This window comes from Calliphora vicina, chromosome 1 (genome assembly GCF_958450345.1).
Source record: "Calliphora vicina chromosome 1, idCalVici1.1, whole genome shotgun sequence".
Lineage (NCBI taxonomy): Eukaryota > Metazoa > Arthropoda > Insecta > Diptera > Calliphoridae > Calliphora > Calliphora vicina.
In genome coordinates, this window is record NC_088780.1 from 2,031,113 (window position 1) to 2,153,008 (window position 121,896).

General features: G+C 29.7%; 13 protein-coding genes across 16 annotated transcripts; 7 read left to right on the forward strand and 6 right to left on the reverse strand.

Annotated features, from left to right (window-relative positions):
- The first annotated feature begins 11,816 nt into the window (after window positions 1–11,816).
- Window positions 11,817–15,197, forward strand: LOC135949005 (uncharacterized). The gene is made up of 2 exons (XM_065498463.1): window positions 11,817–11,830; window positions 14,414–15,197. The coding sequence occupies exons 1-2, from the start codon at window positions 11,817–11,819 to the stop codon at window positions 15,192–15,194; spliced, it is 795 nt and encodes a 264-aa protein (XP_065354535.1). The 3' UTR covers window positions 15,195–15,197.
- A 40,886-nt stretch (window positions 15,198–56,083) lies between these two features.
- nAChRbeta2 (nicotinic acetylcholine receptor beta2) lies at window positions 56,084–68,338 on the reverse strand. Its single transcript, XM_065498643.1, has 11 exons — window positions 68,201–68,338; window positions 67,697–67,890; window positions 67,507–67,635; window positions 66,890–67,075; window positions 63,741–63,873; window positions 63,536–63,663; window positions 59,787–59,962; window positions 59,512–59,667; window positions 59,337–59,416; window positions 58,302–58,408; window positions 56,084–56,847 (listed from the first exon to the last, which is right to left on the reverse strand). Exons 1-11 carry the CDS (start codon window positions 68,256–68,258, stop codon window positions 56,632–56,634), a joined length of 1,563 nt encoding a protein of 520 aa, XP_065354715.1. The 5' UTR covers window positions 68,259–68,338; the 3' UTR covers window positions 56,084–56,631.
- Window positions 68,339–68,997: 659 nt separating this feature from the next.
- Window positions 68,998–72,173, forward strand: DZIP1 (DAZ interacting zinc finger protein 1). The gene is made up of 5 exons (XM_065498465.1): window positions 68,998–69,097; window positions 69,184–70,509; window positions 70,586–70,754; window positions 71,516–71,681; window positions 71,736–72,173. Exons 1-5 carry the CDS (start codon window positions 68,998–69,000, stop codon window positions 72,171–72,173), a joined length of 2,199 nt encoding a protein of 732 aa, XP_065354537.1.
- A 99-nt stretch (window positions 72,174–72,272) lies between these two features.
- On the reverse strand, window positions 72,273–73,899 carry Sld5 (DNA replication complex GINS protein Sld5). Its single transcript, XM_065515235.1, has 2 exons — window positions 73,186–73,899; window positions 72,273–72,582 (listed from the first exon to the last, which is right to left on the reverse strand). The coding sequence occupies exons 1-2, from the start codon at window positions 73,769–73,771 to the stop codon at window positions 72,461–72,463; spliced, it is 708 nt and encodes a 235-aa protein (XP_065371307.1). The 5' UTR covers window positions 73,772–73,899; the 3' UTR covers window positions 72,273–72,460.
- A 175-nt stretch (window positions 73,900–74,074) lies between these two features.
- LOC135949174 (pre-rRNA-processing protein TSR2 homolog) lies at window positions 74,075–74,880 on the forward strand. Its single transcript, XM_065498645.1, has 2 exons — window positions 74,075–74,292; window positions 74,351–74,880. The coding sequence occupies exons 1-2, from the start codon at window positions 74,176–74,178 to the stop codon at window positions 74,819–74,821; spliced, it is 588 nt and encodes a 195-aa protein (XP_065354717.1). The 5' UTR covers window positions 74,075–74,175; the 3' UTR covers window positions 74,822–74,880.
- On the reverse strand, window positions 74,866–75,360 carry PIG-P (phosphatidylinositol glycan anchor biosynthesis class P). Its single transcript, XM_065498646.1, has one exon. It carries the CDS (start codon window positions 75,358–75,360, stop codon window positions 74,869–74,871), a length of 492 nt encoding a protein of 163 aa, XP_065354718.1. The 3' UTR covers window positions 74,866–74,868.
- On the reverse strand, window positions 75,319–75,759 carry Tcs6 (Threonyl-carbamoyl synthesis 6). The gene is made up of 2 exons (XM_065498647.1): window positions 75,663–75,759; window positions 75,319–75,602 (listed from the first exon to the last, which is right to left on the reverse strand). The coding sequence occupies exons 1-2, from the start codon at window positions 75,701–75,703 to the stop codon at window positions 75,326–75,328; spliced, it is 318 nt and encodes a 105-aa protein (XP_065354719.1). The 5' UTR covers window positions 75,704–75,759; the 3' UTR covers window positions 75,319–75,325.
- Window positions 75,760–77,080: 1,321 nt separating this feature from the next.
- Window positions 77,081–79,443, reverse strand: Fip1 (Factor interacting with poly(A) polymerase 1). The gene is made up of 4 exons (XM_065498648.1): window positions 77,828–79,443; window positions 77,598–77,766; window positions 77,450–77,532; window positions 77,081–77,393 (listed from the first exon to the last, which is right to left on the reverse strand). The coding sequence occupies exons 1-4, from the start codon at window positions 79,375–79,377 to the stop codon at window positions 77,231–77,233; spliced, it is 1,965 nt and encodes a 654-aa protein (XP_065354720.1). The 5' UTR covers window positions 79,378–79,443; the 3' UTR covers window positions 77,081–77,230.
- A 5,467-nt stretch (window positions 79,444–84,910) lies between these two features.
- Window positions 84,911–89,858, forward strand: fabp (fatty acid binding protein). The gene is made up of 3 exons (XM_065498649.1): window positions 84,911–85,069; window positions 89,181–89,452; window positions 89,519–89,858. Exons 1-3 carry the CDS (start codon window positions 84,997–84,999, stop codon window positions 89,567–89,569), a joined length of 396 nt encoding a protein of 131 aa, XP_065354721.1. The 5' UTR covers window positions 84,911–84,996; the 3' UTR covers window positions 89,570–89,858.
- A 705-nt stretch (window positions 89,859–90,563) lies between these two features.
- On the forward strand, window positions 90,564–92,342 carry LOC135963404 (putative tricarboxylate transport protein, mitochondrial). The gene is made up of 5 exons (XM_065515236.1): window positions 90,564–90,703; window positions 91,122–91,362; window positions 91,439–91,565; window positions 91,628–91,851; window positions 91,931–92,342. Exons 2-5 carry the CDS (start codon window positions 91,161–91,163, stop codon window positions 92,329–92,331), a joined length of 954 nt encoding a protein of 317 aa, XP_065371308.1. The 5' UTR covers window positions 90,564–90,703; window positions 91,122–91,160; the 3' UTR covers window positions 92,332–92,342.
- A 5,588-nt stretch (window positions 92,343–97,930) lies between these two features.
- Window positions 97,931–105,141, forward strand: LOC135949183 (putative tricarboxylate transport protein, mitochondrial). Its single transcript, XM_065498655.1, has 4 exons — window positions 97,931–98,069; window positions 103,469–103,862; window positions 103,920–104,143; window positions 104,203–105,141. The coding sequence occupies exons 2-4, from the start codon at window positions 103,540–103,542 to the stop codon at window positions 104,607–104,609; spliced, it is 954 nt and encodes a 317-aa protein (XP_065354727.1). The 5' UTR covers window positions 97,931–98,069; window positions 103,469–103,539; the 3' UTR covers window positions 104,610–105,141.
- Window positions 103,468–115,316, reverse strand: LOC135949181 (8-oxo-dGDP phosphatase NUDT18). 4 transcript variants are annotated; one of them, XM_065498654.1, is made up of 3 exons: window positions 115,222–115,316; window positions 108,218–108,488; window positions 103,468–106,518 (listed from the first exon to the last, which is right to left on the reverse strand). In XM_065498654.1, the coding sequence occupies exons 2-3, from the start codon at window positions 108,483–108,485 to the stop codon at window positions 105,746–105,748; spliced, it is 1,041 nt and encodes a 346-aa protein (XP_065354726.1). In that variant the 5' UTR covers window positions 108,486–108,488; window positions 115,222–115,316; the 3' UTR covers window positions 103,468–105,745. The 4 variants fall into 4 exon arrangements, with proteins under 4 accessions (XP_065354726.1, XP_065354724.1, XP_065354725.1 ...); XM_065498652.1 differs by lacking the exon at window positions 115,222–115,316 and adding an exon at window positions 114,930–115,059; XM_065498653.1 differs by lacking the exon at window positions 115,222–115,316 and adding an exon at window positions 114,071–114,380.
- Window positions 115,317–117,000: 1,684 nt separating this feature from the next.
- Pp1alpha-96A (Protein phosphatase 1alpha at 96A) lies at window positions 117,001–121,262 on the forward strand. Its single transcript, XM_065498656.1, has 7 exons — window positions 117,001–117,568; window positions 117,639–117,770; window positions 118,571–118,787; window positions 118,850–118,938; window positions 119,007–119,203; window positions 119,264–119,411; window positions 119,481–121,262. Exons 1-7 carry the CDS (start codon window positions 117,523–117,525, stop codon window positions 119,630–119,632), a joined length of 981 nt encoding a protein of 326 aa, XP_065354728.1. The 5' UTR covers window positions 117,001–117,522; the 3' UTR covers window positions 119,633–121,262.
- Window positions 121,263–121,896: the final 634 nt, after the last annotated feature.

Here is a 121,896-nt window from a genome sequence, read left to right on the forward strand (position 1 = left end):
TAATAAAACAATACTTTTTATTTTTAATATTAATATAGGGATGGAGCAAACATTTTCGACAAAAATTGTGCAGTTTCATTTGCAAATAACTTTTAAACTTCATTACCAATTTTTACACGATTGGTCTCATAGTAAGGGCAATGTACGCTTTCCTAAAAATCATCTTGCTATGAACATAGCATATGTACTCAATAGTCTGCTTTTACACAGGGCAATTTTTCTTGCGCAAGTCTAGAGTTTATAGGAGAGAGAGGCAAGAAGAAAGAAGAGGGGTACACACTTGCTTGTACTGGCAAGTCTCTTCAAATTGCTTTTGTTTTCTCATTTTCAATATGGCGTCTATTAGGTTTTGACATACAAAATTGCTCACAGACTTGCTGTGTGTAAACAGACGAGCAAGTTTAAAGGGGAATCGACGAGACTTGCTTCAAGTAAACTTGCCCTGTGTAAAAGCAGACATACAAAAGTTATAAAATTTTCAATTTTGTTATGGATTTATCACGGTTAAATTTATTTTAATTCAATGCATTAGTTTTTGCTTTGTTATATTTTTTCTTATTCATATTAACGAAATAAATAGTTTTTATTGTTGAATTTGATGTTTTTGACGTTTAATTAAAATCCCGAAGTCCCGAAAAATCCCGGGATTTACATTTCTAAAATCCCGAATCCCGGGATTTGTACAACCCAGTCCCGTTTGGCAACCCTAGTGTATGGTATTGTATGGTCGTGCTTTCTTCCTTGTTTTTTTTTTGGGTTGCTTATGAAAGATTTTAATTTAAAATGTTCAAATTTATTTTATAACTGGCGTCAAATCTGTCCAAGGCAGCAAAATAGTTGTTATTTTTAAATGGATTTTTGAACATTTAATTTTTAAAATTTTTTTAAAATATTGCTACTTTGACCCAAAACCTGAAATACAATGTGCAATCTCTTAAATTTATCCGATTTTGCTAAATTCTTCTGCACTTGTTTTTAGATAACAAAGACTCATTTTAGATTCTTGAAAGCACCAAATTTCTAAAAAGTTTAATATAAGGGCCAACCTAATATGTACATATGTATGTATGTATGTAAACATCTATATCCCATAAATAATCAAAGGGAAGAGAGAAAACATCTTCATATTGACATTATTATAATTTACTACTAGTATCGTTATGTGACCATATTTCATTCCATTTTTTTTTTATTTTATTTTATTATAAATGACTTTATAACGTGAAAATAAAACAAAAATCACTTCATTGTCATTTTACATTTAATATCATAAACTACTTAGTCTAGATTTTCATTCTTCTACTAGTATTCTCTTTCGTTGCTTAAGTTTATTTATTTCTTTTATTTTTCTTTTCCTTCTATTCAATTATATGGCAACAATGAATATAGAGCAAGCAATTTTATTAAGATGACTGGTAGAGGCAGAACTGCTGGTGGATCACATCCAATTAGCATTTTAAATTAAATTAATATTAAATTAAGATGTACATCATCATTTTCGAAAGGTTACATTTTTACTACGATACTCGTACAATTCTTTTGCAGCACAAAAGAAAAGACTATAAAATTAACTTAAACTACAATATGTATTAAACAAACACACATACAAACAAACATACAATGCATATACATATTATACAATACATAGTTAGATATACATACATATAAACATTTTTGTATAATAATATCACCCTGCCAGCATTTGAAAGAGCCTATGGGACAAATGTGAGTGAGGACAAAATTGAGTCAAATCTAGAAGTTTAAAGGATGATTTCAGTCAACTTTTCAAAAAAAAAACACATTAATAGCGTACATTGATCTTCCGTTTGTTACATTTTCATTACTACCCGAAGTTTATAGAATAAGAGCAACAGTTATACGATTGCAAAAAACAATTATGAAGAATATTTTTCTTATAAAGGTAATATTCTCGTTTCTACCAGATGCTATTTAGTTGATAGTACGAGAGGAAGCCAATAATGTTGCTCAGTTAAGTTATTACATTTTTTTTCTACACGGAGAGAAAAAATATAATTGGGCATGGTTACTGTAAACATTTATATAGTGTTACAAGTTTTTTAACTATATTATAGTCACAGTAACCATTTACATGATTGTGGTAACCATAATATGGTTAACTTACGATTCACATGATTGTCTCAACCATATATATGGTTACAGTAAACATATATATGTTTGTGGCAACCATATTTATGATGAATAATTTTATCATAATATGTTGTTCTCAGATTATGATAAGCCTTAAGCCGAGAGCACCATAATATGATAAGTCCTTCATCATATAAATGGTTGTCACAAACATATATATGTTTACTGTAACCATATATATGGTTGAGACAATCATGTGAATCGTAAGTTATCCTTATTATGGTTACCACAATCATGTAAATGGTTACTGTGACTATAATATAGTTAAAAAACTTGTAACAATATTGAAATGGTTACAGTAACCATGCCCAACTATATTTTTCTCTGCGTGTACGTTTGTATTTGTGTAGTTTTATTAAAAACTAACTGAACCCGGTCCGCGTTGCTGGCCATTGGACAAAACTATAGCAAGGACTCTTCTTGCTAAAATTCCAAAACCCTTGTTTAACTTATTAATGGAAACAAATTTTATTTGAATAAAACCGTTATTTTTTATGAATTCACTGTTATTTTTTATTAAAAGTGGAATGCAACGAGTTATTCAAAATATTCTTTTTAATTTTTTCGATTGAAAATGTTGCACCTTATTAACCGCGCCCACTTTTTTTATTGAACGATATGTGCTGGAATGTATTCCATTCTTCGCGTACACCAAATCATTCGATTCGGAGTACACCACAGTGAATTAAAATTATAAAATCTGAAAGCCTTGTATGGGAAAATCAATTTTCTTCAAATTTTTTTTCGTTTTTTTTTTCGTGGATATTTTTGGAATTTTCTTGTGTATTTTTCTTGTTTGGCCGGAGACCAGTGTGAATTGGTGCAAATCATCGAAATCGGTGCAGGCGTTCTTGAGTTATAAGCGTAGTAACTAACATCACTTTCTTTTATATATATATAGGTGGTGATAAAGTTTTTTAAAAGTAAGAATTAGTAAATTTGTCCCATAAATTTGTCCAGGAAATTCTATTCATTTTTAATACTTTTTCCTAACTTCCAGATGTAACATATGAGTTACTTTTATAAGACACTTCTTCCACTGTTCCAGAAGAGTCGTATTCATTACTTCTAGGTGTATGACTGTAGTTGCAAACATCCTGCCGACTGATGTTACTACAGCTATCAGAAGACGATTTCCTCCGCGACATATTTAAACATTATGACGTTACAAGGCAGAAGTATCTATGATAGAAAATGCTGGCAGGGTAGCTGTGTACTACACACATCATTGAAAAATTTACCAAAAACAAAAATGTTCTTTTCTCAGCCACCAACACATTCACTTTGTCACTCACTCACTCTGTTACTTACTACTTACTTTCCCTTGCTTATATGGTTACTACTTCTAAAGTGTCTTTCAAACATTGTATTAAGATTACTTAGCATCTCCAGAGATCAAACTGTAGATTAAAAAATACTATTAAATGATAGCAGCAAACAAACACAGGCGTAGAATGCAGGTCACAGCAGTTTTAGGCTCAATTGGAAATGTTTAAAAAAAAAATCATTTTCAATGTTGGAGAAAAGTCAAGCGGAAATATATGTATATGTTCATGTAATAAATACTACGGATCTGTGAGAATTTACAATTTTGTTTATTTCCCTTTTTCACCTCAAGTAATCAACTTTAGGTTTATTTGACTTCCTGCACGTATTCGGTTACCAATATTCAAACTTACATATGCATACATCCATACATCCATCCATTCATCCACACATACATACATATGTATGTAGTTATAAAGGAGTTACTTCTACAACAACATTGGTCATAATTTATTCCACTCAATATTGTCGCCATCATAATTTCCAAACGAATGTTTTGAATACAGCAACAACAATTGCAGTATGAGTGTATTAGAGATATAATTCCTATATGAATACACCGTGCTGCAGTCATTTTTACACATGGAAAATTCGAGACCAAATATACTAACACTGTCCTTTTAAATGGACTTTATTATTTTAAAAAGATAATCAATTCTCAAAAAGTTAATGTATACATACGTATATACAAATATGGACATCTGACCCGTTCAAGATAAATTAAGTACGCAGTGTATCGAATTTTCCATGTGTATGGAAAAAATTTTAAAATTGTTACAGGGTGTTATAGTTTGTAGTTTACACATGATATTTCATGTTGACCCATCTAAACATATTCTTACTTTATACGTACGTTTGTATGTATGTATGTATGTTTGTATGCATATATACACTTACGCATACAAATATAGCATGACAAATTTCCATGTGAAACCTTCCAACGACTCCGACTTTCATAAAAAATTAAATCAACTATTAATCAAACCTCAAAAATTGTGATTTCTTCATTCGATTAAGGATTTTTAGATTTCAAAATTGTCAAATGTATGTATAACTAATTTAAAAGCAACTATAAAATTACTATTTTTATCCTGTAATCTAGATAATCAGTGCAGTGGCAACCTATCTACATTTCCGCAGTAAACTTTTTTGTGTGCCGACCTAATGTATATGTTTTTATTACATTGAAAATATTTGGTTAATATGAAACTGTACGTATAAAATATATTTTTATTACCCTACACCTCTGTATAAGTGGATGATATTACGATACACATTGGGGCAGATTTTTTTTGGAATTTTAAAATTTTGCAATACCTTGGTCCTCATTTTTAAAAAATGTAGGTCGTAATTTTGGACCGAATGGATTCGATTTTTTTGGGATAGTTAGACAATTAAATTGCAAATATCATACGAATCCATTATGAATCCAAAAATAAACGATTTTCAATTTAAATATTCAAAAAATAGTTGACTTTTGCTGTTTTTTGGACAAAAAGGTGACTTCATTTTTTTTTATTAAAAAAAAACTTTCTTTAAGAACATATGACAATTTTATATTTTTCTATAAGGGATTATTACGGACAACATTTTGATGTAAAAGACATGTCCCACTTTTTGAAAATGTCGCCCCTACGTCCTTCGGAATTTGACCTATTTTTTATCAATATTTAAACTTTGGGCCACATGTTCTAAAATCCCAAAGCTGGGATCAGAAAACGAAAAGTAGCCTTGAAAACCTAGATGTGTTTCCTATTTATCGCCAAAGTATTTTCCCAGTCCCAAGGAAAATGTGGACCCTATAGGCAAAATTGTAAAAAATACCATTTTTGGGATTTTCGCTTGAATTTTTAGGAATTGCGGGATTTCCTTTGACAAATTTTTTTACACCTTGTTATTTAGAATGACAAACTTAAAAAACTTTGAAAATTTCATTGAGTTTCGTTAATAAATAAAATATTTATTGATAGTCTAAAACTAAAATTTGTATCAAAATTTTAATAGGATTGCAAATTTTAGGAACAATTTGATCCACATTTATTCCGAACTATATTTTTTTTATTTACACAAGTTAATTTTTGGTCTTACAATATCTCAATTAGATTCAAAGATATGCCACTTTAAAACTCCGTCCTTCAGAAATATTGCTCTTTTTCATACTAAAAATTTGTATAAATTTTCTTAATATTTTATTCAACACAAGTCATTGGTTCTGACTCAGTCACATTAAGAAAATGTATACAAATTTGATGGTATGAAAAAGAGCAATATTTTTGAAGGACGGAGTTTTAAAGGCATATATTTGAATCTAATTGAGATATTGACTTGAAATTTTTTTTTGTAAGACCAAAAATTACATCTGCAAGACTTACATCTGTATTTAAAGTCGTCATCTTCGATCGGCTGCAGACCTTAGCTTGTCGTCTCTCAACCAACTTGAGCTGTATTTCTTTGCTTTGTTTTCATCATTATCAGAAGACGGACATTTTTTCTTAAATTAGTTAGGTTTTAATTCACAATGTTTTAATGTTATTTATCACTTAAAAACTTACTTATTAAAATCGATGGCGTACGTATGTAAAAAACATCATAAAATCAAGCAAGAATTTCAAATGAAAATTTATTGTAGAAACTACTCTAGTAGTTGTCAAAAATTATCAGCGCATCTAGCACTTTAAGGAAATGTCAAAAACCGTAAAAAGGGAATCACTATATAGTTTAAAAGCGGTGCAATTATTAAAAATCCCACATTATAACTTACTTCATATTATACCAGATTTATGAGCTTCTAATAATACACTTAAACAAATTTTATATTTTTTAATTTTATAATTGGAAAACATGTAGTTTTAAATTTCCGTTGCAAAAAATCCCTACAATTCGACAAAAGTAACAAATCTTTCCTTTTTTCCCTACATGAGAAATTTTGGAAAAAAAATCCCTTCAAAAATGGAAAATTCGCTACACTAGGCATCACTGGTAGTGGTTTAAAAAGCCTCTAAAATTTTTTTGATTCTGTTGCCCTGTGTTATTGTTTAAATTTAGAGTTTTTCGATAAAATTTAAATATCTAAAAAATTGTTCAAATAAATAAACTATTTAATGTTGCTTAATAATACAGTGCAGTTTTATTATCAGTTCATAAAGCCTGTAAATTAACACATATCCTGGATTCATGTAGCTGTTTAGCTATTCTCAGAAAAAAATCTACATTGTTAGTGATCAGCTAGATCGACTCAAACTTATTACAAGCAGCTTTCCTGGGAAAATGTTCCATCTGTGTGTGTAGTGTTCCATCTCACTTTTATATGTATATGTAAATGTTATAAAAAGGAAGGTACTATTTTGGCCTCTTTGAGTATGTTTAACGAATAATATGTCAATGTTTCTTTCACTCTGGTTTAGAAAATTGGAAAATGTTGTGGTTTTAATGCTTAAACTTGACTTGACTCGACTACATGCAATTCATACGCATACACAGAAACAGACACAGACACCAACACCGACACTTATGTACATATAAATATAGTTTTATTATAGACATGTTGGCTTTTATAAAGACATACTACTTATCATTCAGATACATACATACTGGCACACTTACTTTTATATTACAGAACACAAGTGTTTACATGGTCAAGATATGTGGTTGTTAGTTGATAAGGTATTTGTAGCTACACATACACAATCACATTTTATACCTACAGATGTAGATACATACATATTTAAATGTTGTATACATATGTGTGGTTTGGTTTGGTTTTAAGCAAATTTACTTAAAATTTAGTTTTCTTTATATTTTACCTAAAGAGTCATTATTCACAATACTTACTCAGTATATACCCGTACATACACATATTAAGTAAACTAAGTTCGTATGTAACCTATACATACATATATATGTATCTATGATATGTATGTATAGATTAGAGGGGCCTCGTTTTGTCAGGAGGAAAACTAAAGACTAAATTAAAGTTTAGTTTGTTTGAGGAGACTAAATAAAAATTAAATTACATAGTTCGAATTTTATTTAAATTTTTCGAAACCTATTTTGCTCCCGTCGAAATAAGTGCAATTTAAAGGATTTTAAATAAATGACATCTTTTGTTTGAAATTTTACAAGTGTTTAGTTAGTTAAGGGCAAATGTAATTATACATTTACATTGCTATAATTACATTTGCCCTTAACTAAAACACTTGCAACATTTCAAACAAAAGATGTCACTTATTTAAAATGCTTTCCTTGTGTTTACATTTTAAATGTTTTTGTTTATTATTTACATAATTTAAATTCAAACTAGATTGATTTCAAAACACGATCAAATCCATTTCAGTGAAACTATATGGGGGATTTCACGTCAAGTGAACCAACTTTTAAAATCGATGTCTTCCGATCGCGAAATAAATGTTTTGGAACTCAAGATATACAATTTTTGATTTTTTTTTTTGGCAAAATCGAACTTTTTTCCCCTCTTTTTAAAATTTTTTTTTGCTCAAATGAAAGCTTAGGTCCATTCCTTTAAGAGCTTTTGGTCTCTTAGTGGGATGCGAGTGGGATAGTATCAAAATAAATGTTTTAACACAAAATTTGTATGTCTTGAGTTATAAAACATTTATTTTGATAGATATCCCACTCGTATCATACTAAGCGACTAAATATATCTTCAAGGAAAATATCTGAGCTTTCTGTTGAGCAAAAAATAAAAATAAAAAGTCAACAAAGTTTTTGATTTTGCAAAAAAAAGTCAAAAATTGCATGTTCTGAGTTACAAAACATTTTTTATGATAAATAACGAAATCACATCCCACTAAGCGACCAAATAGGTCCTCAAGGAAAATATCTAAGCTTTATTTTAAGAAAAAAAATCAAAAAAGTTTTTGATTTCGGAAAAAAATATTAAAAAATTTTTATTTTTTTTTTTAAATATTTTTTTTCGAAAGATTGAAAAAATAGCTATCTAAACTATTTGGGACACATTTTGCTAAAAACAATAGGTAATAAGTAATATGGATGAAAAAAATCACATGTTTGGCCAAAATATCAAATTTTGACCCCCTCTAACTCCGAGAGTTCTTGACCGAACTTGTTGAAAAATTGTGTCTGAATTACTATCCAATAGGTCTAAACTTGGTGCAAATGCATCTGGTGCATCTCGATCGGAAGACATTGATTTTAAAAGTTGCTTCACTTGACGTGAAATCCCCCATATATGTATATAAAAATTTAAAAAAACTTTAAGTTTTTGCACAAAATGACAATAAAATCGAATATTTTTGGAATTACTCGAAAATTTCTTACATGGCATTGAAAGCACCATTCAAAAACCTTTCATATGATACCAAAATTTCATATGTTTCCTTTACGAAAAATATGAAAAAAATATTAAAACCTTAACAAATAACCATTTTATCCTTTGATTCAGCTCATCAAATATTGCCGCCACAACAATAATTTTGAGAAACGGTTTCTTAGAAGGAATAAAACTTTTATTTTAGTTGGGGACATCCATAACTTCCTAAGTGGGGCCACCCTAATGTACTATATCTATGTGTGTCATTGTGTAGGTTTGACTATAATATTTAAACATTGAAGGAAATTGTTTGCTTGAACGTGTAGTTAATGTGAGCCTATTTTTTGGCAACAAACGATAACAGCATTATGTCGAAACAACAAGTTCCATATGAAGAATAATGATGTCGACCTAGCAAACATTGACGTTAAAAAGTTATTAATATTTAATATCATATATTGTCATTAGAAATACAGTTACATGCATGCATAAACAAATAAATAAACATACATACAAACATTACTAATATTATGTAAACTAAATGCGTATGAAAAAAATATAACATTATTCAAATACATATTTCAATAAATAAGCATTTTAAATTATTTATAAGCAATTTTAAATTTACTCATTTGAACATGCGAGAGCTGGTTAATAAGTCCTTAATTTTTTTAATTTTCCGCCTCTTAACTGAAAAGGCAACACTGCTCCTGTCAACAGGCAGCTGTCAGTTGACTTATGTCAAAATTTTAACAATTTACTTCATTTAGTTTGTGTTTGACAGTCAGTGATAGAAGTCTACGGAGTGACTTGAGGAGAAAATGAAAAAAAGTGAATTTCGTGAGCTCTTTAAGCATTATTTTTTGCGTAATCATCAAAATCATCACTCAATTTCAATGGTAAAGAAGTGGTATACTGAATTTCGTTGTGGCCGTAGTTGAAGTTATAGTAAACAATTTTAATGATTACATTAATAAAAATATTGAAATGATTACATTAAACATGCACATCTAGTATATTTTATCTCTGCGTGTTTGTGCAATAGTGAGAGAACTTGGCAGGAGTGTTTTGTGTTGTTCAATCGCAATATGGACGAGTTTTTGCACCGTTTCGTAACAGTGCAAAAACGTGGATCCAGCACAACTAGAATGTGTTAATACCTATTTGGATGACCTCAAGAAATCTTATTTTTTGGAACTGATAAAAAATTTAAGAAACATTCGACAAAGTCTATGGAGCTCAAAGGAGACTTTGTTGAAAAATAAAATGATTTTTTAGCCAAAAATCTGTGTTTCATTCAATAAGTCACTGACTTATTCAGCCCGCCCTCGTATATAAGTATTTGAAGGCATTAATTTATTTTATTTTCTCAAAATCTAATTTGTTTAAATCTCTAAGCAGAAATGCTTGAACTAAAAATGCACTCAACAGATTGTGCGTATGATTAATGTCCAGTAATAAAAACCACTCATACGTACTGAAGTGTATGGAAAATGTTCAAGAAAATTTTAATTTCTACATTGAAATATTGTGTAGTACATTCATTTATGTATAATAAATTTAAAAATTTTGATTTCCCTTTCGTAAAATTCTTATGCAAATAATCTAATTAATTTATTTATTTTACTTTTACTTTAATTTTAATTTTATCAGAAAAAACATTGATACAGACATGACAATTGAAATGTTTTCGTATTGTTCCAATGTTGCCATAGTAAATTAATAATCATTCAAGTATTTTCAAGTGTTAAATTAAGTCATTGTCATTACAACTTATTTAGCAACATTAATCTTAAAATTCTTGCCGCTAACTAAGTCTATGTCCGAATTAACTATAACAAAAATAAAAATAAAAAAAAAAACTGTCAGTCAATATTATTTATGATCAACCTTCTAATGAATTATGAATACAACATCTCTCCTATACAATAAAACATAACACATTTCATGTTTATTATTTATCCAAACAGTATTAAGTATTAAGGTTAATTATTTATCTATCTGAAGCAACAACAACAACAAGAACAACATTTTAGGCAGGAATGTAAAATGAAAGGGAAAACAAAATTAATACAAATAATTTACACTTGAGACAAGTTATTGTCTATTGTCGAATGTTGGGGTATAAACGTCAAGCTCTTTTCTGGTCCTCTAAGGTCTTTTGTCAACAGGACAGTCGCATTAATTACACTCCAATGAATTTTTGCAACAAATAAAAGATTCGAACCAAACTAGAAACAAAATTTTAACAATACAATTATACACAGTCTAAAAGACAGACAGACATAGAGGCACTTGTTTCCTCTCTCTCCTACAAAATCCAAACCCAACAATACCCATGCCAAGGCAGAGCACATTTAACTACTTTATGCCACAATACAATGTAATTTATGATGCTTTTTGTAGTTATTGTTGTTGTATGTTGCCTATGCAACATCCAAACCCCATTTCAAAACGAACAATAACTTTATCCATTCATTCATTCATTCACTCATTCGTTCCCTCATTCATTCATTCATTTGTTGTTCAACATCTCCAACCTACAAAATTGCGCATAGATTGTAGGAGTGATACTGTAGATTCTTCGTCTTCATTTTCCATCTTCTTCAGCCGGTATGGGTTAAATATTCATCGAATCTTTTAGAAAATTTATAGAAGGACAATATGTTTATTTAAGTGTTAAATTATGTTGTCGTTTCATAATTTAGGGGTAAAATAATTTGCAGAAGCATTTCGTAGGAAAGTGTAAATTGTTTGACTGGATAACAAAATATAAAACAAAAGGAAGAAAATCAATTTACAATTTTTCACATTTCTAACCAAACTGCCCTTTAAAGATTTTTAATGTAACAATAGCTGAAATACTTAAGTGCTAATGAAGGTAAATTAACAAAGTGATTTCTTTAAATTCAATTTACTTTAAATCCTGATGCTTGACAATTACCTTATACTTTTTCCAAATATTCATAAAAAAAAAATCTAACAAGATTTAAAAGACTACTGACAGAATTTCTGGTAATTCCATATATCAATGCCTGAGCAAATGTGAGTTAGAATTGGTAGTACTTAGTATAGTTATTATCTATAGAATAATTTGCGGTGACTATTCTCTACACATATCATCACAAAAGTGTTAGGCTCTAATAGACCAATGGCCGAACATAATCGGTTATTTAACTTTAAACAACATGATCAACTAAGAAACAAAAATCAAAATCAATTGTTGATCAGATTTCTACAGAGGAAAAAAGTCCAAAACATTTTATGTTCTCTTTATGATGAACACTGCATTATATGAATCTTTAGCAAACGTTCCTATAGAACGGTTTTAGACTAGTTCTCTAAGAGAACCTTTCTTCCAGTTGTCTATAAAAGTATTTCCGACGAATCTTTTAATGAAATAGTTTTGTCACTAGAATATTATTGATATGACTGCCGCAATCATATTATGTTAATTATACCCTACACCCCCATAGTGGGGAGGGTATTATGCGTTTGTGCAGATGTTTGTAACGCCCAAAAATATTAGTCTAACACCCACCTTAAAGTATACCGATCGACTTAGAATCACTTTCTGAGTCGATTAAGCGATGTCCGTCCGTCCGTCTGGTCGGCTGGCTGGCTGTCCATGTAAACCTTGTGCGCAGAGTACAGGTCGCAATTTTGAAGATATTTCGAACAAATTTGGTACATATTATTTTTTCGGCTCAAGGACCAAGCCTATTGAAACTGGCTGAAATCGGTTCACTATTTCACCTAGCCCCCATACAAATGTCCTCCCGAAATTGGACTTTATCGGTCATAAATGTTTAATTTATATATGTATCTCCACAAATTCCGCTCCAAATAAGTCTTATATACACAAAATTCATGTCACCAAATTTTGATACGATCGGTACATAATTAGTCATAGCTCCCATATAGACCCGCTTCCGAAAATCACTTTAACGTGCATAAATCGCTTAAAAATGTTGGTAAACACACAAAATTCAACATAGTTAACTTTAATATAGACATAAATCACACGACCTAATTTCATGGTGATCGGTCCATAATTGGTCATAGCCCCCATATAACCCCACTTCCGAAAATCACTCAAAAATATAAATTATTGAAATTTTAAAAGAAAAATTTTTTTTGCTATTTTACTTAGTGTAGGGTATTATATGGTCGGGCTTGACCGACCATACTTTCTTACCTGTTTTATAATTGACTTGACTACGACAATCATATATGGGGGATTTCATGTCAAGTGAACCAACCTTTTGAAATCGATATCTTCCGATCCGGATCAAATGTTCAACAAGATTTGTCCAAAACTTCCTGAGTTAGAGGGGATAAACAGGGGTTTTTCTCATTCATGTAATTTATTACCTATTGTAAAATGTGTCCCAAATAGTTTAGATAGCTATTTCTTCAATCTTTCGAAACAAATAATTAAAAAAAAAATGATTTCCTTTTTTTCTAAAATCTAAATCTGTTTTGACTTGTTTTTCAAAATGGGCCCTATAACTCAGAGAGTTCTTGACCGACCGGAAGACATCAATTTCAAACGTTGGTTCACTTGATCACTACAAACAAAAATATGATTGCGTCAGTCATATAAATGATTACTCTGCTCATAATATTGTTGAATAATTGTACTAATCACATTGAAATAATGCCAGTAACCATATGTTTTCTCTAGGTGTACTGTGGTATTTATAAATTTCCAAAAACCAATAAACTCTATAAATTGTAGCAGGACATTTGTCTAATCTAATCATTTGAGTTTCAGTCTTTAGCTTTAATAATATGTTCATTAAAATTAAAAGACCTTCAGCTTATTTCAAATATTTTCTAAGTTAAACCAAACTTTAATTGAATACATTCAACTTAATTGTTTATTATTTATCTGCAAACCTTGACAACTCTGCAAATGTGGATCAAGATCACAAAGTTTAAATATTTATTTATATATTTACGAAATACATACATACATACAAACAAACACATTTATGTACTTTAGCAAATGCCTCTGCCAGTTGACTCTCTAGTTTGCATATGATTGATGTGCTGCTTTGTAGGTGTGTTACTTATTTTAAGACACCCAAGTATAAATACCTGTGTTAAATTAAGAATTACAGCAATTTGTATTTAAGGTTTATTTAACAAACTCTAAATAATTAGTGCTACAAACAAGAGCAACAGAATCCAGTACACACAAACATCAGACGACAGTTACAAATTTCGTATCCTCAACATTCAACACAAGTAAGTATCTATCTATGTATGTATGTATGTTACAGTGATGGTGCTACGAAATCAAAATAAAAATGTTCATCTTGACAAAAGTTCAAGTATTCCTTCCTATTTTGTTAATTTTTTTTTGTTTTGTTTTAATTTCTGTTATATTCGCTTTACACTTGAACATTTGTACCTCGTATTATTGTTGCTAGCTGAGCTGGGGATGGTTGGTAGCAAACAGTTGGTGTTTGTACAATAAGTAGTATGAGCATTTAGTAGATAAATAGAAAGATATGGGTGCTCTATGCATTTCATGGCAGCAAAATAACTAATTAACTTTAATTTAGCTTTCTTACAGTTTTTTTTTTATATTTATATTTTTTTGTTTGCTTTTATTTGCAGCCGACAACAGTTGGAAAACAACAGCATAAATATAATGGAAATGAAGAGCAAAGTAAGAACACCAACAGCAACATCAACATTTTATTGCTATTTTTGTAGTCGTCATATTTTAATTACGTTTGTTGGCATGACGCTACTAATTGTGAATTATGGTGTAAACACAGTGCAAATGTCAGCTGTGCCACACAGAAATGGAAACTGTAACAGCAGCATCTGTAGCAGTGGCAACAACGTAGTGTCATCTATAAACGGCAATAACTTGGACAACAAAAATAACAGCTCTGGAAAAGCTGTATGGAAAAGAAAAAGCATTCAAAATATTACAAACCTAAATAGCAATAGAAATACAAATTTCTTACACATTGCTCTGCCAGCAATGCCAACAGTTTACAAAGACAACAAGCATGTTGCTGCTGATGATTCCAACGATAATTATGCTGACAACAGCTACTACAGCATGTACATTCTTAGACACGACTTGAACAATAATACCATAAATCATACGGAAACTGATTTAGTGGCTGGACAATTTGGAAATTTTAGAAAATCTCGTATTTTTGGCTTATTAGGTTCTAATTTTTCATTGTCTTACAATTTATCATTGAATACTGGTACTTCGGCGGGTAATATCACTGTGGTAGCTCCAGCCGCCGCACCTGCTTACTATTATGCCCCGGCACCATACTATCCCTATGGCTATTACAATCCATATGCCTACAATCCTTATGCCTACAATCCATATGCTTATGATCCATACGCTGGCTACGGTTATTATGGCTAATTATATTCCTTTAAAATATTTAAACTTCAAACACATTAAAACATAAAAAGGCAACGATATTATCTATCTATCGAAAAAATCAAATAATAAAATATTCTAAATAATATTCCATATAGAAATTTCAGATTCATGCTGAATTTTGCCCAACTCTTTTATTAAACCCTTAGCCATGAGTGGCAAGGGTATACATTAGGGTATTCATTCGACTAATGATCGTTCGATTAATCGAATAATTTCTTACGAATAACGAATAATTCGAACAATTTTATGTAGAATAATCGAATAAAACGAATAAATGTTCATATATGTTTAAATTTATTAAATTGCTTAAAATTTTTCATAATTTCAAATTTAAATAATTAATAATGACTCACAAACGTTGTATTGTTTCTGAAATTCGACAAATAACTAAAGATGAGTGTAGATGAGTGTTCCGATAGCACCTTCTATAAATATTACAATTCTAAAAACAAATCTTTCAAAATTTGTAACTTAGGACTTGAATCAATGAAAATAAAAGGTACGGAATAAAATATTTGTTATTTAGCTGGCGAAATATTAGAAGAATCGCAATTAATAATCAAAATATTAACTTAGATTAAAGTGGAGTTGAATGTGAAGGAGAATGTGATTTTGAAACTGTCGTCGAAAGTGATTTTGAGGATGACATTTATAATGACAACGTTGAAATAGATCTTAAAATATATGGCCCACAATCATAATCAGAAATAAAGTATATTTTAAGGGAAATAAAGTCGTCTTTACTTAAGAGTGGACTTTAGGTCTACAATAGACAAGATAAAATATACTTTTGACGTTAAAGTCGACTGTAAATATAAAACTAGCTGAAGCTGTTTTTAACTCATTTAACAACAGCATCAGCTGTTCTTAACCAAGTAAAAAAGTTCGACAAAAAGTCACAAATGTTTATGCTACAAGATATTGGCAGAGATTTTGCATTTATTGAACAGTTATCAATAAAATTAGAACCAAAATATCCTAATTATTATACTAATCTTATTTTTTCCATTTTTCCACCACAATTTGCTTTTTTTTATTATATTTCGCTTTACTTTTATTGTTTACCCTTTTTGTTTTTTTTTTTAATTTTAGATGTTAGATGTTCAGCGGTGCCACTGTCTATATTTTTTTGTATATTGTATGAAAACATTTGCTACATTTGAGGTGGCACCCAGTTAAAGTCGGTTCAATTTAAAACACACTTTAATTTTGAATATAATTGCAAAATAACTAAAAGCAGGTTTTTATTTTAAAGTTGTTTCTAAAAAGAACCGACTTTAGTGTTTGACTATGATTATGGGCCTATGTATATAAGTGATGTTATTAACCGCGTACGTAAGTGTTGCAAAATTTTTATCAAATCGAATGATAAACACAAATATTGCAAACTAACGTTTTGCTGCAAGAAAATCATGGAGTTCGTCTTATACATGATTTTGAACATCGTTGAACATCTTTGTCTAACATGGTAATAAACTTTTTGCGTATTTATAAATACGTCAATCATGCACTGTCTGACTTAAAAATTTGCCACGTTTGATAGCAAACTTTGTACAGATTTGTGTAATTCCCTAAGACAACATTATTAAGCAAAGATTCTGAACCCTGATGGAACTTGAGGATATAATACAATTTGTTATAAATAATTTAGATAAAGTGAATAATTCATTTACTAAAGAATTAGTTACTCATTTTAAAACCCGAATTAATGAACTGCATAAAAAAGTTCTTAATACGTTTATATTGTATTTGAATTCAGGATCATGTCCAACTAGTTCAAATTTAAAGCATAGCTACAAAACGGAAGAGTTGTCCAGTCAATTGTTTTGTAGATTGTTCGGGAGTTAATCTGATCAGAATATGTTTGATAAAAATTTAATGATGGACCTTGTTTTCTAATGTTTTTTAACATTATCTATACTTGAATTGTTAACTTTAACGTTATTTTTTGTTTTTCTTTAACAATAAAATATTAAAAAATCGACTCAAACTTCATTCTATACTTTTTCAAACAAAATTAAATTATTCGAATAATTCGATTAATTTTAAACGTGTGATTCGAATTATTCGAACAAGTTAAAATCTCTTAAGAGAAAAATCTAACAATTCGAATACCCTAGTATACAAGTTTGTCAATCCGTTTGTAATTTTTACATTTTTCATTTGTGACCCCACAAAGTATATATATTCTGGATCGTTATAGATAGCGAAGTCAATATAGCCATGTCCATTTATTCGTCTGTCTGTTGAAATCAATTTTCCGTAGCCCCCAAATAACTTACATACATGATTCATACCTCAATATGTCGGGTATGCTCGGTTGCTATTGAAAATCGACAAAATCTGGATTACTATGTTATTAATATAGACAATATGGATATCTAATGATAGATATTTCAAAGTCCATTGCAACGATGTATATAAGGCTATATAGTAAGTTGCACCTACAATTGGTCAAAATCGGGAAAAATATTTTTTTTAACCCGAATTTTTTTTCATCAAAAAAAATGTTCCAAAATTTTTTTTTTAAAAATTAAAAAAAAAATGTTGAACAAAATTTTAAAACAATTAAAAAAAATTTATTTTATTTAAATAAAAGTATTAAAAAAAATTATGTTTAAGTATAATTAAAAAAAAATGGTGTTCGGTTTTAATAAAAGCTAAATGTGGATTAATAATTAAATTTTACTGGTTGTACCTATTATGTGTTGGCGTGAAAATCACCCATGGAATAATAAAATTTCAATCAAAAAACAATATCAAAACGATGTAACAATTTACTAACTATATCAATATAATTGTGTGTAAAACAAAAACTACAAACTCTAAACTAAAAAGTTCTTTAACATTAATGCTCATTATTTTAACACTTGATTGCATGCATGTTATTTAACATGCTTACACTCACGTATACTTAAACAATATTGCACATACACTTGCATATTCCCAGCGGGAAAAGCTGCAATAAAGAGGCCATCCTAAAGGCCTTATTTTGCAGACACAAGGACACGGAGCCAAGGCCTTGCATACTCTCTTGTCTTAGAGGGTTTACAGAAAGCCTTCTTAAGAAGGCATTGAAGGACTGTAAGGAGGGAGACCTGAAGCGTAATTCCTCTAAAAATGGTTACATACAAACTTCTTTAAATAAATAATCACGTATGTTGTTTTATACTTAAAAATTCTGGATTTACAATAGATGGAGTATCTTTTGAACGCGGTTTTTGTTTTTAATAACATATACATATGTTATTGTGAAGGATATATTCTGTTATTTATTCTCACTTAGTTATTGAACATCATGTCGTCATATGGAGGAAGTTTTGCTTTACATCTTTAATTTGAAAAAGTGAAGCGTTAGCAATTTTTCCCACTGGGTTATAAATGCATACTTGTATTGGTACACATTTTCATATCTACAAAATATGGCCTTTAGGAAGGCATCTTTACTAAATCTGTTTCCCACTGTGATCAGTCAAGTTCCAATAATCAACCCTACATACATTAGAATGCCTGAATGAAAATACACCCAGAGAAAAAACAACTTAAAATCAATAAAAACCATATTGAATCAGTAAGAAACATTAACGAAAGTCTATGTAGTAATGGAAAAATATTAATTTAAAGATATCTAAAAACAATTGATTTATCGTATTTCAAAATACTTTTTCTATTATAATCTATTTTAATGAACATTATTGAATTAATATGACGCGTTCTTATTTTTAAGTTGCATATTTTTCCTGAATGTACCTACTTATGTATATTAAATTTACTGAACTTTCAAAGATAAACATTTGTATTAAAAAACATATGAAAAGGTAAGCTGGGATATTATGTATTTATTCCTAACATAGTAATAACTATGTTGTGTATAAATAAATATTTATAATATTCAACATGCCAACTCAATTTCAATGTTACTTCAGGTTTATTTTTTTTTTTTTTTTTGTATGTGAAAATACAATTATCTAGATGCAAGTCAGAGTTTCTCATATTTTAGTCATGCACAAAAAATGCAGGTTTGCTAGAACGTTTTTGGAATACGTTCTTATCATCAGTAAAATGTAATAAACATTTTAGCAGAATTTAACACCATCATTGACAAAGACATTGGCAGTGAACAAGTAAGAGTGTTAAAAGAAAAAGTAACAAATGCACTCAGATACATTAAAAATCCATTTAGCCAGTGCAGAATTTAAACAACAAAAAATGAACTCAACTAAATGTATGAATAAACTCATCAAGATGTTTTGCAACGAAAACTGTCTTAATAAGTTTAATGTTAAAATTTAAATTTGCTATTTGTTTTTTGTACTTGTACTTGTACAATGGGTTATTTGTTTCTATTCTATTAAATAAGTATAACCAAATACATATATATGTATATTAGGGCAGGTCGATTTGTAGGGACGCAACAAAATCGCCCAAGTGACAAGGAAAATCGTATTCTAGGGATCAAAATAAGAAACTTTGCCCAAGAAACCATACCTCTAAAATGAATTCTGATGTTGCTTATTTTGACCCAAATGTCAAATTTCAAAAAATTTGGAGAATTTGTCTAAGCATATTTTTCCAAATTTATTTATTATGAAACGAACGCCATTTTGTGATTGTTGAATACTCCGCTACTTAAGCACACTAAAACTATTCGTTTTAATCATTTCGTTTATTGCGAGCAAAACGTTCATTGCGATTTAAACATTAAACTAAATCTTCAAAAAGAATCTATGCTGATTCTCATAGATGCATAATTAATATTATTTATCACATTTATATTTATCATACGCTCCATAAACAAAATTTATACGCAATACATAAATCATGTAAAGTGCCAAAAATGGTGATTTTTTGAAATCCAGGAGGTGTGCCTCTATGGGTGGGTTGACACTCCAAAGTAAGTGGAGGTCGGTCATACATTTAGACTCGATTAGGACACTTTAAATGGGTCAAAGTGGGATTTTTTTAAATTTGACCTTTGGGTCAAAATAAAGAACATCAGAATTCATTTTAGAGGTATGGTTCCTTGGGCAAAATTACTTATTTTGATCCCTAAGTATGATTTTCCTTGTCACTTGGACGATTTTTAAGTCGACCCCGCCCTAATGTATATAATTGATGGAAAGACGTTTGTGCTCCTGTCCGTATGATGAATGACATATATTTTACTCAATACAATTTGCTAACCACGAAAAACGAAATTTTTTTAATACAATCCAAACAACAAGCTTGTATGAACACTAGGATGGAAATTTTTGCGATTTCTAATGTTGCCACACCAAGAGAAAAAATATATTTGTACATGTTTACTGTAACCATTTCAACATTTTGAAAAGTGTTTTAACAATATTATGCTCACTATAATTATTTATATGATTAAGGTAACCATAATATGATAAAGTTACACATGATTGCCGCAATCATATACACTGATGGACAAAATTCACCGCCATTTCCCCTTTAGGATGTATAAAGGACCGCCACGCTACGTTTTTGTAAATTAGGTTAAGTTAAAAGCACCTGTTTTAACTGACATAAATAAATAAAATGAATTATTTGTTCAATTCACAACTGACGTTGTACAGTCGTATGAGTTATAAGTCGTCTGAATCTACAATAGTTGTACAAATGTTGTTGATAATTTCTATATAAATGTTTTGTACAACACCTACAACATTTTTACATATGTTTTTCGAATGTTGTATGAAAGTTTAAGTGTTACCAAAAGTTCATATTTTTACATAAACAAAAAAATTTGACAATTTTAGTGTAAAATAATAACCAAACGGTAACACTGAAATCAGTTGATTTATATAATTTATGAAAAACGATAATTTGTTTTAAATATTTGTCAATTGTTTTCATTTTTACGCAATGCAGATATTAGTTTGCTATTAATAATGATTTTACATATTAATGGAGTTTGGAATCTTTTGTTTTAAACTCCTTCTTTTGCCATTTTCAAGACTTAACAAGGTAAGCTTACGATTTGGCGAAAATTGTGTTCACAACCACAATAGTTGTATCATACAATGTACAACATACAACTACGTTGTGAATTGGACAATTGTTTTTGTTGAAAAAATAAAATTTTGTGTTTCAATTATATTTATAATGTGGTAGTGCTTTAAACATTCTAAAGGGAAATGCCGGTGACTTTTGTCCATCAGTGTATGTATATGATTGTAATAAATAAATACATGTTTATGGCAATCATGTTCATGATGAATCATTATATCATAATATGTTGTCCTTAAACTATAATAAGCATAAGCCAAGATCAACGTAATATGGTGAATCCTTCATAATAAAACTGATTGCCACAAACATATACTTATTTATATTATATTGTATGTATATTGATTTTGTCATTCTATTTGTAACACATCGAACTATTCATCGCAGACCCACAAACGTATAAATATTTAGGGCACTTATAAAATTCTGAGACGATCTAGCCATAGATGACAACTAGATAGGTAACTGCGAGCCAAAAACCTATGTCTGTTATCAAAAATCTAATTCATGAGAATGTATTGTACACAGAGAAAACAGATTCGTGATAGCAACCGAATTTGTTGCCAATCGAATGATTCGGTTGCACATATAGAATTTTTCAGTTCTAACAACAGAAAGTCAGTTGATAAAGAAGAATTTTAGTTGAGGCAACCAACTAACCTTCCAAAATATTGTAGCCACAACTGTAAAATTCGGTCACTAAGACAGAATCATTCGACTGGCAACAAATTCGGTTGCTATCACGAATCTGTTTTCTCTGTGTATGTATTTTGTTATTGTATCTCCCGTATGTGAAAAAAGAGAGTAATTTTTTTCATTTTTTCGCTCTCTCCTTCCGTTCAAAGCGGTTATTCTAGCTATGCCAGTCCGTCCGTCTGTCTGTTGAAAACACGATTGGGCGCAAACGAAAGGAGCTACAACAACTACTTTCTGTTGATATGGTTCGTTTGGTATTGAAAATGGACAATATCGGTTTATGATGATTATGCAGCAGTCCTGATAAAATTTTTGCACAAATTAGATCAAAGTACTCTGAAATTCTAGCGTAAAGTATACAAGATCTCCCTCAGAAAATTACTTCAACATTCATAATTGTCTTATTATAGTTTACTAGCATAGCCCGGTGCACTTCGCTACCTCTACCCTAGTAAAATTAAAACAAATATGAATGGAAATATGAAAATAACATATACAAAATTTGAGAATCTCTCAATTACAGTTCACTTGATATTCGAAAATAACTAACTAATTTTGTATGGGAGACACCACACCACTGCTCTGATCCCACCCATTTTTAAACCTTTTATGTAAATATCAAGCTTTACTTTAACTTTCCTTTATAAGGGAGGGGTCATTCCTACTAAGCCGATCATGCTTAGCTAAACTTCGAACAGGGAACAGGAATAAATTCGTTTTTGATTGAAACAGAGTTTAAATACTATTAGAATTATAGTCCTCCAGATATTCAAAATTAATGCAATCCCGACCATTTTCAGCCAATCTGTGTAAAATGGTAAGAGAGCTATGCGGACAAAGTTTGAAGAACCTTGCAATTATTACTTTGTATGGGAGGTGACTCACCTCCTTTTCCGACCCCTCCTATTTTGAGTGCTATGCCCTCTAATCTAATTCCGTCTATATTCAGCTAAACTCCGCACAGTAATAAGAAATTAATTCGCTAAAAGTTTAAACACTTTTACAATTATAGTTCTACAGATATTCGAAATTAATTATATATTTTGTAAAGGTTGTGCCACGCCCACTATTCCAATCCCGAACAATTTCAGTGAAACTATGCAAAATTATAAAAGAGCCATTTAGACTAAGTTTGAAGAATCTTGCAATTATAGTTCACAAAATATTTAGAAATAACTATTTACTTTGTATGGGAGCCGACTTACCATTTTTTCCGACCCGTCCAATTTTTGATTAATTGATTCGTATGAAGTTTGAAAACCGTCACAATTTTAGATCTGCACATATTATAAAATAACTATTATGAAATTTAAAGGTTTATAAAACAAATTTTGAATGGAAATTTTGTTTTATAAACCTTTGATAAATTTAAAAATTGTTTATGCATATGGGAGTTAGAAAATAAAAAAAACACCTTCAAAATATACAAAGTCTTCTTCTTTGTTTTCTATAACAACTCTCACTTAAAACAGAGCGAAATCAATACTCTTTAATTGTTTCTCTTATTTGTTTACAACAACAAATTGGACAAACACGCATTGCTTTGTTTACTTTTTACTTTAAGGTTCACATGTACACGTGTTAGTAACATCTTTAAATGCTTACAACTCCTAAAAAACTGAACCGATTTGAATAAAATATATATTCTGCACATCTGTGAATAAATCCCTTTCAAATGGTATATTTCTTGCCCAAATTGAAAGTATAATGTGAGCGTAAAAGGGGTCTAAAGAAATGGACTTGCCTATTAATATTATGATGATGATGATATCGTGATGAAATTGGACATATATGAACCTAAACGGCACTCACGCCAACGCATATTACAAGAAGAATATCCTATACATACAGGATATTATATGTTTTTTACAAAAATTATAAAAATACCAATATGTCAGAATCCCTTGTGAATTTGTTTGTTTAAATTTAAGCTAATAAATTAAAGAATTTGTTCACTTAATTCTAATTGGCAGCGATGATTTACTTTGATTTGCCATTTCTTGCTATGATGTAGAAATTATATTCCCTAATTTGTAATGTACTGGTGTAAAGTATTAGATTGATTTGTTCTTATTAACACTAAATCTAATTTTCACTATTCTACAGAGGACTGAAAACAATTTACAATTCATACTACTTACTATGTACTATGGAATGGTGTGGTGGGGTTTAGCTATAAGACATGTTGTTTGACTCATATACAAGTATATTTGCACAACTAAAAAGCAAACTTTTATGCAATTATCTTTTCTATTACATTCTCGAACTGCCTCAGGTATTGAGGATGGATGGATGGTAGGTAGGTAGTTAGTTAGGTACGAGTACTAACAATGAAAACGTTCACAAGAGTATCGCAAACAATGTCTACTCAAAATTCTACAAGTACAACTACTAGATGTACTTTTATCCACGGAGTGACTCAATAACTGACTGCTAGTAACCAACTAGCTGGCAAAAATCCTTGTCTTTGTATTTAGTATACGAGAGTATTCATAGATACATAGATCCATAAATGTATGTTTGTAACAATGACATTTTCTTTAATAGTTTCTTCTGCTACTTTGGTAAATATGCTGCAATATTTTGAAATGTTAAATATTTTACAACATTTACAACTTACTTTGTACACAACTACCTTGCCACTTGGCAATGTAACTGAGACTCTGATTGTATCTATATAGATATGTATGTATGTATGTGAGTGTTCGTTATTCTTTGGCAAATTAACGACAAGAACAACAAAAAGAAAAACTTTGTAGAAAACTGAAAATTCAAAAACTTCTAAAATACGACAAAAAAAATTACGCCAGCAACAACAACAACAATAAAATCTGGTAGAAAAAGATTATGCTTCAGGCAATATTGACAAAGCTACTCAGTTTTACATTTATAATGTAAAACAATTTTAATTTTCCTCTTACACATATTCTACTGACAAACAAAAGGCCTTTACTTCGCAGGCCTTCTTGAAATCCTATTTAGATCTTATGCTTAGAGGACCCAATAGAATCCTTCTAAAATGTGCAATGGTCTTAGCAACTATAACAGGACTTTTCAGAATCCTCAACAAAAACTTTCACAGCTCACTTTTTGAAGTTTTATTATAGTCGTTGAAAAATCCCTGCATGGAAAAGGGAGTACGGATGACCATGGTCCGCAATGAGAAAGCATGCAAAGAATGTATGAGTATACAATGGGATTTAAAGTCCTTCTGTCTACTAAATAAGGCCTCTTGGAAGTTCTCATAACTTCTTCATTACAACTAAACATGTGTGGACATAATCATCCATACAGCATGCAAATGTATGTTATAAATTTGTGTAATAATAGTTTCATTGAAGCTGGTTCGTCAGCAGCTCGAAGAACGCTAAAGATTTATTTTTACACCCTACCAATTGATAAATGCCTTATAATATTGAACTGACAAAAATCTTTAACTAGGTTAAGAGTGCAGTGTGTGGTCGTAGTAAACCGCTTTATTATTTTTACTTTCATAATAATGTTGAATGAAACTTTCAACTTTAACGCTTACAATCTATTTGAATCGTTGACTTTAGAGCCAATAAAATCCACTTGATACATTAGGATGTTTTTGTAAATATTTAAGGCCGTATTTATAAACAAATTTTAAATTTAAACAACATTTTAAAATCAAATACACTTCAAATTATTAAATTTTATAGAAAATGCATTTAAAGCAGTGGTCGACATAAAGAAAACAGGGAAATTGATTTATAATAACTTGTTATGCATTTTATTTTCTGTTATGATCTGATTAATAGATGAATTGTAATATTTCTTCCTTTTTATAATTTTTATGAAAAGAATATGTTCGGCCCCTTGTGGCTGTGAGTGCCGACCACTGGTTTGAAGTGTTCCGATTATCCTCATCGATATTCTCTTTTCAAGTGGTGAGTATAAAATGTATTTAATAATTTAAAACGTAAATTGTTATTGTTATACACATTACAACGAACATTTTTAAGCATTACAATAATTCTAAATAGTACAGCACAATAAATTTTCTTACAAACTTTTCCAGAATCACTTACACACAATTATTCGAGCTCTCTAAGCGTTTAATAATGAAAAGGAGCTCGATCTGTGATCACTCATATTTCTAACAAAAAATCTATTTATTTATATAAAAACTCAAAATATCTAAATTTGCTAATAACTTGGCCAATAAGCGTTTAATCAAGAAAAACAGCTCGATCTGTGATCACTCATATTTCTGAACAAAAATCAGTTTTTTTTACAAAAAAAATCGATTTTTAATATAAAAACTCAAAATATCTAAATTCGCCAATAACTTGGCCAATAAGCGTTTAATCAAGAAAATGCGTTTGATCTGTGATTACTCATATTTCTGGCCAAAAATCTATATTTTTATATAAAAACTCAAAATATCTAAATTTGCTAATAACTTGGCGTATAAGCGTTTTATCAAGAAAAGGAGCTCGATCTGTGATTACTAATATTTCTGACAAAAAAATCGATTTTTAATTTAAAATCTCAAAATATCTAAATTTGCTAATAACTTGGCCAATAAGCGTTTTACCAAGAAAAGGAGCTTGATCTGTGATCACTCATATTTCTGAACAAAAATCGATATTTTTATATAAAACCTCAAAATATCTAAATTTGCTAATAACTTGGCCTATAAGCGTTTAATCAAGAAAAGCAGCTCGATCTGTGATCACTCATATTTCTGCAAAAAAATGGATTTTAAATTTAAAAACTAAAAATATCTAAATTTGCTAATAACTTGGCCAATAAGCGTTTAATCATGAAAAGCAGCTCGATCTGTGATCACTCATATTTCTGAACAAAAATCAATATTTTTATATAAAACCTCAAAATATCTAAATTTGCTAATAACTTGGCCTATAAGCGTTTAATCAAGAAACAGGAGCTCGAACTGTGATCACTCATATTTCTTACAAAAAATCGATTTTTAATTTAAAAACTCAAAATATCTAAATTCGCTAATAACTTGGCCAATAAGCGTTTAATCAAGAAAAGGAGCTCGATCTGTGATCACTAGGGTGGTTTTATCTCATATGGTAAAAAAAAATGCGAAGATGCGTTATTTGTATTATTATTGCTTATTATGGACAAATACTTGTACTTTGGAATCCCATTTCATTTAAATATGTTTGCTACGGTATACCGTTAATTTTTTTTTATGTCAGGTATTAGGGTGGTTTTATCTCATTGCCAAAGTTTGAGCACAATTGGAAGATGTTAACCCGTGCCACTGGGGCAAATATTGTAAACAGTATGGCCTTTAATTTGATGTATTACACGGGCAAATAGCTTTCGCCGTTCCAGAGATATGGGTCGCCGAAGTCGCCAAACTGCCAAAAAATCGAGATTTTCAAAACTTTGAGGCCCCAGTGGCACGTGTTAACATCGTTCAATCATGCTCAGACTTTGGCAATCTTAAAATCTAACAAAATGAAACATTTTAATAATGAAAAGGAGCTCGATCTGTGATCACTCATATTTCTAACAAAAAATCGATTTTTTTATATAAAAACTCAAAATATCTAAATTTGCTAATAAATTGACCTATAAGCGTTTAATCAAGAAACAGGAGCTCGAACTGTGATCACTTATATTTCTGCAAAAAAATGGATTTTAAATTTAAAAACTAAAAATATCTAAATTTGCTAATAACTTGGCCAATAAGCGTTTAATCATGAAAAGGAGCTCGATCTGTGATCACTCATATTTCTAACAAAAAATCGATTTTTTTATATAAAAACTCAAAATATCTAAATTCGCTAATAACTTGGCCTATAAGCGTTTAACATAAGAATTTTTGCCAGATTTCAGTCTGTTCAACAAATCTAAAATGGTTTCGGAATTTCCTCGAATAAATTTCGTTACTCAAATCGGATGCAAAATTACGATTCCTTGTCAACTACTCCTACAAATTGTACATTTTCGTAATGACATCGGATACAAAATTGGCAAATTGTACAGACTATCGCATACCAATAAAGCAAAGAAAATGTTTAGTGAGAAGTAATAAATACGTAGATGAATACTTAAAGTAATAGAAATAGACAATGTTTAGAAAAAAAATATACGTAGTAATGTGTTGCGAATGTAACCATCAAATACAAATAAAAAAAAGAAACAATTTAAAGCATTTTAACTGGATTTCGATGGGGAAAAACACATACATAACGTCGTATAAATGAAATGCTTTAGTCATCTTGTACGTGCCCATATTAAATGGAAAATTGTAATCCGTGCTGTTTTAGTTTCTCTACCACTTTATGATGGCAGTTCGATTGTCTATGCGTTTGTTTGTTTGTATATTTTGCAGATCGTATTTATGCCACAAAACTGAAATTGGCAACTGAGACTGTGTATAATTTTTCTAACATAGATGGCATGTCTGTTAGTTTATATTTTTTATATGTATTTCTATTTTCATTTACAACAATTCAATTAGGTTGCCACTAATTTGTCTGAAAATTGAAATAATTGGTTTTAAACATTTTATTTATGTTTAAATTTATCAAACATTATCTTAATTACATGAAAGATTTATAGAAAAAAAGTAAAATTTTTTATCCTTGGGTCTTTAGACTTTGTTGAATTTTGGCACACTTACACTATATGTAGCCATTTTCACATTTCCAATTTTCAATTTTCTTATTTTGAAAAAATCGAGATTTAATTCTCTATTTTCGTTTTTTGAATAGTTACCGTTCAGACATAGTTAAATATCTGAAAGGTCTTTTTTAAATTATATAAATACATAGGAATATTTTAAGATAAATGTACATTCATAATTCAAATACAATTTTATGATGCAGTTTTGATATTTGATTTTTACTACTTTTTAAAAAATATCGCGGCAGAACTCTAATAATTTATCAATAATATCCCAAACAATTATTTACTGTTTTTTTTTAAATGTTTAAAAGGTATATCAGATTATTAGGCGCAACAAATATGACCATGAGTTATCTGGCAGTTTGGAACCTCATGACACAGGTTTTCTGCAGGGAACATGTGTAGAATTTTTAAGAACCAAACCCCTCTATGATACAAATTTCTTAAGATAAGGTGCAACCTAATACGTTTATGAATTTAGAAAATATAATAAAATAGCTCAAAATTTAAATCAAGCTAAATGTAAAATTGAATGCTTAAATTGCCAAATAGATTAAGTCTCCACAACATAAAGTCAAGTGATGAAATTGAATGTATTGTTTTCCACTTAATGCCCAAACAAATTTTGAACTTAAAGCCTAAATTGCCAAATAGATTAACTCACTACAATATGAAATATGTAAAGAAAAGTTATTAAATAGAATGCCTTGTTTTCTTTAGAATGGCCAATAGAATTCCATTGGAATACAGATAAGAGCAAACAACTTTTTTTGTTTTAAATTTATCCCACTATTTCTAAGAAATTTGAAAATAAATATAATAAATGTAAACAATTAAATTAAAGTGAATTCTCTCATGTAGCAAGTATTTATGTGAGTAGATGTTGCAACAAATACAATGTTCGTTTTTGGTTGTATTAACAATCACGTATGCTTTACGTAATTCACCACTAGCTGGGAACACGCATCCAACCAAACAACCAACCAACCATTCATTCATTCAGTCATTCCCAATGCGACGACAATGTTGTCAAATAATGTGTGATCATCAGTACAAACCCACAAATTGTAGAAAAAGAAACTCAATATGTTCTTTGAAAGTTTATTTTGGCAATCTTGCTAATTAAACCATTTAAGTGGGTGGATATTTTTCTCTCATCTCACACACACACACATCCGCTCACGTACATTTGTACATAAATACAAGCGTTCACATAGATTAAATGTTTTTGTTGTAACAACAAATGTTGACAGTATTTAACAATGATTCTTGAATTTTACCACAAGATAAATGGCTTTTTGGCCAACTCCTACGACATAAAATCTTAAATGAATTTGACTGGGTGGCTGGCTCGCTTCGTTTACACTGCAACACCGAATGCAGCTGTGTATTTACGAGTTCTCCAAGATTTATGTAAGTGGCAATAAATCTGACGTTTTGTAAGGCGATATTTCGTTGAATCTACATTGGCGAGGATAACGGAGTTTTTCATGGCATAACTATCTGAAGGCAGGACAATTGATTTACATAAACATCTTTTAAATGGTGTTTAAGAAAATGCAAAATGAAAACTATTTGCTGTTTTACTTTTGAATACCTTTGAACAAAAAAGAAAATTTCAAATATTTGTATGTCATTAAAACCATTCGCCACATCCTCCACGAAAACTCTGCAATGATGAGAAAAATAATGAAATAGTGTGAAAATTTCCAACAGAAAACAAATACACATGTATCAACAACACTAACGACCATAGACACAAACATACACACAAATACTGTAGCTGTAGTACTTTTCCAAAAAAAAAAAAAAAACGAAAAGAATAAATTTATAAAAGCAAACTCTCTAAACAAACATTTATTTAGTACTTGTAGTTGCGCAAAAAAAAACGTATTTACCCAACTCTTGAAAATTAAACGTTTTGGAAATCCACAAATGCAAAGTTTAAATTTGTATTGAACAGCAAAATCACAAAATCATTTAAAAAAAAATCCCAAAACCATTAATATTTTTTATTTAGTCGTAGTTGACAAAAAATATCCATTGAATTCTTTATTAAAAGAAAAAAACAAAAAAACAACTAGATATAGAAATTGTAACTAAAAGAATCCCCCAGCGTGAACATGTTTCACTGCATTCATTATACACCAGGTTCTTAAAACTCGTGCACTCATTAAGATTGTAAGAAATTTATTATTGTCACTCATGTGAAGTTGCTTTTTCTCTCAATTACAAAGTTTTAATGAAAAAATATGTACATTAGACATGCCCTAAAATATGATTTAGTTTGTTATTTAGTAGTGAAAAGTAACTGCTGCCAAATTTGAGTCCAATTCGGGTAACTAGAACAACTCTTTCCGGAAAACGATTGAAACTTGTTAACTATTACTTGTTAACCTTAAAAATACAACTATTAACCCTCTAACTGGCCAATTTTATTTCGAGGTAAAATAATATACCAGGTTATTGTTTGAAAAAAAAAGTAAAACGTTGGAATAAAAACAAACAAAAGACAAGTGCACGTTCTTGTTTATCACAATAAGTAATTTGTTTGTGTCTTTAGACATATTTACCGTTATAACGGGAAAATAACCAAATAAAGCAGCATTACATACATTTAGCATACCCGCCTAAAGGCAGCCTTGCCGGTTAGAGGGTTAAGGGATTATTTTTTAAACGCTTGAAATAAATCTTATCTTTTGGAGAAAATTATCTATCCAACAAAGTATAAAACATTAAAATCAAAGGCAAAATAATAAATTTACTAACATGCTAAAATTGTCTACCAGTAAATATGCGTAAACTAACAGTTTTGGTGCTGAAATGCGAACAAATACTTAAAAAAAGTACCATCATTTAGCCAATTTCACAACTTTCATTCGATTGCGGCACGAGAGTTCCAGTTATCCGATTGCACTTAAATTATACAACAGATAGTTTTAGCTACTGATGAATAAAATAAGACCCATCCAAAACATACAAAATTGTTTAAGGTCATGTCTAATGTATTTATGTTTATCAGAAACTTTGTTTCTCTTTCTTTTTTATTTATTTCTGTCTTTAACAAAATTGTTTACACCTAAACTGTGACGAAATGTCTAAAGGTAAGGTCACACATGGCCAATATTTGAAGTAAAAGATGTAACCGCTTTTATTACCTCGAACAAATCATACACGCAAAGAAAAAATATGCTTGTGATGACCATTTTATATATATTATGATTGGATTTTATGGTTACTATAAAATTGTATTATTATTTGTATATAACAACAATATTACTAATCTGTAGCATTTAAAAATATCCTACTTAACCATAATTAAATCCCTGGTAAATTATGTTAAGGTTCAACGATCGTTTTATGAAAGTAGCACAACCATAATATGATTATGTAAAAAATTAATAGATGATGCCAACATATTATTGTAGCACAATCAGAATATGATCGATAATATGGTTATAAATATAAACATAATAGGAGATATGATTATATAATGGCTGTAGGACAATCATAATAATTTTGGGTAGAATTTGTAGCAAAATCAAAAACAAATAAGAGAGCTATATTCAGCTGTGCCGAAAATCTTATACTTTGAAAAACAAATTTTAAATATTTTAGGTAAACGAAATTAAAATTTTTTCCAAATTTTTTTTTTTTAATTTTTTAATAAAATTTTTGTTTTAAATTTATTAGTGACTAGCAGAAAAAATGATTTTTTTGTTGAAAAAAAAATTCGGATTAAATAAAAATGTTCCCGATTTTGACCCATAGTAGGTCCAACTTATAGCCTTATATACATCGTTACAATGGAATTTGAAATATCTATCATTAGATATCCATATTGTCTATATTAATGACTTAGTAACCGAGATGTAGATAAGAAAATAGGCCAAAAATTGATGTTGTCCCGGTTTTCCTTATATTTCAGCTATTTGTGGAACGATTTTCTCGATAGCAACCGAGTCGCGAGAATTCCCGATATATTGATGTAACAATGATGTTTGTAAGTTATTTGGGGGCTACGGAAATTAGATTTCCACATACAGACAGACATTGCTATATCGACTTCGCTATATATAACGATCCAGAATATACATATAGACTTTGTGGGGTCACAAATGAAAAATGTAGAAATTACAAACAGAATGACAAACTTATATATACCCTTGTCACTCATGGAGAAGGTTGTAAAAAATCCACTAATAAATGATATAAAATATAAAGAAAATATATTAATTGCACTGTTAATTATTTATTTAATACCCATCAAAAACTTGGCAATAACTTGCAATTACTAAATAACTTACTTTTCAATCAATACTATAAAACTACTGCATTACATAGATTATTATTATCTGTTATATAACTGCTTACTTTCTATTCCTTTTTTATGAGCACATTCTGTTTTTACTGATAACGGCTTCTGTGAGAGCTAACTATCAATGTGTTATTTAAGTCATTACTTGTAACTAGTTTTTGTTATTTTAAAGTCATGCCAAATTTATAAGCGGTTGTGGTAAGCACAATGACATCACCGTGTTAAAATAATGAGTTGAAATAAAAACTAAATACAGTATTTTAATTTCAATATTAAAAGTATTAAACTGAAATAAAATTCAAGATCTTCATTTAAAAATAATAATCATAATATGATTGTGACCAACCATAATATGATTGTAACCAACCATAATATGATTGTGACCAACCATAATATGATTGTGACCAACCATAATATGATTGTGACCAACCATAATATAGTTGTATAAAACCATAATGGTTGTATTACAAACATATTATGGTTGAGCCCAACCTCCAATACTTCATTCTCAGACCTTGTCCAGGTGCCAGAGACATAGCTTAGCTTCAGTTTTATTTTATTATTTTACTAATATCTGTAAGAGTAAACAGTAGGGTGGGTCGATTTAGCAATCGATATTGTGCCATTTCCACTACGACATATCAAAGAAATCATTTTCGAGGCGCATAATTTTCAGAAAAAGTCAAAAAATTTACTTTTTCTCAGCTTTTATTTTTAAACTTTTCTGAAATTTGGTCGCTTCGAAAATAATTTTTTTTATATGTCGTAGTAGACATTTTTTTTCTCATGCCAAAAGCTAGATATCGAAAAATCGATGGCACAATATCAAAAAATGTTGGCCTTGCTAATCGACAAACCCTAGTAAACTGTCAAAATGTGCTAAAAATAGTGATTACCCTTGATTGTGCAACTATTTGCCAAGTGTGACCTTACCTCAACAAAGTTGTCCTTTTATGTTTGACCAGCACAGTGAAACACATTGTTACAACAGTTCATTGGCTGGAATATATTTATTTATTTAAAAATATCTAAGGGACTCAACAAGGCAGACAGACAATCAGCCGGATTCAGAGACAGCAAAAGACAAATAAAAACTGACTTTTAAAATACAATAGAATAGAGTCTTCAAAAGTATTCACATAAAGCTGAAACATATTTTTTATTTTATTTTCTATTCTGTATATTTTCTTGGTTTTGGCTGAACATGGTTCGTTTGTATGTCTGTCTATCTGTCTGTTTGAGAGTGTGCGAGTTTTCAAATGCAGTCGTGCGAAATATGGAAAGAAGCATCAACAACACCACCAAACAAAAAGATACACATAAATACATACATACATACTTATGGACAGCGTGGAGTAGTGGCAAATGAATGTTAAGAACATTAAGATGAAGGAAATCACGCCTATTTAAAGGTTACCACTAAAAAACAATTTAAATGGAAATTAGTTTAAATAAAATATAAAAAAAGGAACAGACACACAAACACCCACATTAATGTGATTGTGAATGGCTAAAGTATGCTCCATTCTTGTTGTTTTCCTGCTCAATAAGCAAAGCTGAATCAAAAGCAAAATATTTAAAAAAAAAGAAACGAAACGAAACGGAAATAAAAACAGAAACTAAAACCAATGATAATGATATCGACCTTGGGGGATTTGGAAATGAAATTAAGAGATTCTTTTTTTTTAAAGATGCTTAGATTTTTCGCTTAGGGATTCGGGGTTAGGGAGAGCGTAAAGTGTAATTTGATTTGATGGAAAATTTAATAACTAGACGATTAGTTGTTAGACGTATTATGTGGTAGAAAGACATTTTAAAGCATCATATTGTACATACATACATATTTATATAAAAAGAATACATTGTTTAAAAGACCTTCCTACACATTTTCTTAAAAACTTAGATTCGGTTAATTACTGCACTATGATTTGTTTGATGCCCGAAGTCACCAAAACTCAATTTTAATGCTATTTTCCAAATTTAAAAAAACTTGATTATTCAAATTAGATCAGTCTACTGCTTCAATTTCCGTTAAACATTTGATAAAGTGTTAATGAATCATGCATATTATAATATCTGGTCCCACATAATTATTATAAACACTCTAATGGTGTCCATTAGAGTGGGCCGATTTGTAAGGCCAAAATTGTTTGATATTATGCCATCGATTTTTCGATAGCTTTTGGCATTAGGAAAAAAAATTTCCAAAAAACTTTTGGGAATTAATTTTTGGATCTATTGATTCCAAGCTCGGCGCTATGGAATCCCTTTGCACAGTATTGAAGAAAATATATGGGACATACAAAATAATTCTTAATTTTTTGAAAGCAGCTATGCGATTATAGAAAATGTTGTCTAAAGTTGAAATCTACATGAAAAATAGGTCTATTCGAAAGGCTCTGGACCACGCACTAATACGAATTTTGATATTACTTTAATTTTATAATATTTTCCGAAACGTTGTCTTTCAGAAAAATATAAGTACATACATTATTTAGCTTTTTCTTATTTTCTGTATAATATTAAATTAATGTAAATACTTTTTTCGAAAAAAAATGAATTTTTTATTTTTTTTTAAGTTTAAATGTAAATTAAAGTATTCATTAATTACATTTTTTAGCTCTAAGCAATTTCACTTCATATTGATATAATGTCCAGCATGAAATTGTTCACCATGCTTATGAGATTCTGTTGACAACTGGTTCTTAAAGTAATCTATATGGGAATTTAAAAAATAATTTTTTTTTGTATTTTGATCAAAAATTTCATCAGAAATGCGCAACCACTAAAGAACGCTATAATGAAATACGCAAATTCAAAATCAATACCTCCTCTATAGCCATGGGAAATTTTATTAAAATCGGGCTATTCGTTTAGAAGTTACAGATTTATTTCCACTTTTTTTCAGTTCCCCCACTGTGCTTCGTTCTCAAAATCCACCGCAAACATTAACCTTTTCGGAATGCATTTTAAGCTCTTGGATTTCATGTGGTTTGGTAAAATCACCTATTTTTATAAAATTATTTTATCATTCGCACGTAATGTTGAACGCTATATATCTCCATGGTGATTTTGAAAAAACAAGCTGAATAAATAACAGTCAATTCGACAGAAGTAGCTTCAACAATATGGACGCTATCAACTGTCAAAGTTCGGAAGTCGATTAATAAAATAAATTAAAAGTTCGGAAGTCGTTAAATCAAATGCCAAAAAAAATGTTTTGCCTTAAATATTCAGACAAACCGACAGACATATGTAGGTAGAAAACCCTGAATATATTGGGTCTTTTAAAATTACAAAAATTAGTACAGATACCTAGAATCTAAAAGTCCAATTGTGTGTATTAAAGTTTATTTATTTATGTTTGTCTTTTTATATTTTAATTAATAATGTGCGTATGTTGCTCAGCTCAGCTCAGTGCAGTTATGTGTATTTGGTGTACATGGAAATAGTGCGATTATGTATGTATGTATGTAACTAGTATAAAATTAAGTATATAATTGTAAGTGACTGCCGTTCACACTGACAGCCAGTAGTTATAGTAATAGTAGCAGTAGTAAGAGTTTCTAACCATTCAAATAGTTAGTCGGAATATAAAAGGCAATTTATTGTTATTAATGGTTCATGTACGTGGATTTTTACACAAAACGGACTTTTGGCAAACAGACAAAAAAAAACTGTACCACTCACTCACTCGCTCACTCCAGCACCGACTGACAAACTGACCCACAGTCGCGACAGCGATAATGTTCGTTGACATAAGTTTGAAAGTAAACGAACAAAGACAAAAACCCCTAGAAGTATGTTTAATATTGTCTGCTGGCTTATAATAAGGATTTAGCGAAGATTTCATAGAGCTTCATAAAAATTCTATTAAAAATGACAATTTCTTGTGGAAATCTATGTGTGTACGTGATTGAGTGTTTTTTGTCGTTTTATTCATTTATACACTTTAGAATGTTCACAGTGTTTTAGTTACTTAAGTTCTAACGATATTTTTTGTCTGTTTTTTTTTTTATAAAAACACACAAAAACGGCAGCAATCCCATTACAACTGTTTGTGATCTACAGTCTGCATTAGGAAGCTACGTTTCCATTCATATGGTAATATTACAAATGACTTTGTGAATATGATATAGAATTAATGTATAATGTATAATATTATTTTAAAACTAACAATTTTACACAGTTTTGTGTAAAAAGAAAGCAAACAATTTTAGAAAACCGCTAATGCGTTAGGAATTAATGTTTGTTTTGGGCGATATTCATGGGGTTTTACATGTAAAGCCCCATATGTTTTTGGACTTATACACATACAGCTGGTTTACAGACATATACAAATGTGTTTTGTTTCTATGTAGGGATATACTACACATCTATGTACAGATATATTCATATATACTTACAATTACGTGGTTATATAAGAGTGAAAATAAAACATCACAACTGAACAAAAGACATTTATTTAGACAAATAAAATACACAGAAATAAACAAAATAAAACACTTTGGGAATTGTTAACTTGTGTGCTAGTGGTACGTTTCTTTTCTCATTTTTTTAAGAATATGAAACGAAAAAAAAAACTTTTAAATTTAGTTGTTCTTAGGCATTTTTATTCTATTAAATTAATTGAAGATTATCTGACAACCCTAATATTTTCAGCAAAAAAAAAATACACAGCCTCAAACCACAAGCTATGAAAACATTTAGAAATCTAACAGCAAAATGCTATTTATTTCAGATACATACAAATACATACATACGTATGTACATTAGAGTGCTCCAAGATTGTATTGCCGAAAAAATACAGGCCGAACAACGCCCCAGCACCGCTAGAATTGTTCTATGGAACGTTCTGAAAAATATTAACTGGTGGCGAAACGACTCTGAAGTTTGGTGATACATTTAGACCCCTTTCACACTAGGCAATTTAGTTGCGCAATTCTCTAGCCCAACAACAAAACAGCATGCAAAAATTTATTTTCCTTAACCCGACATTACCTCTGGCATCTACAAAAACAATAGACTTGCGCAACTGAATTGCCTAGTGTGAAAAGGGTCTTACAAGGGAAAAAAAGCTTATTTTTCAGTTTCTGCAAAAACTTTTCTATTAAATAATTATTTTTGCATTTTAATAGAGAATAATCTTAATGTCAACGCAATTATCCTTCTAACTAGATTCCAAAATTCGTAATATCATTTTTTTTGGACCACTCTAATGTACATCTGCTTTTGCTTTTTATTTTACACTTTTTTTGTTGTTTTTTCTGCATTAATGTATTTGTAACATAAAATGTTTTTAGCGGTTTTCATTTGAGTAAACATTTCTTGAAGCTTAATAGGCTCACATTTAGATAACGATTAAATCGTTACATTTTTCTTACATTTCTTTAGAAAAATAAAACAACATGCATACACTTAAGTATACATACATATGTATGTGTGTATGTAGATATTTATGTATGTAATTCATACATATATATATATAAAGAAATTTATGTAAATTGTCATTTAACACTAAACGATTTCTATCTTCTTCCTTAAAGCTGAAACGAGCAAAAAAAAAAGAAGACAACCACAGCCAACACATGTGTTTACAATTATCCGTGTTACACAAGAGGCAAGAAGTTGCTACAAAATAAAAAAAAAAACTAAAACCAAAATTTACTATCAAATACATACTTACATACATAGATGTATACAACACAATACTAATACATGTATGTATCTATGTTTAACTACTATTGCAACTACTAGTTTGTTCCCATCCCTAAGTATATAAATATGTTTGCATGTATGTATGTGTTTTGGTGTTGGGAGTAGAAATGCTTGAAAAACTCTTACGAAAAGGAATTAAAATAAAGTTTTACCATCATTAGCAGGCAAAATGTGTTTTCTCATTATGGTCCCTAGCTTACCTTGAAAATACTTTTCTCCACAACTATAATCCAAATGGTGTAGAAGGTTTAAAAGCAAAACTTTCTTTTCCAACAAGAGAAGATGATCAAAAATAAAAAAACAGAAACCATTTCCTTTAAACGTTTGGCAGTTCCAAGTAATTAGAGGCAACACTACTTTCTATCTAAATCGCTCATATCTCCTTCAGTGTAAAAACAGCTTTATATACATACAAACATAGATATGACAGTAGGTAAGTGTTTATATGTTAGTGTCATATATTCGCAACTGACAGTGACTAACAAAACAGTATTTGATTACTATTACAATTGCATCTTAGCTGCGAAACGACTGGAGTCTCGGTTAAAGATTTTAAGCTCAGCTATATATAAATATATATGACATTTTACAACATTTATTTTCAATCCTATATCGCATCATTACTCTAATAGTTATGGGATTCAACTCCCCAAAATAACTTACAGGCATTAATGATGCATCATTTTTTGCTATTAGAATTCACGAAAATCAGTCCATTAATAGATGAGATATGATCAAATAGTTTCACATCTTTAACACAAAAATAAGTATATGAGAAAAACTATGGTTGAACATGTTTACCATAACAATTTCAACATTTTTAAAAAATGTTAAACAATATTATGGTCACTGTAACTATTTATATGATTGTGGTAACCATAATATGTTAAGTTTACCATCCAACTGATTGTAGCAATCATATATGTGATTGTAGTACAATAACACTGTACAACACCAAAAAAAAAAATTACGAGGTCCGACCAATAAATTTTGATAGAGGAAAAAAAAAACACTTGTATCGGCGTTTTGAAAGTTTACATCTGAATTTCATTTGAGGGGGGGGTTAAAGTTTCCCAACTCTGCCACATTCTTATTCTTAATCGGCATAAGAAACCATGTGATCCTTACATATTAGGTATAAAATGTGTTCAGCAAATTTATGTAAAATGTTACGGAGAACATTTTAGTAGAATATGTTAACCCTCTAAATCCTCAAGGCATGGGTCTTTTTTGTCCTTATTTTAAAAAAGTGCAAACGACACCATTAAAACTTTGATTTAAGGGGTTAAAATGTTCCGCAAAAATATTATCAGTGAAATTTTACTATAAGTCCCTGAATACACCAAAACGGAAAATTCAACAGTCAGAAATAAAACACAAAAAAAAGAGAGCTTAGGGTTAATTTCGCATTTATTAAGAATTTCATTTTAAAGTACCCCAACAATTTAGCATGAAAAAAAAATAGTTCAAATTTAACTAAAAACAAGTAAAAAAGTATGGTCGGTCAAGCCCGACCATATAATACCCTACACTAAGTAAAAGAGCAAAAACATTTTTCTTTTAAAATTTCAATAATTTATATTTTTGAGTGATTTTCTGAAGTGGGCCTTATATGGGGGCTATGACCAATTATGGACCGATCACCATGAAATTAGGTCGTGTGATTTGTGTCTATATGAAAGTTTACTATGTTGAATTTTGTGAGTATACCAACATTTTTAAGTGATTTATGCACGTTAAAGTGATTTTCAGAAGCGGGTCTATATGGGAGCTATAACTAATTATGGACCGATTATAACAAAATTTGGTGACATGAATTTTGTATATACAAAACTTATTTGGAGCGCAATTTGTGGAGATACATTTATAAATTAAACATTTATGACCGATAAAGTCCAATTTCGGAACGACATTTGTATAGGGGCTAGTTGAAATAATGGACCGATTTCAGCCAGTTTCAATAAGCTTCGTCCTTGGGTCGAAAAAATAATATGTACCAAATTTGATCGAAATATCTTTAAAATTGCGACCTGTACTCTGCGCACAAGGTTTACATGTACAGCCAGCCAGCCAGCTGACCAGACGGACGGACGGACATCGTTTAATCGCTCAGAAAGTGATTCTAAGTCGATCGGTATACTTTAAGGTGGGTGTCAGACTAATATTTTTAGGGCCATTATTACAACTTGCCTTTATAGTTAAAGGTAACTTTAAGCAATAGAAAAAGGTACCCTTAAAGTTAACTGAAACTATAACAGCAAGTTGTAATAATGGCCCTTAATATGATTACATTACAAAGTATTAAGTAGTAGTATTTGGGACATGCTGATAGTTTTGCGATCCACTATAAGTGCTTCGGTAAACGTCAACAAGAAAATCAGATATGGTGCGTGTGGCAAGTATCAAGAGCAGTTTGATTGTTGAAAAACTTTCAAATGAATTTCCTTAAATGAAAAGTTAATGGTGTATCGCAAAAACTAACATACAACAAATACATTTAACTTTACATAACACACAAAAAGTTACAACAACAGTAACAGGTACATAAATATATAAATATAAACATATATAATATTCATATGTATATGCATGTGTCTAATATACAGGTGTTGGCCTTAAATTATACCAACTACTTTGACAAACTTGATTTTTAAACAACTACATTGTAGGTATTAATAAATTGTTCAACCAATAGAAGCAAAGTAATACAATAGATAAAGATTAGATCCTGGATTTAGCGGTCTCCTGTATATTGGTTTAAATCAATGACTGCATATACTGAAAGTTAGCAAAATCTCTCTATAAATAGATTATATATGGTAGAATTTATCTACATATCTTATATTTATATTTCACAATGGTTTGAAAATGTTGTTATTTCCTTTCAAGCTATGTTATGTATTGTGAATGCTATGTTTATTGTGTTATCGTAACTCACCAGCAGTGACCTGCGCCGAAAGCCTAAGAGTCGGTTAAGCCGATCCTCCGAGTCGTAAAACATTATGACAATATGACACGATAAGAGAGCTTGTGAATTGACCAAATATATACTATATCAAATGAAAGGTATTTCAAAGGTATCCACGAATATTTTTTTTTTTATTTTAATTTAGTAAAGTATAGCTTTCGGAACTGTTTTAATTATGTTTCATTAGATAACATATGTTTCGGTCCATATTGCAGTATAAAAAAAGTCTCTAATAATTATGAAGTAATAATCTCATCATGACGAATATTTCTCTACTTCTCCTCTTATTATAGTATTCTTCATGTACTACAAAAGACTTTAGGCGTGTAATTAAATGTAATTAAAAATCCTTTTTAACAACACAAAAGAAGGGATGATGAAAAGAAGAAAAAACTCAGTTATACAAAGTGGAAGCTAATAGAGAACATTGAAGAGAATTTACTAATTGTGTGTAATTATGGCCAATATCTTGTTCATTTGTTTTTAAGTGATTTTCCCTTTCACTACATTTCTTTTAGACAATTTTCAAATTTATTTCACTTCATGTTCTCCAGTGTCCTTTTTTATTATGTATCTTTTTTAATATCTATTTCTGTTTTTCTTTTGTTGTTCGTATATTTGAATTTGTGCCGGTTTAAAATTCTTCCAAAGGATGCAAAAAAGAAAAGTGAAAACTTTAACAATTAAAAAAATTAATGCTTTCTATTACTTTATGAAAGGACTGAAAATTTCGGATATAATAGAAGGACTTAGAGCAAAAACTAGTTAAACCACAAACATATTAAAATATTTCAAAATTGACTTTAAAATTTCTAAATATGTATATGAATTTTATATATGTATTAGCATCTTATGAAAATACTATTTAATCAAGAAACAATTTTGTAAAACGAACATATAAAATCAGTTTTTGAATCCGTGTTTTCTGCACTAAGCCCTTCAATTGTTAATTTTTGTACTAAATTTAAAAAATACCAATTAATTTAATACGCCAAATAGTGCTTAAACTTAATAAATTTCATTATTTTCGATTTTTTTTAGTTAAATTTAATTTCTTGCATACAGACAATATTCTATGCCTCCATTAAAGTTTATAAATAGAGAGAGAGAGAGAAGAAATTATATTGTGAAATTTGTGTTTTCCTTTCTTTTTACAATGAAATTGAAATTAATTCAATCTCTAATGAGTTTTTATTATTGCTTTTCCTTAAACTTGTTTTGCTGTACTTGAGTTCGTAAGTTTAATTGTTGTTGTTGTTGCTGTTGTTTTTGTTTTAGTTGCAACTTGCAATTGTAGTTTTAGTTTTAGTTGCAGCAGTCGTTATAATAATGCCATGGAAATGTTGTTTCAACAATGCAATACAATTACAATCTTCATACTTACTACACATTCTTGCATTTTGTTTCATTTTCATATTTAGTAGTTAGACATTGCAGACACAACAACTCGACACCGGCCATGTACATTAGAGTGACTATTCTAAATATGAAAATTGATAAATACATATGTTCTAATTTCATTCGCAAATATTTTCCCATTTTTAAGAGCTGTACATGATGAGAATTTTCTGTCGTTTTTTCTTAATTGTTATTGCGCCCAAATATTTCGATGGTACCCAAAGTGGCGATTAATTCATAAAAGCCGTAGTTTAAAAATATTATATTTTTAAGCAACATAAAAATCTTAAAAAATACCTTAATTCACAATTTATGCTGTAACTTTGGAATGGAAAGCGATAAATTAATAAATAAAATTGGAAATTAAAGCAATTAAAAAATTCGAATTATAAATTTATTGTATGTATTTACTAGGGTGATCGGCCCGGTTTTTAATAACCGGTTTTTTAGGTTAAGTCGGTTTCGGTTTTTTTTGAAAAGTTCACATTTCGAATATCGAAGAAACCTGGTTTTTCTCCTCGAATAGCCGGTTTTTTCTAAAAGTGTGTTTTAATGAGTTATAGTGTATTAAAAACTTTAAAAATATTAAAAATCCAAAAAACTTGTTTAAAAAAAAATAATCCAACTATTTTAGAAGACTTTTTGTATTTAGGAAAATGTCACAAGCGATCTGGAAAGCTTGAAAACTTACTGAATGCTTTGTTAACTACATATACGTCCTACAAGTACACTGAGTGAAAGATCATTTTCAATGTTTAGCTTTATAAAACCAAAAAAAAAATCCATATACTCCAAAGCATTTAAACTGTGTATTATTCCTAAGAGATTAGTTTAACCTTCATAAGGGTCAAATTTAACTCAAATAGAAAATATATGTTTTTTTTGAGTTTGAAATTAAATAAAATTCATAAAATATCAACCACTCACTTTTAGAAAAAATTCAATTTTAATTTCAAAATGGGTCAAATTGTACTCGAAGACCTTGTGAACGTTAAAAGAAGTAATCAAAAAAAGGCTTATTTTTTTATTATTAAAATACATGTACATATATTCTTTATCATAATTATATGATATCTTTTTTGTTCTGTTATGTTTTTTAATAACTATTATTTTAATAAATAAAACTTTTATTCTTCTTATTTTTAGGCGTTTTAATATTTTGCAAAAAACCGGTTAACCGGTTATTATTAAAAATTATTATGCAATTTTTCAAAGAAACCGAAAACCGTTTTCTAAAAAATGTCGAAGAATGGATCGATCGATCGAGTCAGGTCTCTTTACAGGCCTTCAACGGAAGACCTTTAATCAGACATCTAACTTAAGCGAGTATGCATGCAAAGCCATGTAAATTTTAAATGATTTTGCAATGCGGCTGTGTATCCTTTTATCTACAAGATAAGACCTTTAGGAAGGCCTCTTTACTGCATCTTTTTCCCGCTGAGAAGGGTCGCCCTAATGTACATGTGTTGGTGAAGATATTGTGAAACCAATGGTGAACATCTCATTTGCAACACTTGACGCTTAAAAAAAGTTTCTCTATAATTATTATTATTATTCCTGTTGCTGTTGTTTTAACGTTCAACTCACTCAATATGACAGAGGCAGTATGCGTGTGTGTGTGTGTGTGTATGTAAGAGTATATTTGGTAGGATTTCTAAAAATGTTGTTATTATTTTTGATTGTAACAATCATTGTGCTGCACTGTGCAACATTCATACAATAATATGTTTCTATTTTGTTGTTGTTGTTGTTGTTTAGTGTTTGTATCAAGTGCAGTACTTGAGCTCATACTCACTTGTACAATACGCGTTCAACACAAATACACAGTCTAACAAACAAAAATCTAATTTAAATTTCTTAACAGCATTTGCCAAGTTTTCTGCTGTTATTGTCTTGTTTTGTATTTTTGTTTTTTATTTTTGTTTTTTATTTTGTTTAGCTTTTTTCCTTTTGTCTGCTGTAGAAGGACTTTGGCAAGTTGTATGTGTAAATGTAAGTATGTATGTATATATTTCTGTTTCCTAAGGATCTTTAAGTTTCTTTCTATTTCGTTTACTGCCTCTAATGCCTTTCTTTGTCTCTATCCTCGCACTACACTTGCAATTAGTTTTTCTTTAATAAATTTAAATGTCCATCACTAGCATGAAATATAAACAGTTCTTTTATTAAATATAAATTAATTTCTTGACACTCTTTGCTGCATCACCATAAATCAAATGAGCCACTATTTTTATTTCATTCTCATTTTTTTACGCTTTTTTCAATTTAGTTTGGGGTTTTCACAAAAAAACAAAAAACGCTTAAATTTATAATACCCTTAAGACTTTAGCACAAACATTCATTCAATTTTCACACACTAATGCAGAGAAGTGTACCGGCTCACATGTAGATATGTATGTATTTGTACGAGTATGAGTGTGTTCTATTAAAAATAACCACAAACTGTCTAATAAACTTTTGTTATGCTTTGTTGAATTGTAATATTGGTCTGTTTAAGACCTCGTCTGCTGGCCATATTCGTACATTAACACACATGCATGCATGCATGCTTACACACTTAGAACCCTTTTATTTTTGTCCTGACAGTTATAGAAATTCATGGCACATCATATCACTTAAAGCTTTTCTCTTTCTCTCGCAAATACCCACACGCTTGACCACACTTCAATATTGTTTACTAACAACAACAACAACAACACCAACAAGAGAAGAAAAAAATTAAAAAGGGAAGCTATATTCGGCTATGCCGAATCTTATTCACCCTTGATCAAAACTGCTTATGTAAAAAATAGCATGGTTTTATAATGATCAGTAGGGAGCGGATTTTTTCTTGAATGTCCAAATACCATGTAGGCTAATTATCTTTGGCGCCATGAAATAAGGCCATAGGTAATAAGGCCTTATGGGTATATTGCTCAACGATTTGGGAAATAAGACCATATGGCCTTATTTAACATGGAAGAAGTGCAATAAAGCCATTATGGCATTATTGCACCATACACATTTTTTTTGTTTTCTTAAACGATTTATTTTATTTGACAAAACAGGAAAGGTCAATAAACAAATGGGAATGTTTTAAAGTTTTAAAAAAAAAAAAAAATAAACTTTCACTACAAATACTTTTTAATCATTTATTTAAAACAAATGCTTTGTTTAGCGAAGCCGCCTGCCGCGTTCCATGGAGGAGAAATTCCCTTATATTATAACAAGCTATTTTACACTGATATGTCTTTATTTCCACTTTTACCAATAATTGAATATGACTTTATTTCACTCCCTCGGTGGTAATAAAGTCATATGGTCTCATTTATATGACCTTATTTCACGGCGCCTTATCTTTACACAAACCACATATTTTTCTGTAAAATGGCATCGATTTGTTAGGTCATATTTTGGCAAATTTAATTATATTTTACTTCAAAATGCATATTATCCCAATTTTTAATACAAATATTTTGTTTGTCGTCAATGGGCAATGTATTGTCTCGACAAAAAGTTTTTTTGTCGAATTTGTTAAAGATATACTTAGCATCAAATGTTGTCGACTTCTTTCGACTTCAACAAAATGACTGTAAATGTTCTTCATTTCTTTATCAATAATTGAAAATATCAAAAAAGTTTAGAGTTTTATTTAAAGTCTCTACCAAAATATAACAAGTAGTCCAACTCTTTGACAGCAGTACCTAACTCTAAACATGTGTTAGTAACAAAAATTTATATGTGTTTGTGACTTTTCAATTTTCACCAGACCAAGAGAGTTCTATAAAATTGTGTTAAGTTTCAATTTGTTTGATTTTCAATACCAAAAATTTAAACTCTGTTCTATAATTGAAATTCTAACATAAATAAAATTGAGTGTCAAAAATTAAAGTGTAATAACGTGTAAAAGTGTAATAACGTGGTTCTGCCTTTATTTAGACGGAAAATAGTAGTTAAAATTTCAAGTATTTTGATGTGTTTAATTCTCTCAGAAGAGTGTTGAATTCACACGCTACACGTATATGTGAGAGTAATTTTAAAAAATTGAGAGTTGGACTACTTGGTATACTTTGGTCTCTACCATAGAGAATAGACATAGAGCGAAAACTCTCCTGTCAAAGACCTAACTCAGTTGTCAAAAACTTAAGTGGTGAGAATATATTAATAGAAAAAACTGTGTGAAAAAAAACAACACTCGTATGTGTGATTATTTTGAGTAATTTTTTTGTTTGAGTTTTTTTCTAGTTTCCGCTTTATGTTCTCTATCTGGTATCTACAATTAATTAATTGTATCAAAAATAATATTTTTTATACCCTACACCACCATAGTGGGGAGGGTATTATGCGTTTGTGCAGATGTTTGTAACGCCCAAAAATATTAGTCTAACACCCACCTTAAAGTATACCGATCGACTTAGAATCACTTTCTGAGTCGATTAAACGATGTCCGTCCGTCCGTCCGTCCGTCCGTCTGGTTGGCTGGCTGGCTGGCTGTCCATGTAAACCTTGTGCGCAGAGTACAGGTCGCAATTTTGAAGATATTTCGATCAAATTTGGTACATATTACTTTTTCGGCCCAAGGACCAAGCCTATTGAAACTGGCTGAAATCGGTCCATTATTTCACCTAGCCCCCATACAAAGTCCCCTCGAAATTGGACTTTATCGGTCATAAATGTTTAATTTATCTATGTATCTACACAAATTTCGCTCCAAATAAGTTTTATATATACAAAACTCATGTCACCAAATTGTGTTACGATCGGTCCATAATTAGTCATAGCTCCCATATAGACCCGCTTCCGAAAATCACTTTAACGTGCATAAATCGCTTAAAAATGTTGGTATACACACAAAATTCAACATAGTTAAATTTAATATAGACATAAATCACACGACCTAATTTCAAGGTGATCGATCCATAATTGGTCATAGCTCCCATATAAGGCCCACTTCCGAAAATCACTCATGAATATAAATTATTGATATTTTAAAAGAAAAATATTTTTACTCATTTACTTGGTGTAGGGTATTATATGGTCGGGCTTGACCGACCATACTTTCTTACTTGTTTAATTTTAATTTCGATATATAAGAGATTATTTTAGTGAAATATTTTGTAACTTCAAATGCACAGTTGCCGTTCTTCACAGTCATTTATGATTTTAAAAGGCAAATCGCATGATTGAGCGTTCCTAATTTCCCGCGAAATATTAAAAAAGTCGGTTCAATCCCGGGAATTTTTTAGTACTAAATAAATATTTTTCAAAATTTGTCGAAACAAAAACAAAACATTAATAAAAAAATTACGACATACAACGATACAACGCTACAACACCAATTGTGAATTGGGAAAATAATTTTGAAAAAATAAATCTTCTTCTTTCTAATATATAAAAATCTCGTGTCACAATGTTAGTGTTTGAACTCCTCCGAAACGGCTCAACCGATTTTTATGAAATTTTGTATGTATGTTTGGTAGGTATGAGAATAGGTCGTAAAGTATATTTCATACCGCTAGGTCATTAGGGTGACTCTATCCAGAATTTATTTTTACCATTTTTTGGCCAAAAGCTTTTTTTTCGCATTTTATTTATTTGGCATTAAAAAATACATAAAACCCCAAATTTTCATCAACCGACCCTCACCCACCCGTTTTAGTATTTTGTATGAGCAATATCAATATTTAACTATTTTTATGAAATTTTGTATATATTTTTGGTAGGTACGAGAATATTATATATCATACCGCTAGGACATTAATTAAAATATTTTTCGACAAAAAATTTTGCATGTATTTCTCTTCATTTGGCATCAAAAATACCTATAATGCCAACTTCACTTAGAATACATTCGCTATTTTTTATTTAATAACCAAAATATTCACTAGAAATAATTTGTATGGCAGAACAACGTTTGCCGGATCAGCTAGTTTTAGTATAATTTTTATACAGTTGCTAAAAATTTGACTATTTTTACAAAAATTGCTTCAAAGTTAACAAAATTGTAAACTTTTTTTTATCAAACAAAGAAACAACGAAAAAAAATCATTTTAAATTGTATATTCATCTCGACAGCAGATATCAAAAATGTTGCTTCATTACCTTTTGAGAGCCACTAAGTTAAACGATAAAAATGAATGTTATAAGAAAATGTGATAATTCTCAAAACGGACTTGTAAGACGCCAATGCACTTCTTATAAATTGTGATTATTTGTCGCTAAACTGCATTAACAGATTTCAAAATTATTAAAATAAAGGATTTTACAATGATTTTTGTATGTCCTGTAAAGTTAAGTATTTTAATTGTGTTGAAATTTATTGCGAATATTTATTCCAAATATTCCAAATAAAGAACGTAATTTACTCCCGATATAACGAATATTAAGGAGAAATCATATTTGCTCTCCCTTTTTTTAAAATCTTTTTATTTGAAGCGTTGCCAGCTTAGAGAATTTTTCCCCACGTAGGGAATTGTTTTTGGCAAATGGGGATACAATTTTCAGTTTGGGGCTATGGGAATTTGTTTTATTCAGAATTTCATTTATTTTCAATTTTAAATTACATTTAGCAATGCAGTTTTAAAAATGTGAAAAGTGCAAGTTTACATCACCTTCAAGAGAGATGACCATGCCCGCAAATCGATAGTGCTGAATGTAAAATGTGGCATGAGCTGAGTGGCACATAGCGCCGTGCTTTTTAAAACCACATATTATTGGTGTCCATCATCCAATTTAGGCCAAAAGAAGTTGTTAATCATAGATCTATAGGGCTCACCGTTGATGGTGATGGCCTTTCTAACGCCAGCCCAAAATACACACCAATCAATGATTTATCCAGGATGCATTGGATGCTCTTGGATCTCATCCCAAATTCGACAATTTTGTTGACCTACCCATTTATCCAGAATAGGCCTAACCGTAAAATAAGCGAAGCGCGCGTGTTATGATTTGGCAAAATAAAATAAAAAAATATCCAATTCGACAGATGTAACTGCAACAATATGGCCGCTATTAACTGACAAAGTTCGAGAGTCTCGATTGAAAGACCCTTTGTGTAAAAGTTGTACAACTGTACCTATACTTAATATTTTAATACAACCTAAATTAATAATAACTCATACGCCCTGAATTCTTTAACAATTTTGGCAGAAACTCTCAAACTAATTTAAACAATTTTATGAATTATTTGAAAACTTTTCTAATCTATTTATTCTAAAACAAAACGAAATTAAATAAATAAAAATATTGTAGAATTGCTTAAATTATCATATGAGTAAACAAGTTTGTATTTTTGTATGTACGTATGTATGTTTTTTTGCATACATATTTTGACATACGATTAATAAATTCCAATTTAAATAAAACAAAACACTTAAAACATAAATAGAAATGGCAGAGAATAGAATAGAGATATAAAGTTCATAAAAAAGTTTAAAGAACGTGTTGTAATACAATACGAGCACAAATAACAAACAAATTAAAGGATTTCTCTCAAAAAAAATAAAATAAAGAAAAAAATCATAATAAAAAAGTTTTAAAGACAAAACATTTAGAAATGAAAACATCCATTTACATACAAGTAACACATACACTGTGGTGCAAAAGTGAGACAGGATTTTATAAAATTTTCCATAGATTTTCGGAATATTTTAGAAAATTAGAACTGTTTTTAGTTTCATACATCATAAGATAAATAACAACAAAATTTAGAACAAATTATCTATTCATTATTTAAATCTAGAATATTTGTGGAGAAGTCTACAATTTTTAAAACACTCAATTGTATTAATAAAAGTTCGAAATCACAAACAATTTTCTCTTAGTGTATTTGTACATGCATGCAAGCAAACACAAGAATAATAAAGTTTTTTGTTTTAATAAATATTATCTGGCTGTTTCCAAGAAACTGAACTAAATGGAACTTTTTTTTTAAATAGAGTATTGTCTTAACGCAGGCATACTGAAGTACGTACACACACATGAATGTACATATAATTATAAACATTAGGATGGCTCTACTTACAGCTTGATTATTTGGTTAATTGGGACCGCTGCAGCGGACAGCGCATTATCAACAATAGACTATCTACAGGACACATTTTTAATATTGAACTGAAAAATAACGATTTCGATTCGAATTTTTTTCAGTTAAAATGAAGTCATGTTGTTAAACCGTCAAATATTTTTCGCATTTTTTACAGAACTGTACGATTATTATTTCATATTAAATTTAAATTTAAGAACTTTAGATAATTCTGAATAAAAATTTGGTGAAAAATGTATGTCAACGGGCCACTTTTTGGATTTTCGATGCTCTCAAGATCAAAAATTGTTTTCCTTTATCTAAAATCCAAATGCTGAAAATTGAAGCAAAATCGGATAACGTTTAGAGGTTGAATAATTAAATTTTTTATCTCGTTTTGGGTCAATGTAGTCAATGAAAAATTAAATGCTGTTAAAAAAAATACAATTAACAAGTAAGAGTGCTATATTCGGCTATGCCGAATCTTATATACCCTTCACCTTTGTTGTGGATGCATTATTATTTTTTATAATTAGTATATAGGTATGTATGTACATTGCCCACTTTCAGCGTACAGCATCCTAAATTTATCAAGAACACAAAAAACAACAACAACGCCAAACGAAACAGAACACCAAAAGAAAAAACAAAAACAAAATACGCAAGGCAATGAAACCAACACACATCCAAACATACGTTTAATTGTATAAAAAACAAAAAAAAGAAACAAAACTCAAAAGAAAAACAAAATACGCAAAGCATGCACATTCAAACATACGATTTGTTGATTTTTTGTCAAAAAAACCAACACACAACCAAACAAACGTTTAGTTGTATAAAAAACAACAACAACGCCAAAAGAAACAAAATACAAAAAAAAAACAAAATACGCAATGCTTGCACATCCAACCATACGTTTTGTTGCTTTTTTGTCAAAGCATGCAATACATTGTGTTTTTTGATGAAATTTTCAGAGGTTGTCTCGGATTTTTGCTCATATCTCCGTTATTTATGGACGGATTTTGCTGATTTTAAATAGCAAAATTCTCGAAAGTATGTCTGACAGAATTGTTGAAGATTTGGATCCCGGAGATATCTGGGGCCTTCAGAAAATTGATTTCAACAGACAGACAGACAGACGGACCGACAGACAGACAGACGGACATGCCTTAATCGACTCCGCTATCTATAAGGATCCAGAATATATATACTTTATAGGGTCGGAAATGAAAAATGTAGAAATTACAAACGGAATGACAAACTTATATATACCCTTCTCACGAAGCTGAAGGGTATAAAAATTAATGTTTGACAACTGATTTATGCCTTTTATTGATAAATGTATTTATGTATATTTATGTATTTATGTTTGATAAAATATAAAAGTGTTCTGTGATCGAGATAACCCGAATTATAATTTGATACCAAACAAGTAAGAAAGTATAGTGGGTTAAGCCCTACCTTATGATACACCAATTTAATTATGGACCAATTGTAATAAAATTAGGTGGCATGACTTCTGTGCATATGAGACCTATTTGTGTTGAATTTTAAATATTTGAATACGAACATTTTTAAGAAATCTATACTCATTAAAATGATTTTCGGAAGTAGGCATTATATGGGCGCTATGATTAATTATGGACTGATCATCACAAAATTTAGTGACATGAATTTTGTATATACATAAGGGCAAATCCTGCGTGACGAACGTTACATTCGTACACGTTTTCATATTTAAATATGAAAATTTTTTGGTTTTTCAAATAAGATACCTCCAACGTATACTATACGCTATAGTGAGATTTAAGTGCAATTCCAAATGGCATAAGATATTACCTTTTAATTGCCATTTCTTGCGAAATAATTGATCGCAAAGTTTTGTGACGCACGTTACAAAAAGTGGAAGTAACATTAAAAGTTGAAGTGTTTATTCGTAATTTTATCGAATTTGGCATAATAAAGCACACAAAATCTTATTCCTAAAAGAAAGATGAATGAAAGAGAATTCTAATATAACTTATTAGCATGAACAAACATTTGCCGTTTTTATAAAAATCCGAGAACATTTAGTGACGCACGTTACGTGACGCTCATTACAAATTATCCAGATGCTTGAAAAGTATCTCCTTTTCCGTGAGAAATTGCGAAAAATTCCATTCAAAGTGAAATTACGCAAAATTTATTTGTATTTAAATTGAATGGTCAAAAATATAGCTGTCAATCGAACCATCTTGTAAATCTTGATAAAAACACATTAAAAATTTATTTTTTTTTTTGTATAAAATTAAGATATTTGTGCTAGTGTTGGATTTGGTAATCATTTTTGTATGAATGACCATAGAAATACATTTTGTTTATATATAAAATATAATACACATATCTAGTCTAATATTACAATTAAAAATTTCGAGTTTGATTCATTTAAACATTTTTTTGTTGGTAGAATGTTTCTGGGATTTGCCCATATATAAATTATTTGTGTTGAGTTTTATTAGAATACCAACATTTTTAAAAGATTTATGCTAATTAAAGTGATTTTCGGAAGTGGGCCTATATGGTAGCAATGACTAATTTTGGACCGATCATCATCACAAAATTTGGTGAGGCGAGTTCGACTTATATAAAACTTTGTTTTGCTGAATTTGGTTTGGATATCTATATAACTAAAATATTTATGAGAGCTTAACTATTTTCAGATAAATCGACTCAGAAAGTGATCCTGAGCAGATTGGTATACTTTAAGGTGGGTGCTGGGACAATATTTCTGCACGTTACAAACATCAGCACAAACCCAATATACCCTCCCCACTATGGTGGTGTAGGGTATAAAATTTATAAAATTTCATGCATTTTTTAAAAAATAATAAAATTGTATTTAAAATTTTAACAATTGTACCTACTATTTATTAGTTAAACTTACTAATTTGTTAAAATTATTTACGTGTTCGTAATGTTATTTTTATATATTTTAATATCTGGACTCAAAATTATCAAAGTTTGAATTAATTAGCTTCTGAACAATACAATTTCAGCGTCTAAGATGAATTTACTCAGCAAAAACTTGTTAATGACTTGCAATTACTCATTAACTTACCTTCCAATGATTACTACATACAGTCTGCATTACTTAGAAGTAGTCGTATAATGAACATTTTATTATTTTATTTACTTATAACGGCTTCTGTGAGATCTAACTAGTTATTTAAGTCATTACCTGTAACTAATTTTAGTTATATTAAAGTGATGATATATTTATAAGCGGTTGTATCCAATGTGTACAAATAATGAGTTATATGTAATGCTATTGTGAATTTAGCATTTCAACTCATAACTTGGCAATGAATGTTTTTTTTGCTGGGTATTTTAAGGGCAAGTCTAATATGCATGTACATCATAATATTAATAGGCAAGTCGATTTCTTTAGACCCCTTTTACGCTCACATTATACATTCAATTTGGGCAAAAAATATACCATTTTAAAGGGATTTATTCACAGAAGTGCAGAATATATATTTTATTGAAATCGGTTCAGTTTTTTAGGAGTTATAAGCGTTTAAAGATGTTACTAACACATATGCAAAAACGTGTACATGTGAACCTTAAGCAAAAAAGTAAACAAAGCAATGCGTGTTTGTGCAATATGTTGTTGTAAATAAATAAGAGAAACAATTAAACAGTATTGATTTCGCTCTGTTTTAAGTGAGAGTTGTTATAGAAAACAAAGAAGAAGACTTTAGTAATTTAAATTCGCTTTAATAAATATATTTTGAAGGTGTTTTTTTATTTTCTAACTCCCATATGCATAAACAATTTTTAAATTTATCAAAGGTTTATAAAACAAAATTTGTTTTATAAACCTTTGACAAATTTAAAAAACTGTTTATGCATATGGGGGTAAATATGTAATTGTAGATAAGTAAATATTTATTTTATAATTGTGACGATTTTCAACGGTTTATCACTGCATGAAGTTTAATGAAAAATGGGACGGGTCGGAATAAATGGTGAGTAGCCTCCCATACAAAGTAAATAGTTATTTCTAAATATTTTGTGAAATATAATTGCAAGATTCTTCAAAATTAGTCTAAATGGCTCTTTTATAAATTTTCATAGTTTCGCTGAAATTTTTCGGGATTGGAATAGTGGGCGTGGCACACCCTGTACAAAGTATGTAATTAATTTCGAATATCTGTAGAACTATAATTGTAAAAGTGTTTAAACTTTTAGCGAATTAATTTCTTATTACTGTGCGGAGTTTAGCTGAATATAGACGGAATTAGATTAGAGGGCATAGCACCCAAAATGGGAGAGGTCGGAAAAGGATGTGAGTCACCTCCCATACAAAGTAATAATTGCAAGGTTCTTCAAACATTGTCCGCATAGATCTCTTACCATTTTACACAGATTGGCTGAAAATGGTCGGGATTGCATTAGTGGTTATGGCGCAAAGTAAATAATTTTTAATATCTGGAGAACTATAATTCTAAAAGAATTTAAACTCTGTATCAATCAATTTATTACCATTCTAAGGAGGTTAGGTAAAAACGAATTTATTCCTGATCCCTGTTCGAAGTTTAGCTAAGCATGATCGGCTTATTAGGATTGACCCCTCCCTTATAAAGAAAAGTTAAAGTAAAGCTTGATATTTACATAAAAGGTTTAAAAATGGGTGGGATCAGAGCAGTGGAGTGGTATCTCCCATACAAAATTAGTTAGTTATTTTCAATTAGTTATATTATTTCAAGTGAACTGTAATTGAGAGATTCTCAAATTTTGTATGTGTTATTTTTGTATTTCCATTCATATTTTTCTAATTTTACTAGGGTAGGGGTAGCGAAGTGCACCGGGTTATGCTAGTATCTATAAATAAGTGAAAACAATTCCTCTGAATAGAACGTCTTTGAACAATTAATGTATTCGTGTATGTATGTTTGAATTTATTTAGATAAATTTATTGTTTTAATTTTTGTATTCTTGTTTTATTCTATTCAAATCCCTTTCAAAAAATCTCTACAAGTGCAAGACTTGAAATAAATTCTGAAATAGATTTATTCATTAGTTTGTCACAGAGTCGCTAATGTATCCTTCGTATCATGCCGTTAAATAAAAATACGTTTGTTTTACATATATTTTTGAAGCTTAAATTTTCAAAGTTCAACTGTTTATTATTAAATTGTTTATAATTTTTTTTGTTTATTATTTTGTGCATTATAACTAAGTAAATACGTAGTTATTGAATAATTCTAAGTTAAAAATAAAAACAATTTCCTTTTTTGCAAAAAGTCTATCGTTGTTAATACAATTGTTGGTTGTTCAAATACCTTCTGTGGAGATTTTTGTTTTCTTTTTTTATTCGATTTTATTGCTAATTTTATTTATTTATTAAATTTATGGCTTTGAGTGTTAATACTGTTGTTGTACGCAGAATGTGTATTTGGGGCTTTAAATTTCAATTATAAACAAACTACTCCCTCAGTGCTCTTCAACACTAGAGTCATCACATTTACAATCAGCATCATTTTGCCCATCATAGTCAATGCCATTGTTATTACCATTACCAACATCATCGTCATCATCATCATCATCTCATCGGTATCGTCATTATAATGAAATGCGTGAGTGTTTGTTTGTTTGTTTAAAGTGGTGTTTAGTGGTTGCAAATTTAATTAACAATTTGACGCACAATATCCGGCGGCAGCATAAAATTATTTTTTCTTAGCGGTATTTCGCTCAGCTGACGGTCGATTGGTAGACGTGTGTCGTAGAGAGAGGGTGACTGGCAGATAATGGCAAATGTGCCAAAGATACACGACAGCGTAAAAGTCCATAAAAAGAAACGATCCAAAACCATTGAAACAAATTTCCAATCTTCTATGATCTAGAGGAATACAAAAGACAAACGAATATAAAATCAACATAAAACAAATTCAGATAAATACAACAAATAAAATACCATTCACTCATTCATTCATTCTTTCATTTATATACCTACTCGTCTATATGTATCTAGGCAAGTAGACGCTTTGTATGTGTGTGTGTGTTGGTGTGGGTGTTTGTGTCTGTATTTGTTTGTGGATTAACAGCAAAAAAGCTCAAAAAGATTTTTAATTAAGCCTAATGAAAACCACTAAAAACTCATCATTTTATGCATGAATTGCACAATTAGTTCCACTCGTCTTCTCCTTCCTCTACCGTTTACCATTTTACTCACTAATTGTCCTGCCTGCTACTACCCTTACACCCTGCCAAATAAAAATAATTTGCTTCAATAGCTACCAACTGAGGTTAAAAACACCAAAAAGCCGAAAGCTACCAAAAAAAAAAAACTCAATAACATAAAAAGAGGAAAAAATCGAAAAGAATCTTTGAATGAACCTCAAAACCCATAAACCCTAAACCAATTTCCTTTTAAATAATAATAAAAAATAATAACATCATACATAATAATTAACTTCATTAGGGATATTCATTTAAACATTCACGTTTTCCATTTATGCATTTACGTTTGTTGTAACTTGAACTGACGAACATTGTTAAATAGCTAAGGATTCTACTTATCATTTTATAATATTATTGTACATATTATTAAATCGCCACTATTGTCTAATAAGCATTAAATCGATTCAAAACATACTTTAAGATTTCGTATATGAGGGATTTCATGTCAAGTGAATCAACTTTTGAAATCGTTGTCTTCCGATCGGAATGAAATTTGCACCAAGGTTAGTCCTATTGGATAGTAATTCAGACACAAGATCGGTCAAGAACTCTCTGAGTTAAAGGGGGTCAAAATTTCGTTTTTTTCTCATTCATGTACCTTATTATCTATTGTTTTTAGCAAAATGTGTACCAAATAGTTTAGATAGCTATTTCTTCAATCTTTCGAAAAAAAAAATTAAAGATTTTGACATTTTTTTTCCAAAATCAAAAACTTTTTTTTAAATGGGCCCCTTGATTTCAATAATTCTTTTACTTGACATGAACTCCCCCTTATATAAAACTTATTTTGAGTGAAATTTGTGTAGATATCTACATAAATTATACACTTATAACCGATTATAACCAATTTCGACAAGACATTTGTATGGGGGCTAGATAAAATAATGGACCGATTTCTGACAGTTCCAATAGGCTGAAACAAATGTTTGAAAATTGCGACCTGTATTTTCGCACAAGGTTTACATGGACAGCAAATCGACTAATAAAGTGATTCTGAGTCGATCGGTATAGTTTATGGTGGCTGTTCGACATCTGCGGTGGTGTATTCCCCGGAATCTGATATTTGAAGGCCATGGCAACACGGATAACATTTTAATATAGATGTACACAAACCTCGTTATCTTTGTCAGCATCCTTGATATGTTGTGCAATAAATCTGACTGCACGTAATGCCTGCAGCACTTCCGGTGTCAAGCGGCGCGGTATAACATTATCAGAATCTGTGAATTAAAATACAAGTACATTAGACGGGCTCACGAAATTAGTTACTCCAAAAGTTAACCTCTGGAAAGTAATTTGGTTTGATTAATATTCAGATACCTTTTTTCAAAATTCTTTGTATTATGACTAAATAAGAATTGCGGTTACGGAAAAACTATAGGAGGTATTGACATACTTTCTTCACATTTTTATTCCCTATTATGTTGTCAATAAATCCTTATGTGATGATCAAAAAATTCTAAAATTTGTTTAACAAAATTTTTAGAAATTTGAAAATGTTGTTTTGAAACTGCCGTTAAAAAAAATTATTTTTTTTGGTCATACCTGCGAAGACAAAAACTCATATACAAGTAAATATTGATATATTTTAAATAAAAATAAACTTTTATTTTAATATTTCTCAAAATATGTTACTTTTGTTTCTACATTTCTTGCTCTAGTGGCCTGAGACACATTAATGGCCTGGCGAATTTTTAATAACTTTACAATTTTTAACCAATTTTTGTCTTTTATATCTCATTAGAACGACAATTACGTACACATTTCGATTCTTTTAAATTAAATTGCAAAAGTAATTTTTTAATGGCAAAATTTTTACAAAAACTGAAAAAAATTGCATATTTTCCCAGTGAAAATGCACCTCTAAACTTCGAGCGGCACGGGTTGCCCATCTTAGAACAAGCTAAAAAAAATGTTGGTAGTTTGAGGTCATTGCGAAAGTATTCAGCGGGTACCGTGTCAACATTTTTAACATTTAATTCTAAGGGACACTCTAATATACATATTATCAGACTTAAAACCTCAACTAACTAAATAGAGATATTGATAAGAATTTTCAAACAGGTATCTTTTTTTAGTTTGAAGATCAAAACAAACAATACTTTTCAGTCAGTCCCTGAAAATATGACATTATTACATATTTCTTACCTATGGATGGTTGTACGCCATTGTCATATACAACATCCTGGCCATCTTTAAAATCACACGGGTAATCACTAATACTGTCCCTGAAAATTTAAAAAAAACATTTTTATTAAATATTCCTACTAATATGTTTTCTCTAATTTTATGGCAAATGTGAAATAATCTTTGAGTTTATTACCGAACATCAATTTCATTTGTGTAACCATTATATTCCGGATAATAGTTGGCAAAATCAGGCATATCGACAGGAGATCGCTGCATGAACATAACTTTTGGCATAAAACTTATGAAAACCGTACGTACCCACGGTGACATCTTGTGCGTTGAGGGAGATCTAAGAGAAATTTTGTATCGGATTAAAATGTAATCGTTGCAAATGATGAATAATGAATAATATGTATATACTAGTTAATAGATTTATTATAGATCTTGAGTCTTTTGGTTCACACTTACCGAAAATGTATGTTTAATACACACACAGTTGTCCATACAGACAACGATACCAGTATCATTGTAAATAGTAGATATTTGCCTAGTAACGGTACTGCCAATGATGTTGGCGGTATAATTTCAGCCAAAAGGAGGAAGAACACAGTCAAAGACACAAGAATAGAAATACATAACGTAACCTGTCAACGATATGTATGTAAATCGATCGATACGATGGATGTATGCCAATCGAATTCAATCGCATCGCATTGCATTGCATCAATATTAACAGAAGAAATAGAGGAAGTAAGGAAGGACGACATTGTATTTTTCTTTTTTTTTTATTTAATTTTTCATGTTTCAATCAACGATTTTGTAATTTAAACATACATAAGTAGTATACACACACTCAAACACGTTTACTCATACATACATACAAACATAAGCGAATTGAACATTTAATATTGTAATGAATACATACTTACTTACTTACTTACATACACATACAAACAAACAAAAAAAAACACTCGCTTACATACAGACTTATACATTAGGAAGGACCTTATTTTCGATGCTCTAAAATTCTTTATGGTCATCTAAATACCAAATCCAAAAATGGATAACGTTTAGAGGTTGCACATTTTATTTGAGGATTAAAAACAATCATTTAATCGACGGAAAAAAGCATCAAAATTCTAAAATTTCACTTTAGATTGTTTCTTTGCGTTGTAATTTTGAATTTCTATGTCCTTATTACCCTTATAGGAGCTCTCAATTGTCCAAGACACCACACTAAAAATTGTTAAAATTATAAAAAAACATGAAATTTGTTTGTTAAGGTTTATATAGACGGCAATACTGAGTATGTATTAATACTTTTCAAATTTAAAATATTATTCAAATCATCCAGTTTGTCAAGAAATCATTTTGAAAAAAACATTTCATGTTTACACGGCAGTAACTATTGGAAATATTTTTATATTGATTGTTGATGTTTTTCTGCAAATTTTATTTATTTTCAATATTTTCTTCACGTTAATTGTTTGCATTATTTCATGGAAATAAAAACTTTTCGAATTGTTTTAACAAATTTATAAGTACCGACCGTAAATCAAAAAAATCATTTGTATTATTTGAAAATCAAATAACATTTTTCTTTAGACTATGAAATTGTATTATGATACATAAGTTTTTCACAAATATTAATACTCAGTATTCCCGTCTATAAAAGCCTTTAATAACTATTTTTGTATTCTATTCTATTATATTCCATGATTATTAAAAACAAGTAAGAAAACTATATTTGGCTGTGCAGAATCTTATGTACCCTTCACCAAATAATACTTTAAAATATAAATTTTAAATATTTTTAGGTAAACAAAATTAAAAAAAAATAATTTTCATTTCAAACTTTTTTTTAATTTTTTGGTGAAACAAATTTTATGCCAAACTTTTTTTTTAATATAAATTTTTTTTTTTAATCTACAAAAATATTTTATTTTAAAATTTATTAATGTATAACATTTGGTGAAATAAAAATTCGGCTTAAAAAACATTTTTCCCGATTTTGACCCATTGTAAGTCCGACTTGCTATGGCGTTGCAAAGGTCTTCATTATTCTATCATTAGATATCAGTATTGACTTAGTAATTCAGATGTTGATAAAAAAAAATAGGTAAAAAATCTAGGTCCTTATATCTCAGACATTTGTGGGCCGATTTTAAATAGCAACCGAACCGAGTCTATAGAGGTTATATTGATGTATGAATCATGTATGTAAGTTGTTTGGGGCTACGGAAAGTTGATTTCAACATACAGACTAACATGGCTATATCGATTCCGCGCTCCGCTATAAAAACAAAATCTATATACATTATAAAAATGAAAAGGTCCATGTATGAAATGGCAATACGTGAGAACGGTGGAGCGATTTGGCTGATTTTTTTGTAAAGAAAAAAATTAAAAAATTCGGAAATTTTAATTTTCAATATATTTTTATTATATTATATTTTTCACTTCTCATTTTCCTTAATAAGAGAAATTTTTTGGAGAAACTTGATGAACTAACATTAACAAATAGCTACCTGGCGAAGTCGGGGCGGGCCGTTCAGCTAGTAAGTAATAGAAATTGAGAACCAAAAAAGGACTAAGTCGCCTGTTATATTTAATTTGAATTTTTTCAACACCGAAAACTTTTTCAGCATTTGGTTTTTTGAAGAACAAGAACAATTTTAGACATTGGTAGCATCGAAAATCGAAAAAGTTAAAAATAAGGGCCTCCCTATTTTAAATACAAACTTGTTTAAGTGCTATATTTAACTTTAAACTTTAACAGGACTATCAATCAATCAATCGGAATAGCAAGACAAAACTTAAATTGACCACTTATAGATGTGACATTTTAATTTGAAAATTCCATCAATATTTGCTGTCTTTAAAATTTTCAAAATTATTTGGTAAATTTCGAAGATTATCATTATTTCAGGCAATTAACTTTTAATGATAACACTTGATAAGTAAGTGACTTAATTGTGTATATGCAGTTATAAATTTAATTTGAATTAAAGTGACAGTAATGTTTATAACGTTTATGTTCACTATTTATATTGAAATTATTTTTAATTACTGTTGAATATTTAACTATAATAAGAATGAGTTATGATACATAATATGTACTTGTTCAAATGGCCACCAAAGTTGACCCATACCTATGTATGAACAGTGAATGAATGTTTATAACAATTTTCATATTTATCACAAACAATTTTTGTGATCATACAGTGCCATACCATGTCAAAACTTTAAAGTTACCCAGTGTGAAATTGGCGAAATTGAAACTTAATTTGATTCACTCACATTTACTTAACATACGTACTTAACAATAAACAATTTAATATAATACAATATGGCTACCATACATACACGAAATGTTAACAATTTTTTAATTATTTTTTTTGTTTAAATGCACACACAACACAACTACACAATCGATACGAATATGGATTTCATAATTATAATATTGATTAATATTGATTCACAAAATACATTCGATGATATTTACGTTATGAAATTTCACTACTCTTGAATTAATACAACAAAATGATCAATACACATACAGTACATTTGTATTTGGCTTGTATTTACACATATATGCACATTAGGGTGATCCCATATGAAAGTTTACATCTTCTTATGATAGAACAAACATTTTGAGAAATGCTATTTTAAAATATTTTAAGTAAACTTTCATTTTTCTATTGTACGTTTATCGAGGCCACCTTAATGTACATTAAATATGTATATATAGTACACATACTAGTATGTATTTAAATATGAATTTCAATTTTACGATTATGATCAGTTGTGTTAATTTTAAGATATATATTTTTTTTAATAGTCAAAGAAATAAATATTTTATAAGCAAATAAAAAGGTAATCATGAAATTATAAGAAAAATAAATCAAAATTGTGGTGTATAAGATGAAATTGAATATGAAGAGCAGAGTTCCAATAGAAGGGAAATCAAACAAAAGGTTAAAACATTTTAGCTTCAGATCGTTAGTAACAGAGCATGCAAACATTAAAATAATTTAACTAGTTTCATACAAGTTTGTACGTACTACATTTTAAACAATTAAATATAAAGTTGTAGCCGATCTTAACTGATCTTGTTAATAATAAGCCAACACAATTTACAATCAACTCAAACAAAAAAACAAAGAGAACAGAAACAACAGAATAGAAGAGAGAATGGTAAATCACGCAAATCTCACCTTTTCACCCGAATCACTTGGCAAATAAAATACCAACACCGTTAAGAATGTCAATGCCACACATGGTATAATCAAATTGACTGTATAAAATAAAGTCTTGCGACGCATTGTCAATTTAAATGTAATATCTGTGAAGAATATCAAAAGTAATACGTTAGTTTAACATTATCAGCACTCTAAAACATATTTATTGTTTCAAATTTACCAGAGAATGGCTCTAAAGTATCGGGATAATATTCTTCATTCTTCGTAGCAGGAACTTCCAAAATGTCCCATTCGACAGATAAGTAAAATTCACTTAAATCAATTCCAATATGCACTAGATTGCTACCAGGAACCTGTAATTATTTCAAATAGTTTATTAAAACATGATATGTATAAGAATATGGTTTCCAACATAGAGAATTATACATAGAGACGAGACACTCCGATTTGTCAAACAAAAATACAACAAATCATATGTCGGATACAACAACAAAATACATTGACTAGCATGTATTTTGTTGTTGCCAGAGATAGGTTTTTGACAACAGACTTAGGTTTTTGACAATTACGTCTCGTCTCTATGTTACCCTATGGTTTCCAAGATAACACAAACAAAAATAATCATTTCCAATAATATTACTAAGAATACTTGGAAAAATCCGCACTTACATATTTACATTTTTTTTTTGAGTTTTAGCTAGGGATGTTCGATTAACATTTTGATTATTCATATCCATAATTAATTGAATAATTTTTATTTTAATTGTTCAAAGGTTATACTTTGGTTCAAAGCAATAATAAGTTACAAATGATTAATCAATTAATTGATTAATCAGAATGTTTGGTTAGTCTATTACAGTGCACTCGCGATAATATGAACACAGAGTTGAAATCTAAATCAAAAAGGTAGTGGCTAAATTCAAATTCAATTGCTTAATAATTTTTGAACTTCCCTAGCTGTTGATATGAATTAGATGCCATTCGCAAATATGAACATTCTTGCAAAAGTGAACTGGCCTGGTTTTAATTAGTTCATATTATCGCGAGTGCACTGTAATCGCACATCCCTGGTTTTATACTTTTTTTATTAAATTATTAAAATTTTAAACTTATATTAAATAGTTTACATACATATGCATGAATATTTCGTTTTTTTAAGTCGAGATTTTTTGACTAAATATGATATATGAGCGGACCATTTATCAAAATAAATGAAAATCTAGGCTTACAAAAAAAACAAGAGTTAGGGCCTTTTTATATTAAGGTAACAATATCTATTAGTGTTCATTAGGATGCCCCTTTTATGTTCAGTAATGGCTGACTCTAATTTGATGCTTGTGTATGAGAAAAGTCAATTGGTTGCTTTATAAATCCAGGTAATCTAGCGTGAAGTCAATTGTCACTTTAGTGTCTCTAAGTAATCTAGAGTGTAGTCACTAGTATGTTTACATTTTTCACTTGAGGTATAAGCCATTTTACATTCCACAAATTATATAATGCTGGGTGTATTTGCATTTTACTGTCCCTTGTTAGATCAATCTGTAGTAATTTCAAAACACTAATTATATTTCTATTTAAGATTTAGCTTCTTTACACCCCACTAATATTTTCTGACAAAGTCAGTTAATATATTACCCTTTAACGTGATTTTTAAAATAATTTTATATTATACTTTAGAGACTGTTATTTTATTTACGCCAAGTAATCTAGAGTCGGATCATATTACACAATTTTGTTACTAGCATTACCATACATAGATGACAACTAGATAGGTAACTGAGAGTCAAAAATCTAAGTCTGTTGTCATAAACCTAATTCATGAGAATGTATTGCATGTATTTTGTTCAGTGTTTAAAAAGCTACGAAACTAAAAAATTTTTAACTGTTGCTACAACTACTGCTTCAAAAAAGTGCATGTAGCGGTAGCATTTGTCTTTTTTCGTTCTTGTTTTTTTTTTAAACTACTGCTACCATCAAAATATAAAACTCTTAACAGAGCAGTAGTAATAAAACATGAATTGTAAATGGAGTAGTAGCATAAAAATACAAATCATTGCTACTGCTCTATATCGAATTTTAATTTTTATTATTTAGAAATAAGGTAGCAGTTAAGTAGCATTTGATGCAGCAGTTAGCAATAAAAGTAGTCAAAAAAGAAAATCTTCAGTCATAACACCAAAATTGACAGAATTAAACACTGTGTGTTGTTTTTGTTTTGAGAGTGTTTGAAAGAATTATTCGTTTTTATTCGTCTCAGATGTTCGTGTTGCTAACAGAAAGATCGTGTTGTCTGTGTGTATAACAAAAAAGCCAAACTTTTGTTTACAACACGACCAACATACACAAATATACATTCACAACAACAACTTTTTTGGCTGAAGATTTTTATTTTTGACTTATTTTATTGCTACCTCAACTGCTACTTCAACTGCTACTTCTTCTACTACCTCAACTGCTACTTCTATTACTCCTAATTTTAAAATTAGCAGAATTAATAAAAAACTAATGACTCTGCTACATCAAAACGTTTTCTTTTTTAAGGCAGCAATAGAAAATAAATTACTCTGCTACTTTTAAATTTTTCTTTTATTGGTGCTACTACAACTACTGCTACCAAAATGTATAGTAGTAGTAATTGATTGACTCCGAGTTTTTATTAATTTTTTAACTAGACTACTTCTGTTTTTTCGTTGCTACTGCTACTTGTAGTCTAGTTTTTTAAACACTGATTTTGTTATTGTATCACCCGTATGTATGAAAAGAGAGTAATGTTTTCCATTGATATTTCTATCTCCTTCCGTTCTATGTGTTTATTCTATGGTTTATACATTATTAACTTATTACCCCCATTAACACGAAGTCTGGTTATGCCTTAACTAATAGTTATATTGTCGGTTAAAATTATTTTTGTATGAAAACTGTCACTATAACTATTAGTTAACATATAACCAGACTTCGTGTTACTGCGGGTTAGAATAATAGAGTTCATTGATGTCGATTAACTTCCGCTTAGGATACGTACATTATTCAATTAATAGAATAAGAGTATTATTTTAGACTAACTCATTGATGTCAATCTGAATATGTGTAACCGGTATGTTAATGCCATTGGTTGACTACTTTGGGCCAGCTATCACAGTCTCATTGTCATTTATGTTGGGCCAACACATGTTAAAGTAATTAATCATGTAGCTAATTATATAACTAGTGATCACACTAAATGATCATTAGTTCGGGACATTAGTTCACCCAGAACTGCTGGGTAGTTATTATTTTTCCATGTAGTCAAACACTGTACCTACATACCAACACAAGTACATTATTAACATGTTAATGCTTTTATTTTATTTGTTTTTTTGTCACACCTACCTGATCTAAATGTTTCAAATCCACTTGTGCCCCATTGTATGTCCATGAACCAAATTTCATGAAACAAATTTGTTCATCGTATGGAAAATATTCGACATTCATTTCACACGATGATTTGTAAATAGCTGGTGGCTCCCAAAAGACTTCGCCCGTGTATTTCAAAGTTGCTTTTGTCATCAAGGTTACCTAAATATGTATATTTATACAGAATATTGTTAGACAAATTTAATTATTTAAATGGACCCTAATTTTTAAATCATGTCACCAAAGTGATATTTATATGGAAAGCAAAAACAAAATTTCAAAAATTTTAAAAATTTGTTTTTGTTTTATATAAAAAATTTTCAAATTTTGAAAGGAAATTCAACGCTTGAATTTTGGTGCGTTTGTTCTGTTAATAATTTGTATATAAAACAAAACAAAAATTTCAAGTGATTTATAAAATTAGGGCCTAAATATTAGTTTATTTTAAAGCTCAATTAAACATAGTAATAAATACTATAATTTAAATCTGCAAAAAAACTTGTTGCTGGCTCGTATTTTTCAAACAATAAATGCATGAACATCCGTTCCATTATTATAATACACATATATTTTTTGTATAGAAACATATGTACCTCATAGTTACCGTCCCAATTGTTATACAATACAATATCTGGCACCCAAATATGTTCAGACGGTACGTACAGTTGCTCAACTCCACCGTATTCTTCAGGATCCCAACGTAATTTGTAATCAAACCAGCGCTATAAAAATATCCAAAATTAACATAATAAATTAAGAATATCGAATATCATTAGGAAGTACCTGTTTAACCCATAAATTAGTTGTCATCACTTGATTTCTTAGATTGACTTCAATTAATTGCGACAATTTAAGGCCCAGCCATACGGTTAGTGTTTCCGTATTATTGACTACTGGTCGAATGAGGCGATTATAATTGCTTAAAAGATCATCGTACAAACGTTTAGTATCAGGATTGGCTTCAAAACTTAAGGGAGCTAAAAGACCGGAAAGAAAAAATAAGTAAATAATCTCTTGTCAATAAAACCTGTTGCTTGCTTGTTGATTATAAACAAATGTTGATTGTAAACAAATGTTTGTTAGTAAACAAAAGAAATATTCTCTCTCTCACTCCCTTCCGGTTTGCTGCTTCTTCTTAGAAGAAGACATGCGTACTTGAGGGGTGGATTCACAAAGGATACACAAAACCATAATTGAACTACATACAAATTTATCTTGTACAATGTAGTTTATTTTAAATTCAATGAGTATTTATTTAAAAAAAAAAAACACTTTTTCACATCTTACCCATTGAATATGTATGAGAAACTAAAAGAAAAATTAATAACAATGATAGTTGTGACATCTTTTTACAAAACGATATTCGACGGAAGTTTTTACATAATTTATTACAGAAATTCCTTTATATTGTTGCGACGATGATGTTTTATATAATAGATGATTATTACTACTGACTGAATCAATAAGAGCATGATGCTGAGTATCACATCCGTATCAGATTTTAGGGAAAATCACAAAGTTATCAACACTGGATTTAGCAAATATAAGCAGTGTTGCCACCAAGGGAATTCTAAATTACACATTACAGATTCCTAAACATCAGATGAAAAATTTCACATGCTTTATAATATTTTGTTTAAAACTAAACTTACTTTCCTTGCCCCTAAATATTTTTAATAAAATTGACATACCGTGGGCATTCTACGGTTATTAAGAATGTTAATAAAATTATTTTTCACAATCACCTGATATGAGGCGTGTCTGATCCAACAACCAGTATTGGATATTATATATTCAGGTTTCTGTATAACGCTTCTTATGATTGTTAACATGTTGAAGAAGACAACATGGTTTATTGACTCAAAACAAGACATTTTCTCATGTGTAATTACACATGAAGTGGTAGCACTGAACATAAATGCAACCCTGTCGGAAAATGTTGTACTGTATATTCATATATACTGTTTAAAGGGAGAAAATCCGTTGCTAAGTAACCGTTATTTTTTTTAATAGTAACAACAAAAAAGCCATTTCAGAAACTCTTGAATCAATAATAAATTTTAAAATAATAATTTCTAACAACAATGTCTTTTAATTTTACGTACAACTATCCTCAGGTGGCAAGAGAATCCGGCTTTAAGTTGCGCAATTATAAAGATGGTCCTTTAGACTGGCGTTTAATTGGTACAAATGACATATTAGATTATTTTAAAGTCCAGACCTAACAAATATGTATGTATGTATATTTGCATGTATTTATATAATTGTAGGCTCAATGGAAGTAGAGCGGATTTTAAGAGATCAAAGTTTGGAACATATAGATGCTGTATTGAATCATTTATCCGAAGCACCTTTGGGTTCAATCTTAGAGTCAAATATTTTAGATAGTGGTATCGCTAAATATTTTATGCTTTCACAATTTTCGGTGCAATATCTGTTATTTTGTCGTAAGTTTTTGGAAGAAACTGTAACAGATTTGAGAGAGTCCCATGGTGTTTCCCAAATGGATCTTGTTACTCTGAAAAGATCTTTGACCGAGGCCAACAATGAAATATTGCAGTTACACAAGAAAATAACGCAAATCGAAGCAATTCATGAAGTTATATATCCGTGTCATTTGTGTACTAAGAATTTCGTTAGCAACGATGCACTTAATCTGCACATTTCCCGAAAACACAGCGGAATTTTTGGTAAACCAGAAAAGAAATCCGACACAGCACAGTCTTTATTGAAAGACCGAGAAAATGATTTGACTTTAATAAATACCATTAAACTTGAGTTGGAGATCAAACAGCTCAAAGAGAGATTGAATAACGCGGAACGAGAAATCAAAGAAAGAAGTACAGAATCAATCATTAAAGAAATATCTCGAAATGAGACAGTAGCATTAGAAAAACATGATCAAATTTCAGTCCATAGCATTGGTATTCAAAGCAATTTATCCGAAATAAAAGAGAAAGATGAAAATAGCGAAGACGATCTTAGTTCTTCCTCACAAAGTCGACAGCAGCTGTGTATGTTACAAGAGAAATTGCAAGAGTTTGAAAAGTGGAAAGAAGAACAAAAAAGTCAAAACTCTGAATTTTTAAGTGAAGTTAATATCAAATTGCAAGATCTCAGTACTGCATTAGAACTGACAAGAAATCAAATGGAGCATGAAGTGGACAATGAAAAACAAAAACCAACAACGTCTATTAAGGATTTAGAAATCTTACTAAATAAGAAAGTAGAAGATATTGGTAAAGCAAGTGCAACTAAATTAGAGGAAGTCGTTAATAAAATGGAAATGAACTACAAAGAAAAACTAGAGCAATTAGAAAGGGAATTGACCAAATTAAATGAACAAGCTCTATTACAAAAGAATTTTAATTCCAACGACAATCTAATGAAAAAGGATACAACGAAAAAATCCAATAAAGAAACTTTTAAAATTGTTGAAATTAGTGATCAGACACCCGATAGCAAAATCGATTACAATCACGAAGTAGAGAAAATGTCTATACGCCCGAAAGAAAAACATCAGTTTAAGGAAACCTCATTATCTGAAAGCAATCACACTTTTGTTAAGCACAGCCCAGAAACATACCCACAAAAGAGTAAGTTCCTACATCAATCAATTGTACGTCTTACTACAACATTACCTATGAATAATCAATGTAAAACAATCAATAGATTCTGACTATAACAACAAATCAATGTCCAGTGGTTTATCTGAAGATGAAAGCACAGATGTTCCGGACAGTCTTTTGGACGAAGAAAATGAAGAAGAAATAAATAACCACACAAAAAAAAATGTTCCACACAAGAAACAAATCCCAAAGAAAAAGAGCCCGAATGTCAAGTAATTACACAACAACAAATTTGTCCATATTCCCAACTATACAGTTAAAATGTGTAGATAGACTTAGTTTAAAAAAAATAGGTCTTCTAATAAAAGTAAACTTTTGTTGAGTTGAATCAAAGACAAATATGACTCTTTTCAGATGTTTCTAATATTTGGAACAAATATAATATTATGTAATTTGTAATCGACGAAGTTAGAATTCAAACAATGGTAGTAGCTCAACTAATGGTAGTAGTTAAGCTATCGTTACCGAGATAACAGCAATTACCGTTACCTGTAAAATATAATATTAGATTTTAATAATAGAGTTTATTGGAATCTGCAGAATCATCATATTTTTAATTTTTGTAAAATTTATTATAAATTTAAGTCAGACCGAAATCATTAAAATAGTGTTACCTAAATAACAGCAACAACCGTTACCGTTTCGAATCGGTTCTTGAGAATAACTTAAAAAAGTAAATTTAAAATTTTTGCAAAAAATTGTAAAAAATAAGATTTGGTTAAATGACAACCAAATTGTATTTTTGTCATTTGATTTTAACAAGATGATATTGAAATAGCGTACAGTTCCTTTGGAACAAATATAAAAAATCTTAAAAGGTCCATTTTGCATACATCCAATTCAACAGCAGTTACCTCTACAAGAAACTATTTTAGAAATGATATTTTAAAACATATTAAGCATTAATTTTAGTTGGTAATATCGACATATTTGACCACCCAATTTATGTAAATTTTAATTCCCATTTTCGAAGACAACTTTCAGTTAAACCAAAAATTGTGACAAAGAAGGATGCAATAAAACTTTCAAATCGTCGACTCTTGACATTGGGTTTGGATATGAGAACCAAATCTTTACCTTCCACTGTGAAGAAAAGAATTTCGGTCGATCTTAACGAAAAGCGAAACAAATTGAAACAGGTAGTAATGCAAATTATACAATTTACTTTAATACTAAATAAAATTACTATTTAGAAGCATCCACACTTTTATGCAACCAGAAATAAAATTAAAAAATTTGTAGACAAATTGTGTTCAACAAAAATGCCGGAAAATGCCGAAGCTCTGCTAAAAGTAACCAAACCTGCCACAAGAAACAAGATTCAAGAACAGCAACATTACTCTGATGAATATTCTGTATCAGATGAGGATGACGTGTCATTGGAAGCCTCTACACCTTTAAACAACGCAACTACTGAGACGAGAAATTTCAAACAGAGATTGGAGCGGATCTTAGCATCACCCATGAGGAAACCCGATGAACATCTTACTAAAGCAATAGTACATCAACAGAATTTAACACAAAAACCAGTGCCTATGCCACGTAAACGAGTTATGTTCAATCATCCCGAAAGGCAGGAGAGACGTTTAGATCATTATTTAAGTCCAACTGAGAGTGACGATCCACAATAATTTCACCAGTACAATAATTTCACCAGGACAAAAATATAAATAAAACTTCAGCACAAAGCTTTATTTACATAAATATTCATTAGCAAAGACGTGAAACCATTCTTTTTAATTATTGATTAAATGCGTTATTGTAAAATGTTTTTATTGAATAATTACTTTTGATCTTGCCTTTACAAATATTCAATAAAAGGTATATCCATTATTTAATTTATATGTAAGAATAGAATTTAAATTAATTAAAATTTAGAAAAAGAAATTATAGTATAATTAAAATATGTACAAATTTATTATATTAATTGCACCTGATTCTTTTGTATTAAATCAGAAATTAATTGATATGGAATAATATGTTGAGAGCCAGCCGCCAAATCCACTTCTTCATCATCGACTCCAACGACAACGGCAGGAACTAAAAAAAATAATAAGCTAATGTTTAATATTAAAAAAACACGCACTTGATCGATAGATTTGAAAAGGTGTGTTGAATATCGACCGAATTCAAGAATAATTTTAAAACCAGTGTCTTTTTCATTTTAGCTAAATAAAATCTAGGTGCCAAATAGCAAATAATTAAATGTCATTTAGGCCAGAAATGTGATTAAAATTAAATCAAAACTTTTAAAATGGAAGTTCCAGCTATAGCTGAATATGTTTATTTGCTATATCATTTAAATATATTCAAAAAATCCTAGTAACTAAGCCATAATCGGCTCAACTTATAATACTCACTAGTATGTACATTAGAGTGATCCAAGGTGTATGGCCGAAAAGAAATATATAGGCACAAAATATTCGAATCTTTTACATTAAAATACAAAAATAATTATTTTATGCAAACATTTTTGCAAAAAATCCTTGTTAATAATGCATCACCAAACTTAATAGTCGTTGCGCCATCAGTTAATTCTATCCTACCATTATAATATTTAACAGAACGTATTTCTAAAATACATAGAACAATTCTAGGTTGTTTTTCGAAGACTCTGATGTACATACATCTGTTAAAACTTACCTGAGACGTTCGCCTTTATGAAAACATGAGACATAAGATTTGGTCTAACTACTCGCTGATCAGCTTCTGATCTTTGCATATTAGGCATGTATTGTAAAGCAACTTGCTGGAAATATTGTTCAACATTCTCGTAGTATTCCTGGGCAAATTTTGTTTCTTCCGGTGATAAACGTTTTTCATCTGGTTCTCTAGTCGCTTCTTCATTCAGAATATGTTTGCTATATGTTTCAATTTTTTTTAAACGGCATCTTAAATAACTGGCTATAATGTAACGAATACGCTCCAATTCCATTTGGTGGATCACACAACGAAAATCATTTTTATCCAAATCTTTCATGTTCTCTTCCATGTGAGCCACTTGTCCCATCATCAGTTCCAACATATCGCTTTGGTGAGGCAGGATTTCAGGTGCACAAATTTCATTGGTCCAGGCTGATTCTAAAAACTCCAGCACCTTTTGAGCTGTTATTTCTTCTCCCTCATCGTCATCTTCATCATTATCGTGTGTATTGGAGACCAGATGTGAAGTGTTCAAATCATCATCACTTATATTTTTGGATTTCGTTGGATAATCTTCTTCAGACATTTGGGACAATACAAATAAAATATGCAAGTTTTTCTATCACAGAGGATATTTTATCACAGAAAATAAAAGCGCGAATTGTTGTTTTACAATCAATTGTAAACAAATGCTTGTTCTTTGTATTTTGAAACATTCACTCCATTTAACTACACAGACATCAGCTAAAATTTCTCAAGTCAATTAAAACGTAATTTTAACAATTTGTCCATTCTATAAACGTATGTTACATTAAATAAATTACAATTTATTTTATTTATTAATTCACTGGTTAATGTAATTTATTCTAATAAATAAATTGCAAGGAAAACAAGAAAAATATGGTAGCACTACAAGTGTGTAAATACACGTGAAATACATCTGAGTTGAGTTGTTTAAGAAATTATCCAAAACAAAACAATATTTTCGACATGAATTCAGAAGAATTTAAGAAAAATTATCGTATAATTGTGGAAAAGATCTTTAACAATTGGCAGAATCTTCGTTTAGCCGTTGAACATGGAATGGGTGGCAGAAATGGACAAAAAGTACGTTTAAATGTAAATCAAAATGGTTCTGGCATCTCTTAATTTTTTTTGTTTGTAGGTGGCTATAGAAATCATGAACTATACTTATGAGTATTGCATTGGAAACGATAACATTACACAGGGTGAACTGCAGGATGTCATTGAAGATTTAATGGATCAAGAATTTGACACTATATGCGAAGATGGGTCAGTGCCTGAAATATGCCAACATTTGTTACGTTACAAACACATGAGCCTACAGGGCCAATACGTTGAAATTGAACAAGAGTTGAGTAAATTGCCGCAAGGAAACGAATGGCTGAGACCTGATGTCAAAGTAACCTACACTCCTATCGAGGGTGATTCTTCATCAGAAGACGGCAGTGATACAGATGATAATGACGATGATGACTTAATGGATATTGAGGGGGGTATTGATGAGGAACAGGCGACCGGCAGTAGAGTTACTAGATCTCAGTCCCGCAAACAAAAAGATGATTTTGTCGAACCAGAAGATGGCTGGACCACTGTACGAACCAAAAGAAAATAAATTCTATTTAATTTGTAGACTTAATTAAAAACAAAGCCAATAAATTTTTATTCAAATAATTTTTTATTTACTTCCGCTAAATCCATAAATCGTAAGGTGTCAATCTGATCTGCCACCTTGGGTATACTATGACTTCCTAAACAGTAATAACAATTTTCAATTAAATTGCCACTATTTTTGGATGCTTTTCTATTTGGTACCATTTCTTGCTGTAATTCACTCCAAGATCGGACAATTTTTTTTTGTTTCCCTTTTAATATCAACGACACATCAGCAACTGAGGCCATTTCATCTATGTCTGCAGTAAGAGACATGCTAATAGCAGGATAAATGAAAAATGCAAAGAAAGACAACCCCACCAGCACCAACATTGGAAGTAGTACAGCAAAATATTTATCCGGCAAATAGGTTAAACCCCATTCTTTGGTTGGCAGCAGTGCCCATAAAAAGTAAAATACAAAAAGAGCTATAACTAATAGATAAAAGGCATAACCATATATTGCTCTATGCGGTGTTGGTGCCGGAGTGTGCTCTGGCATTTTTTGTTTCTTTTAAATCAAATGATTTGATGGTGTCTTGGCACAGGAGCAGACTTTCGAAGAATGATGTTATAGCAGTCCTTAAATTTTTCACTTGATCCGCAGTGAAATACACTTCAATACTGTTTTCCACTAAACGCAAATCTTTACTTACAAAATTGCGTCTAGGTTCTTGGTCAACACTTAAAACGCGATATGCAATTTCGGCGTGTTGTGCTGACTCGAAGGGAATTTTTAAAGTCCTACAAATAAAATAATGTAAAAAACATAGTCAGAATAATACATACACTAGATTTACTTACGCTTCTGTATTTTTAAGGGGAATCTTTTCTTCCATTGGCATTTTGTTACAAAAATAAAATAAATATTTTTTATGCTTCTTCTTTTTACTACATAACTCACTGTGCAACTGAGTTGCCATATGTGGAAATTTATCATTTAGCTAAATGCTGAAAGGGAATTGTGATGCATAAATGCCAACAAAGCCCTTTATCTTTTAAGTAGATATTTACAAAGGAAAATATTCTGATTCTAATTTTGGCAAAGTCAGATTTCGAGAATCATGGTGTCTGGGTAATGTCCGTGAAAATGCATCCGAAGGTCGTCCTATATGTCATATAAATTCGACGTGAAAATGTTGAATAGGAGACAGAGCGCTAGCTTGTACCAGACCATCATTTGCCGTTACTGAACATGTCTTAATTTTTTCCCAGGAATTCGTCTAGTCATTTAATTATGTGAGGATTGAACTGATTGGCTACTAAGCACCTGTATAATAGGTTTAGGTACGTATTATCATAGGCCTTCTCTATACACACTACCATCATCTGAAAGTCCCTTATCTTGTATATCTAAATTGTGTTTATAACATCGTTATTACATTGTAATGTCGCTTACTAAACGCGAAAGATCTGGGTGGTAGTATATTCAGTTTTTCCATGAATTCAAAAATGTTCAGTCTCTCCTGAATATCTAGATTTATATGTGTCCCGTAGGATATGCCGTCATCACCTTGAGCTGAATCTAAATTCTTTGTTCTGATGTATTTTTCAAAATCTGATGTATTTGTTTCACATATCCTTTCCCAATCAGCATTATATTCCCTGAGTTTATCTGCGTTAATGAGTGCAATCTTTCATTGGCTTAGATTTATAGTATTTCCTCCTAGCCTCATTCCGAATGCTGAAAAGTGATCTCGCTTTATTATCTCACCATCTCTTGGGGATGTATTTGCTCAAGCGAACATTTTCTGCATTTCATCATTACATTTTTCTAGGACGAGAGATCTTGGGTCGTATTTTATGACAATATAGCGAGTTAAAATTAAGAATGTATAGTGAAATTGGTGTTCCTGCGGATGTAGATTCCGCCAAAACCATCCGCTCTATTTTTACCATTTTCAACACAAAATGTCCTTTTAAAAAATAGGAATAATTTCAGCAAAATTTCAGCGCCTCCAACAGACAGACATAGCTAGATCGTCTTGGAATTTTATAAGGACCCAGAATATATATACTTTTGTGGGTCTGCGATGAATATTTCGATGTTTTAACAACGGAATGACCAAATCAATAAAAATGCTATTAATGTTGGAAAAAATAAAAAAATATAAGTCCAATATGAGTGGAAATTACGAAATACATTTCGATTGATACTACTATTTACATTTATTCAATAATAAGATGCTTGTAAATGCGTCTTGGAGTTAAGGAATACGAAATTTTCACTGTATACTATTTATTGTTTTTAAAAATTATGTACATTTTCATTTCACTTTTTCGTATTTTCAATGTAAATTTTGCAGTTAAAGAAAAAATGCTGCGACTGGTTGATGGAATATAATTGTTATCGCTGTTTATGCATCTTAACTTTACTCTTCATCTTCTTTGCGGTGCGATTTTTTCTTATCACTGCGACTGGAAGATGACGTGGTGGAGGATGTACCAGTTTTACTAGAACGTTCGCGTTCTTTTTCACGAGATTTTGATCGCCGACGAGATTTTTCTCGGCTTCTTGATCGTTCACGCCTAGAACTGAAACAGTAAGTTATTAATTTTAATCAAGCAATTAAAAATATATTTATATTTACCGTTCGCGATCCCTGTCACGTTCACGCTCTCGGTCCCGATCTCTTCTTCTACGCTCACGCTCGTCATCAGAACGTTCAGGTTCCTAATGAAACAAAAATAAAAACATGTATGAGACCGATGTTTGGAGTTTTTGTTAAAAAAACTTACTTCAACTTTTTCACTCCTATCTCTTTCACGTTCTCTCTCACGATCCCTATCTCGTTCGCGGTCCCTTTCCTTATCACGATCCTTCTCTCTATCCTTTTCCCGCTCTTTTTCACGAGATTTTGACCTTCGGCGAGACTTTTCTCGACTCCTTGAACGTTCGCGTCTCATTCTGATTAAAATATGTATAGTGTTAGTAATATAATAAATATGTACATATGTATGTAGTATACCTTTCTCGATCTCTGTCCCTTTCTCTTTCACGATCCCATTCTCTTTCTCTGCGTCTCCTTTCTCGTTCGTCTTCCGGACGCTCAGGAGGACCATTTGGACCCATCATACGTGGCGGTCCCATCGGCATGTGCATTGGAGGACCTCCAGGGCCACCTGGTCCCATCATCATTCCTATGGGAGGAGGACCCATACCCATATTTGGTGGGGGCATACCGCCCATCATTGGGGGCTGTGCGTGCGGATGCCGCATTTGTGGTGGCGGCCCACCCATTTGAGGAGGCGGAACCCCCATTGGAGTGGGTAAAATACCCGGTGGACCGGAAATCTGTTGAGGCGGTCCAGAATTTGGTCCTGGTGTCAGTTCTTTTATACCACTAGGTACCCAATTTGGATTATCGCCTCCCCATTGCGAATCCTGTGTTGGCTCATATCCATAATCGAAAGGCTCCGGTTCGTGAAAGAAAGCTTCATCTGCGGGACCTTGACCACCGAAATTCGGCGGCATTTGTCCAGGCCGTGAATATTCGCGACATTCTGCTGTCATAACTTGAATAGCATTTTCTTTCGTTCCAGGCTGACTAACCGGCCGAGGGCCTCTTGGCATAGATGCAAATCTAGGTGGAATGCCCTGGTGAGGTCCCTGATGCATATTGGATGGTGGCATCATTCCTGGTGGTGGCATTTGTATCTGTTCTCCTAGTGGTCCCATAGGCATGGGGCCGGATGGCAACATGCCGGGAGGTGGACCTGTTGGTATATTACTTTCAGATTGTCTTTCTGGCTGTGGATTTAAGTTTTGAGTCAAACTAGCCAATCCGACACCACTCTCAGCAACACGAAATCTCTTTTGACGTTCACAATATGACCTCCAGGTTTCCTCATTAAATCCATAATTGAAATAATCTGTTATGTCGGCACCTGGCTTACGCCATGGTTTATCCTCCAGTGAATCTATACTAAACTCATGAGCAGCAACACCGTTAATTGAACCCACACCTTCAAAATCTTCGATAGAAAATTTTCCTACCTGAGTAGACTTGGACTTTTCTTGACTACTAGCTCCAGCCAATAAATTTGACCGTTTATTTATATTATAAGTACTGGGAGCAGCTTTAATATCGCCTATTACAACGTTAATGTCATCATCAGAATCATCATCCTCATCGTCTTCTTCAGCATCATCTTCGTCTTCCACGGAACAATCATCCTTTTTCGGTTCTTCCTTCTCATCAATGTCGGTAGTATCGGCAACAGTAGCTGCTGCGGTTGCCTCTTCGTCTTCTTCCATTTCGTGGGCCGGATCTTCAAAATCCACCAACTCTTCGCCCGGCGGAACTTCATCTTTGTCTTGCAAATTATTTAAACCATCACCTTGGGTTACTGCAGCAAGAGCTTCATTTTCTGCTTTTAACAATTCTTGCGAGTCTACTTTTGCAATACCGGCTTCATCAACAGCATTTTCAGCATCTAGACGCTCTTCTTCATTTGTAGTGGAATCGGGGTTAGAAGTACCATACAGCCAACTATCCTCATTTGTATCATCCGCCATTTCTGCCACTAAAAATTAAGCGTTTTACTATATTTTAGTACAATTTTAGGCCAAAAAAATATTATTAATTCTCGCCAAGACTTATAAATTGTTAAAATGTGTAGTTTACTGTCAATCAAGGCAAATTAATAAGGTGGTGGCATCTGCGATGAAATTTGTTCTTGTGTATGGCATTTGACAGTAAACATCGACAGAATTACATACATAAAAAACCAACAGTAGTCATCAGTTGTGCTGAAGATCACACCTTAATAATTTGCTTACTGTCAAACATTGCATTATGTTACCATTTTCACGTGAATTGAACAAATAATTACACAGAAAAAAATTATTTATGAATACGTCACTAACGTGGCATTGAAACTCGTGTTTTGGCATTTTTTTAATATGACATTCATAACAACCGCTCATAACACGAGTAGGTTTGTGGATAATTATATTGCTTACGTACATGTACATATTTGTGTTTGAACATATATTTCTCAATAAATGTTAACTCAGAGAACTTTTTCTCAATGTTATGTTCCTGTACACACGAGACAAATTCATGTGAGGACAAGACAAATCGATGACTTTTCAAGACGTAGTGCTACCCGCGCCTAGAATAGCAATATATATGTTGGCATTAAAGCAATAACGCCGACAGCATAATGGATTAATATTGCTTTACTTATGTTAAGGCTATGGGAAAACGTAAGACTGTGAGTAAGTCGCCGTTTACACATGCAGATTTTCCTCGCATGAAAGTTTACTTTATAGGCAAGAGAGGCAAGAGGCATATAAAGGGGTACACACTCTGATGTACTTGCAATTCGTTTTGTGCTTTCGTTCGTAATACCTACATACACATAAACATGCACATTAATGTACAAACTGCTGCAATAAAAATCTTTGTGTGTAAACGCGAATGCAAGTTTAAAGAAGAATAATAAAATCTTATGCGCGAAAAATCTTACAGTGTAAATGGGGACTAAGCCTTCTGGCTGAGCTATAAATATAAGAAATTTTTAAAATAAATTAGGATTACATGTTATACATATGTATATAAAGTATGGAAATAAAGTCCCGTTATTCTGCCGTCGTTATTGCTTATGTTAAGAAATAAAAATTGCGTGTGGAGACGGGGATAAAGAAAAGCAATGTTCTTATTAATATGTCATTCACAATAACTCGTTTTACTCAATACGAATGGATTTTACCTACATACATCACGGATTGCGTTCATGTTTTCTCATACAATTGGCTTTTGAACCAAAACCAGGTTTTTCTTTAGCATAACACCGAATTCTAAGCCAACCGTTGTCTATATATAGTGTTTTATTTTCGTAATTTCTTGAAATTGTAGGAATTTTACCGTAGAATGGTTTTGTGTCATATTGCTGTTTAATTTTTTGCCATCCTGAAAAACAACTCATCCTGTGTTAGTCAAGTTTTTTGGAAGCGTCGAAAGTAGTAAACTTAATGCTTTGTCTACATACTAGGGTATTCAATTAATCGGGTTTCTGGTTTAATCGGTTAATCGGGCAAATAATTAATCGGGGTTTAGATTTATTCGGTTAATAATCGGTTAATTTAAAATTATTCGATTAACCGAATAATTTTTATTTTAATTTTAAATTGAAAATACAACAACGAATTTTGTGTACAAATAGGTACATTAAAAACAAAACAATTCATCCAAAAAATAGCAAATATGGTATTTGAGATCCTTTTTGTATACACATGTGTTTTTTTAGGGTTTTATTGAAAACTTCAGAAATAATCAGTTAAAAAACAATATAATTTAAATGATTTCCTTTAAAACTATTTTTTCTTTAGATTTAATAAAACTTGACTTGGAAAAAATTCTCTCGCTGATGTATTGTTGGAGAAATCGAAATCATGATAAAGAATATCCAATATATCAGTTCTTTTTTTAGTTATACCATTGGATTCCTTTTTGGATTGTGTTAGATATTGAATACATTTAATAGTTTCGCAAAGTTCTGATAAAATACTCTTTTCCAAAAAAAAATCGTATATATGTACATGTAAATACAAAGTTTCAAATATATGTAAATTAATTAATTGAAATTTGTTTCTTCATTGATACGGAAAAATAAATACAAAAAAATATGTATGTTAAAGTGCAAAAAAAAGTAATTTCGGTTAATCGGTTAATCGACACAAATTAATCGGTTATTTGTTATTCGAAAATCGGCAATTTTAAATTATTCGAACAGTTAACCGTCAAAAATTAATCGGTTAACCGATTAACGGTTAATCGATTGAATACCCTACTACATACTCAAATATGAGCTAAGATAATAGAACAAGTTAACATTCTTAACAGCAAAATTGCAAAAACTGTTAAACATACACAAACATTTTTTTAAGAATTCTAATTCAGAAGGGCCATAGTTAAAAAAATGGGCCAAAAAAGGCAAGACAGTCATAAAACGGTGATCAATTGTTAGACTTCATCCAATAATAGATTTTCGAATAGTTGATTCTTGATAATAACCGGTTACTGTTTTGTAAATTTAGATAAAACCGGCCAATCGAAAAACAAAAAATTTCATCAGCAATAAATTTAATTCCTTAGGGTAAAATCTTTAATAATATTGGAACATAGGTGTAATAAAAATAGACCTACTTATTTATTTCAATTCAACTAAATTTATACCTATAAGGTTTAACAAAAGATGAACCAAATTTGTTATGATTTCATTAAGTTAACATTGTCAATTGAGAAGTAATTGTACAGTTACAGTTAAAGCTGTTATTTATGCGGAAGTTCTCAGTTCTTAAATTGTTTATTATTATTCCATTAATCAAACGTTTTTACCGTTTGAAACCTCGAGTCGATCGCCCTACTATATGCATATGTATGAATTTCTACTGACTGTATAATAGCCAACTGATATCACATACATATTTTTGTTTTAGTTATCAGTTTATTTAATAGCCACAATTAAAACACTAAAGGGAAAAGCCGTTCGTTTACGTATAGAGGACAAACCATACGATCAGATAGTACGATATTAAAGTAAGTTTTGCTCTATTCGGAAAAATTATCTATAAGTGTATTAATTTAACCCAAAACTAATCAAACTATTTTCGTTAATTAATTGTTTTAACCAATTAACTTGGGAAGTAGTAATTAGTAGATTAAGCTTCATAACCAATAACATTAAGCTGTATTTACCACAATGTAACCATAGTGCACTGAAATTTATAAAAAAAAAACTAGCTAACCGCCCCGGCTTCGCCCGGTAGCATTTACTAATGTTAGCTCTTCAAGTTTCTCCAACCCACATACACCTGCCTGTTCTTATTTATTTGCAAATAAAATATCTAAATTAGTATTGCATAATTTAGGGAGCTTTTATATTACAGTTGACTGGACTCAAAAATAAAATGTCCGAGTTTCAACCGGAATTTTTTTCTTTACAAACCATCTCCTGAAAATTTCAAATCAAATAAAAAAATCAGCCAAACCGATCCAGCCGTTCTCACGTGATGCCATTACATACATGGACCATTTAATTTTTTTATATGTATATAGATATATAGATTATATTTTGATGTCTAACAATACAACATAGGCTATGAATTGGACAAATTTCTAATCAATATCAGTTTTATTATAATTTTTTTTCTTTCACCTTCGCCTATGCTACTGAGCTTAAAAAACCAAAATGAAAGACATTTATTTTTTAGGGCATTTCTAATGCAGGTACATACATATGTATATAATATGTATACGTATATAAGTGTGGGTATGTACATACATATATTTGTAGTTGTTAATATTAATCATTAAATTACTTTTCCAGTTCCTGATAATATTATATTTTCTATTACTTTCGTTAAATATTATACATAGTTGACAAAACAACAAAGTTCAATTAGAAAAGAATAAAATTATGTACATATGTATGTATGTATATACAAAAATATAAGTATATATTACAGTAAATAGCATCTTTATACACAGCCAATTATTGTATAGAACATTTTCAGAAATCAGTATTATGATTTAATTAACTAAGTTTGAAGTCGCCATGATTTAAGTATGTTCATATGTTTGAATAATTACACAGTGATGCAAAAGTGAACGAAAAAGATATGCAGGGATTCACATGTAGCAATTCCGTTTTGTTGGAGTCCATAGAGTACGGAAATATCTACATACTTTATAAAAATCGGTTGGAAAATGGCTGAATTAGGGTAGTTTAAAGACAGGATGCTTAGCTTTTTCACAAAAATAAGCCAAAAATATTTTGATGCCTCGATCAACTTAGAGAGTGAAGAAAATTTAAATTTGTGGAAAAAAGGTCGTTTTAAAACTAAAACGATCATATTACAACCATTTCACAAACAATTTGCAAATAGTCTCTTCTGTTTGAAAGGCAAAATAGGTATATATCTTTTAAATAAAAGTAAACATTTTAAAACGAAGTGATCGAGAAAAACTATAAGTACCTATTTCCGAACTCTATGGACTCCAATAAATTTTTGGTGTAGCAATTATCTTATGTACCTATGTACATTAAAGTTTATACATACATATGTATTTACCTATAAGCTTGCACAGAAAACAATATTTCATTTATTTTTAAACAATTGACTGACTACTTACAATAAGTTATATTATGTATGAATAAATAATTGAAATTTAAAAATTTACTAATAGAAAATCTAGTATAGAATTTTGAAAAAAAATATAAATGTTGGTAACCCTTAAATCAAAAGCTTAGTTTCTCAATAAAGTATTGTAATATATTGTAACATGTCCATAATTAGAGCGACATCCGACCATAGTTTGTAATTTACATGTATAAATTGCTTTACTACTATACTTTGCTATATTTATGGATTTTTGTTAGTTGAAAACAAATAACGTCATTGCACCAACAAGAAGTCTCATTTGAAAGCCGTCTATTTAATTGCCAAACTATTCTCAAATATTCCTATTGGATCGCAACAAGACGAAGTGATTTTAAAAAAAGTGAAAAATTTACAAACGTATACCTACAAGGTATAAATTCGCCTTGGATCTAAAGTTATCGCATAAAAAATATTTTTTTTTGCTCTTCTGAAAAGTTGCCAAAAATACAAAGAACTTATTTATTGTTGGCGTAACGACGATATGTTTTGAAGTATGGTCTTTGATTTCAATAAAAAAATATACCTATTAAGATAAAATATTCAATAATGTACACATTTAGATATACATACATAATTTTGCTTTATTCTTGATGGTAACAACTTAAAGTTTATGATTTTTGAACTTTGTACAGTTACCTAAGTTAAACCCAAAGTATAAATATACTTTGGTTAAACCTTTCAGATAGTTCAATCAAAAGTAAATTTTGATTCAATCTATTTAATAAAATTCCCGTAATTTTCGATGTGAGAGAATTTAACTAAATATTCTTAGTATTTTGTTATCGCTTAACGCTCTTATTGTGATTACATTTGTGTACGTGTGTGCTTTTCCAAAGAAAGAGAGCAAAAACTTCTCATATAAAAGCGCGTCATTTTATTTCCATATTCATTCATTCGTACTATTAGTGAAGTGCAGTTTGTCGGTTGTTTTCCACACGTTCGCATAAAAAATAATAAATTTCTAAAATGGCCTGCTGGGAAGGAAAGAAATACAAATTGGACAAGAGCGAGAACTTCGATGAATACATGAAGGAATTGGGTGAGTTCATACTGTCTCTAGTATTTCCGCTTGCAGCCATAAAATATGGTTAAAAATTTAGTTTTTACAAAAAAAAGAAGAAATTGGCAAATGATAATCTCTTATTAGAGAATGAATGTATGAACGAATTAAAACACCGGCCGGCTTTTTTCATCATTTGAAAATATGTATAAACCGGTTCTTGTTTTCTTTTAAAATTCATTTCAAACTGTTCATTTTTGTATTATTCATTTCAAATTATGGTACAGCTCAGCATTGTTTAATTACTATGTAGTAGATATGTACATATGTATGTAGGTATAACGTTATTTATCGTATTAAAAAATTTCGTGGACGGTTAATTGTCCAGTTAATAGATCTCTGTGTAGCGTGCTGCTGTTAGTAGAATGGTGGTGGAGAATTCTATGTACCTAAATATGAAAATTAACCATGTGATTAATTGCTTCTGGTTCATTGCCAAAAAAGCTACAAACAAAATGAACATTTGGACTTGACTTTAAAATTTGTGGTAAACAAACATATTTATTCGTATGCATGAATAGATAGGTAGATGCTTTTTTATCATTTATGCATATAATTTTGAATAACTTGTAGAAATGAAACAAATGAATGGTTTTTTGTAAAATCAATACAGAATTTACATAGGTACCTATTAAGTTTATTTGGAGATTGATTTTTCCTCATTCTACATACCTACATAGATTGCATTATTTGCTATGCAATTTAACCTTGTTTTTCGGAAACTCATTTTGTACTCTTTGAAAGGATTAAAAATTAAAAATACACTCCTTTCGTAGGTACATACATATTTTTCTTTTACCCTTATTTCCTCCCTACAGTTATTGATTTAATTTTAAAACAATATCAACGAGTATTTTTATACTTATAGAGTTAACAAACAAATCGAACAATAATTTAGTTTTAGACATTGTTTCTTTAATTATTTATTTATTTGTATTGTTTATTTATTAAAACTATTCGGTAGGTATATAAATATGTACCTATGTATATACATACCTACTGTATACAATCAGTCGGTCAACTTTAGTTTTTATTTGTGCAAATTTTTCTAAAAAACAATTTTTAATGCCTTTTGCTGTTGTATTTTGGACTTTGGAACAAAACTTTGATATTTTAGAATTTCTCTTCATTGTTTTTTTTAATACATTTGTTTTTAATCTTCTACAGTCAGTCTGTGTTTTAGTTATTTGTAAAGAGAAAGATTTGATACCTGAAGAAACAGAGTATATTTTCTAAATAAATATGATAATCTGTAATAGGAAATTGTAGTAGTTTTTTTTCTTCTGAATATTGTAAACATGAAACGCAAGAATTTTTAATGCAATATTGAATTTAACATTTGTATTTTATGTACTATATACACAATATAGGTATATACATACCTAAATACTATATAAATTTACATATAAATATGTACCTATATCGTTGTTGCGCCTACCAAAAGAATAAGGTGTTTTGAATCTCTTGTCACAAATGAGCGATACCTATACTGAAATTGTTATTCTACAAATTTATAAAGTTGAAAAATACCTAATCAAAATTTAAATTAAAAAATTTAGATGTATTTATTTGTTTGAATTATTAATTATGTTAAAACAATTAAATTTATTTGTTCCCCGTTCTCCAGGAGTTTGTTAGGATAAGTCATTACTTCAAATATTTTGAAAGTGAATTTAAATTGGTTTTTGTTAAATTTTAAACTAGGTAAATTGAGTATTAGATTGTTTGTTTGTAATTCACGTATATATGTATATTATAATAATAAATAGTATGTATGTACCTACTATAACATATTGAAACCTACCTTAATATTAACCAAAGCCCCAAAAATTCAAGCACTTGAACATTATATTGGAATTTCACTTGAATGCAAAAATAATTATGTTTTAAACTTGAAAAATATTTGAAAATAATTAATATTTTTCAAACAAAATTCTATTGGCATAAAGAGTATTACAACTATAATTCAATTCTTGCTTTCAACTTGAATTTCTGTAAAAATGCTTTTTGGGTTAGAATTAAAAAAATATTTAAATTTATTTACAATAAAAAATATACCTAGTTAGTTTTGTGTGTAATCGCTTTTTATGAAAATTTAGATTTTAATCCAAAATTTTAGAAAATGTATAGGAAAGTTTTTATTCCAATAGCAAATATGTATGTATATGTATTAACATCCTGATTATCAAGGGCTTTATTTTTTTAAAATGTGTCTTCATATAAGATTTTATCGAATAATGTAATAACTGAGTTGTTAATTTGCCAAATATTAAAAATAATAAAATCATTAAATACCTAGTAATCAAATTTAAACATGTTAAGCTTAAAAATATCTAAATGTATTAATTATTGATGTCAGATTGCAACCAGTATGAACAAAAAAATCGTCACCAAAAATGCAAAATAACTGCCTAAATGCAAAATATACTAAATACTTGTTTATTTGTTTGATTATTTTATAAAACAAATTATAAATATGTGTTTATATATTTAGCAAGTATACATTATTTTATAGCTGTTTGGTTTCTTATCGAATTTATAGCAAACTTTTGACTTTATGGCCTGTTGGTGTGTTTTATAATAAAATTGCACAAAAAAGAAATAAAAGAAAAATACAAGAACAAAATTGCGATAATAATTAGTGTTAGTCATAAAATAGTCTCTGGCCATAAACTACACATGAAGAATAATTTTTATCATTTGATAAGAGTTGTTTTTACTCCAGGTCGCCCCATTATTCCATTACTTTCTGAACACGGATATAGATAAAGATGAATATAGACTTTAGACATACATATGTATGTATGATATGAAAATACATAATTGTTTTTTATTTTTTTTATTTGCCTATTGAACTCGTATTATATTATACACGTCAGTCAGCATACATGCATATGATGTAGATACATATTTCTCAAAATCAATTATAGTCAATTGAATTCCATTCTTTAGGACTTAATTCAATTAGGTTTCAAATATTTTCCCACCTTTATAGGGGTCATGTATATTTTCATTATAAATGTGGATATGTATGTAGTATATTCATGCAATTGTACGTAAAAGATCGTGCGATATATAAGTATGTACTGTTATGATGGTGGGCAAGATCAAGCTTAATTTATTTAATAAATTGATGACAACCAAACCATTCATTAATTCATCCCCACATTACATTAGTACACCGTATACACCACACATACAACAAAAATGGCATTCGCGCTCAACAAAAAAAAAAAAAAATATTGTATTTATTTTAAGTAGTTTCAATTATTGTAGTAAGTAATAAAGCAAACTTATGAGGAATTTCATGCATTTTCTTTAGGTTAATGTGTAACCACATAAACCGTACTGTACCTTCTTTCTCTTTAGTTATACTGGCTGACACACAGTTTAATTTTAATACATAGTACCTACTACATATTCATATGTCCATCTAAAATACATATTAAATTTGAAGAGATTTTTATATTATGAACTTACTTGCATATTTAATATATGTGTGTGTGTGTATTTTTGTATCTATGCATGTTAATTGGAATGCGTTGATATGCAACTTTAAGTGTAGTTTGATTTTTAGTTTGTTTCCTATATTCATACGATCCTTATCACTTGCTCAAATAAAGGCATGTATGCTTATAGAACTCATTGTGCAGAAACTCATTCGTATGGTCTCATATTTGCACAATATAGTCAATTACATGTTATGAAAATTCAATTTGTTTATTAAATTAAGACGTTGAACTTTAAAATTCGTTTGAACTTTAATATATGTATGCACATATGTCTTTATTAAAGAGAATCAGTTTTTTCTTCATACATAAACAATTGTTTCCTCCGATAGGGAATTGTTTGTTTCATTAAGTGGTCAAACTTCAATTCATCACCACCAACCTATGATGTAGGGTATTATAAAAAGTACGTAAAGTTTTGCTACGTAAACAGATTTTTTTATTTTTATTATGAAATCTAATTCGATATGCGGTTTAGTTATAATGTACATACATATACATTTATATTCATAAGTATACTTTTTTACCTTGAAAGTATTATAAATAAACAAATTTTTTTTATTGAATATTCGAAACACTAGGTGTTGGCATGGTCCTCCGCAAGATGGGTAACTCTGTAACCCCTACTGTTGAGTTGAAGAAAGAAGGTGATTTATTCACATTCACCACCTCCTCCACTTTCAAGACTTCGACTATCTCCTTCAAATTGGGTGAAGAATTCGACGAAGAAACTTTGGATGGCCGTAAAGTTAAATCTATCTGCACCATGGATGGCAACAAATTGGTACAAGAACAAAAAGGTGACAAACCATCAACCATCGTACGTGAATTCACCGATTCCGAATTGATCACCGTAAGTTTTAGAGAAAACAAACAATAACACATAAAAAAACCAATTAATTTATCTCTCTCATTTCAGACCCTTACCATTGGTGAAATCAAATCTGTCCGTGTTTACAAGGCCCTCTAAATATTTTATAATTAAATAACTTTATTAAGAATATGCTGATTATTTTTTCCTTGCATTGCCTAAAGATGATTGACTGAGTTTTTTATCTGATACTCCGTTATTTTTTTTTAATAAGATCTGTTTAATAACTATTTATGAGATTGCACATGAAAATTGTTATTAAATAACAATATTATTTTCTTTTCTATTGTTTACATATACCACTTATGTATTTAAGGTGTTTGTAAGCCAAAAATAAACAAAAAAAGTAATAAAATTAATATTGACATTGCATTTAATAATATTTAAATATGTTTAGTTTTATTTAACAAGGTTTTTCAAAAGTTAAAATTAAATAAATTTAATTATACCTACCCTTCACCATGAGTGGTAAGGATATATCGATAGAATAAGCTACACTGTTGTTTGCTTAAAATAAAGTTATCCAGTAGTCCATTTTTTCTTGTTGCTATACTGTGGTATGCAATCGCTCTAAACTGTGATTATTCATCATCATACATAAGTAATAAAACTAAATTGACAGATTGAAAAATATTTAAAACTTTGGTTTTTGTGTCTCCTGTAAAATTTGTAAAAAGGGAAATTTTTTGATAAAAATCTTCAAATTTTGAGTTTTGTAACTGTAAAAAATCATTTCATCGGATTAAACTAAAAACATGTATTCAGGTTGTACATATATGTGTACAATAATGTTAACTTTTACAAACATACACAAAAAACGAATAAATTTATTGGGAGTTCTCAATCTATTGGGGGAATAATGTACCTGGATATCGTATGATATCCTTTATGTATAACAAATTTAGTTTCACCTCTAATATACTACACATGTGTAAGTATGAACATACGTAAATAAATAAGTACTTATATACATACTATTCAATGACATCATCTTAAAAAACATCTGATAAATTCTACATGTTGTGTTTTTAAGGAGAGTCAAAATCTGAGGGCAAACAATTTTCTGTAAGGAAGGGCTGGAGTATAGCTGTCACTTCTTTTATTCAACATGCGCAGGACAGAAGTTGTGTTTTGGTTTTAACAACAAACGAGAAAGCTCAAATCACAAGCAAAAATACCGGCAAAGCAAAATACCACCATACACAGGTGACATCCGTATTTTTTATATTTTTGGTAATTAAAAGTTTTATAAAACTCATAAGATAAAATTAAGTTTACTTTAAATAATAATTTAATCAGTAACATTATTATCTACTGTTTATGTACATCAGTTTGTTGTTTTTTTTTACACTTGTTTAAATTATTCAATTTATTCAAGCAATTTATGTTACTGCCTACAAATATGCTATTGATTTTTCTTGAATGTAAAATAAAGTAAAAAAGGCTTCTAAAAAATGAACAGTTTTAACAAAAACATAGATACAAACAAAATTGCTTACATATTTTGATGTATTTGTTAATAATATTAAATTGTTAAAAATAATTTAAAGGCAATTAACTTTTTTTCAACTCAAACTTGTTTATCGGATTCAACTTAATTACTACAAATTGTGAATGAAATTAACTAAAATTACTTAATTAATATTTTTAGTTCGCTGTCATTTTTGATTCATAATCAATATTTGGAGATATGGATAAAAGTACGAGATTCACTATTCACAATCCATTTTGCCAAAGACCATGGCTAACCGGCAAAGGAGCAGCAGCACCAGCTGGAAGTGGTGGAAAAGGTCTAAAAGGTATTGTAGCTGGGGGTATAACAGGAGGTATTGAGATTTGTATAACATATCCCACCGAATATATAAAAACTCAATTGCAATTGGATGAAAAAGGTAAGCACACATTAATGATTATGATATTATTGGTGGAACCTTTTATTTAACACCTTTAGCAAATGCCAACATTTAGGTGATCGGAAAAAATATAGCGGCATATTTGATTGTGTAAAAAAGACAGTACAGCAACGAGGTTTCCTTGGTCTATATAGAGGTCTTAGTGTTTTAGTCTATGGCAGTATTCCCAAGTCAGCCACAAGGTATGAGAGCAGGCGTTTAGGAAAAATAAAACAACAATTGATATGTGTTTAATTTTCAATAGATTTGGAGCTTTTGAGACACTTAAAGGTTTCATGATGGACACTAATGGTCAACTCAGTGTTGGCGGAAAGTTATTATCGGGTTTGGGTGCAGGAGTATGTGAAGCCATCGTCGCTGTTACCCCAATGGAAACGATCAAAGTAAAATTCGTACATGATCAGCGTAGTAGTGAGCCAAAATTTAAAGGATTTTTTCATGGTGTTCGTACAATTATTCAAACTGAAGGTAAGTACACATATACATACATATGTGTATGAATTTTACTATATAAACCTAATTTGTTTGTGATATTGTCATGTTTTAGGAATTGGTGGCATTTATAAAGGCTTAACAGCTACCATACTTAAACAGGGTTCGAATCAAGCAATACGTTTTTTTGTTATGGAAACATTAAAAGATGTTTACAAAGGAAATGATCCCGAAAAAAAAGTTCCTAAGCTTGTTGTGGGAGCATTTGGTGCTATAGCTGGTGCTGCATCTGTTTTTGGTAACACTCCATTGGATGTAGTAAAAACTCGAATGCAAGGCCTAGAAGCTTCCAAATACCGAAATACTGCCGACTGCGCCATGCAAATATTACGAAATGAAGGCATCTCTGCTTTCTACAAGGGCACTGTTCCGCGATTGGGTCGAGTATGTCTTGATGTTGGAATAACATTTATGATCTATGATTCATTTATGGCCCTATTCATGGGTTCAAAATAATTTCGTATATATGTATATATAGATGTACATACTACCTACCTATACAATGTACAAAAATAAGTATACATACATACAACTAGAAAATATGTTAGTTGCTTTGAAATACATAGTTAACACTAAAAGGTAGTTCCAGTTTTTGTTTTTATATGTATGTACTAGTACTTTGTTATTATTTGCTATTTCATTACACTCAAAAAGTCCTTATTATTACACTTGGTGTACACTGGTTTATAAATTACAAGAATGTGACAATATTGTCCTGACAGAAAACATCGATTTTTTTAGATCGTTTTGAAGGAAAAACATTATCTATCTTCTTTAACTATTTTAAATTGTATGTAAGAATTTTGTCGCAATACCAAAATAATAAAACAACTCGTTTTGACTATTACATCAATATGAGTATTGCAATCACGTATTTATAATGTTAAAATATATATGAATTATAAAAGCTGAAAGGTTTTCTTATCTCCCATTTGCTGTTTCTTTGCATATTTCTAGTTCTTACAAGACCTTGCCATGGTAAGTAAGGAGTTTTGATATTTGTAAAAATTGCAAAAAAAAATTGTTTTTTAAATTAGTAAGTCAATTTTGTAGAAAGATTTGCGTTACTATATTCATATATATGTACTTGTTTTCAGCTATAAACTATTCAAGGGTTTGAAATATTTGTAGAGCCTAAAATCGTATTAATTAACTTGTTTTAAAATTGCTATCCCAAAATGTTGTATTGATATGAAAATTAACATTTGTTAAAAAATTATTTGTTGTCTATATTGTAGATAAGGATTTTTATTGAAATTAATCCACTGATTTGTTTTTCTAAATCAATTACACGAAAAAGTTTCAATATTTTATGGACATTTTTAGATTTAAGAATGGTCAATAAAGACTTAAAATTGTATACAAATTATACAATAATATCATCAATGCATTGAGAAAATTGTCCTAAATTAATTGTAAGATATTTTTATTGTAATTCTTTACACGAATAATTTCAATTATTTGATAAATAATACAGAAATGTTTATAGAAATGTAATAAATAAGAATAAAAAATATTAAAAATTGATAAATGTATTAAATATTTTACTTTAGAACTATGCACTAAGAGACCGGATTCCAGATTTTTGTTAGAAACCGTTTTTTTTAGCGATTTTTTATTTATTTATGAGAGTTACCTAGCGTTTTCACATTCAAGTAACAGTTGAAAAAACTCAACACATTCATACTTTTGCACTAACACAATTGTGTAAATTTATACATGCACAATGATTGTGTTAGTGCAAACGTATAAATGTGTTCAGTTATTTGCATGTGTAAACGCCAGGTTAACTAGTATCTAAAACTAACTAATGCAAAATTTTAATCGAATAACAATTGACCCATGACAGAAATATATTGAGTGTTGTAAAAATGCCAATGCCAATGCTTCTATATAAATAAAAATCAAATGTCGTTCGTTGGTAATTGAATCAGTAGAGAACGGCCAGATCGATTTAGACAAATTTTTTTTATATAAAAACTCACAATAGCTTAAATCGATAATAACTTGGCCAATAAGCGTTTAATCAAGAAAAGGAGCTCGATCTGTGATCACTCATATTTCTGACCAAAAATTGATTTTTTTATATAGAAACTCAAAATTTCTAAATTCGCTAATAACTTGGCCAATAAGCGTTTAATCAAGAAAAGGAGCTCGATCTGTGATCACTCATATTTCTGACCAAAAACCGATTTTTTATATAAAAACTCAAAATATCTAAATTCGCTAATAACTTGGCCAATAAGCGTTTAATCAAGAAAAGGAGTTCGATCTGTAATCACCATATTTCTGACCAAAAATCGATTTTTTATATAAAAACTCAAAATATCTAAATTCGCTAATAACTTGGCCAATAAGCGTTTAATCAAGAAAAGCAGCTCGATCTGTGATCACTCATATTTCTGACCAAAAATCGATTTTTTATATAAAAACTCAAAATATCTAAATTCACTAATAACTTGGCCAAGAAGAGTTTAATCAAGAAAGGGAGCTCAATCTGTGATCACTCATCTTTCTGACCAAAAATCGATTTTTTATATAAAAACTCAAAATATCTAAATTCGCTTATAACTTGGCCAATAAGAGTTTAATCAAGAAAAGGAGCTCGATCTGTGATCACTCATATTTCTGACCAAAAATAAATTTTTTATATAAAAACTCAAAATATCTAAATTCGCTAATAACTTGGCCAATAAGCGTTTAATCAAGAAAAGGATTTCGATCTGTAATCACTCATATTTCTGACCAAAAATCGATTTTTATATAAAAACTCAAAATATCTAAATTCGCTAATAACTTGGCCAATAAGCGTTTAATCAAGAAAAGCAGCTCGATCTGTGATCACTCATATTTCTGACCAAAAATCGATTTTTTATATAAAAACTCAAAATATCTAAATTCGCTAATAACTTGGCCAATAAGCGTTTAATCAAGAAAAGGAGTTCGATCTGTGATCACTCATATTTCTGACCAAAATTCGATTTTTTATATAAAAACTCAAAATATCTAAATTCGCTAATAACTTGGCCAATAAGCGTTTAATCAAGAAAAGGAGTTCGATCTGTGATCACTCATATTTCTGACCATAAATCGATTTTTTATATAAAAACTCAAAATATCTAAATTCGCTAATAACTTGGCCAATAAGAGTTTAATCAAGAAAAGGATCTCGATCTGTGATCACTCATATTTCTGACCAAAAATCGTTTTTTTATATAAAAACTCAAAATATCTAAATTCGCTAATAACTTGGCCAATAAGCGTTTAATCAAGAAAAGCAGCTCGATCTGTGATCACTCATATTTCTGACCAAAATTCGATTTTTTATATAAAAACTCAAAATATCTAAATTCGCTAATAACTGGGCGAATATCTGTGATCACTCACATTTCTGACCAAAAATCGATTTTTTATATAAAAACTCAAAATATCTAAAAAATCAATTTTTTATATAAAAACTCAAAATATCTAAATGCGCTAATAACTTGGTCAATAAACGTTTAATCAAGAAAAGAAGCTCGATCTGTGATCACTCATATTTCTGACCAAAAATCGATTTTTTATATAAAAACTCAAAATATCTAAATTCGCTAATAACTTGGCCAATAAGCGTTTAATCAAGAAAAGAAGTTCGATCTGTGATCACTCATATTTCTGACCAAAATTCGATTTTTTATATAAAAACTCAAAATATCTAAATTTGCTAATAACTTGGCGAATATCTGTGATCACTCATATTTCTGACCAAAAATCGATTTTTTATATAAAAACTCAAAATATCTAAATGCGCTAATAACTTGGCCAATAAGAGTTTAATCAAGAAAAGGAGCTCGATCTGTGATCACTCATATTTCTGACCAAAAATCAATTTTTTATATAAAAACTCAAAATATCTAAATGCGCTAATAACTTGGCCAATAAGCGTTTAATCAAGAAAAGCAGCTCGATCTGTGATCTGGTTACTCAATCGAGAATTCTTAGGACAATGACAGGTGCACCTTGGTACATAAGAAATGAGAACATCCATAGAGACTTACAAGTACCGTTAGTTAAAGATGAATTCAAGAATGTCCCTGAGAAATACATCATGAAATTGCGGAACCACCCGAACCCTCTTGCATGACATCTCACACAGACCCAAACAAGATCAAGGCTTCGTAGAGCCGATCTACCACACCGCTAAGATATGGCCCATATGAACATCAACGCTACCGTCTGAGAGCATTTAGTTTTAATTTTAGTTATAAGATTTTATTACTTATTGTCAGGGCTAAGTAAGGCAGATTCGATAAATAAATAAACGTTAATAAAAAAAAAAAATGTTAACATATCAACATTAATATATAATTACAAATTTCGTAGAATTTTTCAAAAAATTAATAAACAATTTTAGTTTATTTTAAATCTAAATAATTGATTTTTTGTTTAAAATCTTCTGGCAGCCCTGTTACCTTACTATTACTCTTAAAAATATTCATTTAAGGTCATAAATAAAGCTTTAACGATGTTATTCGGCTAATGCGAACAAATTTAAGAATATTATGTTATCAGCAAATAATCAAAAGTTAGCAATGAAAATTTATTATAATCCGGAATACATACATACTACACACAGCCTAAAAAGTGAAAATCCTAAAATCTATCCATCGATTAAAATTTAAAAATTTCGGTTTGTTGGAAATTGGGCTGAATAATGAATGAATCGGATCATGAAAATCATTAATCTTAAAAAAATCAAATATTTGTGGTGTTTACTCACTTTTGAGGCTGTGTGTACATACATACATATGTATGTATGTCATTAGACGTGCCCTTAAAAAATAGATTTGCTTTGGATGGGCCTTATTTTGTTCATTGGTATATAAAACTAACTAGATACTAGAAAATTTAAGTGCAATCGGATAACTAGAACCCGTGCCGGAAATCAATTGAAGGTTTTAAAAAAGGGTAAATAATGGCACTTTTTCCGATATCCGATACTTCGGCTACCATTCATAATCAACCCATTACATATACCTTAATGGTTGTTGCTATTATGGTTTAGCGTAAGGACCGATTTTTTGGTCACAAAATTTGTTTAGCATATTTTCTAATAAATATTAAAAAAGTTGCACTAAAAAATATTAAAAATAACAAGTAGATGAAATTTATTTGTTAAGATAAAATATTGAACTCTATTGAACCGTAACTATTTCAAAAAATAATATGTATATATTTTTACATGGACTTCATTAATCCATTATAACAAAAAATTAAATTTTAGATGGCGCAAAAGAATTTTAGACCTTGGGACATTATAAAGATAATTTTCTCTAGAAGCTAAGGTTTATTGCAAATGTTTAAAAAACAGTTTTCAATTAAGGAATTTTTTTAAGATATCGAAAAAAGTACCATTATTTACCCAATTTTACAACTTTCAATCGATTTCCTGCACGTGTTCTAGTTATCCGATTGCACTTAAATTTTGCAGTAGTTAGTTGAACAAAATAAGGGCATATCTAATGTACTTATATGTTAAAATACATGGTTGTGTAGGCGGAATGGAATATAAAGGGAGTCCGAAAATTTGCGCAAGATTTTAATTAAATATAAATGACATTGAATATGGCGAAGACATTTACAAATACATATATTTTAGACACGTCATAAATAATTAACCATCACTGTATTTTATTTACGTTAGAAATTATTAAACTTCACTGTATTCCATACTGTTGGTAGGTTGATTGGGCGAGACTGGTTGAGTGTTTCACTTTTTTATTATATTGGTTTCGTTGTTGTAGATGACTTGTTTGGTTTAGTTGAAGAGAGTAGCGTATGGTGCGATATGCTAGAGCTAAAATACACGTATATTTGTATATACATTCATTCCCATATTCATACATCCATATATACATAAATAAACTTATTCATACATACGTTTTACAATATACGAAATTAATGTTATTGTTGCTTGCTTTCGTCGACTCTCCAAAGATGAGTGAAATACAAAAAAATAAATAAAAACAATATAGGTTGGAAATTGGAATTAGTTTAGCGATCGCAGTAGTTGTTCGATTGGCACCGTATCGTACGATTGTTTTTCTGTGGACAACTATTAAGTTGCCTGGCTGGAACAATAACAAACTTTAATAAATGAACGCGTTTTCATAGACACCGATCGTCGAGCTGTGTCCCAATAATAGCAAATTCGTGTAATATACATAAATATTTAAATTTTTTAATTATTTTGTAAATAAATAATCGATTTTTTGTGGTAAATTAGCTTTATTAATACATATAACAATGAAATAAAATTCAATACTATAAAATACATCAAACAAAACAAACAAAAAACGATGACGTAGTACGGGAAAGTTTTTGGAAGATCACAAAAGAGTAGTTTACTAACGTACACACAGATACTCTTTACAGTCAAACACAGTCTCAATAAATTAACGACGTTCTGATAGTTGCAAAGCTTTAAGCGAACAATAATACTTATAAACATCAATTATTTTTCAAGAATATCAATAACTTCTGTGGTGTATGCAATGTGCAATATTATATAACAAATATGTTCTTTCCATATGTATATTGAAAATTAGTAGTTCTTCAATTTTACTTAGTAAATTTATGACATAACTCTACTAAATACAATAAATGATTGCAAAATACTAAATTTTAACGCAAATAACAGTGTTTAAATATTTAGCTACTACCTATCTGTACATACACATTTGTATGTTTTTCAACATTATCAGTACCTATAGAGATTATTTCAGAGTCAAGAGCATTTTGAATATACGCGTATACGAACGGTTCGAACGTACATACATAATTAATTTAGTGATGTGAATTATGGTATAAATAAAAATATAAATATCATTTGGAAAAAAACCAAAGAAACAAATATGTATTAATTTAAAACTTTATCCGTATATAAAATTTACATACATATATGCATGTGTACATACATAAGTATATACGTAAACGATTTTTTATATATGCATATGTATTTAACAATCCAAAGGTTTTAAATCGCATGATCCTGCCGGATTATTCGCGGGTTTATGTATATAAATATTGAAATTGATTAGCAATCATTTTTCAAGTGTGTTGGGTACGAAAACCATATACAGTGACGAACAAAAGTGTAATAACAGACGAGTATTTTTTATTGTAATTTAATTAATTATTCGGTGTTGTCATAGAATCCAATCATTGTCGGAATCGGGTTTGAAAACGACAAAAAAGGTACATTTGACTTATGAAATCCAATGTAATTTTTTGTTTAATCGATAAAGAATTTACTTCTAGATCGAATATAAAACCGATAACTTTCGATTTCACGAGACCATTGCACTTTTTATGTCGTTTTTAAACCCGATTCCGACAATGATTGAATTCTATGACAACCCCGAATAATTAATTAAATTTAAAACAAAAATGCAACCCCAACCGAGAGTTACAAAATAATCCATTTGAAATTGGAAGAGAAGTTTTCGCTGTGAAGGAGACCTAACATTGAATTACAGAATTTTAGATTCTCATATAGTTGTTTAATGCAAACTAACATGCTGTATTTCATAGGCAAATAACCTTCTAATCCATATCTGAATAAAGAATGTTACCAATACACTAAAAGATATTCTGACAATAAAACTTCAAATTGATATCTAGCACTAATCGAGCTTCAAATTAATAAAATTACAGATACATTTTCACATTTTTACACTTTGTTTAAGAATTTTTTTTCAAGTTTGAAAATAGAACTTTGAAATTGGAATTAAAAAACATTACCTTTTTCATCAGGTAATGGCTATGTATGGATTATCCTCGTTAGTAACATTTTTCTTGCATTTATTTTTTAATTTTTACTTGGAAGAAAAATGTTACTAACGAGGATAATCTAACAACAAATGTTGTTAGAAAGAAAATTTCTTTATAATTTACGGCTCCGTTACAAATAAATTTGGTTAAATTTTTTATTTTAATAATTAATTTTTATCGAATACATTTTTTGAGAAGAGTGCTTTCAATAAGAGATTACTTACATACCAAATTGTAGATTTTCTGTCAAGACATGTGACTGTACAACATTATATTAAGGTAAACTCTACCAAAAAAGTTGGTTATCATCCAGAAAACTCTATAAATCGTTAGATTAAATAATAATACCATGTCACTGAGAACAAATTCATAATCAACAAGTAAGAGAGCTATACTCGGCTGTGCCGAATCTTATATACCCTTCACCAAATTATACTTAAAAATATTTATTTTTTTCAGTTTTATATCATTAAAAAAGAATTTTTGACAAAAAAGAAATTTTTTTGATGAAAAAAAAAATTCGAGTTAAAAAATATTTTTCCCGATTTTGACCCATAGTAGCTCCAACTTACTATAGCCTAATATACATCGTTGCAATGGACTTTGAAATATCTATCATTAGATATCCATATTGTCTATATTAATATTAATAACTTAGTAATCCATATATAGATAAAAAATAGGCCAAAAATCCCGATTGTCCCGGTTTCTTCCTTATATCTCAGCCATTTGTAGTCCGATTTTAAATAGCCGGGAGAATTCCCGATATATTGATGTATCAATCATGTTTGTAAGTTATTTGGGGGCTACGGAAAGTTTCAACATACAGACGGACATGGCTATATCGACTTCGCTATCTATAACGATCTAGAATATACATATTAGAGTGACAGCCGATTTTTTTTTTTAGATTTCAAAGAGTGCCGGGTGGAATATTGTAACACTAGGCCTAAATGTTAAGTGCTGAAAATTTGAGCCAAATCGGGCAACGATTTCTGGACGCGCATCGAGGTCAAAGTTCAGATATATGCAAAATTTTACTGTTAATATGGAATAAATAGGTGAAACTCGTTAACTTTCTGCATTGTTTTCTAGAAATATGTAGATTTATTTATATTAATGAATATTACATTAAAAAAAAGTTTTGGAAATTAACCCTGTATCTCCTTTGGTTCAAAATGACCCAAAAACTGTATTATCGCCAAAATTAGAGAAAAATGCAAATTTTTCAGTTTTTGAAAAAATTTTGCTACTAAATAAATACTTTTGCAATTGAATGCAAAAGAATCGAAATATGTACGTAATTATCGTTGTAATGAGATATAAATGACAAAATTTGATTAAAAAATGTTAAAGTTATTACAAATTCGCCAGACCATTACCGTGTTTCAGGCCACTTGAACAAAAAATTTAGAAAAAAAATTTAGATATTTCGAGAAAAATTAAAATAAAAGCTCATTTTTACTTAAAATATGTCCATATTTACTTGTATATAAGATTTTGTCTTCGTAGGATACCGTTAACCTATTCGCAGGTATGGCCAAAAAAAATAATTTTTTTTAACGGCTGTTTCAAAACTCCATTTTCAAATTTTTAAAAATTTTGTTAAACAAATTTCAGATTTTTTCGATCATCACATTGGGGTTTATTGAGATCAAAATAGGGAATAAAAATATGAAAAAATTATGTCAATACCTCTTACAGTTTTTCCGTACCTGCGATTGAAATTTTGCGTTTTTCAAGAAAAACTAATTTTTTGTCCATATTTAGGCGAATGAGTCCAATTTCCTTACTGTTATAAATTTTAAGTAAAACCTATTCATAATATTATAGTCCTTGTAATTTTAAATATGTTCTGAAAGTTTTACTAAAATCGGAAAACTATAACCTTTGAATCGTGAAGGTCAAAGGTCAAATTTTTCAATATTTGGAATTTCTAATGAAAAGATAGTGAAATGTTACATATTTTTGGGCCGATTTTCATGAAACTTGAGGAAAATATATATTGGGGTCTAGCATTTACAACAACAGTGCAAAAATGAATTTTAACCTTTAAGAGGACTTGGGGTCAAAATGGTTGTGTTTTTCTTGATTTTAAAAGTTGAGAATAATTTGGACCCCAAGTGCTGCTAAGTGTTAATTTCCATTTTTGTGCTGTTATTTTAAATTCTGGACTTTATGTTATATTTTCCTCAAGTTTCATGAAAATCGGCCCAAAAATATGTAACATTTCGCTATCTTTTCATTAGAAATTCCAAATATTGAAAAATTTGACCTTTGACCTTCACGATTCAAAGGTTATCGTTTTCCGATTTTAGTAAAACTTTCAGAACATATTTAAAATTACAAGGACTATAATATTATGAATAGGTTTTACTTAAAATTTATAACAGTAAGGAAATTGGACTCATTCGCCTAAATATGGACAAAAAATTAGTTTTTCTTGAAAAACGCAAAATTTCAATCGCAGGTACGGAAAAACTGTAAGAGGTATTGACATAATTTTTTCATATTTTTATTCCCTATTTTGATCTCAATAAACCCCAATGTGATGATCGAAAAAATCTGAAATTTGTTTAACAAAATTTTTAAAAATTTGAAAATGGAGTTTTGAAACAGCCGTTAAAAAAATTATTTTTTTTGGCCATACCTGCGAATAGGTTAACGGTATCCTACGAAGACAAAATCTTATATACAAGTAAATATGGACATATTTTAAGTAAAAATGAGCTTTTATTTTAATTTTTCTCGAAATATCTAAATTTTTTTTCTAAATTTTTTGTTCAAGTGGCCTGAAACACGGTAATGGTCTGGCGAATTTGTAATAACTTTAACATTTTTTAATCAAATTTTGTCATTTATATCTCATTACAACGATAATTACGTACATATTTCGATTATTTTGCATTCAATTGCAAAAGTATTTATTTAGTAGCAAAATTTTTTCAAAAACTGAAAAATTTGCATTTTTCTCTAATTTTGGCGATAATACAGTTTTTGGGTCATTTTGAACCAAAGGAGATACAGGGTTAATTTCCAAAACTTTTTTTTAATGTAATATTCATTAATATAAATAAATCTACATATTTCTAGAAAACAATGCAGAAATTTAACGTGTTTCACCTATTTATTCCATATAAATAGTATAATTTTGCATATATCTGAACTTTGACCTCGATGCGCGTCCAGAAATCGTTGCCCGATTTGGCTCAAATTTTCAGCACTTAACATTTAGGCCTAGTGTCACAATATTCCACCCGGCACTCTTCAAAATTTTAAGAAACATTTTTTTCCATACAACTGATTGTCACTCTAATACATATGTATGTATATAGTTTGTGGGGTCGCAAATGAAAAATGTAGAAATTACAAACGGAATGACAAACTTATATATACCATTGTCACTCATGGTGAAGGGTATAAAAATAAATGTTCCTATCATTGGAAATGTTGTATTCAACTAAAGTTTAGTTTAGTTGCTAAACTATGTCAGCATACATATCGCAAAATGTTGGATCGAAATCAAATTCTGTGTAAGCAGTTCATAATTGCTATAAATATGTTACAGATAATTTTATATATGCAATATAAAAAGTTTAGCCGGTATAATTTATCATATTTCAGTAGACAGTTTCAAGGCAGATTCTCTGTGAGGGTGGTTTTATGTTTTTAATAGTTTTAATTTAAAATGGTTTTTTTAGAGGTTTTGTTGTTACAAAATGAAATTAATAATAAACGTATCTATCTAATCTCTTGGATAACTAAATATTTTTACTTACAGCTTAATTCCGTACGTGTGTGAAAGTTTAATATCGTTGTAAAAAATTTAAATATATCCTATTAAAATATAAAATGGATCGTCCTATTGGTGCTTTCGTAAATCCCTTTGGCCAGCGTCCCTGGATGGCACAGACTGGTGCTGCAGCTCCTAGTGGTGGTGGTAAAGGTGTGAAAGGTATTATTGCTGGAGGTATTACCGGTGGTATCGAAATTTGCATCACCTATCCCACGGAATATGTCAAGACACAGTTGCAATTGGACGAGAAAGGTGCTAACAAACGATACAACGGCATTGGTGACTGTGTGAAAAAGACAATCCAACAGAGAGGTTTCTTTGGCCTGTACAGAGGTTTGAGTGTTTTGCTGTACGGAAGTATACCAAAATCGGCGGCTAGGTAGGTTTTGCAACTTTGTGGAAAAACGTGTATGACTGTGTTGGATTTATTTTACAGGTTTGGAGCATTCGAAACATTACGTGGTCATTTGGCTGATGAAAATGGCCAATTAAGTACTTCCGGGAAATTGTTGGCTGGCTTGGGAGCTGGTGTATGTGAAGCTGTGTTGGCTGTAACACCCATGGAGACCATTAAAGTGAAATTTATTAACGATCAGCGTAGCGCCAAACCTCAATATAAAGGATTTGCTCATGGTGTAGGCTGTATTATTAAAGCAGAAGGTATGTTTGTATGATTATTCATTCAGCTTTGAGTGTAATTAATAAAACTTGATTTGCAGGTATTAGCGGCATTTACAAGGGTTTGACACCCACCATCTTAAAGCAGGGTTCCAATCAAGCAATTCGTTTCTTCGTCATGGAATCTCTTAAGGATATGTATAAGGGAGATGACAAAAACAAACATGTTCCTAAATTATTGGTTGGTGCATTCGGTGCGTTTGCCGGTGCTGCATCTGTGTTCGGTAACACTCCTTTGGATGTGGTCAAGACACGTATGCAAGGCTTAGAAGCTGCCAAATATAAAAATACCGCCGATTGTGCCATGCAAATTTGGAAGAATGAAGGTGTTACCGCCTTCTACAAGGGCACAGTGCCTCGTCTAGGTCGTGTCTGTCTCGATGTAGCCATAACATTCATGATTTACGACTCATTTATGGATTTATTCAACAAGGTGTGGAAAGACTAAATGATTTCATCAATTTAATGCAACTTAATTATGTACTTTTTAAGTTTATTTCTTTTACAAATTAATATATTGTTGACTATACTAGTCAATATCCAGCTAGTTACCTTTTAGTTAAAATAATAATTACATTTTTATAATGAATGTTTGTGTGTGTGTGTATATGCATGTAGATAATGTTTTTTAAGTTTTACACTATTCCAATTAAACGAAACACTTGTTCAGACGAAAAACATTCTTTGTAAATTGCATTTAAATAAATATTAGTAGGGGTTTTCAAGTAATCAAATAAATGCTTTGTAAAGCAAAATTTATTTACACAAAAATGTATATATACATTTACAAATTGTGTAAACTTATACGGTTAAATGAATATCCCTATTATACAGTACTATTTATTTATACTATATATTTTTTTTACTTAAACATTTCTGTTTATTACTTTTGAAAACATAAACAATTCTACAATAATAAAGTAGTTGCAAACAACCATGTATAAAAATTATAATAATAAATATGTATCTATATGTATGTATATTGTATTGGTTTTAATTAAAGCTTTTTTTAATTAACTGCTTAAGCCAATTCACAATTCAGTTTACATATCGCTCATTCGCAAGAAGACCGCTGTAACTAAAAAAAGCACAGTTTCGAGTGAAATGATGAACATATTATTTCTAAAATATGGAAAATTAAGATTTGGTATTTTTATAATAGTTACAGTTTTTTGAGATCTATAAAATTTAAACTAATTCCAGTTAATTTAATTTTATCTTCTGGTAATAATTCAATATGAAAATTTCTGAAAATTCAATATGGTCTGAATAAACATTTATTAGAAGATACCAATATTAAAATGATTTGATTAGTTTAAATCTTATAGATCTCATACATTCTATAAATTAAATTATCTAAAAGAGTTTAGACATGTAAGTATCGTACATTTTAAGTTTCGGCGGTGTTTTCGAAAATGAGTGTTATGTATATTTAGACTGGAGAGTGTGGTATTATTACATGCGTAATATTCATGTAAGTAACATTAAAAACAAAGAGAATTTAAAAACTATATACAAAATGTCTTGCTTTTTCCAAAACCTGGTACAATTAAATCTATGTAGTTAAATAAATGCTATAAATATCTATCGTATAACATTTAAAGGAATTGTTGAATGTTTACTAGATAGAATACGTCCAAGCTTTTCTTCTAGAGTTTTACTTAACTCATGCCAAGTGCACTTTCCAATTAGGGACACTTCTTCTAATGGTGGCCTAAATACGACCAATACATTTAAGCAAATGCCATCGCTCGTATGAGGTGGTGGTGATGGACAGTGTTCAACACTTAAAATGCCATGAGGACGATGCTGAGGAAGTTCAGCACCAAACAATTCAATCATGAATTTACGTAAAGTCGAGTGCAAACTTCTCTGTGGGTGAACTTCGACTGTTGGGAAATGGTGTACGTTCTTTTCACTCACCAATACATTTAAAGCGTTTGTGGCTCTTTTGCGTATCACGGCCACAACGCGTAAGTAATTTTTGTGGTGAGAATATTTGGTAGGAATGACTTCATTATGCCATAAAACGGGCTGTGGTGAATGATTGCGGCTGACATAAGACTTTCCAATGTCAATAATGTTTAAAATATCATTTGCTCTTAACGGCAATTCTTTGATATCTGACACCCATCTTGCTTGCAGCGATTCACTATCAGCTTGTGAAGGTGTTTTCAACGATCCACCTGTTATTCGACCGGTTAAAACAAATCGAAACCATGAACCACCCGCTGCCTCAATTGCCAAAAGTGTATTTATTTCACAATTTAGACCAGTTTCCTCGTATACTTCCCTAATGGCTGCTTCACAGATTGTTTCATTTTTTTCCATACGGCCAGCTGGAAGGTACCATTTGCCTAAAATACAATTAATTTTTTTTTTTTAAAGTTAAGAAAATAAAAAAATACAATTATGTATATCAATTGAAGATCTATAATTAGTTTTGAAATTATTCATTCTATTTAAATTGAGCTCTCTAACTCAGCACAGATTTGTCTAATTGTTACACCATAATAAAAAAATATTTTTCCTGTAATAAGCTTAGAATTAAGAAATGTGTGAGAAAATTTTTTTAAAAATTTTCCAAATTTTTTTTAGCAAATTGTTAAGAGATCTTGAACAAAAAATATATTAGAATAATATGATTTGTTCTAATACTTGTCAGATTTGCAGGTTTTAAAACATCATTAGAAAATCAAGAATATGTTATGACCTGGGCTGCAATTTTTGTACAAATTGTCACCTGAAATGCAAAATGGCGTAACGACCAAAAAATTCAATTCAATTATATCTGTTTTTAAAAATAACGGCTTTATTGAAAAAAGAAAATCATATTTATAACCTCAACACTTTCAATTTTATTATGTTTTTTGTCTATCCTGTAAAATTTAAAAAAGTGTTGATGTTCCCTTTTGCATTATAGGTAACGAAATGCATGTTATAGTAGTCCCTGTTATTTTCCGAATTAAATATTGAAATTGATTTCATAGTTTGTAACATAGAGAATTATACATAGAGACGAGACAATCTGTTTTGTCTAACAAAAATACAACAAATCATATGTTTCATACAACAACAAAATACATTGACTAACATGTATTTTGTTGTTGCAAGAGATAGGTTTTTGACAATTACGTCTCCTATGTTATTGTAGAATTAGCAAGGTACAATTATTAGAAAGTATGTTCTCAATTATACATTCCCTATAACGTCAAACAAAAGAAAATTAAAAAATATAAAAAGGAAATGCGGTAACAAATTAAAAAAAGTTAAGTGATTAAATACATAGTTTGACGTTTTAGGGATGAACATTGGAAACTCTCTCTAATAATTGTATCTGGTAACTGATTGTACCATGTCCTATGTTACCCTCACAGAAAAAGGTTTCAACATAAATATTATGATTTGATTTCATTGATTTCAATTCATTCATCTTAAAATATTGGCCAATATATGGCTATTATGTAAATAGTTTTGAATTAATTCATTAGATAATGCAATTATAATGCAATTTATTATAAAAAATTATTAAACTTAGCAAAAAAAGCAAAAATTTCCGTCATGAACAATTTTATAATATTTATGAACATGTTCTTATTCTGAACGAAAAAAGTTTGGGAAAAAAAGTCAAGTTCGATTAATAATATTTATTACAAAATTCATTCCAATTATGAATTTCTTTTTTCTGTGCTATGGTTTGAAATTTGTATTATTTAATTAAACCTGTTTAAACCTCTAACTGAATTGTAATGTGTGTTTTAAAATAAATACACATTTTTCAATATTTTCAAATCATATGTATGTGCATTAGGGCGGGTCGATTGTTTTCACGAAAAATCGTATATTGCGTTTCCGCTATACGATTTTTACTTTTTGATCGTCCATACAAATCGACCCGGCCTAATGTCATATTGAAAATATACTATATGTAAAAGAGATTCGTCTTAAACAATTATATTTTTCTGTAATTGTTTTAATTATTTTTCGATTGAAAAACCCTCAGTTGACATACCCAGTACATACATATAAAAACGTATTTGTGTAATATAGACATACCTGCACATGACTGTTTAGCTTCCTGCATGGCCAATACCTCATTGTCTTCATTGAATAAAACACAGGCCACTATATAGGTTACAGTTTTGCCCAAAACTGGTGTAAAATCAGAAGCTGCACTTGGCTGTATACCTTGCGCCTCAGCTGTAGCATTTTGCTCTTCCAATGAAAAATCACACAATTCCTGCGTTATATCACCCAAATCCTGTCCAGCTATAACATTCAGTAATTTTTGTTCAATCGAAGGCAGCGAGTTTGTTTGAGGCATTTTCTTAAAAAATTAAATTCAAATTGTAAAAACAAGTGCAAAATTAAAAAAAAAAATAGCAAAATAAAAAACTTGTATTCCTAATGTACATTCTTGATTTGAAGGCGTGAGGGAATGGAAATAAAATCAAGAAAATCTAGTGTAACGTAAATACATGTACATGAATGAATGTGTATTTGTATATGTGTCATTCATTCAACAACTACAATTATGTGAAAGAATGTTTGTTGGTACATATTTGAAACTCCAACAGTTTTCACTGCTTGAAAATTAAATATTGTGGTTTGTTTGAGCCAAAATTAGGTGATTTTTTTTGCAACACCAAGGTAAACGAATAACAAAGAAAAAATATGCTTAGAAAACTCATCATTACACATATCATGTGATAAATAAAAATTGTTTAGTCTTTGCCAGTCTCTGAAGAAATTGTTCATAAATACGCACTAATCTGGTAACTTTTGATTCCATTCATCTCGTAGATACATTTCGAATATTTATTTTTTTCTTTTATGAAGAGAGTTTGTGGCAACACATTCATACAACTTAAATCAAAAATCATAGTCTTGAGATATTAAATTAACTATTGTTTTGGTACACTTTATTTTGTAAATTATATTATTAAATATGCTGAAGAACTGAAAAGTCATTAAAAGATAATTTTACATAAACTATTTTCAAATATAAAATTTAGCTAAATATTTAATTTAAGAATATGTCTTTTTACAACAGTTAAGACAATTTAGAAAAAAAATATAACAATTCAACAAAATGGGTTTCTATGGACTCATATCAAATTCAGAATAAATATCTCATCAGTATCTCAGTAGTTTTTCACATTTTATAAAGTTCCCCTTTGAATTATAATTAGTGCCATTCACCAACCTAGTTATGATTTATGACAATCTTGAAGAAAATAAGCGATATATCTATCAGCATGTTCAATATGGTGATTTAATTTGAGCTTTAAATTAATTTATAATTCAAGGAACATTTTTTATGATTTTTGATGCGTAGATTAATAATTTTACAATTTAAACATATTTCAACTTTATTCAACTTAAGATGTTTTATGCTATTGCCACAGATACTCAGATATTTACAACTCTAAAGTTGCTAGAGAGTATAACTTTGAATTTGCATATTCAAATTAAAAATGCTAGGAATGCCAACAAGTTTTATTTTGTCGTTGTTTTGGAATGTTATTTTATTTTGTGTAGAAATTCTCAATTCTCCATTTTTATTTTTAATTTTATACACGTACATTCATACATACATATACTATTATTTTATATTTTTTTATTATTCGCAAGAAGATTATTAATTTAGTAGTGGGTATTTGCTGTTTCTTTATTAAATTATAATTGCAGTATTCCTTTTTATTATTATTATTATTATTTTGTCAATTTGCCAATAGTAAATATTTTTAGTTTTGCGTGACACGGTTGATTGTTGAAATAAAACTGTTTCGTATTTTGCTGTGTTAACTAAGCCATAGTCTACGATCATAGACCAGTTGGAGCATGGTTGTTTTGTTGGTTGAATGGTTGGGTATAAATATAGAAAACGGTTGTATTAACTGGGGGAGCGAGTTTAATGCTGGATATTTTTTTTGTTTTATTTTACAAGACAACAAAAATTCTTGTCTTAGTAGTAGTAGCGGAGTAAGAAATCAAACATATATGTATGTATATATGTATGTAAGAGTGATCTAGCAGTTAGACGAATCTATAAAGTGGTTGTTACTACAGAGATATACAAGTTTGTGTGCCATCCATCCAACAATTAGTTGTTGAAAATAAAAACAATAACAAACATTTAGACAACAGGTACATAGATATGTACATATGTATTTAGTTAACCACTGGTTTGACTTGTTTACTTTTACTGTTTATACCACCAATGTGATGTTATTTTTAAAGAAATTTGTTTTTTTTGTATTAGGGACATTTTAACTAATAATTTTTTAGATTATTTTCCACGATAGTACTTTTTAAGAACTATTTTTGAAGTTGATTTGTTAAGAGAAATATGCAATAACACTAAATCTAAAGAAAATTCATTTATCAAAACGGCTACTGAACATTTTTTTGAAAAATGATTTAAGAAAGCCAAGTTGATAAAATAATCTGGCAACTATGCTTGTGAGAGTGTTTATTTTAAAAGTGATCATAGAAAGTAAGTCCAACAATCTCTTTTTAATTTAGAATGAAAAAGAGACATACAGTAGCCCAAGAAAGTCTACATACAGGAAAAATTATTATGTTACTTTAATTTAAAGCAGTTTTTTTTATGAGATATATAATAATACATGTCTTATGTCGATTTTAGCAAAAAAAATTTAAATAACGCCCAAAAGTTCACCGTTATTAGAGTTATTGATTCTGAGAAAAATAACGAAAAATTTATTCTCGGTCACCAAAAAAAAATTTCTTTATTTGACTCAGAATCAAAAAATTGAATAACGGTGAAATTTTGGACGTGATAGGAAATGTTGCTAAACCCGACTTAAGTGATGTTGTTTTAATTTAGTGTGAATTTATTTTTTTAACAAATATGTATATTTCACTACTTTTAACTTACAAATACAGCTTTCAACGAAAGAAATTTAATTTGAATTCCTGTATGTAGACTTTATTGGGCTACTGTATGTATATGTAAGAACAAACTTTAAGTTACCAGTCACAACTATTCCTTTAATAGTTTGCTGGATTGTAAACAACTGCTCTACAAAAAAATGATTATAATTTGATAACTTGTTCCGCATCGGCTATAAATTTTAAAGAAAACTGTTTTCAAAGGAAACTGTTTTTAAATTTTAAAAAAAAAACTGGAGTTTTAATAGTGCACTAAATTATATTTCTGTTAAGGTATACAAATGTAAAATTATTTGTAAAATTATTACATATTCTACGACCATAGGGTTCCTAATTTACCATTCCCTGATTTTTTTAAAGTAAATTTTTTCGAATATGTAAATCTGAAAAAAAATGCGAGATAAGTTTTTCAAATCAGATTGTCAGATATTTATATACATATACAAATTTATACCAGTATTGTAGGCAACTTTTACTGTATATATGAATATCCTTACTCCCATTAATACGATATCTGGTTATATCTTAATTTATAGTTATACCTACTGTCTGTTGAAATAATTTTTGTATGAAAACGGTCAGTATAACTTTGGGTTAAAACATATTGTTCTAATGGGGTTAAGAAGTTTTAATGATACACATCTCAATAATTCCATTAAGTACTTCAAATTTCAATTTGTATTAGATCGTTTTTGTCACACAGAGGAAATATGTACTTTTGGTTTGCTGATAAATTTTCAGATGTGACTTTTTCAAGATAAAATTAGTTTTACTTTAATCAAAATTATAAATATTTCTGAATGTCATACATATCTCAAATTCCAAAATTTAATTCAATTTTAAAATGTTATTATATCAATATTTTATTCATGATGTGGAGCTCATGGCTTAGTAAAAAAGCAGAAGAGCTATTTATTGACGAAAGGACTTTAAACTTAAACTCATGGCTCTATGGCTTTATAAACATCATTGCAATGCACTCCTGATATAGATCAAAAATCGATGTTGTCATGGTTTTTTCCTTATATCTCAGCCATTTGTGGGCCGATTTCCTCGATTTTAAGTGGCAACCGAACCGGCCAATATAGCGAATAGCCCACATCGACTCCGCTAACATGACAGTATCGACTTTGACTAACGATCCACATGTCTATATACTTTATATGGTCTCAAATGAAAAATGTAGAAATTACAAACGGAATGAAAAACTTATATGTACACATCTGCTCAAAATAATAGATACACCTAATTGGAAAAAATTTAAATGGCGGTAACATTGAAAATTTCCTCGCAAGCGTTAAGAATACATCATATTATTAAAATTTCTATCTGGCAATGTCATGTCAGTCAAAAATCTGGCAACTATTTGCTTTCATGTTGATTTTTAAAAACGAATTTATTTGAATTACAAAAAATTATTTGCTCATAAAAATAGATACACATCAGTAATTTGTAATTTGTTTATATACAATTTTTTTTTTGTGCAATTTTTTGTTCCTATTTACGTGAAACAGTAAGTATAATTTAAATTTTAGCAACAATTTTATAAAAAATAGGACTCTTTTGAAGAAAATGGGACGAAATCATCATTGTACCGAAGATGAGAAAAAAATTGTTCAAACGATGAGAAATCAAGGAAAATCATTACGGGAAATAGCAAAGAGCATAGGAAGATCTTTACATTTTGTCCAAAATGCTTTATCTAAAAAACAAAAAAGAGAAACTCGCGGTAGACCAAAGAAAACCAGTCCAGAAACAGATAGGCGGATCGTCCTTATGGTTAAAAAAGACCCTTTCATATCATCGAAAGCTATTTCTGCGGAGCTATGTAACGAAATCAGTCCACAAACAGTTCGTCGTCGTCTTTTACAAGCTAAATTGCCGGGAAGAATTGCCAGAAAAGTGCCACTAATGCGCCAAAAAAATATCAAGACAAGATTAGAATTTGCTAAAGAGCACTTACAATGGTCCGGGTGTGAAGGCGAAAAAAATGGAGAAATATTTTATGGAGCGACGAAACAAAAATAAATTTGTTTGGAAACGACTGCCAAAGAAATGTACGCCGACCAAAAGGAAAAGAATTCCACGTTAAATTTACAAAACAGACGGTAAAACATGGCGGGGGAAACATAATGGTTTGGGGTTGCTTTTCATGGAATGGTGTTGGTCCGATATTCCGAATAGAAGATACCATGAATGATAGTGGGTATAGAGACATATTGGAAAACGTAATGCTTCCATATGCATCGGAAAATATGCCATTAATATGGACATTCTAGCAGGACAACGACCCAAAACATAGTTCAAGATTAGTTAAAAACTGGTTCTTGGAGAATAACGTACCTGTTTTAAGCTGGCCCAGCCAATCCCCTGATTTAAACCCAATAGAAAACTTGTGGAGTGAATTAAAGATAAGGCTTTCGAAGGAAGTTTTCAAAAATAAAGACGATTTATGGGAGAAAACGCAAAAAATATGGTACGAGATTCCATTGGAGAAGTGTCAGAACTTGATATCCAGTATGCCCAGAAGAGTGGAGAAAGTTTTACAAAACAAAGGTGGATATACTGGATACTAGCTTTACTTTAATAATAAACTAATTTTTTTAAGATAAAATTTATTAGCTTTTGTTTAATAAGAATTTTTAAAAATGTATCTATTATTATGAGCACCAAATTTTTCGAAATTTAAGAAATTTAATTTACTTTATAATATTTATTATTAATTATGAAATATTTTGTTTTTGTTTTTTACTCTCCTTTTAACTATAAATAAAAATCGACTGAATTTTTTTTATAATTTTACAATATACCATTATTTTTTTTCGTTTTTAAAAAATAAATTTTGGTGTATCTATTATTTTGAGCAGATGTGTATATACCCTTGCCACTCATGGTGAAAGGTATAAAAAGTACAATTGTACCAACTTTGCCATCGCTGCAATGGCACCAAAATAACAAATGATTCACATAAATTCCAAACTAGTTACATACCTACTTGTTATTTTGTGTGGTTGTTTGTTTTGATAACATGTTTTCGCAAATAACTACAACAATTTATGTACATTAGGTTGGCCCCATTTGCATGGAGGAATATAAGGTGTCAATGTTCTCAACTAAAATGATCGATTGTTGTCCTGGGTTGAGTATTGGATAAGCTGGATCAAAGGATATGAGACAGTTTTTGCATATTCCTCAATACTGCACAAGAAACTTTCGTGTGAATTCAAAAAATTTTAGAACCGGAATCTCTCAATTAAACTTATAGTTATCGAAATCCACTATTTTTTTTGGCGACCCTAATGTACATACATTTGTATATGTATTAGCATTCTAGTCTGCAGCACACCAAACATTGTGATCTGATTTTATATCACCACAAGAGAAAGTTTATAACTATTTGAATTGAAATTTGTTCCAATCAATTATTTGCACCTTTTTAGTGCGTGTTTTATTTATATTTAATGTTGTACACGTTTTTTGTCATCATTGAGATATTTTGTTTTGATAGTAACAAACGGTCAAGGTCGTTCCTTCATTCATTAAAAATATATAAGTATTTATGTACATTGTATGCATGTATGTTTTTAGTAAATATACAAACGATATGAATTTTAGTTGTTTCCTCGAGACCCTTGAACAGGAAATACCTCCATCTGGCTGAAATCCTGCGATACAAAATAATGCTTGTTCCTTTAATTCAATCGGAAATCGTTCTAATTTTAATGATTTTTACATTGAATTACAAAATTATTTGTTTTCGAAATTTTTTAGTCAAAATTAAAAACAATAGAAATAATATAAAAAAATACAATGAAAGTCCGGCAATCTTTATTATATTCGATTGTCTTACCTTTTTTAAGGTAATTTATTTCGTTTATTTACTCTTAGTAAATTGTTATATTTTAGTTTAAATATTATTTGCACTTGTTGTTTGTTCGACGTAATTTAATTATTTAATAAGAACTTTAAATATTTGTTCGAAGTAAAGTACTACAAGTATTTTGTCTCGAACATAATAAAATTCCAAATCATTTTATCAAAACAAAATGCAATTCTGCTCTGCTTGTTTTCCACAAAAAAAACACTCTGCGACAGAAAACCTCTTCAAACAGTCACCTCACACAAACACATGTAATCCTTACCTGACTGACAGTTTGACTTTTCCCTGCTTAATCATGACTGACAAACACGCCATGTAAATTAGATGGCGTGTTTGAAAGGTCTGACTGACAAACATGATTTTTTTTTCGCTGCCGTTCCAATCGTTTCCAGTCGTGGAAATGACCAATAACAAATACAAAATACAACTCTGTACGAACGGGAGAGCAAAACATAATGTCAGAAAACTACAACGACACACTGTTTCCAGATTTAAGGGCATTTTGTTGATTTTTTATTGTAAAAATGGCAAAGTGCGATTTGCCTCAAAATTACGGTTTTATGAAAAGTATAGATATGGGGATTTGATTTCATTAAAGAAAAAACAAAATTACTCTGACCCAGCATACTCTTGACACAAAATTTATTTTATTCTATGAATTTACAACAAAAAATTTAAATTCCAAGAAACTGCCTGGAAAAAAATAGTTAAGATTATTTTTTTTTAGAATTTTAAATTTGAATCCTAAACATACCATTTTTCATTGTTATAAAAAAAGATCTTTAAAATATCTAATATTTGATACCCATAAGTCTATATCAATGACTTAGTAATCCAGATATAAATAAAAACAAGTAAGAGAGTTATATTCGTCTGTGCCGAATCTTATATACCCTTCACCAAATAATACTTAAAAATATTGTTTTTTTTTAAATATTTTTTGGAAAAATGTTTTCAAATGTTTTACAAATTTTTTTCCAAATTGTTTTTTAAAAAAGTTTTTTCAAATTTTTTTTTTAATTTTTTAAAAAAATAAATTTTAGAAAAATAATTTATGACAAAAAAAATTTTTGGTGAAAAAAAATTCGGGTTGAAAAAAATGTTCCCCCATTTTGACCCGTTGTAGGTCCAACTTACTATATACATCGTTGCAATGGACTTTGAAATATCTATCATTAGATATTGTCTATATTAATGACTTAGATATAGATCAAAAATAGGTAAAAAATGGAGGTTGTCCCGGTTTTTTCCTTATATCTCAGCCATTTGTGGACCAATTTTCTCGATTTTAAATAGCAACCAAGCCGGAAGACTTCCGGAGATAATAATATCATGCTTCGGAAAGTTGATATCAACATACAGACGGACCTGGCTATATCGACTTCGCTATACTTTGTGGGGTCGCAAAAAATATACCCATGCCAATCAAGGTGAAGGGTATAACACTAAAAATATTTTTTCCCAACAAATCGCCAGATTCCTATGCCAAAAATGTTATTCCGATTTGCAAAAAAATCCCACTTTTGGGTATACACACCTAGAATGGCAACACTGTTTGCTGTTCAAACTCTTCAATTGTGAATTAATCTGGATTAGAAATTGTATTTTAATAATTCACAATTGTTAACAAAACAACTGATCAATGATGCATAATTCGGTAGTATGGAAATTTTGATAAAAGGGAACTAATTTATTACCACTTACGATAAGTACCTTTTTAGAATTATAAACTTTTAAAAAATGCTGCCTATTATTGCACTAACTACTAAGATCCAAGATAAAATTTGTCCTCAAATATTTTAAACATGTTTGATTGATATATTGAAAGTATTTGAAAATTGCTTTATACTCCATACGTATAAAGAATCGAAATTATTAAACAAAAATTAAGTAATTTTAATAATTTATTATATATATATATATTTCTTATTAGTTTAGTAATTTAATATAATGGTTAATCAAATTGTTGTTATTTTCCCCCCGATATACATGTCAGTCTTGGTCCTTAATGTACTGAATAATACAACTCTGAAAATACAACCCAGAGTGTTTCCACTTGTCTTCGTGTCGTGCTAGGAAATCAGTTTTTCAATATAATCAGAATTTTTATATAAATATTTTAATTTAAATGCACGAAAGGTGCAAATTAATGAATTACGATACGCACAATTTGTAGGAAACCAAGCAGATCTTGTTTATGTGAAAATAAAAGTGATAAATTAGTGAACTTTAATTAAACAAGCAGGAATACCGACAATTTTCTTGCCTATCGTGATAGAGCCACCTAAAAGCTCTTCCTTTTCGTTCCCCCGCCCTTCAGTAGCAATTTGTGCGTAGTAAGTATACCAAAAAGTAGAGTGAACAAAATTGTGAAATAAAATAAAAGGAAAAACAGGGAACAAATTGAACGTGAGAAAAAGTAAATTATCTGAAATTGCAGCCGTTCATTAACTATCAGCGTCAACATCCATTAGCAACCGATAAAAAAGTAATTGAAATCATCTACAGCACAGCGGGATTGAAGGGAAAAGAAAATCATTGAAAAATACACCAAAGGCAAGAGATGTCCGACATGAATATTGACAGCATTATATCAAGATTATTGGAAGGTACATATGCTGAGTGATATGTTAATATGGTATTGGTTTCCTGCAACAAGTATTTGTTTATTATTTGCAGTACGTGGTGCCAGGCCAGGAAAAAATGTACAACTATCTGAGAGTGAAATACGAGGATTATGTTTAAAGTCAAGAGAAATTTTCCTATCACAGCCGATTCTTCTGGAATTGGAGGCTCCACTCAAAATATGTGGTAAGACCTCCTAATATTTTTTACTAATAATGCAACTAATACGTTTATTATGACAAGCAAGTGTTTCAATTATTTACAAAGTTTGAGATAAAATTAAATTCAAATTTGTTACTTTTTTAAACAGTTCTAAACTGTTGTATTATTGAAATGAATTTTAGAAAAAATTCTCGGTATTTACTCTTTTAATTTTGGGTGAAAATTACAAACTGAAAAGGAATACTTGGCCCTTGAACGTATTTTTTGTATTTTGTTATTTAAATAAATGTTTTATTAATATTTAAGGTCTAATTGCGTTTTCACTGTCAGCAAGCAAACAGATTGCTTTAACAATATGCTTCTTTAATTTAAAAGAATATAAAATTCATATAATGCATAGTTATTAGCTAAACTGAAACTAAGTAAGCTTTTAAACAATTATTTATTTTATTTATTGTTTGTTCATAGATTTTAATAAGAAATTCCAAAAAAAATATTCGTTGGAGATAATTCTAATACGATTTTAACACAAATGTGTTTGTTCCTAATACCCATCAGTGCCATTATCAGCGAAATATTGAGTTTTTTTGCTTGTTTTTTTTTTTAATTGAAAACAATAATATAATAATATGTATGTAGTATGTATATGTTTTCTGTAACACTTACCGCAACAACCCTTCTAATTCAAAAAATTACAATTATTTTATTAATACAGAAATGTTTGTAATGCTTATTTTTTTTGTGGAAAGGGAATAATATTACAGAGTAGTAAATTTTTAATATAGTTTCCTACCAACGATTATTAACATTGTTTTATTTTATAGGTGATATTCACGGTCAATATTATGATCTTTTGCGTCTCTTTGAATATGGCGGATTTCCGCCAGAATCAAATTATCTGTTTTTGGGTGACTATGTAGATCGTGGCAAACAGTCTCTGGAAACAATATGTTTATTGTTGGCGTACAAAATAAAATATTCTGAAAATTTCTTTTTACTACGCGGGAATCATGAATGTGCCAGCATTAATCGAATTTATGGGTAAGTACAAATGTTTGCAGATCTTCTATACGGGTTAATAAATAAACACATCTTCTTTTTAGATTTTATGACGAGTGTAAAAGACGTTATACTATTAAATTATGGAAAACTTTTACAGATTGTTTCAATTGCTTACCCGTGGCAGCCATAGGTATTAAACGGTTATTCATAAATAATATATTAAATATATTAATACACATGCATAAATTTATATTTAAGTGGATGAGAAAATATTTTGCTGTCACGGCGGCCTTAGTCCGGATCTTACAACAATGGAACAAATAAGACGTATTATGCGACCTACTGATGTACCAGATCAAGGCCTCTTATGCGATCTGTTGTGGTCTGATCCTGATAAAGATACAATGGGTTGGGGCGAAAATGATCGTGGAGTTAGTTTTACATTTGGTGCAGAGGTATGTAAAATGTGAATTGTTTTGTTCAATTTTCAATTGCAACATTATGTATTCTACAAGGTTGTGGGTAAATTTTTACAAAAACACGAATTTGATTTAATTTGTCGTGCTCATCAAGTTGTCGAAGACGGGTATGAATTTTTCGCTAAACGTCAACTTGTTACATTATTCTCAGCACCAAATTATTGTGGAGAATTCGATAATGCGGGTAGGTGCATTTATTTTAACATAATACAATTCACAATACTCAGTAATATATCGGTCTAAACTCTTTTAGGTGCCATGATGTCTGTGGATGACACTTTAATGTGTTCTTTCCAAATATTAAAACCTGCTGATAAAAGGAGATTTGTTTATCCTAATTTTGGAAGCTCAGGGCGACCTTTAACTCCTCCACGAGGAGCCAATAATAAAAACAAAAAGAAATAAGTTCAAAGTTCAAATAGTATGTTCAAAAATTTTTATAAACCCAAATGTGTGGTTAACTAACAAATAAAAAGTAAAAAACACCATTTTATGAAACAAAATCAACAAAATGTTAACAGATACACACTCACATACATATACACGGATACGTTTTGTACAATAATATACATATTTTATTTAATCTAATTAAAAATATCGACATTCTTAGAATTTTGTTTAACAAATTGAGTTGTTTCCTCTTATAATGTCTTTAGTTATATGCTTCCTTTTGGTTTTTTTTTTACATAGAATGTATTTTTGTTAAATAAACTAATTTTAAGATAACTTATTGTTTTTATTTTTGTATTTTATTTTTCATCTTAAGCCACAAACAATTCTTTTTAAGTTGTTAGTTATATTTGTATTTCATTGTTCTTGATCTTACAATTTAAATTAATCATGTTTACACCAAATAGAAATCAAAACAAGTTTTATTAAGCAACAAACAAATCATTAAAAATATTTTAAATCGAGGGACTATATTCAAAACCCTTTATCTTAGAAAACACATGTTTTAATTTTTACTAAATTTGTGACTTCGGTCAATCCTAGCAAGTTTTATTCATATTATTTAATGGATATAACAAATCAAAAGGTACATATACAACATATATGTGTTATAAATTACTAACAAGTATAGTATTGTAAAATAATGGTTTTAAGTTTAATTAAGTATAAATAAAAATGTTTAATGGTTCAAATTATCATAAAATACCATTCTTTCCGGCGGTATTACGCTCTTCAAATCTTTTAAATTAATTAAATTATTTTTTAAAGATATTGCATTTTTTTTTGAAATTTATACCACATTTGCTAAATGAAATCTTAGATAGGGTTTATTGAATATAGTCCATCGATATATTAAAAATTAAGTAAAATGCAAAAGAAAACGAATATTTCAAAATAAATATGTAGAAGTAATAGAAGAAAAACGAATTTGTTTCAATCGAATATTAAAAAATTTGAAATGATTTTTTGTTCTTCAACATAAATAAGTACACAAATTGTTTAATTCAAGGAAAATCCAACTATTAATAACATTTATACACACACACACACACGACACACAGTTTCACAGGCAAGAAATGTAAGAAATATAATATAAAATAATTAAATAAATAAATAAATAAATGTATTGTAATTGTATATTATAAGCGTTAAAAATACTACATACTTCGGAATGGATAAAATCAAATAAGAATAATTAACAAACAAAACCTTAAAAATGAACTTACATTACACTTAAACAAAAAAGAGGCACTTTATAAATCAACTTTATAAAATAAAAACAAAGAAAACCAACATATATATATATATATATATATATATATATATATATATGTATGTACGCATTATGTACGTATGGATGGATGCATATCCTGAAAGAAGCAGCACCTATGGTGTACAACAAGGGATACACATACGTTCATGAAGCATAAATTCTAATTATTAAAATTTCTCTTATGTATCACATTAAATTATAGAACAACAACCAACCACTTTGGAAAACGAAAAAATAATAATAATAATGAGACAACAAACAAAAGTTATATAAATAAAATTTTTAATAAATTTTAAACAAAAAAATAAAAAATTTCAAATGTTCTCACTTGATTAGTTTGGTTATTTAAACCCAAGTTTGTTTATTTGCATTAAATAATAAAATTTGAATTACATTATTGCATAGACTTCTATCTAACTTTTAGTAAAATATTTAATTTCAGTTGTTACTTTTCAGACCTCGATATGTTATTAATTATTATAGGCAGTGATTAAATAATTTTTTAAATTTGTTTAATTATTTTCAGTAGCTGTATTTTTATGATAATGTTAATTTCGGTCTAACTTAAATAATTAATAAAGTTTACAAAAATTAAATATAAGCTGGGGGTTATGGTGTAATTCGATTCGAAAGAAAACATTCTCGATTTTCCATGTATAAATTGTTAAAAATTGGTATATCAGAGATACTTTTCAATTTACAATGGTTTCCGTATCTCTTTAAAAATTATTGAAATTCTTATTTATAGAAGGGATATAGCTTGAAATCAAGGATCCAGTTATACTACGGATCCCGGACACTGATCAACTTATCAGATATGTGTTGAAATCAAATTCAAACCCTACACCATTTGAAACCGAAAAGAGGTGAGATGTATTTATTATTTCAGTTATGTATATCGTTTCTTCACTTTTGATCATTTGTTATTTTCCTCAGGACAATATTT

Excerpts from the sequence above, each read along its gene's own strand:
- Tcs6 (XM_065498647.1), bottom strand. The coding sequence starts at position 75,703 with ATGCCAATGGAAGAAAAGATTCCCCTTAAAAATACAGAAGC. Across the intron at positions 75,603-75,662 it reads CCCCTTAAAAATACAGAAGC|GACTTTAAAAATTCCCTTCG; the intron begins GTAAGTAAATCT and ends TTTTATTTGTAG.
- PIG-P (XM_065498646.1), bottom strand. The coding sequence starts at position 75,360 with ATGCCAGAGCACACTCCGGCACCAACACCGCATAGAGCAATATATGGT.
- Pp1alpha-96A (XM_065498656.1), top strand. The coding sequence starts at position 117,523 with ATGTCCGACATGAATATTGACAGCATTATATCAAGATTATTGGAAG. Across the intron at positions 118,939-119,006 it reads CTTACCCGTGGCAGCCATAG|TGGATGAGAAAATATTTTGC; the intron begins GTATTAAACGGT and ends TTTATATTTAAG. Across the intron at positions 119,204-119,263 it reads GTTTTACATTTGGTGCAGAG|GTTGTGGGTAAATTTTTACA; the intron begins GTATGTAAAATG and ends GTATTCTACAAG.
- DZIP1 (XM_065498465.1), top strand. The coding sequence starts at position 68,998 with ATGTCTTTTAATTTTACGTACAACTATCCTCAGGTGGCAAGAGAATCC. Across the intron at positions 70,755-71,515 it reads AAAAAGAGCCCGAATGTCAA|ACAACTTTCAGTTAAACCAA; the intron begins GTAATTACACAA and ends CCATTTTCGAAG. Across the intron at positions 71,682-71,735 it reads AGCGAAACAAATTGAAACAG|AAGCATCCACACTTTTATGC; the intron begins GTAGTAATGCAA and ends ATTACTATTTAG.
- LOC135949181 (XM_065498654.1), bottom strand. The coding sequence starts at position 108,485 with ATGCCTCAAACAAACTCGCTGCCTTCGATTGAACAAAAATTACTGAAT. Across the intron at positions 106,519-108,217 it reads AGCTAAACAGTCATGTGCAG|GCAAATGGTACCTTCCAGCT; the intron begins GTATGTCTATAT and ends ATTGTATTTTAG.
- nAChRbeta2 (XM_065498643.1), bottom strand. The coding sequence starts at position 68,258 with ATGTCACAACTATCATTGTTATTAATTTTTCTTTTAGTTTCTCATACA. Across the intron at positions 67,891-68,200 it reads TTCTCATACATATTCAATGG|CTCCCTTAAGTTTTGAAGCC; the intron begins GTAAGATGTGAA and ends CCGGTCTTTTAG. Across the intron at positions 67,076-67,506 it reads ATTGGGACGGTAACTATGAG|GTAACCTTGATGACAAAAGC; the intron begins GTACATATGTTT and ends ATACATATTTAG.
- Fip1 (XM_065498648.1), bottom strand. The coding sequence starts at position 79,377 with ATGGCGGATGATACAAATGAGGATAGTTGGCTGTATGGTACTTCTAAC. Across the intron at positions 77,533-77,597 it reads ATAGGAGTGAAAAAGTTGAA|GAACCTGAACGTTCTGATGA; the intron begins GTAAGTTTTTTT and ends TTGTTTCATTAG. Across the intron at positions 77,394-77,449 it reads CGTGACAGGGATCGCGAACG|TTCTAGGCGTGAACGATCAA; the intron begins GTAAATATAAAT and ends TTACTGTTTCAG.
- fabp (XM_065498649.1), top strand. The coding sequence starts at position 84,997 with ATGGCCTGCTGGGAAGGAAAGAAATACAAATTGGACAAGAGCGAGAAC. Across the intron at positions 85,070-89,180 it reads TGAATACATGAAGGAATTGG|GTGTTGGCATGGTCCTCCGC; the intron begins GTGAGTTCATAC and ends TCGAAACACTAG. Across the intron at positions 89,453-89,518 it reads CCGATTCCGAATTGATCACC|ACCCTTACCATTGGTGAAAT; the intron begins GTAAGTTTTAGA and ends CTCTCATTTCAG.
- LOC135949174 (XM_065498645.1), top strand. The coding sequence starts at position 74,176 with ATGAATTCAGAAGAATTTAAGAAAAATTATCGTATAATTGTGGAAAAG. Across the intron at positions 74,293-74,350 it reads GTGGCAGAAATGGACAAAAA|GTGGCTATAGAAATCATGAA; the intron begins GTACGTTTAAAT and ends TTTTGTTTGTAG.
- Sld5 (XM_065515235.1), bottom strand. The coding sequence starts at position 73,771 with ATGTCTGAAGAAGATTATCCAACGAAATCCAAAAATATAAGTGATGAT. Across the intron at positions 72,583-73,185 it reads CATAAAGGCGAACGTCTCAG|TTCCTGCCGTTGTCGTTGGA; the intron begins GTAAGTTTTAAC and ends TATTTTTTTTAG.
- LOC135963404 (XM_065515236.1), top strand. The coding sequence starts at position 91,161 with ATGGATAAAAGTACGAGATTCACTATTCACAATCCATTTTGCCAAAGA. Across the intron at positions 91,566-91,627 it reads ATTCCCAAGTCAGCCACAAG|ATTTGGAGCTTTTGAGACAC; the intron begins GTATGAGAGCAG and ends AATTTTCAATAG. Across the intron at positions 91,852-91,930 it reads TACAATTATTCAAACTGAAG|GAATTGGTGGCATTTATAAA; the intron begins GTAAGTACACAT and ends GTCATGTTTTAG.
- LOC135949183 (XM_065498655.1), top strand. The coding sequence starts at position 103,540 with ATGGATCGTCCTATTGGTGCTTTCGTAAATCCCTTTGGCCAGCGTCCC. Across the intron at positions 103,863-103,919 it reads ATACCAAAATCGGCGGCTAG|GTTTGGAGCATTCGAAACAT; the intron begins GTAGGTTTTGCA and ends TTTATTTTACAG. Across the intron at positions 104,144-104,202 it reads CTGTATTATTAAAGCAGAAG|GTATTAGCGGCATTTACAAG; the intron begins GTATGTTTGTAT and ends CTTGATTTGCAG.